The sequence below is a fragment of the Poecilia mexicana genome, unplaced genomic scaffold, assembly GCF_051168715.1.
Source record: "Poecilia mexicana isolate PSO_F unplaced genomic scaffold, ASM5116871v1 scaffold_23, whole genome shotgun sequence".
Taxonomy (NCBI): Eukaryota; Metazoa; Chordata; class Actinopteri; order Cyprinodontiformes; family Poeciliidae; genus Poecilia; species Poecilia mexicana.
In genome coordinates this window covers 8610524-8749270 of record NW_028263392.1, presented here as the reverse complement: position 1 = coordinate 8749270, position 138747 = coordinate 8610524, and the positions used below count along the sequence as shown (strand labels likewise).

Below are 138747 nucleotides of genomic sequence, written 5' to 3'. Positions count from 1 at the left end.
CTCTTTCCAGCTCGGTGTGTGTTTGGAAAAGCAAGATGAGCTGATTTGTACCTCTTCCTCCTTGACCTTCAGGTTGAGCTCAGCCTCCTGCTGCAGTCGCTCCTTCTCCAGGCCCGTCTCCATGCTCTAAACAACGCAGCAAACATCACTGCAAAGCCTTCACGGAAACAGTCATCTATTTCAGTACGGCTCTCTTGCTTTCTAGACGTGTTCCCCCGTGTTCCAACACTATCTAAAATATGTTTTATTGGGATTTTATGTTTCGAACCAGCCCACAGTAGCGAACCATAATTGCAGGGGTGAAACTGCATATACAGTTTTTAACACACACACACACACACACACATATATATATATATTATATATATAATGGTATGCATTTTGCATACCAAAGTAGTATTCAGTTCCAAAAAAACTGCAAAGATGCTGAAACACTGAGTTCCTTTAAATCAAGGACTAATCTGCAAATTGGATTTCTAACAGCTTTCATTCATCATTTGCTCATTTTTTTATAATACAAATACAAAAGTATGCCACATTTCCAGGATTTCATTCTTTAAAAAAAAAAAAAAACATTCATCATTTTTGTTCTACTCCACTGCTGTTCTCTACTTTGTGTGAGAACCCGATAGTGCGATGTGCTGCACCACCGGTTGGAGATGTGGAAGTACAGCGGCAGGACTCCTGCTGTTTCCAGGTGCAGTTAAAAACTCCAGAATCACGCAGCTCCTCTGCGTCGGAGCGCTCACCTGAATGCGCGCCAAGTACTCGGAAAGCTTGCTTTCGCAGTCGCGCACGCGGCCCCGCAGCTCGACGAGCTGCTGCCGCAGCTGCCGCTCGCTCTCCTGCTCGATGTGGAGCTCGTTTTGCCAGAACTCCTCCTCCTCCGCCTCGGCGTCGTTCCTCCTCACCTGCTGCTCCAGAAGCAGCAGCTCGTCCTCCACGTTTCCCTCCTGCTAAGTGGAAAATAATTGGAATAGTTGAACAATTTTTTTTCTCCTTCTTTTCTTCTCGGCTGGCCGCGGTCGGACTCACGTCGCTGGCCTCCTCCCAGTCTCGCAGCTCGGCCTCGCAGCCCAGCAGACGGCTCTCCAGGGCCTGCAGCTTGCCTCGCTGCAGCTGGACCAGCCGGCTGAGCTCCCTGGCCGGACTCCCAGGTACAGATGCCGTCCCACCGCCTCCGAGTCTGCTCAGGTTCAGGCTGACGCCCCGCTGCTGAGCCTGTTTGGCTGAGAGTATAAACAAAGTTCTAAAATAAAAATCACACACAAAGTTCATACCTGCTGTAAAAAGAAAATACCTTCGGTATCTTTACTTTTCCCAAATATTTCCCGCAGCCCTCTGGCTCCCCCGGTGAAGGTCAGAGACTTGCGCTTGGGTTCCCTACGTTTGAGCGAGCCATCCGTCCCCGCAGGCCGCAGCTTGGCCAGAGGCGGCAAGCTCTGGCGGTAGAGGCCCCGCTCCGGGACCCGAGCCAGCCCTTCGGCGGTGGGCCGCTCGCTGACGGAGGGGCCGGTCCGCTGGAGGATGAGCTGCACGTCGCTGGCATACTGACCCCACTTGTTGAGGGACACCACGGGGTTCTCGTGCGGAGCCAGGTGGCGCTCCGTGTCTCGCCATTTCTCGATCAAAGTGTACCTGCCGGTGCGTCCTGGAGGGAGGAAAGGCGAGTCAGGACATCTGTGCAGTTACTTAGGATGCGCTATAATATTTACAACTGGAAGGATGATTAAGAATCAACAAAAATCATTGAAATTTGTTCCGCCAATAAAAACGCGAACATTATAGTGTGCATCTATCCCCCTCCTCTTTAGCACATTAAAAAGTAGACAACAAATGTTGACTAAAGTGAAATAAAGTAATTCAGTGAAATAAAGTAAGATGACAACAACAATATGAACAAGAAACATATTTAAAAGTAAAATGCAAATATACTCCATAAATGAAACTCAAACCCTGCTTGAAATGCCAAAGAATAAATCTGGGTCTTGAGCAAAGATTTAAAAGTCTTGACACTCTCAGCGATCTGTTAGGAGTTGACTTGTGCATAATTTAACTTCAGTAAAAATACATGTGAACAAACATAATAAGGAACAGAGCATGTCAGAGATAAAGATGTGGGAAAGTTTGAAGGGGGAATCATTTTGACAGATTTTGATCTTGAAGAAAAAAAAAGAAAGAAAAGACAAAAAGTTCAGTACATACTGGCTGTAATTCCAGCAAAAGCTGGTTCTGCGTAGTGAGAGTTAAGAAGGCCGGATATAAATAAACACCACGCTTGTACATAAAAGTCCGACACAATTCTGTTCACTGAAGCTCGTGGCTGAAACGTGAAAAAAGGTTTAAGGAGGCTGAGCAGTTTTGTGAGGTAGTGCACATATGAGGCCAGGCCAGAGTTTAGCTAATAACCGCTGCTGCGGCGTCAACGAAATCCAAGTAAACTCGGAAAGCCGGGCGTGAAAGTCGAATTTGCACCGTGAAAAGAACAAAACTTATTCAATAAATTCTTCCACGGCTCTCCCACGCTCGCGCACCACCAGCGCATTCAAAGCGCTCCACCAGCGTGTTGACCGAAAGAGTTTTCACGGTGGGAAAATTCGACTCAACAAGCAGCGATTGTGAGGGGCTGGAGGCTCAATGGTGTTGCAGTTTTCCATCTGTGTGTGTGTGTGTGTGTGTGTGTGTGTGTGTGTGTACTCTGCATTCTAGTCTGTACACATGTAGATAAGAGCAGAGCACTGCCTGTTTCACCCTCAACCCCCATCCTGCACAGTAAGGATCCTTGTAAAAAAAAAAAAGGTGCATTCATCACTGCAGCCATTCACATCAAAGTGGCCCGGCCGCCTGAACAAAAGGCAAAGAGGACACAAAGGACAGCGAATGCCACACATCTCAGTGCTCTGCCACTTTGACAGGCATGTCTGAGCTCTAGTGTGTCTAAAGGGTCGGCGAAAACCAATCTGAAAAAAAAAAAAAAAACTGTTCACATATCATCTGTTAAAGGCAGCATGCTAACTTATTTCACTGCGGCTCCTTGTCAATAAACCCAGGACTGCTGAAGTATGACTCATCTTGTTCTATAAAGGCTTATTTATGGGGGAAATATTCATGCCCTCCAGTCACCTTTCATCTTTCTGCAATTTATCACCCATAGTCAGTCTGACAACTTGCCCACCCGATAATAAGCGCACCACAGAATACAATGCAGATTTATCTCACTTAAAACGTAATCTAAATCACACTTCATTTCCTGTCAAATTGAGAGTGTGCGACACAATGCCTCTTATTTGTTTTGTGCGAAGCGTTGAGCTTACCGATCGCTTGTGCCAAAGCGATGACCACTTCCTGGCAGGTGGTGAACTCTGTGACCCCGCACACGATGCGCTGTACGCCGTCCACCCAGACTTTCAGCTCCATGGCCTTCATCCAGAGGCCCTCATTCCTCCGTTCCACCAGGGGGCGCTCTTAGGGGCTTATTCTCGCACCCTGGAAGCCAGCAAATGAAAACGACACTTAGAGTTATGGCAAATGTGCGTAAAAGGAACAAATCAGTCAGTGGGAACAAAGTTCTGAAAGTTGAAATTTGCTTTGTATCATCTTGTTTCTATGATTTATTACAAGTCAGTTTGTAATAGTGTCAAAGTAATACTGCAGAGTGTTCATTGTACCACAAACTGAACTAAATACTCCACATATTTATAAATCCAAGTCACCTATTGATAATTTGTCATGAAAACAAAAAATAAAACACTTCTGGAACCTAGCTAAAATGCTACATCAACAAGCTACAGTACGATTGCCAATAACAAGTCATTCAGATCCAGACAAGCTAAAGCCGAGCTAACAACGGCTGCAGTTGAGATGCGAAATCAGTCTGCAAATAGTTCTTAATAATCATTAATCCCTGCTTGTGTAACTTACACAAGACTGTGTGTGAGCTGGAGACATTCCCTGTGAGTGATGAAACACTCCAGGAATGTAATGATGCACAACAGCAGCACTAAGTCTTTCGGCTTCAGCTCCAATAATGTGCACTGACATTTTTACATTTATATCAAATTAAACCTGCGACCTTCAAGCGCTGCGCCTCGGTACATAAACCTTCCCGATTTTCTTCCCCCACCCCCACCCCCGCCTCTGGAAAAAGAGGCAAAAAGAGATCCTTAAATAAAACCATTCTTTGTCCAACAGCTTTACCCAATTTGAAAAGAATAAAATTCAACCGTTTTCAGCGTGTTTAGTTTTCCAGTAGAAAAACAGCCCACATTAAGAAGTAATGAGACAATTTGTGGCTCATTGAACAGTCCCTATAGAAATCAGTGTAACTGAAAAATCACAGCGACTAGGAGTTTTTTTTTTTTTAATAAAACCAATTAATTTTTGTTTTCCTGTGGTCTGAATATGATACAGAATATGCTATTCAGCAGATTTGTGTTGCTCGTAAAACGTTAGGAAAGGGCCACAAGCACACAGCTACTGTCTTAACTTTTATTTCTAAGTCGGAGATCAAATAAAACACCAAGGATTGAGACTAACAAGGCTGGATAAGGAATTAACTTTAATTGCGACCACAAAGTGAGAAGAAGAAAAATGTAGTTAAATGCTTTTGCTTACCACTACAGTCAATACTTGGCATCTTCTGGAACAGGTTTTAAAGTGCAATATAATAAAAATGTCCTGATTGGACATGTGATTAATAAAAACAAAAAAAAGTGAAACAATCTATTCAGAGTAAAATTTGCGCTCTCCCTCTCGGTTTTCCGTGAAATGGCTCCAAAATGGCGGATGTGCGCCATCAATTTAGCAGTCGAGGAAACGCAGTTTCCGGACACAAACATGACTCAGAAGTTTATATATCCATATCTATTTGCTGTACAGATAGCCAAAATAACTCACACAACTCAGAAAGAAAACATTTTTAAAAATGTAATCAACCATGATGTTTTTTGTTAAGCTTAGCTCCAAAGATCAAAGCTCTTTAGCCTAAGGCATATTATAAAACAAAATCAACAAGCTCATTTCCTTCCAGTTATTTCCTAAACGACTTCCCAACCACTAGAGAGCCCAGAGGACGCGAGCAGCTATAAAAAAAAATAAAAATAAAAATAAAAAAAACTTGACGTCGACACTTGTTCTTTGGAAAGCGGTTTCATTTAATGCTCCCGATGAACGGTCGCAATAGCACCCCTGTGGTTCAGCAATTGTAGTCGCGTAATAGAACCGTTCCAATATATATTTTTTTCATTTGCAGGCGTTCGGTGCTGGGGGGGGGGGGAGAGGGGAGAAGAGAGCGTACGGACACAAAATGAGAGCCATTTTCAAAGTGCTGACACAAGCATCAGCAGCGGGGCGGTCATTACGGAGCTGGCAACGCCTCAACAGCTGCCAGAGCAGCAGAGCAGTTAAAGCGCAGCAGCCTAATGCTGTGTGGTGCAACCTTACTGAGCTGCAGAAACGAGCCATCAGTTCAGCCCTGATTGTTCAACGTTCATGTCGTTTGACGTAAAGGCAGCTTCCATCTTCATCACAGCTGGAATGGGACCACTGTCCCCCCCCCGCCCCCCCCGCTCTCCCCCCAACCCGGGTAATTTAACTAGATGTTCTCCCGGTGAGGCGGCATTGTGCTGCACACCCAGCCACACGGAAAAATTGTCTACGAGGTAAAAACAGATCAAATCTGATCTCAGATGCCAAAAGCATTAATGCAAATAATTTTGCAATTTTTTTTTTCATGTTAGTCATAAACTCCAGTGTTTTATTGGGATTGTAGTTTGTTCTTTACAAGACTTTAAATACTTTTTTTATTAAATAAAATCAGAAAAGTCTAGCTTGAATTTGCGCTTAGCCTCCTGAGTGAATCCTTTACAGAAACGCTATTGATACATTTTTATTTATTTATTTATTTTAAAAAATCATACCTCTCTACTAGAGCCCTATTCATACTACTTTTAACTTAGCTGAACACTCAGAAATTTAGTTTTCACTCAGATCTCTAAAGGGGCGACAGTGCATGAAGACTACTCAGAGTAAGAAAAAAGCAAAAAGAACTGAAAGGTGAGAATAAAGTTTTGTTTTTCAGCAGAATATAGATGGTGTTTTCGGCCTCGTTTGAAACAAAACTCCGGCTTGTGGGAACATTAGCGTTCGTAAAAATGTGCAGAGACCCCTAGCGGACAAGAACTGAGGATGACTAGAAGGCGTTGCACTGGAATGTAACGAAAGGGTTAAATGCGCACCACACTTAAGTTCAGGCTTTGATTTTATCGAGACAATTTTTTTTTAAAGCTCGGCTTGTGTTAATACTGTTCAACTTCGCTGATTACAGCGACCGACTCTTTGGTCTGTGGCTCTGGATTTAAACCGCGTGGCTTTTCCAAGGACACTCTGGCACGCGGAGGAGCCGAGAGATCGGGCTGCCCGCTCTTCAATTAGAGCGCAACCTGCTCGACCATCTGAGCCGCATCTGTCCAAGGTGAAAGCTTACACCAACAGCAGGACAAACAAAACGAAGCAGATGGCGGATGTTTCCAAATTAGGCCACGAAACAAGTTGCGACCGCGTCGGCTTAAGGCATTGGACGTCAAGAGTTTCACAAAGCCCGGCGTTCTGTGAATTCATACTTTGTAGCGTTCACACTTCCTGCTCGCATGCTGCACCAATGTGGCCATTCTCGTGGCAAATCTCCAAATCCCACTCAGCAAATGGCATCTGCCACCAACTTGGGAATGTAATCTGTTATGAAACTACACTTGGACGCACACGTCACTTTTGCGCTAGCATCGAGTCGAGACTTCAACCTGCTCTGTGATACAGTCTGCAATAATAATTTTTTTTTTTTTTTTTTTTTTTAAAGAGCCAAACAAAGCAGAAAACAAAACTCCTAATCAACGGCATCAACAGTAAAATAATTGGTGTTCCAGTGAGACTGAAATGTGAAAAATAGATGTTTTTTTTCTTTCTTTTGAAGTAAAAATTAGACCCACTTTCTCTTGTTATAGGTCGGTTGGAATTACTAAAATTATTTAAATTTGTTAAATGCCACAATAACACCTGGGACTCCCTGCTTTCTGGTGGGCAAGCAAGAATATTATGCGGAAATATTGAAGCAGCATCTAAAGACATCAGGCAGGAAGTGAAAGGTCGGGTGCAAATGGGTCGTCCACATGGACAACAACCATAAACATGCAGCCAAAGTAAGTGAATTTTTGGTTTCCACAGTATAAAATAATAGAACATTTGTTAGCAAAAAAGGTTTTCTTTTTTCCTATCTGTATTGGTAGTTTTGCTGCTGAAGGTTTGAATATTTCCTCATTTCAGAGAGGTTTACCTTCATCAACAGCACCGTTTACACAGGTGGATGGAAATAATAATAATAAAAAAATAGTCAGCCAATTTCTAAAGTTTCTAGCTTTAGCCATGCAGGACAGAAAACTGCTGCAGGAAGTTATAGATGAATATTGGTGTTTTTGAGTATGTTATATTGATATTTATAGCTGGCTAGATCCAACGATTACATTTCCTCACACAGATAGTCATGTGAGGAAATGCAAAGTAAACATGGGCCGGTTCCCAGTTATCAACAACTAGCAATGTTATAAAACCTTTTGACTAGCAAAAACTGATGTTTCTCTCCAGCTCACAGTAAAGGAACGCCGCCCCACCCCCACCTGTTGCTGTACTCTGCTATAAAAAACAAAAAAGCTACACTTTCAAATCGCAAAAGCAAACATTTCTGCAAGAAACCAAAGGAGCACCACCTGACCCGCCTCGGTTTTTCATTCCTGTATTGACAATTTTTCTGTCTAGTTTTTAGTGATTTCTCTGCCAGTGTTGCGTTCGACTGTTTCATTACGTCACGGCACCGCTATTACAGGAGGGAGAGAAAAACAAACAAAAGAAAACACAAAGCTGAAACTGAATCCTTTTTTTTTTTTTTTTAGGGACAACCTGGGTTTACCATACAAAGTAAAACAGTGTCGCAGGCATTGTGAAAAAATAGTAACATAAATGTGCCCACAGCTGCCCCCCCCCCCTCCTACGAAACAGTTGCCTTCTTGTCAGCGAGGCAGATGTTCAAATGTTCTGGTCCAAATAAGCAGAACTAAAAGCTCCATAAGTTTTGTTCCTGGATGTCTGCGTGTGACTGAGTTGTCTTAACAACTTAAGAGACTCACAATGGCTGATAGAAGAAACTAGTTAATAGCTCTGGGTTGAAACCCACAGGCTAATGAGGCTTTGACCTGGAAACCCTAAAGGTCAGGCTGTTAAAGCTGACTTCTGTCCTAAACTGATCCAGCCCCATCACCGATGAAGTCTGCTTCCTAGTGGAAATGAGCTTCGATTTTCTTTCCCCTGGCAAGAACGTGCAGCTCTGCAGTCACTATGGAGACTATTGCTACGCCTCAGCCACCTCCGCCACTCGCTCCCCCCCTGCAGCCGCCGGCAACGCGGCTCTGAATTTCCACGCTACCGTTCCCATTTTCTCCGTTTATGGCCTCGGCAGCACTTACTTTGATGCTCCCTCTGCCGACGTGTAAATAAATAAATCACACCGAGCGAGCGTACATAAATTAGCATGCTGCGACAGGGGGGCTTCTATTTTTGGAGCCGCTTCATTGTAAATGCGCGCTCTCCATGTTTCGGATCCGCTCAGCGGGCCGTGTCCAGACAGTTTTGTCAGAACATGTGGGAGAAGTGCTGTGACCGTTTTATAAAGTGACAGAGTCGGCTCTGCATATTTCAGCTCCACTGAACAGTTCATGCACGGGGAGTTGACCTCTCTAATTCAACCACAAATAAGAAAAAAATAGATTCGCTCAGTGGTTCGAGATTCTCACATTGAGTAAAAATGCAAGTATACCACACAGAAAAATAATAATAAAAAGAACTTCTAAGTGTTTTAATTTTCAACAGAAAAGAGATTATATATACCTCGGCGTATCGGGGTTTACATTTTTATGGCACCATTTACGATAAACTAAATTTGAGCAGAATACCAGATGAGGGTTATGTTTTGCTAGTCTCCAAATTTGTCTTTCCAAGCTTGCATTCTCTCAACACCAGAATTGAGCAGCAACAGGTGTGGGAGGGTCAGTGTTGCATTCCTGTATTCTCGATTGAGCCAAAAATAATAATAATAATAAAAAAACAACTCTCTGGGATCTACTTAAAGGCACTCTAAAGTAAGTCACAAGACCAAAATAAAACCTTCATGTGTGGAGAATCGAGCGAAAAGTTCAATTTTTTGTATTTATTTGCATACGTTGTCAGCATTTAGACTGGAAAAAGGAAGGAAGCAAGACAGGTTGCAAATGTCCACAGGTCAGGAGTCCCATTTTGGACACCTATGTCCAAACAGTGAATATGAGGTGACAGCTCTAATGCCATTCCCATGTGTCAAGTATTCACATCAATCAAGAGAGGACAGGAAAACAATGTAATGTGTCGAGGGTCATTATTTTCATGACATCAGGAAAACTGATACAAAACGGAAAGTCTGCTGCTATCAATTCAAACCCTTCAGTCAGGCGGTTTTTGCAGCAGCCGTTTGGTTCGCGACATGAGGAATATCCTGCTGTCTGGCCTGCAAACCACAGAGCTAATCTTAGTTGTGACTTCAGTTCTGCCTCCCCTGAAGTTTCATTCTCGGGATGCCACAGGAAGGCAGAGCCCAGGAGGAGACGCAGCACACCAAGGCCGGGTTACTCATTAGATTTTCCTCCAACTCGGCAAGCGACGCACAAGACAGTTAACGCAAAAACCATCCCAGGACAACTGATTGGAGTTAAAAATCTGGCTTTAATTGCAAACCTAACACTTCATTTCCTGTTGTCTCGAGCTCCCCGCTCTCTCTGTCTTTCCCTTAATTAAAGTTTAACAAACTCGGCGATTGGGGTTGAACTCCTGACCCTTAAATTTTACATTCCAACTAAGCAAGAAGAAAAGAGAAAAATAAATTGCAAATGGCACAGCAAAACATCAGAGAAGCGAGCAGCTCAGAATTATGATGCAATCAGAGGACAAGTTCTTTTAGATGGCTGCTGGAGCCCAGAGTGTTTTGGTGTGTATGTGTGTGTGTGTGTGTGTGTGTGTGTGTGTGTGTGTGTGTGTGTGTGTGTGTGTGTGTGTGAACTCAAACAAAAGAGCATGCTGCAATGTGTGCAATGAGCCCACATGGCCAGTGGCATGACTGGACGCAAACAATCCCTCACCATAGCAACCTGGCTCCGGCTTTGTCCAAGCTTTGTGCACAGACGACCGGACTGACCGGAGGGGACGGACTGGGGAAAGGAGGCCAAACAATCTGCGACAATTAAGAAGCGAGCGGCGCTTTCCCGTTGCTTCCTCTTTGTGTCCCCTTCGACGAGGGTACGGGAAAGAACGGAGGTGTGAGCAGCAGCGGGGTTTTTCAACGTTACGATTAGGGCGAGGTGGCTGGATTTTTTTTTTTTTTGTCTCCTGCTGCAACTCATGAAGCAACTATATAATCCCTCCAAATAAGATACTAATTACCTACTGTGGAGTAATTCGACTGGCGTATCAGTCCTGTATCACGTTTTCTACTTGTAAAGGGTTACGAAGGTCGACTTCGCTGCCTGGACTCCAACTCTGATCGATCACTCTGTCAAACTCGTGGAAATTGAATCCCATTCATCCATTCATCCTGTCTAATCCTTACGGGGTGAAGGGTGTATCCCCGGTGCTCAACATCCACTCATGTTGTTGACCTAATTAGCTTTCAGGATTAGCAGATGCTCCAAAACCCCGGCGACTGTAATCAGAACTGGCAAATTTTGAGATCAATCAGGTGGATCAGTGAAAATGTGATCTCACTTAAAAAACCCCGAAAAAAAACAAAATGAAATCGCAAAAGGTTAAACCTAAACCTGACGGCAATTGTGCAGCCAACTAACCCAACTTAAGCCTTCTTTAACCTTAACAGTACAGGGAAGAGCTGAAGTTCCTGTTCAGAGCCACGCTAGCGTCGCACGGGTAAAATGGCAGCCAGAAACGCAAATGTCAGTAGGTGTTTCCTATACGAGGAAATTCAATTAGATATGGACCCTTGTTCAGAGACATGATGTCACTTTCCTTGATGGAGTGTCCTGGACTCAGTGGTCCCTTCTCATACAGTAATACACTGATGACTTTGTGCTTTAGAGTTGGCAAGTTGCCTCCTCCTACTGTAGTATCCTGTTAAGTCTACTGCAATCTTTAAATTATCTCCGCTCAGCGAGGCGTTTTCCTCTCTCTGGTTTAGTTTGTAAAAAAAAAAAAAAAAAAAAATTGTCAACAGCTGGAGACCATGACACGAGCACAGGCTTGGACAAATATGCCTCAGAGGTGCTGAATGAAAGGTTTCAGGAGGTAATCGGCCTGGAAAGTGCTGCATTCAGCCGCCGTCAGTCAGCGGTGAAACACAACGTGTGTGATTTTAACTAGGACGGCACAGGAGGGCAGCGTTTCCTGTGTTACTGGAAAGACGTCACGATCGCCACGTTGGAGCGACGAAACCGCCGCCATGCAACCTCAAAAGTTAAAACTAATCAGGTTGATGAAGACAATAAGCCTGTAAAGTCTGGCGGCTTAGCCGACCACGTGATGAGGGGGGGTGGGGGAGTCTGCTGAAAGACAAAGATTTACTCCAGTAATTCTGTTAAGACTTTTTTCCACTGCAGTAGCTCAAATCGTACAGGCAAAGACAGGACGGATGATTTCTGGCTGAAAAACTGATTCGTAGCTCTGAATTACATCACCTAACAGCTGAAAGTAAATAAATAACTGGTTTAGGGTGCAAAGTGCAAGCAAACATTGCTGTGGCTAATAATGTTAGAGTTGTAGTTGATGCTATATATGGATACTGGACATTAGGCTGGCTGTTATTTCATATCATCAAAAGCTAAATGTGATATTTTAAATATGGGAAACATGATTATGCATGTACTCTAATCAAGGTTTCCTCCAGAAAACTAGATAAGCCCGGTGGTTGGTTGCTAGGGCAGTCATTCATCCGACGGCCCGTCGTGATTTTGAGTTAAATAAAATCTTTAAAGTCGAGAAGAAATTTGAAAATATCACTTGATAAGTCTGTATTACTGAAAGATTGATACATGAACACCAACTATAAAGGCTTAAAAATGCAGACATTTTAAAAAGACTTAAGTAAATGAGCAATGCTTAGCCTGGCGGGGGGACAAGTAAAGCCTGGTGGCCCGCCAGGCTTATAATACACTGCTCTAATCCTGCATTATGACCACAAGCTTAACACTGTGTGTCAAAGCAACCATTACCGTTTAAGGAACTAGCATTCATTACTACAACATTCTCCTTACGCTTAACGTAACTTCAAACTCGGGGTGCATTTTTAACCAAAGATTTAAAAAAAACAAAACAAAGGTTTTTGCTGCATGATCGCTTCAGATGCATCACATAGACAGCAGTACATTTGATTTAAATAACACTATGCTGGTTGCACTAGCTGCTCACTTTGCTTCTGCGTTAGGCCGGCTTCGCATCAACTACTACCAAACATAGAACCGCTGGCTGTGATAAAGTTGCCTTTACCTTCATCACACATGAGCTTCCAGCTCTGTTGTTGATCAGTAACTCAAATTAGAAAAGTTTTGATTCGAATCACACAGTTTGGATTCATCAGCAGACCCTCTCACCCACACACGAACCAATTACTTATACACTCACTGCACACTCACTTCCTGACGGCTCATTGGTCTGGTATGTTCTGTCCAGAACACATGGTGTCATTACTTCCTCTGACAATTTCTGTAATATTTCTCTGGACTTGTCGCTCCGACAGGAGAACCAGGAAAAACAGCAGAACAAAAAATATATATATTTATATATATATATATATGAAAGTTATGCAACAGCTGAACAGTTAAACTATACAACACAACCAGGAACCGGTGCTGAAAGCCAACACTGTGTCTGTTATGTTTTAACGCAGTGCGAATCTCAGCCGCATACCTCATTGAGCCGCAGCTCACCGCCTGTCGGAGGGTTTTAAAAAAAAATAAATAAATAAATAAAAAAAAGCCGTCCCGGTGCTCCGGAGGCTCGGTGTGCCTCTTCTGAGTAAAATTCACCGCTTCCTTTGGCGTGTAAAGCAGGTTGAGATCCCGGGTTCAATCCGTGCCTTTCCGCTCCTGCAGGAGTTAACGGTGCGCAGCCTCCTCCTCCTCTTCCTCGTCTGTGAAGTCGTGTGGATGTAAACACCAGTCCCGTCCGTCCCCTCTTCGGACATCCGACACGAAGGCTGTCCGATACAGCATCCGCTGCTCTGCCCATCAGAGACGTGGACGCGACTGGTGAATTAACTGGGACGCCGCACCGCAAGGCATGATGGAGCCATTTAAAGCTTCACTGTGCTGGTAGTAAACACACGGATGGACCCAGATCGACTCAGGTCCCGTGCAGACACCACGGAACAGAAAGACTTAAAGTATGGATTTCCTCTGCAACATTTTTTTTTTTTTAAATTGAAAAGTTTTTAAGAAGGCAATTTAGAATAAAAAAAAAGCCCATCAGTTTTGCTCTCTGTGTTTCTGGATCCATGACATCACAAGAGGCACAACTATTCAGCTGACGAAAGTTACACGCAAAGAGTGAGCTAAAACGTCAAAGACTCAGTGCTAGTTGATGGCATTGAGTTTGTTTTTTTTAATGGTGGTACAAACACTTGTTGAAATTTGGTGAGAAATGTTTAGATGCGACAACAATCTAACGTACAAGACACCTGTAAACATATATACAAACTTCTACATTTTCTCTGTTCTCATTAAAAAAAAAAAAAGATAGTATCGCTAACTTATGCTTATGGATGCATTTCAGAAAGTACATGTTTGATCTTACAACAGAACTTCAAATATATACGAATGTAACGAAAGAATTCGACCAGTTTCCTTTTATAATGTTAGTTGCGTCTGTGTAGAAGACTGTTATATTATTTAAATATTAAGAGCTTACAACCAACTGGCTGACTTTACAGAACAATCCAGCAGATTTAACACATTAATCATATTTGTTATTCTGAGTCTCATGTAACAAACAAAACACTTTTACAGTATTTACATATTCTCTCCATAAAATTGGTCAACTATTTTTTTTTCTGGTGACAAAGCTATGTCCATCAAAGACAATAATTTTGACAAAACCCAAGTGGGACTTAATTTCTAAATGAAATATTTTCCATTTACAACAAACCTATTCAGCCTACATTCACATCCAGAATTATGATGGATCTCTTGGTCTATCAGATTAAGTCTCTGCCTGTCAGTTTAGATGAACAGTCATGTTTTGTTGGGCTTTGTGGTTGCGTCGTACCAGCTCCATTTTTTTTTGAATAATGGACTGAACAGTCCTTCATGAGATGTTCAAACCCTTAGATAATATTTTACAATCTTCATATCTTTCTCTCTGACCTGTCCATATCTGAGTCTTCATGTTGCTGCTTGTCCACTAATAGAAACACAAAATGACGGGTCGCGGCAAAATTAACGACTTCATGCAATTGGCTGTTTTGTTTTATAGTTGGGATTAAATTGTCTACATTCACTACACATTTCTGTGAAAAATGGATCCATTTGTCTTGACATTTATGAATCAGCAGCACTATAAATATACCGAGTTGAACTGAATCCATTATTTCAAAGTGGCTTATAAACTGATGCAGCATAACTTAGTCAACCTGGTTGTCAATAGTGGTAATCCTTTGCAATTTCAAAGTTTTAATTTGGAGGTTTGACCTATTCAGTGTAAGCAAACGTTATGCCAGCCAATTTAACATCAATCACCCTGAGTTTTGCTTAAAGAAAGTGCAGTTTTTCTGTATTTTTATTTTTTTTTTTTCCACTTGAAAATCTCCCATTTGTGTTCGTTTAAAATTCCAGTCAGCTCTGGTGCCTTCATGTTTCGCAGCATTAATCACAACAGCTGCCTTGTTCTGCTGATCGGACAGAATCAGGCAACCTTCAGCTTTTAGTCCACCGTAATTTCACCTTTCTTGTTTTTTTCAACAAGTTTATTCGTTACCTGCTGTGTTTACGGCTGTTGATCTATTTAGTCTGCTGTCCAGAAGAACGAATTGATCCGTTTCCCATCAGACATCATTAGGTTTTCATAAATAAACAAAGAAAAATAAGTAATACTGTTATTTTTCTGAGTTGCTCCAATATAAAAATGTTCATTCATTATTTTAATACTTTTGTTTTCAGCATATGAGTCAACCTTTCCTTTTCAGGAGGTCATTTAAAAAAATGTCTCTGACTGAAGGAAAATCTGTGAGGTATCTGAAAACAGATAAAGTTACATGGAAATTTAGACAACTGTCACGCAGTTGTGACAGCATGTCTAAACAAAAGTATTCATGCGTCTAGAAGCAGAGAAATGAACTACATTTTCTGGAACATCCTTAGAAATGCCAGTTTTTCACTGACTATTAGAGATTATGTTTAAGTTCTGACTGATAAGAGGAGAAAACAGTGTAAGGAAACTGTTTATTTAAAACAGTTCCATGCTGTATCAGATCCCATCAATCTGTGATTACACTAAAATAAGTTTGTACATACAAATCTGTAGTTTAGTATTCCATGTTAGCTTGGCTGTCAGGCTTTTTCTTAACAAAAAAACAAAAAAACAAAAAAAAAATCAAATTATTTAAAAAATAACCAACAATAGTAATTTATCACCTGAAGGATTCATGAGCTATAAAGTATTTATGAGTTATTCAGAAAACAGGTTGGGCAGGTCTGCTGTTGGAGCCACTTCAAGTATTCATTGTGTTCATTGATAGCTTAGAAAGATGTTTTTCCTGTCAGAAGTGTGGGGCAAGTTGAAATGGCAAGTATTTTATTAATAATTGTATAGTGTTCAGATGGGCATCAACCAGTCTTTTACTCCTGGGAACTAAATTGTGTCCAATACAGCAAAAATTCAGCATTAAGTAGTAAAGTTTTGTCTCCCAGTTTACAGACTTTGTTGTTGTTGATTGAGGCTAAAAACAAATCGGTAAACCAGTCCACCACCCAGTGTTTCCATTCAGCAACAAATATACCAGTTGCACCTGTGCTGCAGATATTTGGTCTTTAAAAGGTTCAGTGTGCAGGTTGGCTGAAATGCCTCAATTGGGGAGCCGCCAATAGAAGATATCTTAATAAAACAATAGTTAGATTTGAGGGGGTTCAGGTCTTTTTTTAAATCTCTGAGGCAGAGAAGCTTTCTACCTTTTAAATACAGCTTGCAATTTAAATTTTTTGATCAAACTAATTGTACCACTCGGTTCTACACTGGTGCTTATGTAACTTCTGCCATTCTGTCTCTTTAAAGTCCTCATTTACATCGGAAAGCAATAATAATTTGTCAGATTTACGTCATATTAGCAGGATATAAGGAGTACTCCTCCTTAGGTCTCAAACTCCCATTATAATCCACAAAAATCACTTTTTTTCCCCATAACTTTGTAAGAATAAGGGCGGAACTTCATTCCAGACATTCTCAGAAAAGTACGACATTTTGATCTTTTTTTCCCCCCTCCTTCCTTTAAAAATGTGCACATTATTTTGAGCAGTTTCACCTGACTGCCGACATCCCCAACAACAAAGGCCTCACTGTAAAGTAAAAACCGTCTGCCTTTCTCCCAGTTTCCACTGAAGATCTGTGAATGAATCCTTTCTGTACGTCTGAAACATGCTTAGCCAGATTACGCGGCGGTCGGCACCAGCATGTTCCACTTTAGGACCCCAGTAGCAAACAAACCTATTCTCATGTTTCTCCACACCTGCTGCCACTGGCTATTCTGGTGTTTTGGACATATTTTATGTCTGTAGTGGTCTAAAAATATTCTCCTGGCTTCTTCGAGGAAAGTCAGACCGGTGAAGGGACGGAACAGGCGTGACATTTTTCTGACTAATCCCATAATGCCTTTTCTATTAAAAGTTACGACAAGATGAAGCTTTTCTTGTGAAACAAGAAATTGGTCCAATTCTCACAGAACAGGATGTGGAAAACAAGTAAGCTATTGATAAGGGGATTTGGCTTCTACTTAGTCTTATCCTTCGTCCGCCAAGACAGCAGTCTTTAATTCGTGGCTTTTATCGTCATAGTGGTTCTCAAAGTGAGTGAAATTGGAACTTGTAACCCAAAAAAGAAAAGAGTGCATTAGTTTATAAAACCCGGGGTTTTGTGTGGAGAAAGCATGAAAAACACCTTTTTAATGAATGTGCTTCTGATTCTGTTGACGAAGCACCACTGCCCTCTGGTGGACACAACAGAAAAAAACATTCCTCAATTGAAAATGTGTTGAACATTTCAGAAGGCAAATTTCATTTAAAGAAAGGCTATTTAATATGTCCATATTCCTATAATGTTCAGTTAAAACTATTCCTTCTTGCAAAACTCTACAGATTTAGATTCTTCTAATTTGCTCTTTTCAGCTCATCCCATTTCCTTATTTTATTGGAGTTAAACTGAGATTACCATGCAAGAAGTAATTAGGTTCTTACTATTTAGCAGATGTTCCCAAATGAAACATTTTTCTAATCTCTTCAATAAAATAAATGCTTTTTATAGTTCTTTACTGGGGCTTCCCATGGGCTTTAACTTAATTTTGGCTGGCTATAATCGATTGCCAACCTTACGAAGCTACGTCTCAAAAAATTTCGATTTGTTTTCATAAATGCTCTTTAGTAAGTTTACACAATTTCCAAAGGCATTCGAATGTATTCATAAATGTTTATTTTCACAAAAAAATTACAATTAAAAATACATTTTGGAACACTTTAAACTTCATGTATTATTCAGCAATGACATTTCTTCCCATCTACAGAATTTGTCGATTTCATTTCTTTTACTATTCTTCACAGCATTGTCACAGAAAGTGCAAAGTAATATTAGGTGTTGAGCATTTTTTTTTTTTTTAACAGCTGGCATTATCTTTGCCAGAAATAATTCAAGTTTGCTAAATTTCTTCAAACCATAAGGCAGTGGAACAGTGGCTAGGAATACTTACTTCATTGTGGTTGCCTAAAAAGTGCTTTGCCATCATCTCTATGACTCCGACTTAAAAAGGCATAAATAATTTGAACATTTCATCCCATATTTCTTTGTGCACTACAATAAAAAGTAATACAAAAATAACTCCTAATGGAAAAAATGGTGTTTTGTATATCTTATTGTGGACGGGATTTCCTCATGTTTAGCTCCAGTACGGCACTGCAGAGACTTTGGTAGCAAGTTAAGAATTTTGGCGTTTTTGGTTTTATCCTGTTGAGGAAAAAAAAAGAAAGAAAGAAAGAAAGAAAGGAGGACTTATTATGGCATCTGCATCTGGAAAAGTCTACAGGGCTTTTGGAAATGCAAATTAAATTCATTTTTGTACCTCATTCTGAACACAATACCCCTTAAAGTTGTTTTTTTTCCTGCAGAGCGATCTGCATTGGATACAGAGTGATGTGTGAATGGACTCACTTCTTCTAGACGTTGGTGAGAACTTCTGGGGGACAACGTGGCCCTCAGCTCCTCCACCGCCTCTTTAGCTTTACTGGATTCACGATGAAAAGTCACATGTAGTCATTAATAAGGCAAAACGTGATTCTTTGTTTACTTGAGCTAGACATTGGATGTTTCACTAACCCTTTATATTTCTTCTGTAACATATCATTCACGGCCGTTTCACGGCTAATACGCAGGGCCGTCTCCACGTCGTTCTTGCTCAGGTTTACGAGGATCCGACACAGAATCGGCATCAGCTCAGCAGATTCTTCTGCACTGATGTCCAAAAGGTGTAAAAGGGATTTTGTGGTTTCGGTCGCCACCAAATTATCAACTGCAAAAGTGAAAATATAAGATAAATAAAGAAATCCCAACAATGTGTCACTTTTATGAAACTACAGTAATAACTTTTCAAACCCCTTAGATTTCATTGAACATCTGTAATATGTTACAACAAACTTATTTTATTTGGGTTCTATGACAGATTAGCAGAAAGGATCACAGAACAAAGCGGGCTAAACACTTTTCAGATTTTGGTTTTTTACTCCCCCCTTCTTCACGATCATGCAGTTCTCTGTTGCATTAAAAATCCAACAAAGCACAAATTACTCTTGCTTTTTAATTCAAGGGGTTTGAAAATAACTAGAAGGTTCGGAAAAGTTTTTTTTTTTTTTTTTTTTTTCCAATGTTCTGGAAGAGAAAAGTTCAAAAGTGAGGAGTGAGGAGTTACAGATGGAGGGGTGAAGCTCTGGAAAGCGGGAGAGGTTCCTCATCAGAAGCAAGGCTGGTTTCTTCAGCGTAATGTCGTTTTCTAAAACGGCTGTAATTTTCTGAGGTCCTTTGTCCTCCAAGATAATTCGGGCGACGGAGTCGGAGATCTGTCAGGTGTCAAAAAAAGTATTTTAAAAATATCTCCATCTGCAGGTAAAAACGTAAAGCAGCAACAAGGTTTCCTAATTAGCCAAAAAGTTAAAAAGCACAGAAACAAAACAAACGCTTGCTTTTCCATTTAAATACTTGTTACAAGATTTATCATTTCAAGAAATGTAACTAAAATGTAAAAAGCACAATCTGTGCAGCAAAGTGTCATTTTTCCTGCCACAAATTGGAAGTCTCAGCAGTCAGCTCTGTGTCTTTTTACCTCTCCCTTCCTCACTGTGAGGTTCTGCAGCGCCCCCATGGTGGCCTGCAGCGTCATTTTGTTTGTGCTGCAGGCCAACAGCGACAGGTACGCCCGTACAAGTTGCCCGCTCCACAGCCACTTGACTCCAAGTGGGTCTTCATTATTCTGCAGGAGGCACATCATCTCTGCTTCCCCTTTGTCCTTTGCATCCTGGGAGGAAATGATTTAGAGGTGCAGAGGTCAGGCAGGTGATGGGTGTTCAGTGGGGTCACAAACAGCAGCTGAGCCAAGTTTAACATTATTTAGCCTCTTTCTTGTTACTTTGGTTTGATCCAAAACCAGGAGATGCAACCAAATATTTACCAGTGCGACTTTAAGTCATGTGTTTCAATGTGTTGCCGCCTTCACTGCATTTCACAATCTTTTATTATAAATGACTGTGACTTTATAAACATTTGCTTAAGAACCAAGTATCTTTCTTTTCCACTCACACACACAAAAAAGAAATTTATTCAAAAGATAAAGTATGAAGTTTATTCTCGTAATGACTTTATGCAAATAGAAATACCAGTTCTTTTGCGTTTTCTGAAGGCAGCTGGTTATGTTGAACACCATAGTACACGTGAAGAAATGCAAGCCACACTTTACTGATTTTATTAGTAAAAATCTTTAGAAATTATGCGGATTTAAAAAAAAATAAAATAAAATCGGTTTTTAATAGTGAAGTGATTACCTCTTCAAGGTTGGCACGGCGACGAGGAAAACAGCTGCAAGTCGTCTCTTTGGGAGTCGTATTTTTTTGAGTCTCTTCCGTATTTTTGGTGGTTTGGCGGATCCAGTCTTCCTCAGCTTCATAGGTCAAGTTTTGAAGGATGCAGACACAGTTTTCTGTGAGCTTCAAAAAGAGAGAGCGATAAATATAGATATCTAATAATAATAATAATAAACTTGAACAAAAACTCTGTCAAGCAGGAATCTGAATGAACCCAAAGCTCTAAAATTGTGGACCGGGCCAGACTGTGGGCATTGCAAAACTATTTTACAAACTATTTTGGTACAAACGTTTTGCTGCAGTTGTTGCTGCATGCCTCTTACAAAACTCAAACAGGTTTTCTTACAGGACTGATCTGGCTTCCCGACAATAACCGGCTTTTTCTCTCAAGAAAAACAAAAACATCCCATTGGCATCATGACTGGCATGGTGCGTTCATGGCAGCCATGATGCCAATGGGATGTTTTTGTCAAATTCCAAGAAAAAAAAAACAAAAAACAAAAAATTATAGCAAAATTATAGCAAAATCTTATTTCATGTGACTGAGGTCAAACTCAGTGTATAGCTTTCCGTGTCTCTGACATGACCTTTGAAAAACTCCCAGCCTAATATAATGTTTAGGTGAATCAGAGCAAGAGAATTTATTTCACAAAAGATTCAAAAGTCATCTTTTCCTCCCTTTTTCTTCACAATTAAGCTCTACTTTGCATTTTGTTCTGATCTCATGTTGTAGATCTACACACTGACATTTGTATTTTAGACAATAAAAAAAACATGTTTGTTTTTCCTTCTCACATTTTCATCAGGTGTCCGTTTGGTTGCAGCCTCTGTAGTACAGGAAGCCAGCGAGTCAATGAGATTTTCACAACTCCTCATGTTCCTCCTGTGGTTGTCGTCGGAGCTCAGATTCCTGCAGCAACACAAACAAATCATCGTCATGGCGACTATCCATGCAAGTGTGACAAACTATTTCACTTTGCTTTTTTAATCTGCAAAACAGAATCTTTGTGCAGTCATAAAACAGTGGATGGTTTGTTTTGGGTTTTTTTGCACTGTAAACAAAAAGGTCTGAGAGCATGGTAAGGAGACCTTGATGGTACGATTTCCAAGAGGACAGAACGATTTCAGTACAGCTGGGTGGAGCAGTGAGAATAATTCAGACAGCCCCGGCTTCGCAAGCACTCCTAAGCCGTAGGTCTAAACAAATAAAACGAGTATGAGTCACGATCTTTATGGGACATATTAAGTTTCGTCACTTCACAAGAACCGTGACATAGTACTCAACATTTCTTTGGAATTCAGATCTGCATTTCCTGCTCCATTCTCAGCAGGAAGGGTGCTACCAAGTAAACGCGTTTGGCATCTCCAGGTGAACAGCATTCTTACACTTTTCAAAATCAGGTTTTCTAGAGTTCGCTTACCTTTATGATCATTTTAAATCAATCAAATTTTATTTGTACAGCACATTTCAGCAGCAAGGCATTTCAAAGTGCTTTACATAATTAAAATAAAAACAGCAACTAAAGTTTCCTATGAATTTACGACGTGCGTTTCTGCAGCAGACGACTTTAAATATGGAGGCTGATTGGATAGAAGACGAGGGAGCTCAAGGAAGAAAAGAACAGAATAAGTGAAGAAATGAAGGAGGGGTTGGAAATTTCGAAGCAGGAACTTTTTCCGTGCTCATTTTCTTTCCACAGACCTGGAAAATACCGAAACACAACTTCCAGATTTTCTGTGACTGTGCAGGATTCCTCTCCAGTAGCCAGAAAAAAAAAAAAAAAAACTGGTTGAATTTCCTACCGTAGGCAGGCTGTAGCGCAGAGGAAAGCGTTGGGATCAGCGATCAAATCATGCTTGCATTCTGCCTCTCCATTTATGTGAGAGAAGGGCACCAAAATCACCTTGGTGAGGACATGAAGGAAATTTTCATTAAAAAGATCCTTGATCTCATCAACTGAAGACAGATTCCACAAGACACCTGCAGGCGAGGGACATAAAAATATCATTAATGGGGTTCATCTTGGAATTCAAACCTTTAATAATCAGGTCTGTTGTTATTGCCAGTCATTAGGTCACAGTGAAACGTCTTTCTTAAATAAAACATCTCTTAAAGATTTTTTTTTAATTATTGAAGAGGAAAAAAAAAAAGAGCATTTGATCTGCTAATCGGCAATAACAATCAATGAGGAAAATTAGTCAAGAGATTGGTGTATTACTATTCACAGTGTTGTCTTTATAATTTAAAACATTGATAATTTCTATATAATTGATAAAATCTAAATTTACGATGCATAATTGGGGAATTTTATAAGAGCTCTCGCATCTTAAAAAAACCTTACACTTCTATAGCTTCTGTTTTTACTGAAAATCCACAAACACATCAGCATTACATTTCACTAATATGTTCAAATTCAAAATAAAACTATACAAAAAGGTCAGTTGGTGTGATGATAAACTATTCCTGATGGGGAGAAATGTAAATATCCCAAAACCTGACCTGCAAGCTGGCATACGGTCTCCTTATCGTGGGTTTTGTCCAGTAAGTTCAGGATGATGGTGAGGCCATTTTCGTCCATCACCTCCTTCTTGTTGCCTTCGTCCTTGTAGACGACATTACGCAAGGCCGCTGCTGCGGCGCGCTGCACTTCTTCGCTGTCGTTTTTGAGCAGCTGCACGAGCTTTTTAGCCCCATGTGCCCAGCGAACCTGAAACCAAGAGAACCCGATGAGCAAATGTCGACATGGAGAGACTGCGCCTCCTTAAAGCTGCTAAAGCTTCGCCAGGCGGATGATGGAGAAAATGTTCCCAGATTATTTATTCTGAGTAAACCTACCTCAAATCTGGCTACGTCTTCTCTAAAACATTGGCTCTGAATGTATGCGGCGGCACTGATCAGCTCTTTCTCATTTTTCTTGTCCAGAAGCTTTACGGCCGTTTTAATTGTCATCTCTGGAAGTTTTTCAGCTGATTGCCTAGGCGAGAGGTCACATTGTTTTTCTTATTTTATGGGACGGCTCCACAAAAAGACAGGCATAAAATGCTTGGCGTGAAAGTAAATCTTACTGTGCTCGATTCTTCATTGTCTTTACATCCTGCCTGTTGGTGAACCTGTTGGTGCTGATGGACCTGCCTGATTCCCATCTCTGGGATATTTGAGCCTGTTGGGGTAAACCTCTGTCCATGTGGGTGGATCCAAGCCACATTTGTGTACCAGGTTTAACAAAACTGTGTTTCTGACTCTGTCCATTTCTAAGGCTGTCCCGTCCCGCCGCGGATCCAGACGGATTCTTTGTTCTTACTGACTGAGGAGTGAGCGAGTTGGTTCTGGACTTCCCAGGTGGATGCGCGGATGCTCGGGTGGGTGCGCTGGGGGACGATTCAGAGACAGCGGATTGGTGCAGTAGATGCACGTGGTCAGGCCAATCTACTAGCACACATACAATCTGGTCCATACCGGCTGTTGGGGACATGGACATTTTCTGAGGTTGGGTGCTTTTTGAGGAGAGGTTGCCCAAATTATGCCCGTTTCCCTTTAAAACAAAATTAATTACACAATTAGTAATGTTTAAGACAGCAAAAGTTTCCAAGCATTTACCTTTTTCCCCAATTGTTTTTTTTTTTTTAAATAACTTTTCCAGACTCAAATTTCAACAGTAGCGTTTTTTTTTTTTTTTTGTAATACATTTCCAAACGCACAACAGTCACATCAGTGCATTTTGAGGGAACAACACAGAACGGTGTGTAATCATGAAGTGGGGAGGGAGGAATCAAAAGGTTTAAACACGGTTTTTAAACTAAAAATGTAAAATGTTGCTGAGCATTTGCATCGACTTCCCCTTTATTCTGATACAAAAGCTAGAGAAAAGCAACTTCCCCTTAGAAGTCAGCCAATGAGTAAATACAATCTACTGGCATGAAACTAAATGTTGGTACAGATCCAGTTGTTTTGTGGAGGTGCCAGAAATTTAGGATCAGACAGAGTCATGAAAACCAAGATGGAAAGGTAGGAGTTAAATTTGTCTTATTACAGGCGTCTCTTGCATGTGTTTGGATATTTCTCACCTCATAAATTAATTTTGCTGCTTAAAAAAAAAAGACTTTACCGCTTAACATTTTTTTTGGTAACAATAACTGAAAACAAACAAACACATTGGTGTACAGTTTTTGCACTAAAATCCACTTTAAGTTCAAGCATTCGTTTCTGTATTTTCCTATAAACAGGAGTTGAGTTTTCAATACAATAACGGTGATGAAAACAAAAACTATATGCACTTGTTTAATCTCACTTGGACTGTCTGCCTGTGTTATTGTACTGTGTGCAGCTGAAGGTAAGAACACTGATTCGTCGGATTGGCTTTCAGGAAGTGAGTGTAAAAACAAAACAAAACCCCAGCAGCATCACAGATTTGTGTAAATTCAAATTCAGGAGTATAACATGTAAAGCGTAGCTACAAATTCAGATAGCTCATTCTTGTTATGAACAGGTCACAAAAGTGTTTTAGCCAGAGGTGTGACGGTGTGTTTTACCTTTGTGGAAGAAGGAGATCCATACAAGCTCCTGATTGAATGTTGTGAGTCGTCTCCCCCTGAAACAAGTCCAAAAGAATCCTTTATAGAGTATTCAGTTCAACATGGTATTTACCAAATCGATGGCAACACTTCCTCCAGTCAGGGTGATTTTTTTTTTCCCCAACCCGAGTTCATCAATCCTCGCTCAGAAAATCTTTTTAAGCTGCTAAACAAACATCATGTCAGTCGGCATAAAGATAAAAAGAAGCAGTAGTGACTAAATAAAAAAAAGAGCAGGTATTCAACATTGTGACTCTTTTTTCAGCATACACTTTATTTATAAAATTTTGAATATGTATTATATGATTTCTTCACATACGAGTGTGTATAAAAGCTTTTAAAAATGAATAAAACTGTTGTATTATCACTCTTGTGAAAACAAGTTCAAATGAGTCTTTCAAACCAATGGTAACGCAACATTAATGCTCATGATGGATGGGTGCTATAATCTCACTGTTATTGTTGGTCCTTTTCAGATACCCAGAAAACCGTAGAATCACCTTTTTTATTGTTTTTTTTATGCATGAGAAAAAAAAAATCTTTACTGTTCTTACACAAATCACGGTTCAAGACTACACCCACAACATAAACTAAAAATGTGTGTAAATGAAAACAGTGAAACTGACAGGAAAGTAAAGTTAATGATAGGATTTGCTGCAGAACAACAGGAATCTGCAAATTAACTTGGAATTTAAGTGGCATTTCGTTTCAGCGGGTGGAAGAGTGAATTGTGATTCACGTTTATGAAACTGAGCGGGTTTCCTTTCATGACTCTCTGGTGAGTCAATTGTCACAGTACAATAGGATGAGGTAAAACATTCCTGCAGACTTTTAGTTCCAGAGAAAATGCCCAAATGACCTAGGTTCTTTCAAATTGAGTTTGTTTCCACAACTGTTGACTCTGTGTGGACTTTAACTCGGTGAAAACGAAAAAAAAAAGAAAAAAGAAAAAGAAGCTTGGCTTGAAGAGTCAAGAAAGGAACTGGTAATTTCATTTATTGAGATAAAGAAGGTATTTAAACCTACCTGACTGTGTGTAAACAAAATGCGTAATAGCTGGCTTTGCTAGCTGTTAGCAGCAACAGCTAGCATCAAATGGCCATGATAACTGGCAATGGCTCTTTTGCATCGCTGCGATTTGAGTGATGGGAATTTGGATGCAGGCTTATAAACACTAAACTCGCTTCCTTTTCTCCCACTGGTGAGTCAGTTGTCACAATCTAAAAGTATGAGGTGTATTTCTCCAGATAAAGCTCCGTAGAATATGCCCAATTAGTGAAAAAATGATCACTTTAATTATGTGTAATGTAGGCTAAACTTCCTGTGGTTTTATCAGCCTTGAGGCGGATCAATGATGAAACTGCAGGAACCTGTTGGACAAAGGACCTACTGTTCAGCAGGTATTCCACTCAGGAGAAACATAAATTACCTGAGCCTTCACTAGGTTACAATAGGAATGTATTTAAACGCAATTAGGAGGTAAACAATGACTAATTAACAAGAATAATACATAAATATCCGTGCAGCTTGGATGTGAAACATTAAATGATTTGTTTGCGGGGGGAAAAAAAGGTTTTCGGAGTTTATTTTTTAGTTTAAAAAGAGAGGGTGAGAGGTAAATTTAGCTTTGTCTGCTTCGCAGGGGAGCGAGGGCAAACATTGTTAAATTCAAACAAAGAGGTCTGTTGTGTGTTTCGTTTGGGTTTTTTTTTATATTACTATGAAACGTTTAAACTGAAATTTAAAATGCCAATATTACCATTGGAGACACCATTATTTCGCAGTGAAGGCTGAGCCCGGTTCCGAGACGCCATGAAGTTCTTCTTCGACATTCCCGTCATGTTGGATTTCGGAGTCGGTTCGGTCGGAGAAGCCAGGCTGGTGTGCTGCTGGGAGAGAATCTCAGACGGCCTCAACTTTATCTTCTTTTCCATTACGGAGCTCTTTCAGTGTTCCCTGTAGTCCTCATGCAGGATAACGAGCACCTTCGCTGGATTAACGAGCTCTGCTTTGTTGTGCCACCTCACCTGAGTAGACCAGCCAGGTGGCGGTGCGGTGGGCGGGGCTTAACACGCACCTGACGTGTCCGGTGTCGCCACTCCATAAAACAAACAAAACGGCTATGAAAACAAAGCAAACAAAATATACATGTATAGAATTTAACTTTGTAACTCGCATTTATTTATGTATTTTTTTCCTCTCTCTTTATTTTAGTTTTTGTAATTTGTTTATTTTTGGGTTCTGTGTATTGTCTTGATTTTTTGGATGTGCAATTTTTTTCCAAGATCGCTCACCCACAATTAAGGAAGAGGATTGGGGGTCACTGAAAGAAAAATAATATTAACAATTCTGACTTTAGTCTCAGATTAAAGTCAGAATATTTTTTTTTCAGTGGCCCTAATCCTCTTCCGTATGCAACAGAGGTAAAGTTCTAAATAAAGTAAAAAAAAAAAAAAAGAGGTTTGACCTGTGACGAAATGATGACACCCCAGATTTAGATTTCAGAGATATGAACCCTAAAAACGATAACATGCCTGAATAATTTCACAGCTCCATTATTTAACTACATATGATTTTAAAAGTCTGGATTGGACGAGTCAAGGCTTTTAAACCAAACCAGACTATGCTTAAAAGCTAGGTCAATGGCTCTATCATGCTCAGGAACAGACAGTATATTCAGAATTTTAAAAAAAATATACATATTTAATTAAATGCTTAGTTTGAAAATTTCTTCTTTTTTAAAAAAAAAGTGATTTTAAGTGTTTAATATCACAACACAACCTCCAAAATGAATGAACACTCAACAGTTGGAGTCAAGTTGTTCTTCCTTTAATGCAATCTCTTCCTTTCAGCCCAGGTCCCTTTCACATTGAGCTTCACAAAACATCATGATAAACAGTAAGAACACTTTCATTTGCCTTGATTAAAAGCTTTTCGACAGGAGAATGAGACCAGATGGAAACTGGCTAAGACTTTAAACATTCAACGGCGTTTCCGCGCACGCAGCCGACTTCAGGCAGAATTAAACCACCAATCAGATGAAGAATACAGCCTTAAAAAGCTATAGATATATGTATATAAAAAAAATTGGTCTTTAAGAAATAAACCTTCATGAAACATTTTAAATACTTTGTAGAAACTCATCATGATTATCTAATTTTCAACATATTGATTTTTTTTTTTCCTAGTATAGCACAAATGTTGACATTTGGCACAATTAATTTCAAATTTACCCCATGTAATAAATATGTACACACACACACACACACACGCACACACACACACGGACAGACAGACAGCAGTAGGTGAAGCCAAAGCTTTATGACAGCTCAGACGACCTTGGTGATGTTTACAAAGATAAGATTATGTGATGAAAACAGAACAAAGTGATCATAAAAAGAAAGAAAATGTCTGGAAAACAAGTCCAAAGTTAACCGTATTAAACAGTTTGGTTTGCCAGTGTTGGAAACGCAAACACATTTCAGGTTGTAGACTTAAAGTGAAAAAAAAAAAGAAGAAATATAAATCAGATTTTTTTCAAAATTTCTCAAAAAAAAAAAGAAAATATTCTATGTTTTTTAATTTTAAAAACAATCATTTTAGCCTCAACATAAGATGGGACTTCCTATTGTTTACTGTTTGAGATAGTGAATAAAAAACTAAAATAAACTAAAATCAAAGAAGTCTTCAAATTAAAAAATAATTTGAAGACTTCTTCAAATTATTGAAGAAGTCAATAATTTGAATGACAAATGAGTGTTGTCATTCGTAAGAATGACAACACTCATTCGTAAGAGTGTTGTCTTACGAATGAGACAACACTCTCCTTTTCCAAAGCCTTCACATCATAAACACCCACGCACTGTACACGAGCTGTTTGTGCATCATTTTAAAAATATAGAAAATATTAAAGAGGTACAGGTTAAAAACACATTTTACAACACCTCTTGAAGTTATTTACACACACCGAGCGTTCATTCAGCTGTCGACGCAAAAGGTAGGGAGGCGATTTTCATACAGGTCATGTTTCCTCTTTCGATTTTCGATCGGTTTACAATTTACATGTTGCAGAAAATTCATAATAAATCTGGATTTGACATTGTGAAAGCGTTTTCACCAACTATAGGTGCGTTTCGACTGCAGGAACCTTTCCAGGACAATTGCGCCTCCTCTCCGTTTCCAATGCTTTTACCAGAATAACACATGATTACTGTATATGCCGACTCCCACAAACATCCTGGCTGAGGGGTAGTAAGTTTCCATTTACCCCAAACCGCTGGACGAAGATTCCTCCAACTTTGATTCTACTAATTGTGAAATAATCACACTTAGCGGGTCTAAAGCACCTGGACCAATTTGTTTTACATTGTAATCGCTGCCAAATAATCTTCAGTTATGGTATTATTGGGTAAAAAAAAAAAAAAAATCTTTTAAACAAGAATGACACCAGAAACGTACAAAAAAAAAAAAAAAGTCATGGTGACAATGTTATGGGAAATTAAGTTCAGGGTATCATGTGAGGGTTAGCAATTGGCAACTTTTTCTCAGACCAAATTAAAACGAGTATTTTCTTTCATTTTTATATGTTCTTTTTTTTCTTTTTGTGAGAAACCAATGACATTTTGGAAAAAAAAATCAGTAATCAAATACAGGGACATCCATTTTTTTTTACTCAGTCACTGCTTTGAAGTATGAGGAAAAACATTGAAAGAGCAAACAAACACGCTAAAGATACTTCATACAAGTCCTCCTGTTTCATATAGAGATGCACCGATCAGACATTTCCTGGCCTCTACAGATGCAGATTTTATTTTTTTTAAAGGAATAAAACAAACATGCCTCACGCTTCCTAACAGCAACAATAAACTACCCAGTGCCTAAGATGGCCTCCGATTCTCCTCTCGGGGAGGTAAAGGGAAATTTCACAGCTTTTCTGGCATCTGGGTGTAATTTAAGTCAGGCTCGTTTTACAATCTATACAACATCTCCATTTGTCAAATGCAAACTCAGTTATGCAACAGTAAATACAGATTCCTTAATGGACAATTTGTCATTTCTGATTAATTTTGTTTGTTAAAAAAATGCTTTGATTACTGTTTAAATCAAAATGCAAGCAAAAAAAAAAAAAAAGTTGTGAAATGACAGTTTTTGCACCTTGAGCAGATTCTCAGTATTTGATGCAAATACAAAAATGTTAAGTAGACAACTAATAATATATATTTATTTTTTAAGAAATTCAGATTCTTTAAAAAAAATGCAACAAGGAACAAACTTAGAACATTTCCCATACTTATCCAAACACAGAAAAATAACTAAATGAAATCCTAGTGGTGTGCTTACCTAACAAATAATTAGTTTTGATGCATTTGATTAAAAAAAGAAAAAAAGAAAAACTCAGATATTTTGGTATTTCACCACAGATCAGCACCACTGAAGAAATAAAAAACAGAGTCTGATTTTGATCTCTGGTCAACTGATCAGTGCATCTCCACTTTAGTATCATATAGAAATATCAATTCACTCTGGGATAAAACCCGAGCTGCAGTCTGCTCGATTTAACACTTGAGACAGAAGATGGTGTGCACACATTAGTTAGGTAACGCTGCAGGCTGAATTTTAATTAGTAGCATTGCGTCAGAAGAGGTTACCGAACAGGACGGTCGTATCCAGTTTAAGTTTGCTGAGGTAGAACGTATTGAAAACTTAAGCTTTTTTTCCCCCAAAAGTACATTTTAAATTTCATTCGTGTTTGAAAAGCAACGCAGGAAAGCAGATTTGATAGCTAATTTATCTTTATATTATGCATCTAAAAAAAAAAAAAGAAAGAAAAAGTGTACACAAAGTGGAACAAAGGGATTTGTGAACTTGAAGGTGTTTTCTTTTTAATAAATATTCATGTGTGACATATTTACCGTTACCATCGTGTGTTGATGACATTACCATGGAAACATTCTGCACACCGATGTGCTGCTGGAGCCAGCTACTCTTTTGTTTTGTTTTTTTCCCCACATCCCGCAAGTCGCCGCTAAAAAGGTAACCGCGACGGTTAGTGAATTAAAACATTCGTACAAAGTTTCAATAAGGCCTCCCATAATTAAAGTTCATTTGCACCAGCAGTGTCCAGCATCCTTGTTTTTCTTTTTTTCCCCTCCCCAACGCCGCAGTCTGAATCTTGCCAGCAGAAGAGACGTTTCAGTCGTTCATCACAGTCCTGCCAGCAGCTTTGGTCAGTCTCGAAGCGAGGGGGAAGAAATAATAAATACAGGCGAGCCGAGGCTCTGAGAAGTCTTTTAGATTTCATGCAAGCGACTGTACAGACTTTCTGTAAACTGTCCAAGCCGGGACAGGCGAGGCGGTGGCGGCGCGGTGAGGTCCTATCTGCAGGAGGAGCCCAGCACGGCGCCCGTCGAGGGGGCGCCGGTGGCGGTGCCGTAGTGGGGGTAGTTGTCGTTCGGAGGCGGGCTCGGGAGGATGGAGTTCCCGTTGGTGGGGGAGCAGCTGAGCTGGAGTCTCCGCAGGTACTCGGCGTGAACCGGTTTGTGGCTCTGCAGCACTTTGATGGCCTCGTCCACGGTGAACCACTCCCGCTTCCGGCCTGCAGATGGAGACAGAGGACAAAAATACGTTGGGAGGCTAAACGGAGAAAAAAAAAAACAAAAAAAAACAGAAACTGAGCTGCAAGAAGTAAAAAACGTGATAGATGTTTCAGTTTTGATGCGTAAATTTGAACTAGACTTCTATTCCTACAGAGAACACCGTTTACGGAGACAGAAGGTGTTCTCTGGACACACTAATGCTGCCGTCTGCATCTCTGACGGTAGCGGTTTGCTGCATCCATGGCCTAGATTCCTGATAACACCTGTTATCACTGCTTTCCCCATTCGGTCTCCAAGCAGCATACAGGCCTCCACATAAATAAAAGCCACGCTGTGTATGTTGCATAAGAAGGAAAGCTGTACCTATGTTAACCGAGTCCTCCCAGGCCTCCAGCGTCTCCGTCACAGTCAAAACATAAACGTACGTCCGGTGTTTCCGGTCCTGGTTTTGCTTTATGTAACAGGAAAAAAAAAAGAAAAAGAAGAAAAAAAGACATCATAAGGATACGTTTTAGGGATTACCGCAGAGTTTATTGCGTAGATAAAAGCAGATTTTAGAATCCTTTTGTTGTCTAAAAAGTGTTGCGTTATTTTGTCGTTCGTTTTACAAATATAGAGAAGCAGCTTACCTCGAACACACCGAGCAGGCGTCCCAGTTTGCCCTTCACTCCGGCCTGGGGAACAAACAAAAGGTTTTACTTTCAGCTGAAGAGACAGATTCCCTCTGCGTGTGGCGTGAGCTGCCTCTCCGCAAAAAATCAGTCATGCAAAAAAAACAGAGCATGACAAGAAGAAAAAAAAAAAAAAAAAAAAAAAGGCAGCACTCCAGTATTATTTTGTTTTTTCTTTGTCAAAACAATAGGGATTCTGTATAAGATTAACACATCAAACTGACTCTGAATCTTATTTTTAACACTTTTGTCGTTTTTCATTAGTGTGAAAGCCTGAAAACCGTGGATCGTTGTCCTTTAAACGTCATCATTTACAACCGTGTGTTAGTCCATCACATAAATCAGAAAATGTATTTTAAAAACGGATGGATACTTTTGCAAGGCCCTGTGCAAACACACAGGCTGTGTTTGCTGTTGCTCCAATCGCTCGTCCCTCTTCAGGGGCCATAATGTCTAAAGGACCGTACGCAATGTTAAATGAGGGTTCCACATAGAGCACATTACATAATAAAAGCCACATTTATCATTTCTAGTGTCTTATCGCCTTGGTAGAACCCCTGCCGTCTTCTTATTGCAGTAAGGCCATTATATCTTCCATAACGGTCATTTAATAGCTAGGATGTACTTAACACAAATCAAATAGCTATCAGGATACGGGACATGTGTCCTGCCCGCTTTTCAGCATGCTTGACAAATGTCCCCTGATGGGTCCAGCGACGGAAGCCACACGGGGGTCTTCACAGCCAAGTTTAGGCGGCTGATGCGGCAAAGGACAAGTGGTTCCTCAGAAACGCCGGGCGACCCCCGAGTGACCGAGCTGCTGTCACTGTGGCCGCTTGGAAATCGTTTCGTCAGGGTGTGTCATGCTCCCAAACATATCGGCTCCCCTTACCGGGAAGCACGCAAAAGGTAATCGAGAGACTAAAGCTTCGGGTCACGTTCGTTTAATTTGCAATAAACTGCGGACAAAAGCTGGCCTCCGACTCAAAATGTGCGATTTAAAAGAAAAAAAGAAAAATTCTCCAGTCTTAGCACAGATCCCTGCATATTTAATAAATATAAATTAAAAAAAAAACTCTTAAGAAACTTATTTTTTATTGCAAAAGCATAACCTAGCACTAAAATTGCAACCCCAACCATTCCTATTAGTTTATATTTTACTTTTATAAAGTTCATTAGAGAAGCAAGGGACTTTTAACTACATTTATGACCTTCGGTTTCTCTGAGATGTAAATATGACGTATAAAGGCCAGTGTCTTTTAGACACTCTTCAAACTGTTTTTTGTTTTTCAAACATAGAGCTGTGTACAACCATGTAGCAGGAACTCTGAGCCCTGCTTTGTACCGTCTCATACCGCGGATCCCTGCGATATTAAAAAACGAGGCCACGGGGTTTACTGACCTCCTCGAAGACTTCTCGCACCGCGGCGCCCCACGGCTCCTCCTCGGGCTCCATCCCTCCTCCAGGAACGATCCACTGATCCGGGTGCCGACTGCTGCTGACCAGCAGAACCTGGCGAAACCAAAAACGTGTTGATTAACCACAATACGTTTACTTTTTCACGTTTTTATACCTCTATTTAAGTACAAAACTGACGCGACACAACGTAAATTTTCATCAGTCTTTGCAATAAAACAGAAATAATACACAACCAAGATGCGCTCCTCGCAGATCAAAGTCAGCTAAACCGAAGATATTCTCAGCGTTCCCCCCCGTGAGGCCTCGTTAAAGGCTTGAATTACACTACTGTTGCAGTGTTCACCGATCCGAATGGATCGGATCCGCCTGTGCAGGTTTCGTGGCAGCATCCGTCTTAGGAATCAAAACTGTACATGAGAGAATCTGCCGTCAACAACGTCACATTTTGCTCCGCCGTTAACGCGGCCGATGTTCCCACAGGGGGCTTGGGTGGCAAAACGTCAACACCTGGCATCGCTAGAAGCGATATTAACTAAGTAAAAAACAAAAAGGGGGCAGGGTGGGTGGAGGAAAAGAAACGTGGAAGTTTCAAGAACATGAAGCGCTTCAACTTTTAGTAAGATATAATTCACATCAGTTGACCGTAGATGTGTGTCAATGACGGAAACGTGCATCAGACAGCTTGAGCAGCAGATGGTGAAATCCACCTCCACCGAGCAGCTGATCGGCAGTAATCTGCCGCAGGAGTCAGGCTGTCACTTAATCCAAACGGGGCTTTCGCATAGCTTTCCTTACATTCTCTAATGGGATTGTGGCCGCAGTCACAGGAGGCCCTCGGATGAGGCTCCTCTCAGGGGTTGAGTCGGGGGGCCGAGAGGCCAAAACCCAACCGTAAGCCGCCTCCCGCACGTGCAGCAAAAGCCCAACTCAGACACCGGCTTTCGGTGTCACAAGAAGCAGGTTGGAGGTTAGGGTGAAGAAGCAGAGGAATGGGTTTTGAAAAAAAAAAAAAAAAAATTAAAATTAAATAAAAGCTGTGGTGTAGGTGCAACTCTTCCCTAATTTAAGTTAGAGGACTTGCTAAAGGAAGAAGCGGTTTTTCGCCGACAGCAGGACACGACGTCTTCTCAGGGAGGTGAGAAGTGCGAGGTGCAACTTCACGTCCAAATTCGACCCAGTCCGGGGTCAGCAAGTTTTCAGTAGGTCTCGGGTTGGTTTTCAGAGCTTAAACTCAAATGCTCTCAATTCGTTGATGCAGACATTTCCATCAAGGCTAATCTTTGAAAATAAAACCTGCACAAAAACACTTAAAGAAGGACAAGTGTATAAACGACAGGCAAACAGATGGACAATATGTATGGTACAGAGCCTTACAAAGTTAACATTTTGCCACATTACAGCCACAAATCTAGAAGTAATTCAAACTTTCATCAAAGCCGTCCTGTATGTTTAAGGACAGTCTCTAGTTGCTTTTTTTTTTTTTTGCACCATTCTGCGACACATTTCCTTCCAGGGTCACCGTTTGTTTTGGTTTTTTTTTGTTTAAACATCCTCACAGCATGATGCTGCCACCTCCATGTTACACACTGGTTTCTACAGTTTTCTACTACAAATGCCTGTTTGCAAGTTGGACAAAAAACCACAATTTTGGACGAGGATGATACGATTCTGGATCTCGTCCGAAGCTTCCTGTAAGCTACAAACGGGTTCGCCTTCAACAAACGGCGTTGTTCTCTCTGACTTGTACGACTAATGCTTGTCCTATTGTCAGTTTCCTCCACCTGATTTCTTCAGCTCCTCCAGATGGAAGTCTTGATCAGAAATGCACTCCAATGCTTTCCCAGTTTTTATTTGTTAAAAAACAAAGACACTAATGTTCTCTCTGCTCCACAACCATCCCCCGTTTTGTTTCCCCAGACATAAAACTCCAAAAAGTAAGAAGTTGTAAAGTGACCAAACGTGGAAGGGTTCAAAATGTCTGAGTTCTTTTGTAAAGTGCTCGTCTTAAGTTTACATGACAGGAGACAGTTTTCATTATTTACCAGGACATGGAAAGTCAGTCATTTTCTATTCTTTCCCAGACTGCCTAAACATCCCCCCAGGAGCCTACAGCTTCTTCTTTATTACTGAATCTTCAGGTTTTTTATTGGCTTAGCTGTGTCAAGATAAAATTGTTGTTTTTTTTCATTCCCATCTGTCCAACAGTGTTAGTCTGCTGACCTGCAGCCAGCGGGGCTTAAAGGGGACGTGCTCCAAGCTGACAGCGGGGATGTATACAAAACAAAAGCCGGACGGCTTCCGGTGGCAGCGGGGACAAAAGAGATTTCTGCTCCATTTTTATCTTTTTGTTGTCACCAGAGAGGGAGTCAGATCGGTCAGCAGCACAGGATTTATTCAGACTTTGTTTTTGTTTTTTTTATGTGAATGCAGCAAAACAATTTTTACCAGAGAATGAATTTGTCTTTCTCTGAGCTTTCCCAAGCAGCAGTGGCTCACACTACGCAGGCGGCGGTTTAAAGTGGGCCCAAGTGCAAAAACAAAATAACTCGCATCATGATGAGAGCAGGGTCAACAGTCAGCTGACAGCTGAAACCTCCACACGCGTTCATAAAGAGGATGAAGATGAAGGAGAAACCTCAGAGGAAGCGCTACCGCGGTGTTGAATGACGATGTTTCATCAAAAACCCACTGGCGAGCCAGATTGTCCTGAACATGATTTAAATCCCGCGCGGGGGGGCTTTAGAGTAAGAGAAGAACTGGATATATGAATAAACCCAGGCGATGACGGCGCCAAAAACGGACAACCGGCACGAATACTCCGGCGGACATAAACACGTCCTGCTTCTCCCTAAAGAGGCACGCCTGGTAGCTGTCAACTAAAGGATGCTCTGAATGCCAGAGCGGGCACGGCACCAAGAGGAGGGACTGATGGGAAGTGCAAAATCGGAGCTGCTAAAATGGGAGTAAAGCCACTAATGCACATAATAAATGTTTCGGGTTACATTAAATGTGTGAGGAAACGCTGATTATGTCCCTTTAATTGTCCCAGGATGACTTTATTGACAACCTGCTGCAGCTTTCACCCTCTAGGCTGTAATTTGGTCGACATAATAAGGGCTAGACATCCATCTGTTGGATGATTACCTTCAGTTTACCAAGATAAAACTCTATTATTTCAATGAAAAGTTGTAATTATATGATTTTAAATGCAGGAATGTAGGAGTTGCATTCAACCTTAAATCGGGACAGATCCCATCTACTGTTCAACTGATGGGATTAAACTTTTAAAATGCTTCAAAGACGAACAAAAAGAAATAAAGAAAAGCTGCCGGCGACTGCAATCGGATGAGTTTCAAAACAGCAGAGACCAGTGATCAAGCGGTTTGAAACTGAAAAATCTTTTTTTTTTCCTCTGGTCAGTGAACAGCTCTCCACTCGGAGGATCTCCATTCTATTTCACTGCTTTTTTGATAAGAGCCAGATTAGATCAATTTAACTTTAATATCTTAAAGATTTATCAAAACAAGAATTTCTGTAACTTCCCAGTGCCAAAAAGTTTTCATAAGCAAGATATCCATGGTGTGATGATTAGGCAAAATAAATCCCAGCATTATGAAAAGTTTTGGGAGGTTTTAAACATTATTAATTGGAATTTATGGTAACAACAATAAATTGAAATTCTTTCTCGTTGGGTTTTTTTTTGTTGTTTTTTTTTGTTCGACGCTGCTATTGACAAGTCCTATAAAGACACACAGAGCATGTTCTGATGTGGACTACTTATTGTGGGTTTAACTGAGAACATTTCAGCTGCAGACTGACACAGAGCTTGAATCATCTATTTGGAAAACCCAAGAAAACATTCATTTAGTTTTCTAGAAATGGACAGTATAAAACAAATAGCAAGGTTTCCCCCAGAAAACTTGCTAAACCCGGTGGTTGGATGCTAGAGCATTCATTCAAAAACACGGCCCGTCGTGTTTTCCGAGTTAAGAAATGTTTAAAGTTGACAGGAAATTTGAAAATATCACTTGATAATTATGTGTTTTTGAAAGATTGGAGGATTAGCACCTGAATACCAACTATAAAACCTTAAAAAATGCAAACATTTTAAAAAGACTTGCATAAATAAGCAATGCTTAGCCTGGTGGGGGCATAAGTAATGCCAGGAGGCCCGCCAGGCTTATAATACACTGGGGGAAACCCTGAAATAGTAAAAAAGCTTTCTTTCACCCAACACTGGGTGTTTACAATATAAAATAATAACAGAGGCTCCATGCAATTAAACTGTCACTGCTGTCCTTCTGCATTGTCCAACTTCTTATAGGTTTGCTCACTTGCTGTCACAGGGTTTCGTGACTTAAGGGCTCCACTTTCTCCTTTTCCTCTCCATAACAAAACTACCTGACGGCGTGCGCAGCTCCGACTAAACAACAGGCAGGTGTCATGTGTCTGAGAAGAATTGATTGCGTCGTGAGTTTAAGGGAACCGGATATCAGACGCAAAGCTCGGTTACAATCAGAGCATCCAGCCGGTTCTCTTACTGGATCGCCAAATGATTTGCGCAACTACACACGCCTGTCACAACCTGACATTTCTGAGAAATGCTCGTGTTGTGATAAGTTTTCTCTGAAGTTTCTTTCAGCTAAACGTTGTTCCGAAAATTTGGAGAAGACAATAAAAAAAACAAGACGCTTTGTATGTTCTAAGAAAAGCTAGGTGAGACTGCAGACAGAAAGAGTTGCAGCAAGTCTAAAGCTGTTCCGTGAATAAACAAACACATACTACATCCAGATGTCTTGACTGATTTCTCCAACAAATTTCAACCTTATATTCGCACTTGCAGATCCAAGCAGAGGTGCAGGGTGTGAGCATGTGTGGTTACACAGAAGCTGGCAGTGTTGTAAAGCCAAACCACTGGAACGTCCAGGCAGTGGCCGCCCCTCTGCAGACATTAATAACTGCACATGGTGTAAAACTTTGTTGTGCCATGGTCAGAGAGGGCTAAAATTACACCAACGGGAATATGCAGGATATTGGGTTTGACATACGGACGTGAATATGACTGAAAAATTTAAAGAACATGTCATGAATGTGAATCTCAGGGTTACTAAAAACAAAACACGCAGGAGACAAACAGTGAAGGAAGCAAAGGAAATGTTAGATCACCTGTATTTTAGTTGTGTACAGTTAGTCATGCATGTCAAAAACTTGCCTTGACTTTTGTTGTTTTTCTGTGTAATCTCTTAGAAACACGTAGAACCCCATTGAAAGTAATCCTTTATCACGTTGAGGTGGGTGTATTTTATCTTTTTAATATTTCCTACTATGTCAGAAAAACTTTCATCACTATTCTGGAATTTTTAATAACACTCCGCACACCACATAATAAAATATTTAGCTTGCTTGTTTTAATTATCTGTATATTCCACATATCGTGAAAAAAACATTATTGAAGTTGACTTCCAACATGGTAGTCTGCTTTTTTGATTAGAGCCAGATTAGATCAATTTAACTTTAATATCTTAAAGATTTATCAAAACAAGAATTTCTGTAACTTCCCAGTGCCAAAAAGCTTTCATAAGCAAGATATCCATGGTGTGATGATTAGCCAAAATAAACATTTTTTACATTTTTATTAGTTTTTTAGAGAGAATATTACTGTAATGTCTGTTTTTATATACGTTACTGTCCCTTTAAGAACTTGTGAACATGCCTGTTACGCAGCTGGTTTCTGAAGGCCGGCGGGATGCAGCGGCTTTCATGAATGACTACCTCTCCATCATAGATGCTGACGCCACTTCAGAGTTATTGTATGAAGCTGTATGTGATTTCTACATTTAGAAAAAAGATTCATGGTTCATATCCTTGTCCCCTAACTAAATGCGGGACGATAAACTGTTTTAAAACACCGAAAGCCTCGCCCTCGCGGTTCGCTACTTCACTCAAGCTAGCAGACAGCTAGCAGGATGTGTCAAATGTTAACCTTCAAAATAAAAGCTTTTTGGTTGTAATGGCGTACTTTCAAAAGTGCACTTCAACTTGGGGATTTTATTTTGCAAGAATCGGTCATTTGTTCAGTTGTTTAAATACATGACTTGACGTAGGCGCCTTTTCTCTACGTCGTACTCCTCAAACTAGCCCAAACTGGCTGGCCCCGGGCGCATCAGCAGCGGTGGCTACAGAGCAGGCTCAAGTCGAGGCGTTACGGAACACAAACAGACACAAATACCGCAAAAGTGAAACCAGAAATCAAAGCCAATTTGTAGAATAAACGAATTTGGCTAGTTTTGTCTGTGACCGCCCCACACCCGCGCACCCTGAATGACGAGCAGCAGCCAGGCCAGAGATTCACAACACACCCGCTGAAAATGTAATAGATTAGCACACTGCGGGGTCTCATACCTCCTCCTCCCGTTCATTCTTGAAGCACAGACACGCCGCTCTTTTCTTAAAACCCTCTCCGTCGTACGTCCTGGTCTGGTTCGGTTTCAGCTTCATTATCGTGGATTTCAGATTTCCTCTGCCCTTCTTGAAGATAGCAACCAGCAAAAAACAAGCTTTCAGCTCAGTTTGTGTCCAAAGAGTTAACAGCGGTGCCAACGCATCGCCGCTTGCCTTTGCATCCAAGGTCCAAGATTATCTGTCATCAGCTGGGTGACGAGGTACATGTAAGAGATGTCCCAGTCGTACAACCCTGTGATTCAGCTTACCTCCAAAGAGAAAAAGAAAAAATACTCCCGTCAAAAAATGATAAAGCACAATGAGCTCCAGCCAGCGGTAAATGTGTAAGTTCCCACAGGGACAGATCTTATGAAGACTACACCTCCTCAGCCCTCCTCTGGATCCATACACGCAGGGGTTCTGAGGAGGCGAGGAGCTCATTGGCTGAGTGCCTGTCAGTGGGCGGAGCTACGCTGCTGCTCAAAACAATGCTGACATGTTCTAGCAGTGCAGCAGGAGCAGGTCACATGATGACCTGTGGCTGACAGTGTGTGCAGCATTTAGGAGTTTTTCCTTTTTGTATTTCTAATTAAAAGCTGATGTCGCTCATTTACATTCTACTTTCGGTGTGTAAATGATCTATTGTTCCAGCATGGATGTATAAACAATGTTTACTACAGAAAGTAAAGGGGATGAATAAAAAAACACTGTTAGGAATGTTTTACTGGTAAAAGCTTTTGCTTCACAGTTCACTTCACTTTGTATTGGTCCAACACATAAAATCCAAACAAATAACACTGAAGTGATTGGTTGTAACATAAAAAATGTGGGGAAAAAAATTAAGGGTTATTGTTACTTTTGTAACAATTCTGGTTTAAAATACTTGTTTGTTTTTTGTTTGTCTAAGAGTTACACCATATGCTGTAATTATGCAGCATATGGAACATAATCAGCCCCGGCAAAAGTGTTATATAAAACAGAGTGCTCCTGTTGATGTCAGTGACAAGCATACCTCATAAAACAAAAATAGATCAGTATTTATGAAGCCGACGGCTTTACGATGAACCAAACCGTAGCTAGGATACTTCGAAAACATCTTAAAAAAACTTATTTAGATGTCATGAGATTAAGTCATTAAAAACAAATCAAAGAGGGGGAGAAAACTTTTTTTTTCTTTTTTACCAATTATTTTTTCCTAAACAAGTGATTTATAAAGTAAAGTCTACAAAAGCTATCTCTTCTGTGTTTGGATAATTTAGATGACTGTGCAGAAATAAATATTCCCCAACAGCTTTAGTTTTGACGTCAGGGATAACAACTGCACTTTGGCTTCTGTGAAAACAAATCCTTATATTGGTAGAAGTCTGGCTGCAGCTTGATTGAATCAGACATAATGCTCAGTCCTGGATTTTCCAGCCCTGGATTTGAAAAATTTGCAAAGCATCTGCAAAAAAGAAAAAATGGCAGATCAAGCGACGTGTCAGTCACTACCAAACCTCCACTTAAAGTCCAGCCTCATTTATTTATTACAAATCACTATGTCTGTTTTACTGCAGTTTTATCATTTCACTTCTGCAAGTTCCACTTTTCAGGTTCTACTTTTTCGTAATCGTGCACACCAATCTGGGGTTTTGTGTTTGCTTAACATGATTTATATTACATTTTCATACTTGGTCACTTGCGTGTAAAGCCAAGTCTGATGTATTGGGAAACAAATCAGTGACTCCCTCCTTCCATTGTTTTCCATGTCATTAACTTTGGTCACTTTTGGACCTTTTAATGACGTGTTGTTCTTTTTAACTAAAGCAGATCCAAAAAGGGGAAGAAGTGTTTGCTCAATCATTTAAGCTGATGGTCCAAAGTTCTACGACGTTTGTAAAAAAAAAAAAAAAGAAAAAAAAGAAAAGAAAACTGTGGGTCTCTGTTGCAAAACTGTGTTTTGCGCCACTCCCACTGTATTTAAAGTCAAACTCATAAAATGTTACACTATAAACAGGTGGAGTTAAAACTGCTAATGCACAATGAGAAGCCATAACTTCTCAGCTGACGCTGTTAGCCAGATCTCATTTGTAACCGGAGCAGATAATCAAATTGCAGAGCGTATGTGACGGCACCATAAAAATCGAAGACAAATCTTTCACACAGTTCTGCTGCCGGCTCCTTCACTTGTAAATTATATATGAGTGATGAAACCATGGTAATTAATAAGGTCAAATCAATGCAGGCTCCCTTTACATAACCAAGGGACACGATTATTAAAAGCAATCAAGTGAAATTTGAGCTTTCTTGAAGCTAAATGTAGCTGAGAATTATTCAAAGAATCACATTAAAATGAGGTCAGTATAAATGGAAATCTCGCTGATTCTCCCAGAAAAATAAAAATAATTCATCATTTGGATTTCCACCACGATAGGGATCAAAGCATATTGTCCAATGAATACGAGAGTTATTACTGTTTTTTTTTTCTAAATAAATGTACTCAAATTAAAGGTTGGATTTCTCGAAACGAATGAAGCATGTGTTTTAAGGTTTTGAGCAATAAAGCGTCCAGGCCTTGTCCAGGAACCTCTTACACTAAAACCTGACACATAGGGTTAGGGTTAGAAAATCAGCGGAAGTGGTTTTGGGATTGCAGAACCGACTGATGAGCTCATCGCAAGGTGTCATATAGGACCAACTCTAAATGACTAAAATAAAATCCCCCCTTTTTTTCACTTGTACGCACAAAACATGGATGCAAAATAAAAAATCCAGTTTTGCTGAGAGATACATATTGCTTCCACGCTGGTGTAATCGCTAAAAGTATACTGGGAGCTCGTTTTGTACTGTGACGTGAGGGAGACTTGATGGAAAAAACTTTACCATCGAGAGGGGGAAATTTAGAATAATGCCGTATAAACATCGCAATGCGATTTATAATACGCGCGCCGTCAGAGACTAAAATTAGAATCTAACCTGCTGAAGTCAATCCTATCCGCAAATATAACAACAGATGGCATAATCTGATAAACATCCGCCTGCGGGGGAAATAAAGCTGTCATCATATACTTAGATCATCTTATCACCATCTTCCCGCATGGCAAAGGAGAGCAGCAAGGAGTTCCTCTTTTAAACCGAGGTATTAGACGGAAGGGGGAGAGTGGAGGGTCCGGTTTCCTCAAGCTGTTTCGACAGATGGAGGGGAGGAGGAGGGCGGGGAGTGAACGTCAGACGACGTCTGCTGTCTGACAAACGTCAAACATCACAGGCCCCTCCGCACAAGGAGCACGAAACGCACAACACAGATGTTCGAGCTCCCACACTTAAGAGTCTAATCCCCTTGTTCGTTCGCCCGTGATCAACTCTGAGTAGTAAAATCCTGAGCTGATTAGCTGAGCCATAAGTCTCTTCTTTGACCTCGTCACCGAGCAGGAGCCATGTGAGGGCATCGCCCGCCGACGTAAATTACTCCAAAAAAAATAATTTAACACCTCCTAACTCTTAAGTTCTTGGACGCTGGGCAAGCTTTAGATATTAATCCGATCTCTGCTCTCACATCGACACTAAGGTTTGCAAACTCGTCCTTCTCCACAAATTTTCAGCCACAACCAAAGTTGGACCATCTAGCATTGGGAAACTGGACGAATTGTTCTCGGGAGGAGGGTGAAACTCAGCCGGCGATGAAGTGGCCTGTCATGGCTGCCGAAATAGACCTGACTCGTCAGATGTCGGACACAGATGGTGCGTCTTCTTTTAAATGGTTTATGACTCGAGTAAAGGTGGTTCCCCCCCCCCCCCCCCGCTAAACCAGCAGCCGAGAACCGAGAGCATCCCGTCATTTCTGACAACTGATAAATCACCAAACATTCCTTCCTGTTCTTTGCTACTTTTTTTTTTTTGGTCTCCACCACCTTCTGAAGATCCTCTGGGGGTTTATTAAGTGGCGTGAGAGTAAAAGAGGGCTGCTTTAAAAAGCACGCATCCTCTTTTGGTTTGATTTATTACATAAAATCCTTGCACAACACTCTGAAAATGTGACAACATGGCAGAAAGCTTATATCATGGCACTGTATGTGAAGCTGCTGGTGGTGGATCACTGGTAATAATGTGTTTGTGAGGTTTGATGGGCACATTGGCCTCTTGTTGCGACATACTGAGATATATCGTAATGATAGCTGTGGATAATCCTGGCTCAGTGGGAAGAAACATTACTGTAGATGAATTTCTCAGACTGAACAGAGCATGTGTTTTGTTTCTGGACAGCAGATTAGCTTCATTAGGCGTTTTATATATATATAAGGAATATATGACATCTTGTAGATAAAGCTTTTTGGGGGGGAAGGAGAACTGTGTAATGCCATTGTTAGCTGCTGATAAAAATGATGCCTTTGTCTGTTTGAGAACAAAAACACTGGCACTGTGTAATCATGGGAAGGTTGAGATTTAAGGAGCATTAACAAAGCCAGACAGTGTGATCGGGTGTGGGAAAGTTGTCTGAAACAAACCCACACAGCAGCGATGATGATGATGATGATGATGATGATGATGATAATGACATTCAGGTCTTTTAGTTGAGATTCTCCATGCTTTCCTTTAAGACCATCTAGCTCGAGGTTTTTAAACAATAAACTAATGACAATTAAAGAAACATCTTTGGTCTCCAGTGTCTCTAAAATATTTATCTCATTGTGTCACGTTTTTGTAAAATGATATTTTCCGCTTCTCTGCTCTTAGAAAACAAGTAATGTCACAATCTCAATTGAAAACCCACTAAACCTGCTCTACCATGTGGGCAAAAAAATTTGTCCCACGTTAGGATCTGCAACCTTTCATGCAGCTTAAGTTAAAAATTTAACTTAACGTCCAAATAAATAAAAACATTTTAAGAAATGCAGTATTTTTAATGTTTTCTAACCTGCTTTACTTTTCCGATCTCACCTTACTTTTTGCCATATTGTTTTTTTTTTTTTCTTTTTTGCATTCAGTCAAGCAAAACTACATTTCCACAACGAGCTCATACTCTCAGTGTAAAGTGTCAAAGGTCAGTAGAGTTTAAAAAGCAAGTTTAAAAAGTTGAGGGCTTTCCAACCAAATAGGCGAGGATACCTTGAGCACATTTTGTCACTAAATAGTTGGAGAAAAAAAAAAAAAAACAAGTAACATGTGTTGAGTGCAAATAAAGGTCTTCTGGTGACACACACACACACACACGCACGCACGCACGCACGCACACGCACACACACACACACACACACACACACACACAAAAACCTAGAATCAAGCTTTGGATGTGTGTCATGATGTGCCAACAAACTCTTAGCTAAAATTAGTGGCAGTAATGAGTGACCTGACGGGCCTTGTTTTGCCCTCGCAGGTGCAAAGGCGGGAAAACAGAGCCAGCAGCTGGCAGTTCACGTGAAATCCCTCCGGCAACTTGCTTTTCGCTCGATCAAACATTAACGTCTGCCATATCTCCTGCACATCCCCTAATGAGTGCAAAACAGGCCGAGCTGTTCGTAACAGGCTTTGCCGAGTGCTATCGAAAGGCAGGACAGCGACTCGGGCCGGTCACTTTGTCTGGTGTCCGGCAGAGTCGCCCTACAACGGCACCAGTCTGTGAACATGGCTGACAACTAAAGGTTGAATATGAAAAATGCAGCAGAGGAAGAAAGAAAACAACACATTTACTAGCGTGCATGCATGCATATCCATTGGAAAGTATATCAACACCATATCATACATAAATGACGACTGTAAACACGTTAACCTTTGAGACATACAGCATCATTTATCATCATTTATTCCCATTAATGCTGCTGGTTTTCATAGATGAAAAAAAACTTGATTTAGGCTCTTCCACGTTTCCTTTTGCTGTCGGACCAAATTGTGGTGCGACACAATCACAATCATTCTACCAGAATCGATCAGATTATTCGGTTTAAAGATTAGAACAGGCTTGTAGAGGAAAATAGTTTAGTTTTTAGCTCTCTTAGGGTAGAAAGGTCAATGACTCGACGCAATTGCCTCGGATTCAACAGCAAACGTTTTAATGAGCAACATTTTATCATGAGCTGAACTCGTATCGTAATATACGCAGGACCGAATTAGCAAGTTTGTCTCTTTCGCTATGTTTCACGTGGTCCGTTATTGGAATAAATTTTGACGTGTAAGCCAGAAAGTGCTCAGTAACGGTGTAGCAACGGTATTGATGAAACCTTTTCTCAACCCAAAACAGATACTCTTAGAATAGGAATTTTATTTCATTTTTTTTTTTTTTTGTAAATGAAGTGCCACACCTCTTCTAAGCCGTCTAGGTTTTCGTTTCTTGACGGCCGCAGCACATGAGCTGCCTCCTGAAACGGCATGACGACCATTTATGCTGCAGCAAAAATTCTCCTTGGGTAGACATTTCCTAAACGTCTGCAGTCTCTTTTCCACGTCCCTTTCCCCGAGGTGTGGTGCTGTTTTATGAATGAGTCGTTATGCAAGAAACAGTGACCTGAATACAGACAGACCAAAAGATGAAGGGAGGGAGGATGACGGAGGAGGACCGGAGGAGGCTCCGCTCCTGCAACTCAAGTAACATCATCTTCCTGTGAAAAGGAATCCTGACTCATTTTCTTTGTGCTTGTTGACACCTACATCGCAACTGTTTTTCTGCTCAGTACTTCTTCTTCTTTTTTTTTTTGTTATAAGAACTGTTGTGTTTGAAAGCACAAGTAAAGTTGGAGATTTATGAGCGTTTGCTAAGGCGGGGTCAAGGTCAAACTCCTCCTAGCAACAACCGGAAGACGTTTTGTAGATCTTTTTTACGTCTTGCGTCGCCAAGGCAGATGCGGTGCTGTGAAAAACGAATATCTTTCTTCTGGTTTTCAGATCGTCACACAAATGTCAACTCGACACAATCATGAGTGGCATGCGATATTATTCACTAAGGGTTAAAAGCTATCCAAACTCTCCTGTATCTATGTGAAAAATACAGTTGGATCCACTAAACAGAACCTGTCTGGCAGCACAAAGTAGGCTAGAAAAAAAAAAAAAACTCCACTTCTGACCAAAAGAACACAAAGACTTGTCTCACATTTACCACAAACAATCTTGATGATAACCCCCAAAAAAATGTGAACTGAAGAACCAGAACTGGAATATTTTTAAACAGAGTTTCATGCCTACAGTCAGACATCTTTACTTTAAGCTCAGGCACATTTGAGCATAAACAATCCACTACAAAAAAAACATAAATAAATTTTGGAACGGTCTAGTAAAAGTCTGGACTTAAATCTGATGTTGGTGCTGCTTGGAAACCCTCCAACGCATCTTGGAGGGAGAGCAAGCTAAGATATGATGCAACTCAGACATTTCTACATCCTCCCATTGGACCTTCCACATCTCTGACACAGATTCAGAAACAATTTTGCTGCAGCCAGCAAAAGCCTTTTGATTGAATCACTTAATTACAGAACAACAGCATCATAGATTACACTTGGCACGATTGCAGAATGATTAAATTGCCATTCTTAATGACCATTTCCACATTAATAAATCCTGCATCCCCCACCCCCATCCACTTATTGCTTCATGTGAAGCATCAAAGGTCATGTGTCGACCTGTCTGGGACACATCAGCATGACTAACACTTGCAGGTCAGAGTAGAGTTTGTTTTAATAATCCAATCAGAGATTAGAGAGAGCTACCAATCAGAAAAAGATGGAATTTGCTCTGGAAATCGACAGCTTCAGCTTTGTGCCTCCGTAGTTGTTATCCGGTTCCAACCTCAAACTTTCCGTGGAAACTAATCGACACAGAACGGCGACTCGCTGCTGGACAGGCTGTCGATCAGCGTCAGCGCGGCTCCCTCGGAAGCAGCGGCACAGAGTCGTGGTGGGTTTGTTTACGCGTCGTGTGGTGGCTGCCGGTCAGAGACGCTGAATGGAGGCTGTTAATTATTTACATTAAACACGGCAGCACGAGACGACTGCCGGACCGCTGCCTGTGTGTGTTTGCAGTATTTTGTGTGTGCGTGTGTGACAAGACTCATGCTCCAACTGGATTACTCCACAATATGTGGTGTAAACTGACGTCAAGCCCTTTTAAAGACATTAAAAAAAAAAAGTACAGCATGAATCCACCATTATTTGTGACAAACAACATGGAAACAAAATGAAAAATCAAGGCAGTGATTTACTCTGAACCACAGGCTTTTTTACATTATATGTAATAGACCAACAGATTCTCAACTGAATTTAGGACTTTAACTAGGCCTTTCTGACACATGTATACGCTTTTATCTAAATAATAGATGTAATTCTGGCTTTTTAATTGTTATTAACCTGTTAAGAAGTAAAATTTTGCCCCAGTTGTAAAAGTCTTCCTCAGCCTCCATCATGGCACAATTCTGCCACCACCGTGCTTCATAATGGGTTAGGAGAATTGTACATTTCCTGCCATGCACAGTGGTTTGTTTACAGGCAAAACAAAGTCATTTTTTTTCAAAATGACTTCCCATGGTTTTCTTCCAGCTTCAGATACTGGTTGTGTTCAACGTCTGTGAATTTGTTTGAACAGCTTTAACAGCTAATAACTTTAAACATTTCCTCATCGGTCTGCATGATGCTATCAGTTCTTTAATGTTCTCTAAAAACAGGTGACGTCAGAACGCAGTAGGTTGCACCGCATAAAGACGGCTGAATGCAAAAATAGGACGCACCTTTTATTTGTTAAAACATTCGAAATCCATCTTTTTGTTCTTCTGCTTTGTGCGTTTATGCTTTATGTGGTTTATAGCGTTAGGTCCTGGCAAAATGTATTCAAATCACTCGTCTTCAACATCAAAGCGATTTGTTTGTTTACGTTTGAGCAGGGGAAAATTCATACAAGGTCAAACCGTCATTTAATCATAGTAGCAAAGTACTGACAACTTGTGTAAATTATCTGCTAAAGTCCAACAGCATCCAGGGGATTTGGCAAGAATTTAAAGGCACACACACAAACGCACACACAAATTTGCTCTTGTGTCCTTGTCTGCAGTGTTGTTATATATAGAGAGTGAAGTAGAAGGATGGCTCAGGACAGCCTGTTCTTACGACTCATGAAAAACTCAGGCGCAGAGGAGGAATCCCTCCTATTACGTTCCACACACAAACACAAAGTTGAATGCATACAGCTTTTTTTTTTTTTTTCCTATGTGGATCTTGTTTGGTTTTGCTCTTACTAAATATACTCTTGCTAAATATATCAGGAAGTAATAGTGATTTTTTTGTTTTTGTTTTTCACTTGTAAGGACTAGGATTTTATTTATTTTTTGTGCATGACGCCTGCTTTAACATGCATAGAACCTCTGTTGTGCATTTTACCAGGATGCCTCATTCACTAAGGTGTGCTGCAGCTGTTTTTATATATATATATATATATATATATATATATATATATATATATATATATATATATATATATATATATATATATATATATATATATATCATAGAGCAGCAGCATCGAGAGGTTAAAGACTTGGGGACTTCGAAGGAACAGGTCAGCAGAGTGAAAGGATGGATCAAAACTAAGTGGGGGAAAAAAATCACTGCCTGCAGTAATATCTCACTGCAGCTGTCTTGTGCAACCCTAAATCTCTTCAAATATTGAGAGCCTGGGGTACCTGCTGCAGCCTCCACAAGGGATTCCCTTTTGGCTTGCTGAATTTTGGTTTTACGCATGGGAGGATAATTAGGGTGGTTATGTAACGAGGGGAGGGGGTGAGGTGAGGTGAGAGGGTTTTGGACTGCAGTGCCCCTCTGGTTTATCTGCAGTGGGACAGGGAAGACGACGAGAAAAGGGGATGAAAAGTTGAGAAAAGAGTGTTGATGAAAAACACAAGGAAGATGAAGGAGATAAAAAAAAAAGTGGGTAAATCAGAGAAAATAGAAGGGAGGAAGGGAAGGAGGGGCAGACTGAAGGTTATATAAAACCATTAGGTTTCATAACAGATAGATATCCTCTCTGGTCAGAGAAGCTCCCTCATATTCCCCAGCAACCAGCGGGTTTAAATCAGGTACGCCCAGTAAATCCGGCGTCACCCGACAGTTTATCAGCGGCAGAATGTGACGGGAATGTTTTTACCTGCAGTCAGCAGAGAGACGATCCGCTGTGTCAGAGGAGAAGGTCTATGTTTAGGATCCTCACTCTGGAGACAGATCTTCATAAAAACATCAGAAAAAAACATGCAAACTTAATAATGTCAGAATGAAAATTTAGTAACAAAGTACATTTTGATGGAAACCCTCTAAACTGGAAATCCTAAATCATATTTTTTTTTTTTTGCCCCACCTAAACCATCCTCCATCTTTAATAGATCTAGTAAAAAAAAAATAAATAAAAATTGTTTTATAAATTGTTCAAAGTCGTCCATAATTCTGTGTAATCTCCAAAGTTTTCAACGGGATTTTAAGTTTCTAAATTTTCAGGTTTTCAGAACCTTTTCAGGTGGAACAAGCCCACAGCATCACAGATATTCCACCATACTTAACGGTATCTGTGAGGTTCCTTTTCATGCTTTGTATTTGGCCAAAGATGTTTGTAGTTTGTTGTGATTTTTTTTTTTTTTAAATTAGGATATTTTCCCTGTTAATATTTTGAATCTCCCTGACCTGACCCACAAGGAAATCTGTTTTATGTATTAAATTATTTTAAAATTTGATCTATTTTATAGGTATAGTAAGATTTAATGGAAAATTCTCTTTTCTAAATCGATCTGCTTGATTATATAACCTTTGCTCAGAATTAAAATAATGCAACTAAATAAATCAATCAAAACACAGTTGACAGAATCTGTATTGACCCGCAAACCTGTAATACAAAAACATGTTCTTGTGGCCGGTAATTACATGTTTTCCGTTTATAGTTTTCCAGATATATCTAAGGTCGTTGTGCGTCAGGGACTGACTAACTGTAGGAAATATCACTTTGCTTAGCTGCGGCTGACCGCCGCAACAACAAAGCCCTTTGCAGAGGCAGTGGCCTCACAGGCTGGTTAATGTTTTCTCAGATTGTTGCAGATAGTGACTGGAGAATCGTTTCCTGCACTTCCAACCAAAGATCGAGCCTCAATGACTCACTGTTGCCATAAAAACCAAAGTATGACCATAAAACACTGAGCTTCTTTGAAACAGACGGCTGGTCACCAGAAAAGTCACCTTTCTTTCAGAGGAATAGATTTAAACTCCGAAAATAGAAAGACTATTTTAATCAGATCACATGTAAAAGTCTAAACTGGAGGAATAAATGACCATTTAAATAACTCAACTTGTTTGTATACATTTTGAAGAGCAGTGATTGATTCGAGGATTATTTTCTGCCTGCAGTGCCCCCTGGTGGCCTCAGGAAGAAATAACCCGTAAGGTTTACAACAAATATCCATTTTCCTGCTCGTAAACCAACCTTGAGAGCAAAACGTTAGCTTGAAGCTTGATACATTTCAAATCAATGTTATTTGCTTCATATTGTAGTGGTCATAATATTATTGGAAACTGAGATGATGAGCAGTAAACTTATGTAAAAAGCAAAGGAAAAAATGTGGTCTTACCTGACCAGAATACATTCTTCCACGTTTGTTGCATTCCCATCATGATTTGTGGCGAACTACACGCTGGACTTCCTATGGCTTTCTTCCTGGCTCTCTCTCGTGGAGTTTAGGTTTTTGAAGTTCACGTCCAACACTTGTGCTGTTCACAGATTCTTCCACCAGAGCTGTTTTGTTGCAGCGCTGTCACACTGTTCCCATTTTAAAAGACGAGCTGCTCTGTTAAATGTTCACAGCTTGAACCATTGTTTGAAAATGTAACGTCGCTCTGAACTTCTCCACAACTTCATTCCTGACCTCTTTTGCTGCGTTTTCAATCTTCCACATTGGGTCGCCACAGAACAAACGGGTTTTAATGAGATTAAATTACACTCTCATGTCTACTAGTTACGTGACCTCTGAGGTAACTGATGGCACTGGTCTTTATTTAAGGGAATCACAATAAATAAAACCAAACTCAAATGGGCAGAATTTTCAGATATTAGTAAAACACTTGAAAGCATTTTTCTTTTCTGCTTCACAGTTAAGCCTTACTCAGTCTTTGTTAAACTTATATTTCGATAAAACACACTCATGTCTGTGGATGACAAAATATGTCCAACGTACAGCAACATATGTTATTCTTGAAATTAGTTTTACCTTCATTTTCTGGGGCAGAATTACTCTGAAGAGTAACTTAACATTGATTAAGTTTGTTTTTGAATACATCAAGTCATTTCGATGAATTCGCAACCTGTATCTATTTGTATGTGGAATAATTTTTTGTTATTTTGGTGTTTCAGTTATCAAGAAAACAATATTTGGTTTAGTTTAACGACTTTCCTTTGAAACCAATCGTAAATGTGTGAACAGCTCCCCCTTGTGGAGATAAGTGGTCAGCAACTTCACCACATGAACTCCGAACTCCAGCGGAAATGAGGTCAAATGTACACACCATTAACAAATTAAACCAGAACGATTTAGCAGTTTCTCTAGATTCAACAAAACACTAAACTTGTAACACCCACTGCAGCAGGGGCGGATCTACTGGGGTGGCAGTTGCCACCCCAAACGAGAGCCTTGCCACCCCTGTTGCCACCCCAGCTAGCGACAATTAATTCAATAAATAGCTATGGCAAATCGGACATTAAGCGCATGAAACTCTTTTTTTTCCGACAACATTGAATGCAACACAATGTAACCTGACACCCACTGCTAAGTAGCGGGAAGTGCGAGAGAAGGAGAGAGCGCGAGCAGCATTGATCGATATATACAGGTGCTGGTCATAAAATTAGAATATTGTGATAAAGTTCATTATTTTCCATAATGTCATGATAAAAATTAAATTGTCATATATTTTAGATTCATTGCACACCAACTGAAATATTTCAGGTCTTTTATTGTTTTAATTTTGATGATTTTGGCAAACAGCTCATGAAAACCCAAAATCCCTGTCTCAAAAAATTAGAATATTATGAAAAGGTTCTCTGAACGAGCAATAAAAATAATCATCTGAATCAACAAAGTAACTCTAAACACCTGAAAAAGATTCCTGAGGCCTTTAAAAACTCCCAGCCTGGTTCATTACTCAAAACCGCAATCATGGGTCAGACTGCTGACCTGACTGCTGTCCAGAAGGCCATCACTGACATCCTCAAGCAAGAGGGTGAGAAACAGAAAGAAATTTCTGAACGAATCGGCTGTTTGCAGAGTGTTATATCAAGGCACCTCAGTGGGAAGTCAGTAGGAAGGAAAAAGTGTGGCAGAAAACGCTGCACAACGAGAAGAGGTGACCGGACCCTGAGGAAGATTGTGGAGAAGGGCCGATTCCAGACCTTGGGGGAAGCAGTGGACTGAGTCTGGAGTAGAAACATCCAGAGCCACTGTGCACAGGCGTGTGCAGGAAATGGGCTACAGGTGCCGCATTCCCCAGGTCAAAGGTCAAGCCACTTTTGAACCAGAAACAGCGGCAGAAGCGCCTGACCTGGGCTACAGAGAAGCAGTACTTTGGACCACTGTTGTTCAGTGGTCCAAAGTACTTTTTTCGGATGAAAGCAAACTTTGCATGTCATTCGGAATTCGGAAAGTGCCAGACTCTGGAGGAAGACTGGGGAGAAGGAAATGCCAAAATGCCAGAAGTCCAGTGTCAAGTACCCACAGTCAGTGATTGTCTGGGTGCCATGTCAGCTGCTGGTGTTGGTCCACTGGGTTTTATCAAGGGCAGGATCAATGCAGCAGCTATCAGAAGATTTTGGAGCACTTCATGCTTCCATCTGCTGAAAAGTTTTATGGAGATGAAAATTTAATTTGGTCTGGAATCGGCCCTTCTCCACAATCTTCCTCAGGGTCCGGTCACCTCTTCTCGTTGTGCAGCGTTTTCTGCCACACTTTTTCCTTCCTACTGACTTCCCACTGAGGTGCCTTGATATAACACTCTGCAAACAGCCGATTCGTTCAGAAATTTCTTTCTGTTTCTCACCCTCTTGCTTGAGGATGTCAGTGATGGCCTTCTGGACAGCAGTCAGGTCAGCAGTCTGACCCATGATTGCGGTTTTGAGTAATGAACCAGGCTGGGAGTTTTTAAAGGCCTCAGGAATCTTTTTCAGGTGTTTAGAGTTACTTTGTTGATTCAGATGATTATTTTTATTGCTCGTTCAGAGAACCTTTTCATAATATTCTAATTTTTTGAGACAGGGATTTTGGGTTTTCATGAGCTGTTTGCCAAAATCATCAAAATTAAAACAATAAAAGACCTGAAATATTTCAGTTGGTGTGCAATGAATCTAAAATATATGACAATTTAATTTTTATCATGACATTATGGAAAATAATGAACTTTATCACAATATTCTAATTTTATGACCAGCACCTGTATGTTACTGGACTGGACATTACGTGATTTATCATAAGTCACACATGCGCCATTTCTGTCCATTGAGTCAGGAATATCGGTGGTCAGGAAAATACTACAATCACGCAAAGAATCAGAACAGCGGACGCAATGTTTAGCAGTTAATTCAACCATAGATAATGGTAATAAGGGCTTCAGATTTCACAGGTGAGGAAAACGTTTTAATTTAAAGAAAACATTGAACAAGTGAGCAATGGGTCAGTTATACTAGCCTAACTGTTAACCTGTTATTGACTTTGATAACCTTAATATGTGCTGCGCAGTTCGGTGTGTTTTGGTTCGTTAGCACTAAACAACCCGCCCACCAAGTCATCAGTAAAACAGCTGTTTAAATCAGCGAATCAACCACCGCGGTGTTCAGGCGAAAACTTATTAATAATCAGAATATAGACATTAAGCCTGACAATATAATGTAACAGACTGAATGTTCTGTTTTGGTGTTTTTGCTACTTTTTTGTGTGGGAAATGTTTGCTTTTGAGTGTTGATTCCCCTGATCGGTCATCTACGCTCTATCTGCTCTTTGAGCTGTTGTCTGTCGGTTGCCATGGCAACGGGTCTGCGTAAAGCCGACACACAGAGCGAGAAAAGGCAGAATAGAAGTTGTTGGAGCTATTTTTTCTTTATCCATTTGAATTTTGTTACTTTATTCTTAAATTTCTATTTTTTGTATTATTTACAGAGTTTATTTGTAGGTTGATAATTGTTGATTTTATTTATTTTTTTGTTTTCTTATTTTTCTTATTTATTTTTCTAAATTTAGACAGGAAGTAATGTGGGTCAGTCCACTTTCTATAAGCGCAGGGGCCTGGTGAAGGACCAGCAGGCGTTTGGGTTTGGGGCCAATGGTTTTTAACAGAGCAAGAGAGGTAGCATGAGAACAAATGAAATTTGATCTCTGTAATTGTTTGGTGAAAGAGTAAAATTAATCATCAAGATCAATCAATAAGTTTGGACATTAAACCTTCTTTTGCCTGTCTAGAAACTTGACCCCAGTGGCTCAGTAGTGGCTTGGTGGAACTTTTATTGGATGTTTGGCTTGGCAAACAATCAGAAATGGTTCTGTCTAGTTTGGTACTTCACCTGTTTGTCAGCTTTATTGTACCTTTATTGTGACTCACTGCAGCTGCTGCAATTCCTAAAAACAAGCGACAAAAACTGAGCTAATCCCCTGTGTTCGCAAAACGTGGTGATATTTATAACAGTCGTCAAACTACGGCTCCTACAGCATTTAAAATAAAACGATTGACCAATAGAAATAGAAATTCGCCCTTTCTTGCATCTTGACAGAACTAACAGAAACTAAACTGTTTATAGATTTGTATCATGGAGAATTTATCAAACATCAGTTTTCTAATCTTTATTTTAAGTCGTATTTAATAGATATATCTGATAACAAATGATGGTGCTACTAATATTTTCGTGACAGATTTCTCCTTGTCCTGTATTGGGATAAAATGGTTTTCTGGACACAATGAATCACATAGCGACCAATAGGCGCTATGCGCTATGTCCAGTAATGCATATAAATTAGCAGGAGTATGAAAGATGTAAAAATAATTAACTATACTATATTAAATTGTATTTAAGCCTCGGTGCTACATGAAGCTCATTTTGAAGCAAGTTAAAAACATTTTGTGTGTGTGTGTGTATATATATATATATATATATATATATATATATATATATATATATATATACTGCTCAAAAAAATTAAAGGGAACATTTCACTTTAATTTTGTGTGTGGCTCCAAATCCAGGCCTCCATTGGTTAATAAATTTGATTTCCATTGATGATTTTTGTGTGATTTTGTTGTCAGCACATTCAACTTTGTACAGAACATAGTATTCAATGAGAATATTTCATTCATTCAGATCTAGGATGTGTTATTTGAGTGTTCCCTTTATTTTTTTGAGCAGTGTATACACACTGCCACCCCTGAAAAAGTCCCTGCCACCCATAAATATTTTTTTAGATCCGCCCCTGCACTGCAGTCTGAAAACTACTCAGCATGTTTACAAGCATTTGTTCTGACCTGCTGCAGATGTGATTCATAACCAGACTACGCCTCTTTTATCACTCCGGTGGAATGTTTTGCCCAAAGGCCTCCAGTTCATTAAGGTTTGAAAGATAAGCAATTTTTTCTTTTTTTTTTTTTACAGAAAACGACCTGAGTTTTGCAAAAATTTGCAATGAGGGTGAATAATTTCAGGTGCAACTCTATGTGGGCTTTTTCAAAGAGACGCTAAACTTTAATGATTCACGCTGCACACCTTGAAAATAATAATTTAAAAAAAAAACAGAGGAGACTCCTCTTATTTACTCAACTCAGTTTATTTACAGCATGTTTGAAGAGCCATGTAAGCAAATGTACTCAAATCATCGACAGAATTGCTTCTTTCTTTTTTTTCCAGTACACATGGGGAGCTGGTTTCATCAGTTTGATCTCAAATTATTTCCATCTAGCTGCTCCAAAACCACTTCCTGCCATAAACTCCTGTTGGAAAACAATAAATTAAAGATTTATGGCCATCCTTTAGGGTTTAAGCTAGAGAAAACATAGCAGTTAGTAACTGGATGACAAATCTAAGTGACAACTAGAGGACAATAACCCTCCTCCCGACCCCCAACAAAAATGTATTTTACATGTTAAGTCCTAACCCAGATACTGAGGCAATAGTCTGTTGAGACACGAATCTGGCCACAGAAATCATCCCTCAGCCTCCCACGCTAGTAGATGTTGACAGCTTTCTTCCATCCAACACAAAATCCTGTAGGAATTGAGGAAATGTTTTATTTTGTAACATCACCTTTTCTTTCTGCCACCAAACTGACCTTATTCCCCCCTCTGGAGTCAAGTAAATGCACTTGCATAATCGTTACAGACAGTTGGAACATAAGCGTGCTGACTCAAAAAAAAAAAAAGAAAAAGAAAATGGACACCCATATGAACCAGTTTGTGTTGCTCTGATCAGCTTTGGTCTGATGAATGCCTTTATTTATTGTTCTTAAAATCAAAAGATGGACAGGCAGCTAAAGCAAAAGTCATTTTCAGCACTTCTAAACCTTCTTTATTTGCCGACTGAGATCATTCTAGACGTGTTGGGAAATGACTTTAAGCGTGTAAATGTTACTCTGCTCACCCTCCCCAAAGGGTCCAAAAATATTCCTGACACGAAAAGAAAAGAAAAAAAAACAACAAAGAAAAGAAAACAACGTTGCCTCTGGTTCTGTAATAACTTCCTTTCATTATCCAGCTTTTGCAGATGTTCAAATACCTGATTTGATCACAGAAACTCGAAAAAATGCATGGAGATAAAAAATGATAAATGCGCACGCAGATGATGTTTTATGTTCCAGAATAAAACTAATTTAATCGTAACGTGAACTGTTCTGAATTGAAGGACGATTTGTCTCACTTAGCTGAAAGAATGCGAGAGAACACAATTTTTTTTTTGTTAATTTGTTTAGATTTACCAACTTTTACTAAAATCTTTTATTAACCTCAAAATCCTCTTGCTTTTTAGGACATAAAATTCATATTCCCTCATTTCACTACTCCTAGAGGGAAAACAAACACTTTCCATCTGCTGCTTGAACAAAAAAAAAAAAAAAAAAAAAAAAAAAAAAAAAGACAAAGATCTGTTGACAAATGATGGGTTTGTTAAAAGAAAAAAACTTTAATGAATGAATATTTCTGCAAACGTACCAGTCTGTGACTAGCTCAGGACAGCATGTCGCATGTACTTTAAGACATGGGGAGGGTGTTGATGGTTGTCCATGCATTTAAATAGCAACACAGAAAAAAAAATTTAAAAAGAAAAACAAAAGGCTAACACACACTTAACGCGTCTTAAGAGAGGAAAATAAGTCACCCAGGGGTCTGCAGCAGTAATTCTCATCATTTCTTTCAAATATATTTGGACTTATTTCTTGTTTTGTTTTTTTTTTTGTTTTGTTTTTTTCTTTTGTATGTGTCCATTAAATTCAAAGGTTGACAGTATAGGAGTACATTTTGTGGATCACATTCAGACGCCTCTTCTCGGTTCCTCTATACTTCAGTGTTGCTCGCGTAGAGCCTGGTCCATGTTCGGGCTGCAGGAGGGGAGAGGAGGGGAGGGGAGAGAAACAGGAAGCTTGTGATGTCGAGCAAAGGCGGTGAAACGATTGTTGGACCGATCTGCATCATCTGTAAGTGCTCCAGAATAATGAGGATTATTTATAGAAAGCCTCGAGACTGTAGAGTTGCTAGGGACTGGACTGCTACACTCCGACTTCAAATTAAATATAAAGTGAAGCTCTTCTGAGAGAGAATTAAAAACCCATTTAATCTTGGAACGGGCAGCGGTTTTACTCCGCGTGGAAACGGAGCTAAGTCGTTCTGCGCTCGTGCTGCTCGGCTCAGCCGGCCTTCGGTAGCTCCTCTGTTGGAGCTCGTAAAAACGGCCTCCGAGATAAGGCCGTAAGATTTAACGGCGCAGATGTGGTTCACTGACATTTCTAAGGAAGCGAAACTGATGACGGAGCAGACCTTTGGTAATAAACCATAATAAATGACAAAACACCATAAAAATAAAAGAAAAAGTTAGGAGCGAGCAAACTGAGTATTTTCCGGATATATTTGCGCACAAGATGCTGTGTTAAGGGTTTTATTATAAAATAAAAGTACAGATGCACTGATCAGGACTTTCTGGTTTTTGATTTGCTGATGACATCATCAACGACCAATCCGGTAATATTTCATGAGATTATATTTTTGACAACTATGACAAATGACAGCAAATGTGACCAAATATATCATAAACATAAAGAGCATAAATGCCTAGCGCTTATACAGTCAGGTTTGACTTTTTTGCAGTCCACTGCAACAAGAATATTGTGAAATTGTGATAGATTCGCAATGTACACTGATGTTTTTAAAGTTTTTTCCCAGGCAGAAGTTGTCTAATCACTTTCTAGGATTCTGCCAACAGGAGTTTCTTAAAATAAAATCCTCAGTCTAAAATGAGGTTAGACAAGTTGTCTCTCTGGCATGTTTCCAGCTTTTTAACTTTCAGACTGACGTCTGACTGATTAGCACGTCTTATGTGGTCATGTGCACCCAGGTCAATCATCTAAATGAAACCAAAACTTTTTGACGATTGTCAAAAACTTGTTCTGAAAATACAGGAATGTACGACGTAGAAAAACTCCTATAAAATAGGGCGAATAAATAATGTGAATAAATACAAGGGGTTGGACTCATGACTGCACTGAGAGCTATTTATATCCATTTCTTCGCTTAATCTCATAATATTTCAATTTTATTTTATATTCATATCTTTAGAGAGCTGTGTTTTCCCAGCTTTATTTTGTACTTTGCAGTAAAAAAAAAAAAAAAAAAAGAGGCAAACTTGCTTTTTCTGAGACTGACACCAGAAGACTCCCATGTTTTGATCAATGAGCACATTATGCAAACTAATGCGCTTTAAGGTTTAATTTAAAAAGAAAAAAACAAAAACAACTAATAAACTGTGGTGTGAGTGAGAATAATTTCTTCATTTTATGTTGCATTCAAAATGGCTGCCTCTGTAAAACAACATGCAGCGCATTTTGATTCTTAAAAACGAAAAGTCTGATGGATTCATCTGTACATATAGTCAAGAGGCTGCAGGCTATTTGCATTTTCTGCCTCCAAACAACTCACAACATCCATCCATCATCTACACTCGCTCATCCTAACAAGGTTAGCCTAGCTCCAGCGCTAGTGGGAGAAAGGCAGGTACGCCCCGGAGGATTCAGGAATTCCTTTCACCTCCCCGTCTATTGTCTGCATTTGTCGTCTGATTATGTTAATGCTGTCCCTCCTACGAAGCCGCAGGCAGAGTTAGCGCCGGTTAGTGGTTCTACTGCAGCCTGTAAAACTATCGCAGAGCTTCGGGTGTGGGTGGAATTTCAAAGATCTGGAATTCAGCTAACATTTCCAGCCATCTGTCAAAGCATTTCTCCAACTGCGAGCCGGCGACAACCTGAAGGAGCTGCAGTGCGGTTTGGCTGCTCTCATCCCCTTGTTTTCGCATCAAATCGAATCAACACAGATAAATCTCAACACCGACCTGTCTCGATGGCATGGCTTTCGTTTTTCTTCCACTGCTCGGCGACGTCGTTTGCCAGGGGGTCGTCTGGGTTGGGAGCGCTTAATAATGCCTGGATAGATAGCAACACTGTGCGGATCTGCAGGGCTGGAGACCACTTGTCTGTTGGAAAAGGTGCAGAAGAGAGAACTATTGATAACGATGCAAAACATGCAAACCAAAGAAAACGGCCGACAGAAAGACGACACGGATCCGCTGGAGAGCAGAAGCCGGGCGAAGTTATTCCAATAGCAGGGAGAAGCAACGAATCGAGACGATGCATTTCAATACAAAACGGATACAACAGCAAAACACAATGTATTTTATTTGCAAGAACACATAGTGCATACTTATCAAATTAAAAAAAATTGTCTGATTTTCTAAATTAGTTACTTTTAAAACCTAATAAATGCACCGAGACCCACAAATCCAGTTTCTGTTAACATTTCGGGAACGTCCATCAGGTAGACGGCGTCATCTCTTCTGAAGAAAGTGTCCTCTAAACAATTAAAACTATTAGAACTACTTCAGTACGCCAGTTATATAATGTTGTGCAATTCACCCAATAAAAAGCAAATCCATTAAATTAAGTAATATTTTCAAACATTAATATTTATTGATGCTCTCATGAGACAGGCTGAATAAAATAGATCAAACACATTTATTATTATCCCAATAAAACTAAGCTGCATTTAGATTAAACACAGGTAGACTAATAATTAGTCTAGACTAATAATGTATTCAGATTAAATCAATGCTATAAATAAATGCTACACTCCATGCCGTTTTAAATAACAGAATTAAAATGGATGTTTCTCTTTAAGCTTTTAAATTCTACTTTGCTTTAGCGCATTGAAACGTAATATAAAAGAAAGTTTCACTTCCCAATTTAACTGGATTATTTGTTGCTTGAATTAAAGGCTCGGTTTTATGTGTAAATGCTGACGTTGATCTTAAAAGTTCAAACACACAGAGTGTCAAGTATTCCTTCAGACAACCGAACACAAAATATTATTAAAAGTTTTTTTCTTAATTTTTAATCAAAACTAATGACTTTAGACTGTCAGGTAGAAATTAGTTTTCTTTAGGTAAAAGCTACATGAAAAACATTCTAATGTTTAAGATGTAAACTCAGATTGCAGCAAATTTTTTTTTATTTTTATTAAAATACCTTGAGCTAATGTGAAGGAAAAGCAAATGAGAGACTCTCACCTTTCAAAATGTCTAAACATATTCTTCCCAGCTTGTCGACGTTGGGGTGATAGATTTTGGTCATGAATCGCACTTTGGGAGCTGCCATGGGATACTCTTCTGGAAGAAATAGTTCAAGTTTAAACGTGCCTCCCTCGAACGGAGAGTCCTGAGGCCCTGCGATGACCACATGGAAGTAGCGTGCGTTCCCCTCGTCGGGCGTAGCTGTGATCCCCGGGACGGGCTCTGCCATCAACCGCTGTGTCTCCTGCGTGTGATCGGGAAGACAGGCACGCACGCTTGTTGACTTTTATTAAAATAAACATGCAAAGTGTTTCTTTCAAGTAGGTGACAGATGACAAGAGTCTGCCTTCGACCGCGCACTTTGCGAGACTACATTCCAGGAGTTCGGCGTGGACACAACATGACTAATCACTAACTGATAGCTAATTTTACTAAAAGGCGTGCTTCTCTTTATCTTAAGAGTTTAGATTCTTGCATTCATCCATCTCCATTTTCTGTTACTCAGCTCTCTTGTCTCGTTTAATCTGTATTGGCTGCAAATCAAAAAGCGCCCACAGCAGTGTTTGGCTTTGCGACTAGAAGTGTGACGTAAAGGGCAGACAGAGACTCATTAAATCACACTGAAATTAATATTAGGAGCCGCTGCTGTTAAACCACAGCGATAGTGGGTGGTTTTACTTAGCAATAAAAAAAAAATGCAAATTACTTTTAGATCTTATATTTGGCTACCAAAGTTTTGATAAATAAGCAGCCTTTTTCATAAACTAATCTCATCTAGATCCCCAAAAAATCCAGTTTAATTATTTCAGAAACTAAAAAAAAAAAAAAAGGAAATATTTTTATGACTGACCAAGCAGGTGCAGGCTTAAGTACCATCAGATGAGTGGAAACTGATTATATCTGACTCAAACAAACGCCTCTGTTGTAAAGGTGAAAGAAAAAAAAAAGAAAAGCGGAACAACAAAAAAAACAGAAACCTGGAAGTGGTTTCACTTTGTCAACTTGACGGAGCAGGCAGAGAAAACCTGCCAAACCTGAGGCTCGGCGTGGCGGAAAAGGCTGATCGCGCTCACTGCCGGTGTTGTACCGAAAAAAAGCACCCTTGCTGACTGAAACACATTCTTAAAGGAAGTGGATATAAATGAGGCTGTCTGTTAATACATTTGATAAGCTTACTAAAGAAAGACGCGAGAATAGCCAACTTTCGTTCAATTTTTTAATGCGTATAATGAGCACTGAAATGCGCTTCCTGTGAGGGAGGGGGGTCTTAAAAGACAGGGGTGTTTTTTTTCGGCAAAACACTGGGCCAGGCCCAAAAAGAGGCTGCGGTGCGGCGAAGGGAGGAAACCGCAGAGCAACTGGACTCGCAATACACCATTTTCTTTTGATTCGTTCAATGACACAGAAGCAATGCCAGTACATTTTCTCAAATTAAGGCAATTTCAACGCTTCAGGACCGCACAAGGGCATAGTTTCACAGAAAGCGCCAGGCATGTGTAGGAACCAGAGGGGCTACCGCAGCTAGCCTAACTTGAACAGCGAATTCATTCATATGGCCACTGGGAGAAATTACAATAACTGGCACGTTAGTGAGATTAATTAGAAAAGAAATAAAGAACAAATAAAATTCTTCCGAGTTTCAGCACAAGCAGACGAGAATGGAGTAAACGGAAGTGGCAAACAAAACAGTTGCAGTGAAGCGAGTTAGCTCGACAGCTAGCAAGGCAGAGGCTAACTAAGCTAACGAGAGGCTACAAGCGACATGGTGTTAATTTATTTCCCAAATAATAACCGAGCGATTCCTAGAAAACTCTCACATCGTCTTATAAGCGTGCACACACACTAATCGTTGTCAGGTGTACCTTTATAATCCTACGAGGCAAACCGGCCATCTTGTGTTAGCAGTTATATTTGTAGCCGCTGACTCGCCCTGTCTTCAGGTTGGATTGAGCGAAGTGCCGGGGCGGGGACTGATAACTCACTCCTCCGGTACATTCAGATGATGACCTAACGACGTGTGGATCCAGCAGCATAGCTACACATTTAAAAAGTTCACATGGATTAATTAGATTAGAGTACTATTTAAAAGTTAATTTATGTCAGTAACTCTTTCACTAAGTGAAGTATATTATATAAACTGATTACACACACACTGATGTTTTCCAGCCTTTTTTATTCTGTAATTAGGATTTTCCACTTAGAGCTATGAAAACACATTTGAGATTAGAATATATCAGATCAATAAATTAATCAGTTTAGCACACGAATTAGGGGTTAATGAAAGTACCTGGTTAAAGGTTATTTTTCAAAAGGTTCTTTTGATCCGATAAACTCATATTCTAATCTACTGATTATAGCTTTGACTGGGCCATTCCAACATATATGCACTGGCTCCCAAATTTATTCAGGTCTTTTCTATCCTTTTCTTTCTCTTTTGTCTTCTGTGCCCCCAAGGCTTTGGAACTGAGATCATTTTGTTTCCTTCTTTCGAAGCAGGAAACTATTCCTTTCGTTTGAATTTGTTTTGAAGCACTTTGTTTTATCTTGAAAGGTATTATATGAATAAAGTTTGAATTACTTCTTTCTTAACTGCCAAGTTTTTTGTCAGGACAAAGACTGGATAAGGTATCATCCGTCTTTCCATTTTTTCTGACAGCTTCCCAGAACCTACAGAAAAAAAACAACATTCCAATAGCAGTATTGTGGCTTCTCCGTCGTGTTTCACAGTGAGGATTTGCATTTAGGTTCAAAAGTAACATTTTTGGTTTCATCTGACCACAGCAACTTCTTCATGAATGTGTTGCAAACTGTAAACAGTTCTTTCTTGACATTCCATAATGGCTATATTTTCTTTTAATTATAGTACATTATATATAGATAAGCATAATAAGGAAACTGCACAATCTGCACAAAATGCTAAATATAAATTGGGGTAAATGTTTGTTTTAAACATGTTTAGATTTTCAATCTTAATATACAAAACTGAAAAAAAAAAGTTTAGTCTCATCATCAAATTTTAAACAATTGTTTTGAAATTAGCACAAATCCAATGGGGAAAACAATCCCACATTACGATATTGATTTTGTTTAACTTTTTTTTTTTTTTTTACAGTTTTAAGTGTCTACAAACTTCAGTTTGTAATATAAATATGGAATAACATTTCTTACTGTGGGAAAACAAAAGAGCATGCCATTTAGATAAACAGCAACTAAGAACTCAAGTTCTTATGTTTAGACAAAGCAATACTTAAAATGTGAACCGTTATAAAACATGGCGCACAAAGATCCACGTTTATCTAACCAGCAGTGAGGAATATGCAGACAAAGGTTTCATAAAAAATATTTAGGAAAAAAAAACAAATCTTAGATCTATAAACTAATATGCACAAGCCAATTACATATGAATCCTTGAGTGTCTAAAGAAGGAAGTGTAAAACATTAGAACAATTTAAAAAAAGGTTTAAAAGTTCTATATGAGGTCAGTTTGATTTCTTTCACCAAACAAAATGATCAGGTTTTCCTGATCATTCTATATTTGTCTTGTTAGAATAAAATGTCTGGACTGCAGCTACTTTCTTTCAACAAATTTTTAATTCTTTTTCAAACCAGCATTATACATCAGTTGATGATGATGGGGGGGCAGGTAAAGGAAAACAGACTGAACATTCACCAGTTTATTATACAATGTTTTTACAAGTCAAACGTCAGTGTATGCATGTTGATCATCTGTCCTTAGGGGGTTTTTTATTGATGCGTCTCGAGACGTACCTGTGGACAGTGAAAAGGATTGCTTAGTATTTGCAAATAACAATCTCAATCTCAGATAGTAGAGAAATAAAAATGAGCTAGGCCTGGTCTATACAGTACACATATAAATAGGAACAGAACAGTGTTGTTAATGTGAGAAAAGTAGAAAAAAATTGGATGATCATCTGGTATAAAACACCGTTTTAGTTTTATCTTACACAAACTACAAAGAGCAAAAAGCATTTTTACTCTCGTCTTCAATGGGATTTTAAGCAATATTTCAACCAAAGTAACAAAACTGGGAAGAGGAGAAAAGATATATAGGTTTTCAGAAATGTGGTGTGTGTGTATTAAGCCCTCTTGAGTTTCTTGAGCTAACTTTAGCTGCAAATATTTCGCAGTGGGGCAGAACCTTTATCTTTTTCCCCCCCCACTCAAAATCTTAGCTCAGGACAGCTTTCCTGTCTCTCCTGTCGAAACGTAAACCCCAAAGCACAATGCCACCACCAACGTGTTTCACGGTGGAAATAACATCAGATTTCTTCCGTAAAGCATTTAAATAAAAACATCCATCATATTTGCTGCAACTCACATTGAGGCACCCCTCCGTGTTTGCTTGTCTCATAAAATCCCAATAAACCACAGTGAAGTTTGGTTGAAATGTAAAAACTCCAAGGTGTACAATACTTTTGTAAGACACTGCTTGTTTAAACGTTGTTGTATCTGTGTACTTACTGTCCTTTTGGATAAAAGCGGTGTTTGGTGGTGAAGAACATCTTGCTCAGCTCCTCTATAGTCGGCCCCTCTTTGCCGACCAGCACCTCTTTGCTGAGGTGGGCTTTCAAAACTTGATCGTGGGTTTCTGCTTGGTTGGTCAGAGGGTCTGGTCGCTCTATGGGCTGCAGAGGTACGCACACATGACAGGGTTTTTTTTATGCACACACTTATATAGCTTATCCTGTCGCACATATAGTGTGACATTGTGGTGTATGAACAACTTAATGAGTTTAAATAGTCAAAAAATAATGTTACACTTCTCTCTATGTGAAACTGTTTGGCCTGAGCACAGAGTAGGTGAGCTTACCTGAGTGAGCTCATATGGAACGTCAACAGCAGGATGGTAGCATACTATGGTTTTCCCATCAGACGTAACACCTATTTCCACCTCACTAAGTGATAGAAATTAAGAAGTTAATGTCCAAGATGTAGCTCAACAATTTAAGTATTTTGTTTTACTTCATGCAACTAAATTAAAATTTTGATTACGTTTTTTTTTTCTACAAAAATTATGCATATCTGACAGGATCAAATCTGTCAATTTTTAACTGAGAAATGGCTCCAGGATTGATCAAAACAAAATTTCTGCCAGTCTCAAAGCTTTAGGACACCACTGCCTAAAGTGTAATTAGACGTAGAGACACATTCAAAGTAACACACCAGTTATGGCCTTGAATTAATGAGGGATTAACACTGGACTTCTGTCGAAGTGGCACCAAACACGCTGCAAAGGGAAAAAAGCAGGGATGTAACTCGTCATCAGTACAATATCACGGTCCAGTGAAGATGTCAAAAACTACTTTAAACTGACTATAGGAGCACGTTATACATTTCCGAAAAAATAAGATAGTTATTATATTGAAAAGATAACGCATTAAAATATTTAATACAGTATTTAAATTAAAATATTTTCTATATTTCAGACAGAGAAACCTGTTAACATCGACGGTGTACTAAATACAAATGTTTTAGAGCTGAACAGACGTCAAGGTTAGCCTCACTGCTAGCCTTAGCAGCTATCGTCAGTGTTAAAGGCGCTTTAAATGGGAAACTCAGCAACTATAACACTGTTATGGGTTCGCTCTGAGTAAAAACCACACTTACTATGCACATTTCGAAGCGTAGCACCGTATAAAAGTCGAGATGCAGCGCTGTGCAGCTTGCACAAGTGACCCGACGCCATGCTCGGTTATTATGGAGTGTGCGTCAAAATAATAGTTCCGACTAAGCAATCCTATCAAAGGTTCCTCTATACTACCAACTAACTACCTGAAGAAATATCGACTTTATTTTTAAGTTAAAAATCTTAAAAGTTAAAAACGTTGCTTTCCCCAATAGCTTAAAGATGCTAGTCTGGACCTTAAGTACAGGTACTTTGGTAATAAACAACTTAGATACTATGAAGTATGCTTCTATGTTTTCATGGAATCTTACTAAAATGTTGATAGACCAACCCAAAGTCATAATCGTAAAATACCAGTGTCTTTGGTACTTCAGTGGAAATGATTGTATTCTTCCACTATATTGCAACAAAATGTATCCAAAACCCACTTCTATTCATTATAGCCCACAGTGACAGTTTTTAATTGCTTTAAACAGATTTAAATGGCGCTAATGTTATTTATGAACAGGAACCAAAACCTCAGCAAAAAAAGATGCTAAATATATAGTGCATGCAACCAGAAGCCATAGAGCCATATCTCTAAGCAATTTATAGTATATTTGATCTACTTTAAACAAAATGTTCGTTTTACAACTGAACGCCAAAAAAAGACCAATAAGAACAAAAAAAAATACCAATTATATTAGGACCCACATTAAAAAAAATCAGAATCAACAGCAACAAATCTGGTAACTTTACATTTGTAATTACTATAAAACACTTTAACCGATTTATTTTGTGTGAACAGGTAAATCAGTCCTACTACTCTTAATATTGAGTTGTACTTGTAATGCACAGAGAGAGGCATTCGGACAAAGATCTGAGAAAATGAGTACGTTGTGTACTGGCACAGTTATAAAACAAAAGCATTTCTGCCTCCATCAGATAATCTCATCTAATTATTGTGATTTTCATTTTATTAACAAGTTTGTGTTCCAGTCTTTTTAGACACATGTTGGTCAGTCTTTATTAAATACTGAGTTGAAATTAATCTAGTTCTGCCCTTCTCGCAGCAAGGCACAACAGGGAAGCCTGCTGGGTTTCCATGGCAATCCAACTAATTTATGATTACAGACAATCCAGAAGATCACTAGGAGACTTCCATGTCTGCTGTGGCTGCAGACGATGAAGCCTGGCTTCCCGGGTTCACCGTCATGCGCTCTCGGCTGCCGAACACCTCGCTCACTAAAAGCAAACGGCAAAAGAGGAAGTTGTATGACAAGAGTTAAGAAAGTTATAGGAAAAGAAAAACTCAGAGGGATTAGACGTACCAGCTGCAACGTCACTGATGTCCCAAATCCGCAAGCCGTCCTTCTGTCCTCCGAAGGCGTAGACGAAGGGCAGATCAGGGCAGCACGAAGCACAGAACAGCACCCCCTGTTCACACCACCAAATAAATCTTATTTTACCACCCAAAAACCTAAAAGATATTCAACAGCTACGGCTCTATCTAAAACTATTCAACCCTCGACTGCAAAATAGCATGTGCAACTTCTCACCATTTTCATGTCTCGAGAGTGCACCAGGCTGGGCTTGTTGCTTAAAATGTCCCAAATCTTTACGTGTTTGTCAGCAGACGACGTGACGAGACATCCTTTGATCTGGCTGCTGAGGTCTAAACCTGCAAAGGTTCAAGAAAAACGTCATCTCGTTCCGCCGTAAGCGTCACAGGCAGACAAGACGAAAAAGTTTTCCGTCAGCATCTGACAAACCTGACACTTCTTCGTCGTGTGCCTTTAGCGTGAACAATGGTTTATCAGTGCGGGCATCTAGACAGTAGACGAAACCGTCCTCCGTGCTGGCCTGAAATACACACACACAGAGAGAGAGAGATAAATACTAACAGACAAATACTGCAGCAAGTTACTGTAAATGAGTATGCTTGAAGTTCTGAGTATTCACCAGGAAGTTGAAGGGTGAAAAGTGGTTCCAGACCAGCCGCTCCACTTGCCCACTAAACCTCCAGGTTCTGAAGCTGCTGTCTGGATTCCGGCAGTCGTAAAGGACGGCTGTCCTAAAGACGAAACCACGACGTTAATGCCAAACCATTACAAAGATCTGTCGGCAAAGACGCGGTGAACATCACGCTTACTTGTCGTACGATCCAGATATCAAGGTCTGTGCCTCGAAGGGATGAAATCTTAACGTCTGGACCTGGAACATAAGAAGTCGGTTGTTTAACAGCGGATAACGGCTGCCCACTCTGAGAAAGCAAATCCTGAACATTTCAGCTTGGCAGGTTACCTTGTCTGTATGCTTCCGCAGAGTTGTGGCCGGCTTGCCTTGAGCCAGGTCCCACAGGACGACCGTGTCGTCTGCAGATCCACTGGCCAGCACGTTCCTTAAAAGGAGCAAATGTTGGAAATAAAACATGTAAATCATATCGGGTTGATTATTGCAGACAGACAGGTGAGGGACGGACAGGTGATTTAAACAGCAGTCTGGAAATACCATTGTTTTTCTTTGCTTTGATGTCATCTCTCATGCTCACCCAGACCTAGTAAATGTTTTAAGACTTTTCCAAAACTAAGATTGGAGTACAAATCACTGACCTGACCAGCTTGTTCCAGGATAAATCCAACACTGCATCTGTGTGTCCCTCCACAGGCTCCGCTGCTGCACCCTGCCGCACAGCACGCAGTGATACGTTCAAAAACTTTTGCCACCAAAACAAGCTTTTAATAAGTTATTACGCCACAATGACGGCAACAAAATATGAAATGAATCCTCCTCGGCATGAGCGGCTAGTTGTGTGACGTCAATAGGGATTTTTGCACCTTTTTGCTTTTCTTTTTCTTCTTGGTGGCCTTTTTGCTCCCGAGGGAGAAGACTGGCTCCAAACAGTCCACCACATCCAGATCCCACACGTCTATCTGTGGAGTCATGTTGCCCACGGCGACGTAGTTAGCTGCAGAGTGGACGCACAAGGAACATTGTTTTGATTTCTTTTTATGATAGCTTGAAACATGACTTATCAAATAACTGGAGAGTTGTTGTTTTTTTAATTATTATTATTCTTGACTGAAAGCTTCGTTACCTCGTCCTTCCTGTGGGTTGGGGTCGAAGTCCAGCCATTCCACACACAACGGATAGGCTGGCAGCAGGATGTCATGATGGACATACATGGATTCCTCCTCCGAGTTATAAACTGGGAAGTTACACAACATGTTTATAAATGCTCTTTCGTCAAAAAAAAAACGAAAAAAAGAATGCACTTAACTTCAATTATGAAATATTAAAACAGGGTTCCTACACACTTCCAGAGTCGCGATTCTGATTCATTTGATCAGATAAGTGATCGTGCAATAACAGATTGTTCCAGTTTTCCAATCATCAAACACACTTATCATAATAAAAAAGGCTATATTTACTATAGATCTCTAAGTTGCAGCAGTCCTTCTCCGTTTTGCCAGCCAGGATGAGGTTGTCAGTGGGTTTGATTTGGAAGTCTTCTCGCTCATACTGGTCCTAGACGGTGGGGTGAGCAAACAGAACTACACAGGTGGGACATTATTTGGGACAAATAAGAGCCGACAGGCCCAATCTGAGCAGATACTCACTGTGTCTTTGATGGTGATGTAGGGATCCTCGTCATTAGAGCTGAACACTGTGAGCCCGGCTAGACTGTCGCCAAGGTTAGCGGTGGCTGAATTGGATTCAGTGAAATGTTTTAAATATCCTTGAATTTTTCTACATTTTGTAAAGTTATAAACAAAAAAGCAACTGCATTTTGTTGGTATTGTATGTGATAGGCCAATACAAAATAGCATAGGTGTGAAGGGGAAGGGAAATAACATAAATACAGAATCAACTGTATTAGTAATTGCCTGTCTGTATGTTGGTAAAGTATTTGCTTGATGGTGAATGTACTAACAATTATTTAGCTCTAATTTTACATTTAATGAGTTTTTTAATAATATCATTTTGTAGAATCTGCATGCATTTATTTTTAGCTGTATACTTTTTTAGATTATATATGTGATAAATTTATTTAATTTTTTTATTATTACCAATTTTCTACTCTATTATTCCGCTTCCTTCCCCACCATGATGCTATCTCCGCAATATTTCAATGAATACTACTTTCTGCTTAGGCGATGTGCTATATAATTTTGTACTTCAAACTGGGTTTTAGTAAGGGGTATCAGAATAAATGGGGGGAATGCGGATGCAGGTCAGACTTTTTTTGGAAACCTTTGGAAAACATTTTTCTAACGTCCTTCCACTTCACAATTGAAGGCTACTTTGTTCTTGTCTCTAAAATATGATGCATTAGAAACACAACTAGAAGCATAAAAAAAAACTTTTAAGATTGTGTAAATATTTTTGCAAAATATTTTATTTGGTGCTTAGAAGAGGAGTAACAAATGAAAACACAAACCCTCTGCCGTTTACCTGCATCCTCCTCATCATACTTGTCCAGCCCATATTCCGCCAGTTCATCGTCTTCCTCCTCTTCATCATTCCCAGTCTTTAGAACCAAGTCATCATCATCTTCTACTGTTTCTCCAGATGGATCGTCATCACGTGGAATACCTTCATCTTCCTCATCATCTTCATCTGCTACGTCCCTGGGTTCAATGACAAGAAGGGCATTTATCGCTGGCCATCAAAATCTAATCAGTGTTTGTCTTCGCATTTGCAGCGATTACCCCAGATCTTCTCTAGCTTCGGTAATGATGCGTTGAAGCTCCTCTTGACTCAGCTCGACCTGAGAGAACATAAAACAGAAACCTTTTTGTACACGTGATAAATAAAGGTGAGATACAAATGTATATTTAATTTCAAGTGATTCTGATATGTGATATTTGTTGAAGTCCTGCTGGAGGACAAAGTATGCCGTCTGTTAGTCTATGCATTTCTTTTAGACAGACTGAAGTTTTAAAATGTCAGTAAAAGCACCTAAAGTATGATCACGAAGGCTTTAAAGTGCCGTGTTGACAGATTTCTTCAGTATGTTTACGTTCCCTACCTTGTCAGGGGTTTCCTTGGCAACGCCACGTTTCACCCACCCGACACACGTAATCTGGGAGCTCATAATGTAAAAATACTTGTAGACCAACAGCAGTAAATATAATAAAATGTGCGTTGTTTTTTCTTTTACCCCCTCTCAAACTGTTTCACCTCAGGCATGCACACAGTGGTACATGTGAGCAATTAGGACCGCTCCTACTTAGGGCGTTCAAAAAGCTGCCTGACTAAAATTCCGTCAAAGACTCAGAAAAGGACCGAATTACTTACGAAATGCCTTACAAAAAGCTGAAGTAAAATTTTCAAGCCTGTCAAAAATCAGAAAGTAAAACTGGATTTCATAATTTAGCGAATCTCGGGCGTCAACACATACTGGAACTCCATCGGCGGCTATGTGAGAAAAGGGTGTTGTATTTAATCTTGTCATCAAGCTGAATACACCGAAGATGGATCTGTGAATACACCGAAGATGGATATGTAAACGGGAAAACTAAAGGGAGCACAACACTGTGCTTGGGTTTAGGGCGTAGTATTTATATCTATGGTTTAGAAACCGTCAAGTTGCCATTTCCCACTAAAACGTTAAAAACTTTAATAACTTGGACTTAAAAATCTATAACCTCCTCTTACGGCAGTGTAACTATTAACTTAGAAGCGCGTATGCTAAAAAAAAAAATCTTGGAGAAGTTGTTGAACTTTTCCTTTTTTTTACTTTTTTTGTAGATGGTAGCTAACAAGCTATCTGCTTTTGATATTCTTAAAATAAAGACAACATAAGACATCTTAGTATCTAAATATGGTTTAACCCCCCCATTCCCCCAACAACTATATGTATGGTAAGGACAATGTAATGGGATGGTGTGAAAATTATGGAACAAAATAAAACAGAAATATGTTGATACATTTAAGAAAAAAAACACATTTGCTTACAGTAGACGAAGATGGAGCAATTTATCTAGGCTACATAAAGAAAAACAAAATTAATGTTGCTACATATCATAATAAAATGTAATAAAATTGTTTAAAATAAGTTTTAAAAGACAAAAACATATAAAACATTAGTCATCATATGTTATGGTGATGACTGAAGCTGATAATGGTATTTAGAAAAGTAATATAAAATTATTTTGAGACGAGTTCAAAATGCAATTTTTTGTGTCCAAAAGATGCAAGTGAAGCACAGAGTAAAATTATCCCACAGGGTTAAAACAAATCTTTACTTCTTGTTAAATTAAAAACAAAACAAAAAAAACAGTTTAATAACAGCACATGAGTGACAATACAAAAATATATAAAATCTTACTGAAACGGTAATGTTTACATAATATGGATGCAGTACCGCTGATCAACACAGATAATAATACAGCTTTGGCTTATACACAATTGCACAACTAAAGATTAAGTGCATTATTTCTTATTCGAGAATGTGACACGCAATTAATGATTAGCAAAGTAAAGTAATTTTAAGCAGTAAAAAAGTGAAATATTCAAAAATACAGCAACAGAAAGAGAGATTATTCTCACAACAAAGGTTTACATAAAATGTACCCCATTTGACGGGATGCATAGACCGTTGGTGTACATTTACAAATTTACAGTTGTCAGCAATCAAAGTGGAAGCTTGTGTTTTTTTTTGTTTTTTTTTAACATTTGGCCATATCAAACCAGCTTAAGAAATGTAATTTTGTAAATATAAACACTTGGGTAGCTTTATGTTTGTGACATACAATAATGTTTCACAGATCACCTTGGCCTTTAAATCGAGAATAAAAATGACAAGAAAACAAACAAACAAAAATTATGGTGAGCTCAAATGCTGTTGCATGCTATTTTCAATGCAATACTGATAATTATATGACACCATTTGAGCAAAGTATGGGTAACCCTTCTATGTTAACATGTGCTTTGATAAAGCTCTTAAAATGTAGCACAAAACTACTGGGACTCAACTTAATCAAAAATCTACCAGTCAAATAGTTAAAGGCACAAGATGCTAAGAATTCATCTGAGGAAAACTGGTTTGAAACTAACCACTCTTTGTTATCAGTTATTTTATAACATTCCCCTTACATACTGGCTCAAAAATAACCATCGTGGCCAACATAAACCAAATATAGCGGTTAGAGGTGGAGGAAGACAGGATTCCCTCTGTTTTTTTTTTTTTTTCATGACGCTTTTCAGACAAATGCGTTTTCCTTCAGAGAAAATAAGCACAAAATAATCCAGGGATAGCTTTCGATTATTAACTTTTCACAGGACGCCAAGGATTGTCGGAACAAAAAGCCAGTAAACCAAAGTGAACCAAAGTGTCCTCTGCACTGTGTTTCCGTCAGTATTCTGAGAGTTCGAGTTCATCGTCGTCGTTGTCGTTCCTTGCCATGTGACTTGACAGGTCATCTTTAACCGGTTTCAAGCGTTTGGACACCAGGTTCAGTCTAACCTCGTGAATGATTGCTTGGGTCAGGTACCTCTCTCGTTTGAGGTGTTCTCTGGTGGTGTGCGAGACGTCTGGGATTACGGAGGCGAGGATGAACTTGGTGAGGTACGCAACGTGCTGTGAAGACCAGGTAAAGAGTAAGTACTTTTGTCCAGAGCTTTCATAATAAGGAACATGTATTTGTTTTTGTGTGTATGTCTCACCTCTACAACAATTATAAAAGCCATTTTGGCAGCAATCACATGCCAGTAGTGCATGTTGTACTGATATTGTCTGGGGTGTCCAGGAGGAAACCGAAAGTCTCGATACCTTAAGAGGAAAAATATATTTTAGTTTGCTCTTCAGAGTGAAACAATTAGTTTTGGATATTTCTTGTGTATCAGCATCTCTCACATTTAGTATATTGGTTCCCCTGGCGAAGAATTTACAAAAGAGCATTAATGCGGCTTTTACTCAAGTATCTCACACTGAAAAATTTACTTATTTGTACAATCCCTTCTGGGCAAAAAAATATATAATCTAATAAATAAAGAAATACTATAAGTAAGTGCCAATAAGTAAGCAAAAACTGTTATTTCTAAGTTTTGGATAATTTTCACTGCGGAATAAAAGTGTTGAAACATAGATTGGATTTTGCAAAATTTTTCAGTATGAGATTAAGCTAGTGTTAGAAAAGATTACTTTATAAAAGTTTTTTTTTTTTTTTTACAGGTCATTTACCAGAGGAGCCAATGAGAGTGTAAGAAACAGACCCCGCACCTGCAAATGGTGATGTTTGGTGGTCGCTCCACTGCGTCGGTGACTGTAGCCTCACTGAAATCATGGGTGTTGAAATAAGACAGGGAGCTGTTGATGAAGCCGCTCATGCTGTGGTTACCGTAACCTTCCTCCACAGAAAATGACCAGTAGTAAACCAGCCGTGGGATTATGTCGGATGTAAACGCAATGATCATGGCCTGTAGAGACACCAAAGCAGCATGCAAGTTAAATGAAAGAAGGTGGTCATTTGTCTCTGCATTCAGTTATTGTAAATGTTTTGTTTTTTTTCTTCACAATATTTCACATCATAATCAAAAAGTTCTAAAATCCAACCTACATTTGTCGCGACTGCCAATATGGCGATCCATTGAAGAATGGGCTGCCAAGCTCCAATGTCCCGGGCTTTCTCGGGCAGTATGCGTCGAAACTGAGTCGTCATTTTCCAAGCGTCGACTCGGATCTCGATAATGTTGTTGACGAGAGCCAGAAACGGAGCCAGAGGGAAAGAGGCCACGAACAGCGTCACGAAGCCAAACTGGATCACTGGGGAGAACGAAAGACACGACGAGATCGAGATCCTGTAGCGACTAAACTGGCTGCATGTCCACAAGCCCACAAGGTACAGATCCACGGTAGATAATACTGAGGCATTTTTTTACCCATCTCGAGATATTCATAGAAGAGCCCGAGTTTTGTGAAGGGCTGAAGCTCAAAGTCTTGCTCCCAGCGAGGCGGCTCCACCTTCTTAGGGGTCACCCGGGTGCAGTAGCGGAAGATCAGATTCTTAACCCACCTGTGGAGGACCGACAATGTCTGAACGTAAAAAATGTTGCAGCATGTTGCTGCCAGATAAAGAGGCAGATTGTTTTCGACACAGACATAATAAAAGAGTATTGTTTGCTCAGGCGTAGGGAATACGACGGAAATTCCAAGATGGTAGCCATAGGGCTACGTCAGCGACGTTACATCAGCATCTATGGTTTCCGATAGCTGTAAGAAAGGAGTTGGTTTAATGCGATTACTTACGGCAGCAAGACCTCTTGGATGTTGTTCCAGATTGCTTTCCCTCCCATGATGATGGCGAGCTGAGTGGTCAGCTCAATCAGACAGCCACCGGGATCACACTGCAGGAGTCAGACACCCAGGACAAGCCACAGCAAAAGTGAGGAAAACATTTTTAACTTCACATGAACAGAGCTGTTTTGCATCTAGTCTCATTGAAACAACAACAACAACAACAAAAAATGAACATTTTTCCAAGAAACTGAACATCACCTCCTCGTTCCGATATTTTCCCAGGATATAAACAGGTTGCCCGGGGTGGCCGACTATCTTTCCTTTCACAAAAGCAATGTAGAAGCACGAGGAGTAGTAGTTGACGAACTGGAAGAGGAACATCTTCAGCGTCAAGCTGTTCTCGTAGTCCGTTCTGGTCCGAGGAAGCTCTGTCGACGCGTGGAAGACTGAATTAAAAACGAGTTCGAATCGGGGGCGGGGGGAACAAAAGCACAAGTACAGGACAGACTCACCGAAATCCGTGATCCAGATTGCAACCCGCTCGTAAAGAGTATTGAGGATCATGATCACAACGAAGTTGATGAGGCCGGCTGTGACGGAGGTGGCCATCTGCGGCGTTACGTACTCTTTTAGTGGCTCTAGAGTCGTAAAATTGCCTGGGTTCTTTAGCTTGATTGACAGGGAGAAGAAAACAGCTAGTCGGTAGATAATGATGGCCACGATGGACGCCAGGATCAGCACGATCTGGAGGACGACAAGCAAATAGATTATTGTACATCATCAGGTGTAGAAGTTTCAACTACAAGCATAAAACACATATATAAACGTCTGTTTCCAGTAAAATCAGTGTGAATCATTTATTATATTTTAAACACTACAGGCACTGTTAAAAATGAAGTAGCAATACGTTTAATTAGATTACCCAGAACAGCACTGTCCCAATTCCTATTGAGATTCGAAAACATCGTCCACAGAATGTAAACGGCACCTTCTCTTGGACCTACATCACATAGACACACTTTAGTACGATAGGGTCAGTATCGCCAATTATTAGCTGCCATTCCAAATGTTATTTTTTTTGTTTTGTTTTTTACCCCTGTGACAGGATTGATCGTGTCATAAACACACGCGGCATCATATTCGGGGCGAGACGGTTCTTGCTGCTCCAGAAACTCCACCGTGTCCCATTCGAACTCCAACTGCGACTGGTAGCGCTTCCAGAACTCCAGGAACACCGTAACTGCAGCGCAGAACCGCCAGAATAGCAGAAGAAGAGCAATTAGGGGAAAGAAAGTCGGCGGTAAAGGCTGACAAATAGGAATGTTAACACAACACGTTGACACAAACTCACCCCACACTGCCATGAAAACAGCAAACACCAGCGTTCCAAAATGATCAAATATAGTCAGGGTCTGAAAAGAGAACAGCAGCAAATGAATTACAAAAGTGAACTACAAAAAGGTTTACTACACAAAATTAAGATAAGGTGGATGTTCTGGAGTGGCCCAGTCAAAGCACAGACCTCAATCTGATTGAGAAACCGCGGCCGGACTTGGAGGTGAATGTTAATGAAATCATTTATTTTATGTCACATATTTTATTTACTTGTCATTGTTTTGTAGAAACCAGTTTTAGCTTCAATATTAAAGTTTTTTTCTCGTTTTTTGTGGAAAAGAAAGAAAAAAATTATGATTGATTTGAAAAAGCAATAAAGAGAATAAAGCGCTCAAGGAGACAAATACTTTATAGAAGAACTGTAAATAGAGTGAAATACAGTTTTTGTCAAAATGCTCACCTTTGAAGTGTCACAGGTGCTGTTTAAGATCCAATAGTTGCAGAGGTCACACTGAGGACACATTACAATCTTTCCTCCGATGTCGGGGTCACACACCTCTTTGCTGCGTTATTTTAAACAGAACAGACAGAAAAGAAATCAGCAGAAAGAAAAGCATGTCTACCAAACAAGTTCACATCCGACAGGAAAACGAACAAACTCAACCTACATCTCATAGGTCACTTATCTGAAATACCTCCATGTGCTGTTTTCTTGAATGTGGTATCCATAAAAGAAACAGGCCAGTCCCACCACAGAAGCAAAAGCCAGCATCTTGGTGTAGAAACCCAGCCAGGCGAAGTAAATGCCGATCTTCTCCCCGTAGTACTTTCTGTAGGAAGGAAATCAAACTCTTTGTGCAAGTGTAACAAAAGAAAAAAAATACTTTAAATTACTAGTTGGATGTTTTTTGTTTTTTTTTCAAATTAAATAAAATATTAAAATACTAGAAAAAAAAAGATATGGAAATTCTATCCTGATTCTAACAATGACACAAAATAGAGATGTACATAACTGTGTACATCTCTGTTAATGGCACCATATGCTTACTCGGGAAGTTGTCCATTAATTTGTTGTTTTACTTGTTTTTGTCTTTCAACTACGGGTGCACCGGGGTTTTTTTTTTTTTCTTAACCATAGAGTAACGTTTCACACCTTAGATTTGATTTACAGACTAAGTCTATCTCTCATTTGTGTTTTTTACATTTTAAAGTAAAAGATAGTACGTTATGCATTGGATCAATTGACTCATGTCTCCTCTTCTGCTATATATTTTCTAAAAATGTTTCTCTCGAACTGAGAAAACAATTTAAATGCACTTTATTTACTTAGTCATTTATTTTAGCACACTTGAAAGTGTAACTCCAGTAAAACCTGGAATATAAAACCGAATCATAAAATCAGTTTGCAAACCTTATGAGGTCCAGTGGTTGCGTCTTGTAGAAGTTCTTGGGATGAGCCCACTCCTTGTAGAGCAGATATCTCTCGTTGGGACAGCTTTCGACTGTGGATTTGACGTTGAATCTGCACTAAAAAATAAAATAAAATAAAAAATCAGAAGCATTTTACACACTGGAGAAGCATTTCACATATTTACACTGATGTATGCAGCAAAAATACAAACAAACAAACAAACAAAAACACTTACGTCATGTGGAGGGTAGGCAGCTTTGTAAACTCCACTATTCAGCAGTTTGGTGATACCAAACTTTTTAACATTTCCTCTGATTTCATAAGGAGCTCTGCACATGATGAAGTTTGCCTGTGATAAAAAGAAGAGCTTAAAAGTTATCTCCTGCGTAAATCATGCCATCAACATTAAGATCAGGTTAGGACAGATAGAATGCTCTTAAAGGGGCAGTACTGTTTTGTTTTTTTTTTTCCAGGCACAAAATGCCAGTTTATAGCACAATCAAGCAATTATATAACTTCAGTTGTTAGAAAAATGCTATATATAACAAATATGACTTTAAAAAATCCCCCTGTCACTTTAAAAGCTCTTTAAGAGATTAAGATTAGTATATTTGGAGTAAAAAAAGAAAGCTTGGCTTGTCAAGTGCTGAAATTTGCTCCGATACAGCACAAAGTACAGCCAGAGTTAGGGGTGAGTCAATTTATCAGTGCTGATTTCCTTAATTTTGGGAGATTGGTGATCAGTTGATTTTTACATGTGAAGCCGATCTTATCCACCGATGTTATCAACCTCGGCAAAGGTCTAAAAATCAACCACCGTCCTTTTCTTTTACCCCGTAAGAGACGCTTGGCTGACAAACCGGCCGACCAGATCATGTCTGCACATTTACAGTTAGCAATAGTCACCCCATTGTTGCCAATTCAGCAACTTTCTTGATATACTGAGCAAAATTTCAGACAAAAAAATCGTATCGGCCTCAATCAAAATCGGTAAGTTAGGCTTTTTAAAAGATCGGTAATCGGTGATCGGCCAGAAAACTGCAATCGGTGCAGCCCTGGCCAGAGCGTTATTATTTATCTTGTTCCTGACAACAGCAATGTAACGAAATGAAAATACCGATCGGCGTGACGTGGCATAAAAACGAAGGTGACTCGGCACAGGTGGTTTCAAAAATGCATAGAGATCGAAAGCTGTAAAACACGCAAACAACTCGCCATTCTGCTCCTCATGGATGGAGTGAAGAATCTTTCCTTGTCCATCTTCAGGAAGCAATCATGATGGTGCTTCTGATAGGGCGCGGTGTAGTGGTCTACTTCCTTCTTTATCAGTTTCTCGTTGGGTTTAAAGTGCTTGGTGATCCAGTCGAAAAGGTCCCAGATGGGGGAACGGTCGACGTGATCGTTGACCTCTATGGGAATCTTGATGTGCAGGACTTCGGCGTATGTGCGCTGCACCTCCCACGGCACGTGAACTTTCACATACATGAGGTTGTCGCCGTGGACCTGCAGAAGGCAATGAGAGTTAGTTTCAAGCAGGAGTGGGGGGGACATGACTGAAAACGGCGGCTTCCACCTACAGATGGCGTCGCTTCCAGCTCCAGGCCCATCTTCATCAGGCAGCCCTCAAAGTACTCTCGCCGTTCCTACGGTGAAAAAAAATGTTTTGAAACTCCTAACTAGGAACTTTTAAATAGTAACCCACAACTTCCTGGTGTCATTATGGCGTCACAGTGAGGCTTGTTTCACCTGTCTGCTAACCATCTCTGTCCTGATGAAGTCTGCAGAAAATCTGTGGGGTTAGCCGAAGGGAACATCTAAAAAGCGCACCAAGCGTATTGTTTTTGTTGTTTTTATTTTCTATTTTAAAGCCTTGCGACAGACGAAACATAGCAAAAATAAAACTTCCACCCAAGTTATTCTGCTAAATCAGGATGAGTATCTTATGAAATAAGTGAGTCATTCCAGGTGGATTTAAATTGGAATGTCTCTGTGCCAATATTTCTGTTGTCACCTGCAGCACCATTGTTACCGCTTCCTTCTCTTTTTTTTTTTCATAACAAGCTGTACTTCATTTCCAAGAAAAACAGGAAAGGAAATAAACTGAATTCATCGCTCTTCCTGTTTTTCTCAAAAAGAACTACATGAAAACTAAATAATCTATCATGTGATCGAATAAAAACCTGGTTTTGTATGTTTTATACGTAACAGTGATCAGTTAAAACCGTCTTTATTGGCATTCGGCTCTCCAGCAGCCAGAGTTACAGCAGAAACAGAATGGGCAAACCGAGTATGTGTGTTTGGGAACATTATGACAGATAAATTGCTTCAGTGTATCTACTGTGCAATAAGTGCTAGCGCCTCTTTTTAGTAGCTCTACGAGCTTTCTAAGAAACTGTCTAGAACAGGCTGATCAGCTTTGAGACTTGAGTTTCAGGGCATGTTTGCAGTCGCCACTCATTGCCCATAGTAGCCCAGAAAAAGCAAAAAAAAAAAAAAACAAAACAAAACCTAAAAAAAACCATCCCTATATCAGAACCCTGAAGGGAATCTTTAATAGAATTAAGGCCATAATGTCACTTCTTTAATTACCTAATCTAAAAAAATCTAAGGGCGTGCGCTGCACACTGTGCGGTGTTTTCAAAACAAACAATATGTTAAGCCTCTTATGAAAGACATTAAGGTGATAAACATACATGGGTGTGCCCTGTTCAAGCTATTTTAATGTTCATTTTATTCCCAAACCAACTGGATGCACTAATTTAAAATAACAATGCTGGACAAACTTTAAGATTAAATTCAGTATGACTTGAATCCAGCCGGGACTTCAAAGTTTTTAAGTGCACGAATTGTGTTTTTTTTTTAGTGGCCCGACCTGTAATTATAGCTTCCCCAGCCACGTCAAAGGTAAAGCGGTAAGTGATATTGTGTACACACAGTCAGCAGAGGCGTTCATCCTGGTGCAAATAATGGACTGACAGCAATACAATTCCTCAGAGGAATTAAGTATGTCTCCTACTGTAAGCCTTTGATGCATTTTTTAAAGAAACGTATTAATTTGTTAGTCAATAACGTCTTCATAATAAGTGTTTTTCTGCGATTCTTGAGTTTTTATTGTGTGTACGGAACTTAATTTATCAGAAAAATAGCTCAGTTTTCTCGTAAAAGAAAGAATAGTACAATCTAAGCGAAGGTTTCGGTTGTTATTATCACCACATATGTTTCTAATACAGTGCTTTAAGCATTGCTGGTGTCATTTATCTCATTAATTAAGGATACTTTGCATAACTACGTCAGACAAACGGGTACGTGTAAGAAATGAGGACCTCACCTTGTGTCTTTTGAATGCGGACTTCTTGTCAAACGGCTTCATATCCTCATCTTCGTACACCAGGATGAAGTCCACACTCCTCACACCGTCGTTGAAGAACAATGAGTCCGGCTGGTTGTTGTACTCAACCTGATTGGGGAAACAATGCCCATCAGGTAAGTCGGGTAAGTCGACGTCCCGAAACTCGTACGAGTCTTCCTCCATAACTTCATACATGTTGGAGAGAATGACGGGTCAAAAAGGACCTTTTGTGCAGCAGGTAGTTGCTTCCCCTGGTGAGCTAATTTCATTTGTGATGCCATGACGGGGAAAACGGGAAGAGTCAACAAACCCAAGAATACCCGCCCTCTGTCTCCCTCTCTCCTTCCCACTGTCCACACAATGAGACTTCTGTCACGGTAGAGCTATTTAAATGTCTATCTTGTGTAAACTCTGTGTAATTTGCCTTAGAAATGTATGAAACAAAAAGTTTAATGCCGGTCAATTTGCATAACAATAACAGCCACTGTTATTTTTTTTTTTTCATTAAAAATTAACGTTAAATCGTGATTTAAAAAGGAGGTGATACATTTTTCACATTTATTTGAATATAATAGCTCATTTCAGCAGCAAGGCGGTTCAAAGCGCTTTACATAATAAAAACAGGAAATGACAAAGTTATAAAGAAAACACCAAACAGGCAACAATTGGAAAAGACATTATGTTTTCATGAGTGCACCAAATTCATACACGGCTAATAATAATAGTAATACAATAAATTAAACAAACATTTACGGTGGCTAAAAGGAAAAAAAAAAGAAGAGACATTTTTAAAGGTACAAATATATTTACAGTACTGAACACAGTGATTGTATTTGACTCACATCCAAGGACAGGGACTCACCAGATTTGCTGTTTTTGCTGACACTTCTGCTTTAATACCGTAATACGTGGGTAAAAACTCCTCAGGGTACACTGTAAGAGGGAAATGATGATACAGACTTAAATAAGCAAAATAGCAAAATAAAGAATGTATAGCAAAATAAAGAATGTATTAGTTCCATCCAAATCTTTTGCAGAACTAAAAAATGTTCATCTTAGTTTTAATTTAAAAAAAAGTGGAGATGCATTAAGTATATAAAAACCAAAGTCATGTAATGAATGCACATCCTGTACATTATATAGAATTTATTTTTTTTCTTTTAGATTTGGGGATTTTCAACAGACTTAGGCCATAATAACCTGATAAACATTTAATATGATACAAATAAAACGCAATGTCTCTAAAGTACAAAATTTTTCTTTTGCTTAAATTAAAGGTTATGCTACTGCAATAAGAACTAAAATGGAACTGAAGGCTTTTTAGACAGGTTCACAAGAGGTGCTAATAAGGGTGGAAAAACAGAAATGAAAAAAGTTATTTGTAAACGACAACAAGACTCTTTATTTAATCAGCATTTGTCACCGGGGAGCTGCTGCTGATTTGACAGTTTGCATCCCTTAGTTTGAATCTGCTGTGGGAAAAGTGAACAGGACAGTGTTTCTGTTCTGCATATGTCGTTCCTTTTTCTTTAGCATTTAACTGTCATTGAAACGTTTTAGCGTTGTAGACTAAAATTTCTAACTGCAGCAGTGAAAGTTGGTTCAGCATTTAGTTGTTTCTCCAAATTCTGGACCTACTCCTCCACAACTTATTGAGAACAGTAAGCAATGAAAGACTGTATGCTCAGTCATAATTATAGACAGATTTTTTTTTTTTGCGAATATATATATATGTATATATATGGGTGGTACCACACACCTTTCAGGTTCCAGGATATAGTGTATAAACATGATGTCTGCCGCACTTTAAATTCATTTTCTATTGCTTATTTGCATACCCAGTCAATAGACAGTGTTCTTCTGTGTCGCATCAAACGCAAGCGCTGACAGAAAATATCCCCTAGCTAACGATGCTTCAAACTAGCAACTAAACCAAGGGGCTTTTCAAAGTTTTTGAGGAATCTTAACTTTATCATCTGCTATTTGAGATACTGCTAGAACACAGAAAAAGCAAAAACAAGTGAACTTTGTGGGGCGCAAATACTTTAACGCAGCGCCGTCACTCACATCTGAGGGCTAAGAATGTACACTACAGCTAATTGTTGACGGCAAGAAGATGACACAGCTTTTAATATGGAAAGTCTTGCCTTCTTGAAGCGGAGCAATAACTAAACACAGATGTTGTTTTTACTGGCCATAGCAACTGGCTGGGAAAATAACAGCGGAATCACTATTTATATTGATGAAACGAACACTGCTTCAACGTGAGTTTCACATAAATCCCTCAAGATAAACCAGTTTCATCTTTATTGCTGCGCTGCCGCATGTTTCCTCTGACATGAAAGCTAAGATGTCGCAATTAGTCTTTCCACTGTACTGAAAATAGTTTACATTAAGTTGGACTCTAGTAAAAATATTTGCCACTGACAGATGCAGTCGGCTGAAAAAAAAAATCTGCTTTTATGCCGCAACCCACAGAGCACATGCTAACTTCCTCTCAAGTGAACATCCTCCTATCAGCACGCAAAGCAAAAATGGCGCAACTAAACAGGAAAACAACATCGTACCTTTACTTGCGGCACCTTTTTACAGTGCATCATTACTATTTAAACCAGTGAATCAGATAAGTTAGGCTCTTCTGCCTGTTTTACTGACAGGAAATAGCCTTCTGCATTTGGACAGTCGTAACATCTGTAATTCACCACAGAGCCATCTCCATGACAATAATCAGCTCAAAGATCTTACTTAAGCGTGAGCAGTGCTTCATATGACAAACACTTTCTGTCACCTTAGAAATGTTTATTTTCTAAAGAAAACAATAATGGAGCACTTTTGCTTTGCAAAACATTTTATATCCAAGTGCCAAATTAGATTAAGTATCAGATCAATGGCAAACAGAGCAATTACAACTAGCTGTAAGCCTATGTATTCAGCTGAACATAATCAACGAATACATTAACAATTAATGACAATAGAACACACAGTCTATTGAGAACCACTTTATGGTCCAGTCTAGATGTTTTGTGTGGTTGGATTTTCCCAACCACACACAACCACTGCTGATTACTAATAACAAAAATACACAAAATACACACAACATGGTGTTCATGATAGGTAATGAAGCTAAATAAGACATAAATAAGCTCATACAAAATCTTGGAAATGTATTCATACCTCTTGGACTTTGTAACATTAGCTACAATAATGGCAGGTTAAACATAAAACACCTACCACACTTTTTAGATTTTCATTTGCAAAGATGTTTTAAAGAACCTAATATGACTTTCCTTCAATAAAATTTCGGCATGATTTCCATAGGCCATTTGTCACCTTAAACGCTCTTTGTTATACTTAATCATGAATTATGTCATCACTTTGTAATAAGAATCTGGAAAGTTAAATCAAATGAGTATCAACAAACGAAATTCCTTCAAGCTTCTTGTTAGTTTCTCAGAGAAATCAGAACTACACAGAAAAAATATATGAGGATCTAAAAGTAAACCAACCGAGTACAATGTACACAAGAACATGTACATATATGATAGGTACTTTTGAGAACCTATACACCAGAATGATAGCAAATGTGGCTGAATTGAAACATTACAGCCAACTGTCATGATAGGCTCCGTCACTACGAGATCCAAACATACCAAAAATATATATCACATATGTTAATGAGTGTTGCACAAGTATAAAACGACTTAACTGCTGAATGAATATGTAAGTTAAAAACCAGTCAAAGTCACATTCATTTCTCAGTTCAACTTGTCTGTAGTTCTGTAGTATTGTCATTCAGGTATATGGGATTCAAAACATATCAAAAATATACATACACCTTCACATCTGCCACCTGCGCATAGCCAGAATTCGCAAATACTTGAGGCCCCTCTAAAATCATTTATAACCACTTAATAGTTAAAACACAATACACATCTTCTGCCAAAGCTAACATCTACAGTCTTCCTTATTTTCGCTCTTGTAGGTACAGCCAATCAGTGTCAAGGAAAGTAAATGATGCTCCTGAACTGGATACTTTCCAAATCCTAGACAATATCTGCCAGTGGTATAAATAATTGTGGGTTGAACGGGAGACTTGAATATAAATATATAGTCAAATGTATTGGCATGTTCAGCTTTACACAGACAAGGCAGCAGGCAAAGGTAATTACACTTACGAACAAGTGCAGACATTTCAGACTTTTGGGACTTTTGGATTCCTGTACACCAAACTAACAACAACAAAAAAACTCTAAAGAAGTAACTTTTTTTTTCTTTTTTTTTTTTTGAGATGTTAAACCCAAATGTCTTGCGAGCTTTATATCAGAGGATGAGGTAGTCAAAAAATAATAATAATAATTGTAGATATTACCATGAATTAATGTCATTACATCTTGGCACATTTTGAACTCCAAACATTTGTCTATTTTTATGTAGTCCAGATGGAATGGTGCAATGGGGCTTTTCCGAGATGTGGGAACGTCACGCCCACTGCTGAACAGTTGTTTCCACTGAACCCAGTTTGCATATTTTGAACATTAACACTAAGTTTTTACATTATTATCAACTAGCTAGTGACAAGACAGTGGGTTTCAAATAAGCATGTAAAAACTTGAGTAAAAATAAAATAAGTTATAACTTGAATGTCATCAAGTTAAAGTTATAATAGATTAAAAATCATAAGGAGAAATGTTGGTATCTCTTGGCGGTTTTAGAGTTACACCAAAAAAGAAAAAAGAAGCATGCTGTTTGAAGTGTAGCAGAATTACCGGGCAGTTATGGAGAATTAAAGATACCACATGTCGGCCGCGATAAACCCATAAGTAACCCGGGCAGACACAATAAGCACACCAGGACTTAAAAGGTCTCTTGCGAAAGAAAAAGTGGCGCTCTCACCAACTTCCTCGTGTATCATGCCCAGTCTCGATTCATCGAAGTCGTCATTGTCCGAGTCCATCTCGAGTATATTGTCGTCCATGGTCCTTAACAGCGAGTCGGGAGGGACCTCCTTTAACAACAGCTGAAACAAACACGAATCCACAAATGTACTCTTTTAACAGCAAGAGATGGGCTGGTGCGGGTTTAAAGCGCGACTCAGCCTCCTGCACATTCCTGCATAGTTTCAACACACTATCAGTTGAACAAAAAAAAAAAAAAAAACTTGGTCAAGTTGAAGCTTGACAAAATGAAAATGATACAATAGGGTGGGGTAGAGAAGGAGGCGGCGGCGATGGAGGAGGATGTTAAGAGTGTCGAAGCGAGATTTGATCACGTCAGACGGGAATCTATAGGTACGTTAAAGTTTTACCCAACGTTTCCGAACCCGTGGATCGTCAGTGTTACTTGTTTTTACTCGACATAGAGCACAACTTGAATTTGAAAAGGTCCAAATTCAAGTTATACTCCGCCATATGTGTTGAGTAAGAAAAAGGTTTCGAAGGTAATGGTTACTGTAACTTAGCTCAGGATATTACTATATAACTCATACAAGTTCGCCAAAATATTCTAAGAAAACGTGATTAGAATCAAACTGTAAAACTTACATATTAAGTTGACTGAAAGACACAGGGTGATTTAGTAGATGCATTTAATTCATGAGAATTTTTGTCAAAAATTTGTCACAGCTAAAACAAAATCCAAATAGTTGTTTCTTAGAAGACTAGAACTGGCTACTATATGACTATTATGATATATTTTTAATGCACAAAGGCTATGCTAGACTGTCAGTTTTCCAGCAAGCAAGACTCCCTATAAAGAGTGGAAGTCACAAACACATAGAGTGAAAGACAAACTGCTGCTTAAAACCCCCCAAACCTCAAGAGTCTTCCATGACTGCTTGAATTTGAACACAAACCGCAGATCTAAACTTTTTATATTTGTTTATTAAGAATAAGCACACTGTTATATAGGAAAGTTGAGTGGAAGGAAAAAATGTGGTGGACATAGATCCACCAGCATTGACTCGAGAGGAATATGAAGTAAGGCCCATTTGAGAATTTTGGGGAGATTTACAAAGAAAAAATTAACTGGAGATTATTAAGCAAAATTGATTTTGCTTTAGCTATAATGTGCAAAGTCAAATTTCTGACATATACAGCATTTTCATAGCAGCTGAAGGTAAATTAATAGCTACTTGATTGTGGTATAAAATCTCACTATGTGCTTGTAAAATACATGAAATACATGATGTCCCCTGCTTTTTTCCATGTGCTAGACAGTATAACCACTCAGTACTTTGGGAAGACTAGTTTGTGACACTCCAAAGTTTAAAGGAAGCTCTGGTTTCTTTAATAGCAGCCATTGGTTCATCTGTGTTGTTGGTTCTGCATCCTTCATTTTACATTATCAATGAGATTAAGATTTTCTGGCACATCAAGAACACTGGTGTAATGCACATTAGTACTGGTATTAATTGTTTTTGCAGATGCCAAGCCCTGCTGGAAAATGAAACAAGAGATGTATCCGTGCGGGCTTAAAGCGTGACTCAGCTTCCTGCACATTCCTGCATAATTTGAAAAAAAAAAAAAAAAACTTCAAAGGTCACCAGCACACCAGCAGATGACGTGGCTTCTCAAATCAACTGGGGAAATGAATCGTTGGAACTCAAAAAGCTTAGAGTATGTGTCTCCCCACTCTTCCACAAGATTCTCGGACCTTTATTTCCAAATAAATGCAAATCTGTCTTTCTTCTGAAAGTCAGGCTTGGGAACAGTCCAATTATTATTTTTTTCTTCTTAACTCAAGTAAGAAGACCCATATGATATTATCACATATTTGGTAATGGTTTAAGACCAGGAATGGAACGGCTCTGGCATGTCCCAGACACACCTGGTTGGTCTTTAAGCACCGAATGCAAGTGCAGAATTAACAAAGATAACCCCAACCTTTACAATGGCTGTGGCCATGTCTGCTTGCATGTTTTCCTGTAGCACTTTTTGCCTTTCACACAATAAAAAGTGAAGTCATGGTCATCCAAGTTAACAGAAATAAATAAACACTTTAAAAAATATTCTGCTGTGTAATTAATCTACGTAATTTTTTAAAAAGTTGTACTGAAGTAAATTAACTTCATTGAGAAATAGTCCTCGAACCTTTGTCTTTACATTTATCATAAACGAACTGAAAATCCAGTTGCGTTAGAAAAAGCATATAATTTATTTTTCTCTACATCTATAAGGTTGAATCCGATAATGTCATAAACGTGAACAAATTAAGTGGCGAAAATGAAATGGGGTTCCTTTCACTCAGATAATTCACTTTGGACATCGCATCGATCGGAAATAGGAACATGTTCATCTCATCAACGAGGGGACTCAAAAGAGCGACGGAACACCAGTGAAACTACTTCCGCTAATAACAAAACTGCTAGCCCGAATGGACCTGAAGTGTATTGTCTGTTCTTGGCTTTAGCAAACATCTAAAAACGGACCATATGTTAATGGATTGCTCTGAAGACCCACATATAAGTATTTTACAACTGACCCAATGTGTAGTTGCCTGAACTGCTGAACGCTACAAAACAATCCGCCTGCTGTTAGCTTACATGCTAACGCAGCGGTTGCTTTAGCACGTCGGTTGACATTAGTTCGTCGTTATCCGTTATAAACATGTCCTGAGACTGAGTGTCACCCAGATCGAAAGTTATAACCATTTATAGACGCATCTGATTTCCAGACCAGACAGTTTCCTGACCAGGTGAGATAATTGGGCAACAGGTCATGTTTTGTTTAACCTATCAGTCTCAACTAAATACAGATGCTATGGTACTGAATGCGATAACTGACTCCCGTCTTTTATGTAAAGCAAGAGGAGAAAAATGATTGATATGGGTCTGAAAAGAAATCTCTAATGTCATGCTGACACATTCAATTTGTTAAGGTTTCTATAAACTAGAGTAAAATTGAATCTGCTTTATTTACGCTTTTATCTCACTAAATTGTCTTGTGTTTTTCAGATTTTACACACTCTACAGATTTGCAAAATGAAGATGTTTTCAGTAGCACACAAGACGGTTTTCGTGGTGGACCACTGTCCCTACATGGCCGAGTCCAGTCGTCAGCAGGTGGAGTGTGACGTGCTAACAAAGAGCCGAGCCCAAGGGGTCATTCCTCTGGCCCCCGTGTCCAAGTCCCTGTGGACCTGCGCCGTGGAGTGCTCCATGGAGTACTGCAGGATCCTCTTCGATGTTTACCCGAAGGACAAGCTGGTTGGACCCTTTCTTATTTGTTCATTTTGTATAATAGCTGAGTCCATTCTTTAATGCAGTAGCAATTCTTTCTCCCGATGGAAAAACTTTATGAAATTTGGTGAGACAAACTATGTTTAAAGAACTCGTGTTGCTATCTTTTCCAGGTTAATTACATTGTTAGCGATTCAGAGTTCCACATATTAAACACGTGGAGGCGAGAAGATCAGAGCACCCACGAAGTAGGCATCTCTACGTGAATGGGCTATTTTGATCATTGTCACATCTTCAAAAAAAACAAACAAAAAAAAACTTAAAAGTGAATCTCTTCTTTTGATTTCCAGCTAATGTCGGCTCTGGCAGCCGTCGGGCCACCAAATCCGCGCGAGGACCCGGAGTGCTGCAGCATCTTGCACGGCCTGGTCGCTGCCGTGGAGGCGTTGTGCAAGATCACGGAGCTGCAGCATGAGAAGCGCACGGCTTTAATGGACACAGCGGAGAGAGTGGCCAACAGAGGGCGAATTATCTGCTTAACTAATGCTAAAAGGTAAAATAGCAGTAGACACTGCCAAGGTTCTATAGAGCTACTTCCTTGTACAAGTGCACATTTAAATTTGGGCAGACTCAAATAATTACCTGAATAACTAAGGTTTGTGCTCGATAACAAATGATCAACATGCGTTTTTAAAAAAGAAAAAATATGATCAGGAAAAAAAAAAAAAAAAGCAAAAATCTTCACTGTTGCAACAACGCCAAATACAAAGAAACAAAACATGATGATGGGAAGTCAAAAATGAGACATGGAAGACCAGAATCGCTACAAAGTAGTTTTCTGGTCATTTGTCACCTCTGTTTCTTGCTCTGTCAGTGATACTCATGTGCGGATGTTGGAGGACTGCATCCAGGAAACCATTTCAGAACAAAACAAGCTGGCAGCCGGCTCCGACAGGTCTGTAAGCCAGCAAGCTTAATTTGGCTAAATTAGCTTTACATTTGCGGTTAAGTCAGTTTTACCCAAATGGGATCCTGGTCTGTTTTATCCGTGTGGGTTTCAGGTTGATGGCCATCCAGCAGTGTGATCTGGTGCTAGTTCACATCTACCCACAGGGCGAGGAAACATTGGTGTCAGACCGACCCAAGAAAGAGGTGGGTGAGACCCCGGGTGGCTAAGTGTGCATATCACACACGCACACACACTGCTCATCTGCTAGTATTATAACACCACACTGTACCGTGTCTCCTTCAGATCTCCCCGCTTCTCACAAGTGAAGTTCACAGCGTGCGTGCTGGGAGACATCTGGCTTCTAAACTCAACATTTTGGTCCAGCAGCACTTTGACTTGGCCTCCACCACCATAACAAACATCCCCATGAAGGTAAGGGACCTGCTTCTGATTCCTTTTTGTGTGTACTTTTTGTTCACCAACATAAAACTTTGACGTGTTTTGTTCTTGCTTCTAGAAAAAAAAAAAGAAAAAAAAGAGTTCAGATCACTGTGCTTGGTTATTTTTCCTCATTATATTGCTTGCATTTCTGTTACTTCCTCCTTTCTAAAGCACATTGTTTTTCTTTTGCTTGCTGAATCGTCGTAACAAATCTCTCCAGCCTCGTCTTTTTTTACTTATTTTTTATTTTTTTGTTCAGCCCATCTGCATGCTGATATGACTGTGAACGTGCTGCTGGTTTCATGCTGTATTTTCTGTTTTGCTAGCCCACATTAAATGTTTGCGAACAGGTTAGTACTCTGATCACACACACATCAAAGTACGCAATAGGGAAGAGTTCACAGCATGTAGCTCCGCTGTTGAAACTTGTCATTTGTTTTGGTGCCGAGGCTCAAGTAGAGAACAGGCAACGTTGGTCTGAAAGTGTTTACTGCTCAAGAGAGAGGATTGACCTTATTTGTGACATTTCCTACCAGATTAAAATGTAACAGCAACCTTGATTATGTAGCTGTTGTGCGGAAATGTGACCAGCATTGCCTCCTCTAAGTTACTTACTGCCATCAGTGTGTATTCCTGGAAAGTTTTCCAGTCCTGCTCTGCTCTGTTTTCCCTCCCTTTCAGTTATTGTCCTCCAATGGAAAACTATTGTTTTTTTTTTCCATTCAGTGTGTCCATGTGCTCCCTTGTAAAGTCCGATTGAGTCCTAGCCAAATGTACAGTACACTGCAAAAATATTCAACCTCTTTCAGACCCCTTACTGTGATACCCCTAAATGAAATCCAATGCAATCTAAAGCTTCAAATATTTCACATAAGACTAGTCTGCCCCTCATCTGAAAATGCAACAAGTACGGTGCAACTGCTAATATCCATAAGACATGGCCTGTGTGAGAATGAGAGCGTTAATCAAAGAAGCAGCCAAGAGGCAGAACAACTATTAGTCAAACTTTTATTGAAGATGGGAAAGAAGAAAGCTTTTTGACCTACAAGCGACTTGAACACATCATCGGAGTACATCTGTAGCCGGGATGAGTTCATGGGAAGATGAACGGGAGCCAAGGCTGTAATAGAAAGTTTCAAATCAAAGCATTCTCATGAGTTAGAATGGCCTAGTCAAAGTTCAAACCGAATTTCAATTCACTGGATAAAATCCGATTCTGTTGCTTTTCCAAAGTTGGTGGAAGCATGCCCCAAAACCACCCAGGTTTGCATTTTATGCAAAAAGTAGACAGTCAAGTTTTCAAACCAGTTTATCGTTTTCTTTTTAGTTTATTCTTTAGCAATTTAGCAATACTTTTGTTTTCATACAACACTTTAAATGTTGCAGTTGTAACAAGTTCGGATTTTTGAATACTTTTGCAAAGTTCTGTACATGGTTGAGAAATCTGAAGCAGTTTTTTTTTTTTTTTTTGCCTTTTGTGTGTCAAATCAAATCAGACTTGATCCCAAACATACGACGCAGTTTTTCCACAAACGGTTCCCTGAGCAACCATCACTTTTCTTTTACTTCGCCCATCCTCGTTCCTCCTTTCGGATACATGAAATCAGCGAGCAGAGTTAATGTTTGCCTCTGCATATCTGTTTACGCTTGAGCCCCAGTTTTCCAGTCTCACCCGTGTTTGTCACTTTGTGTGCGGGCGGACAGGAGGAGCAGCACGCCAACACGTCGGCGAATTACGACGTCGAGCTCCTGCATCACAGAGACGCACACATTGAGTTCTTTAAAAGCGGTGGGTCTTTATGCATCACAGGACCGTGGGCTGAAGTAGTTGAACCAAATGCTTTCAAAGTGTGATCCAATATTTGACATTTGGGGCGTGTATTCTGCAGGGGACTTGCACATGGCAGGAACAAGCACTAGAGAAAACGGAGTCAAGGAGACGATGACGCTGAAATGGTGCACACCCCGGACGAACAGCATCGGTGGGACCGATCGACACGAGTTTTATTTATTTATTTTTTTTATCCTTAACTGAAATACTTTTACTCATCTCCAAGGGGAAACTGCGTATTTGATAAATTTGAAACCTTCATTTCACTTTCATTTTGCACAAAAGTGTATAACAAGCCATCACATAAACTACGTAATTATGCAATTGATTAACGTTGTTTATCTGAAGGGAAATAAATTTGCAACTAAGCCAAACGGATATCTAGAACTTGTACAACAGATCAATCTTTTGCTTGAAACGAAGAAATACCCCTGACCTCAGTTATACCGTATGTTCATTTTAATCATCTACATGTCGTTAAATTATCTTGAAGCAGCTGTAATTTAAGAAGACGATAATGCATAGTGCTTTACGTCGTAGAATACAGAATTTCCCGCATTAAAGTAACGTTAACGAGTGTAATAATTAGAAATACCTTAACAACTCTTTGATTTTTTTTTTTTATTTACCTCTGCAGAACTGCATTATTGCACAGGAGCCTACCGCATCTCCCCTACAGACGTAAACAGTCGTCCATCGTCATGCCTGACAAACTTTCTTCTTAACGGTGAGCTGTTGATCTCTTTCAATGGCGCTGTTCTCAAAAATTTACATTTATGATTGCTCCTATTTTTTATTGTTTTTTTTTTTGTTTTTTTTGCTCACAGGGAGATCAGTGTTACTAGAGCAACCTAGAAAGTCGGGGTCTAAGGTCATCAGCCACATGCTCAGCAGCCACGGAGGCGAGATCTTCCTGCACGTCCTCAACAGCAACCGCTCCACCCTGGAGGACCCGCCCTCCATCAGCGAGGGCTGTGGCGGCCGAGTGACGGACTACAGAATCACCGTGCGTTCATCTCGCTGCGCCCGCGCCGAGATGCGACGCACGATTTAACCGCAGCGTTGCCGTTTTCCCTCAGGATTTTGGTGAGTTTATGAGGGACAACCGGCTCACTCCTGTCGCAGAGTCTTCTCACGATCCTTCAGGGAAGCTGCCGGTAGAAAGGGCCAAAGGTCAGCTGGAACGTTACACCAGATACTGGCCAATGATCATCTCCCAGACTACCATCTTCAACATGCAGGCGGTGAGCATCACTCAGAAATCTCTGGGTTTTTTATTTTTATATTCGCCTCGTTCACGTATAATCAGCATTTAGAGATTTGTGTATGCGTTTTTGTTCATCTCCACCAGGTGGTCCCGTTGGCTAACCTGATAGTGAAAGAGCTTCTCACTGAGGAGGATTTGCTAACCTGCCAGAAAACCATCTACAACCTGGTCGACATGGAGAGGAAGAGCGACCCGCTCCCCATTTCTACAGTCGGATCCAGAGGCAAAGGCCCCAAGAGGCGAGCTTTCTAAAACTAATTCAGCATCCTTCGTCCAGAGCAGGGGCGTCAAAGTCTTCATGAAAGTTCCTAAAGGGCCAGCTGTGCCAGAATGCATTTATAAAGCCATTAGCAAATTGAAATATTAACAAAAAGCAGTCTCTGCGTTCGATTAGCACTTCTTAAAATTAAGTGTGATTTAATTGAACATCTCTTTACATTGATCAGCCCCTCCAGGATTTCACAGTTGTTTATTTTTTGCAATTAAAATCAGACATTTTTATAAATATTTGCGGCTATGTATGACGTTGTCAATCACAGACTACAGCTTGACATCAAGTCAGGCTGAGGAAGCGGTGAAGTAAAAGTAAGAAATACTGCCACCTGCAGGAGGGAGTTAGCAGCAACTTAAACACAATGTTGTTTTTTTTACAATTTTTGCAAAAAAATGTGCAATAAATGCACAGTTATGCATTAGTGCGAAAATAAGCGGGGATCTGTTGATTCTGGATTCCAAAAAGCTGGAGGGACGAGTTGATGTAGTTTGGTGTTTGATGTCTAAAGAGCAACATAAAAAGCTAAAGGTGGGCTGGATTTATGCCACAGACGGTGCAACTTATCAAACGTTTAATCAAAATTTGCTGGAGAAGCGTCCGACAAGTTCTCAGTTGGATTTACAAGAAGGTTTGGACTTTGACTAGGCACTTTACTCCGTCTCACCAGAAACGAGGATGAATCACGTCAATGATGGGTTTGAATTGATGTCATTGGGCAGGGATGAGCAGTACCGCATCATGTGGAACGAGCTGGAAACGCTGGTGAAGACACACGCCGGCGCCACCGACAGGCACCAAAGAGTTCTGGACTGCATCATCGCCTGCCGCAGCAAACCTCCAGAGGAAGAGGAGAGGAAGAAGAGGGGGAGGAAGAGGGAAGATAGGGAGGACAGGACAGAGAAAAATGGCAGCAAAGAGGCAGAAGACAAAAGCTGGCAGGAATCTGAAAGGTGAGTGTGATGTTTCCTGTCTGCACGTGCAGCTCTTCCTCATCTCCTCCGCTGATGTCTGTTGATTCTCCTCTCCGCTGCAGGCTAAAGGGTTTGCTGGAGAAGGAGGATCAGGAATCCGAAGTGATCAAAGATTCCCCGGACTCACCGGAGCCGCTCATCAAGAAGCCTCGCCTGATCTCGGAGGACGTTCAGCCTCCAGAGAGAGCAAAAGGTTCCAACCCCAGCTTTCACATTAAAACCAAAACAACCCACCAACGAACAACAAATCCTGATTGTTTTTTTTTCTCCCCTCCCTCTTCTCAGGTCCTGCCACACTCCTCAGCATGTGGACCAATCGGATCACTGTGGCCAATTCTCGGAAGCACCAAGAGTTTTTTGGAAGAGCGAGCTCGGTGAACAGCAAGTTCGAGCTCTACCAGCACCTGAAGGAGGAGAACGGGTAAGCTTTAAAACCAGCCCGGCCTCCGCTTTCATCCGTCCTGTTCTTGTGGGTTGTACATTTTATTGTGCTTTTTACAGGATAGATACCCATGAAAATGGAAAAGCTGCCAGATGATCGTCCAACTGATCGGTTTCTCCGACGAAGACTCCGACGTTCTCCGATGCAGATAATAACTGAATCGGATGGTGAATTGTAACAATAAATTTCTAATTTTTTTACACGTCATTTTGTAGATATGATCTTTACGTACTGTATTATTCAATAAAAGCTGGCTGTAGAAAACAAAGTTTGCTTTTTTATCAGAAATAATAGTGTTGCCACACAAAAATTAGCATAAGTATACAAGTCACAAAGTTTTTTGAATGTTACTAAATATTTTTGAGCAGCAGAGGGAGCAGTGGACTCAACAAAGATACTAAAAAACATTTAATCTCACCTAGAGGTTTCATCATATATGAATTTAAAGGAAAGAGGGGTATTTGTAGCTCTTCTTTTAATTTTTGATAAATATATGTGAAAATATTCTCAGCTTGTGCTTAAGACTTTGCTTATTGAATAACAGATATCAGCAGTGAAACATTCACAGGCTTAAATAAAATTTGGATATATACCTACTGATAGATATTTAACGAACGTGAAATGGCAGTTCCAACTAAGAGTAATGATGTCAGATGAGACTAAAATGTAACTTTTTTTCTCTCGTTCTTTTTCATTTTCTTTACTGGTGCTGATGCTTTTTTTCTGTCATAAACCTTTATAGCTATGAAGTACTTTACATGATTAATGCACATAATCATTCAACACATCTCGCAGCTCTGTTTCAGCTCAATGCAACCTATTTGGCCTCGTCTATATAAGCCCATATGTCCTCCCTGTTATTCATGCATCCAGTTCTTATAATTAACTCATTCCAGCATATGATCTGTGTGACTAACGTCCAGAACAACCACATACATTCATATAGGAGTGAACGGCAGCAGACATATCTCATGTACTCACTGTGGACTGACTGTCTGACTAACTGTGGTTGGCTCTGTTGGATCCAGTGCAGATGGGGGATTTCCCGGTGAGGTCACAGGGTCAGACGACTGGTGAGCGATTCTGCGGAAGGCTTCGTGGAAGTCGCACGGTGAGCGGCCAGGATCAGTGGGAGGGAATCACTGCAGTACTCTGAACAAAATCTCTTGACTGTCGGGGGCGAAAAGGATGATTTAAACCTGAACTGTTAAAGTCTTCTTAGTTACATGTTCAAAAAGAAAAGGAAATGTTATAGCGCTACATATTTAATTTAGCTAGTTTGCCAAGTATTTAGCTCTGCTAACTTGTTCGGTTAGCATGCTACATATTTTATTTCAGTTAAAATTTGACTAAGCGATACATTTAGCTAAAATAAAGTAATTTATTAACCAAAACTAAATATTTAGCAAAAAACTCTATCCAGCAAATGCTAAGTGCTAAATTCTTTGCCACTTAAACATTCGTATGTTTAAGTGTCACTGCATATTCAGCGAATTTTTAGCCACATTTGTAATTTAGCTAACAAGCTAAATATTTAATCCAACTAAATAATTAAGTAAAGTTAAAATTAAATAGGTAAATATTAGCAAAACGTGTATCGTCATTTTTATTTAATGCTAAATATTTTATTCGAAAAGTATTAAGCATAACTATGCTAAAATAAAAATTATTTATTTTAGCTAAATAATTAGCTAAAAACAAAATTTAGCTAACATGCTAAGTATTCTGTGATGGATTGGTGAAAAGTCCAAGTTGTACCCCGACTCCCCAAATGACTGCTAATGTAAAAAAGAAAAAGTCAGAGTAAAAAATACTTTTCAGTATCAAGTAACAGCTCATTTATTATAAGCCTGCTAAGGAACCATTTTACGCACGTTTACATTAAACTCCCCTGAAGGCCTTTTTTTGGGGGGGTGGGGGGGGGAGTTGACATTGTGCATAATTTTTAAAAAAAGTTCTGTGAAAATATCTGAGTGAAAAACATCTAAATCAAGATTATAATTTTCGGAGTAATCATAAAACATCAGAACATAAACAGTCATTTATGTTGAGTTTTTTTTTTTTTGGGAATGCTAGCTTTACAGTTTTTCTAAAATAATTGCATTGCAAACTTGAGTTGTTTTTTTTTTCCCTTTAGAGTCACAATATGATAAAAGCGCTAATCCTTCCAGAGGCAGTGATTTGTTTTTAAAACCTTGAACATTTGGCAAAGGTGTAACTTGAACTTTTTAAAAACCAGAATCTTGTTAAAACAGGTTTATATTAGTTCATGTGTTTTAACGTGAAGTTTAAAAGTGTCCTCCAGCCTGAAGATCCGACCACATTCCAGACACTGTAAGGACTTTTTGCTGGAGTGGATCTTAAGGTGCTTTTTCTGCGCTCTCAGCGTGGGAAAGGATTTCGGACACATTGGACACCGGTAGGGACTCTCTCCGGTGTGCCGGCGAGTGTGAACAGTCAGCAGGCATTTGGCGATGAAGCCCTTCCCGCAGTGTTTGCAGGTGTATGGCCTCTCCCCCGTGTGGTACCGCATGTGAAGCTTCAGCTCCCCGTTGGAGAGGAACGCCTTGCCGCACTCGGTGCACAGGTAGTTCTTCTCCCCTCTGTGCATGCGCATGTGCCTCGTCAGGTGCTGGTTGGAGGTCTTTCCGCAGATGTGACACTTGTAGCGCCGCTCTCCGGTGTGGACGCGCGTGTGCAGGTCGAGGTAGGCCGACGACCTGAACCCTTGGCCGCAGTGCGAGCACAGGTACGGAGTCTCGCCCGTGTGGATCCGGTAGTGGACGATCAGGGACGATTTGGAGAGGTACCTTTTGTCGCACTTGTCGCATTGATATGGAGGACCTTGGCTGTTTGATGTTGCTACATTTGATAAGAGTTCGCTGGAAAGCTCACAATCGAGCCCCACGCTGGTGTTTTGAAAGAAGCGGTCTTCGAAAGCGTCGTCTATCGGACTCAGGTGCTCCTGTCGGATGTGGTTGAGGAGTGCAGACACTTTGGTGTCGGTGAAGGAACACATGGAGCAGCGATGCAGTTTTAAAGGTGCAGACATGACACCTGAAAGAGACGAATAAAACAGCTCCGAATAGCTTCACTTTCCTAAATAAAATCATTTTTAAAACTGCCTGATAATACTAAACAAAAAGCTAATACAGAAGAAAACTGTAAGAGGGCAAATACTTCTGTAAAACCTGTCGTGATACACGTCTTCATGCATACTTGAGCAGTTGGCTGCCATCACTCCGTCGCTCTGTTTATCTTCCAGGTTCTCCAGGATCGAATTGTCATGCGTTTGGCTTTCATCGTCATCAGGAGACGACCCTTTGCGCTGAACTGGTAGTTGCTGCCTCGAGTTTGCTTTCAGATGAAGAGACAGCGAGGGCAAAAACATATTCTGAGCTTGAGGCAAGCCTGTAAGAGAAAAAAAAACCCATTAAAACCCCCTCAGACCTCGTTTTTTTCTAGTGAGCCAAATTTTGTTACTCAGCTAATTTTTACTCCTCTCAAGCGTAGAAATAAAGGGCAAAAAAGACATTTTACATTTGTTACAGTAGACATGAGTTTTTCTGCTGCATTATAGCTGGAAAAACTCACGATGACGTTTTCCCCAGATTTTTGTGTGGCACAGACTGATAATTTCATCTAGCAGGACAGTATCACCCACTGATTCACTAAATAGCTTGAACTCCTCTGGATGAAACACTTTGGAAAAACTGGGAGTGCTTTACTTCCCAATCTACCGTCTAAATCCTGTTCTCACGTGGCTTAACATAGAAGATAACATAGAAGCACTAACTGGCTATGAAATGCTCAGACATGCTTCTTTCTTTGCACGGTAACACTGAATGATTTGGCGTTGCACAACATACACAAACTCCTGATGTCCATTGGGATGGACATTCAACTTTTTAAAAATCCTACGACATAATGACAGGAAAAAGATTTAAAATACCTTCAAATACTATCCACTGATATTCCACTGGAATGGATTACCATGTTAAACTAACCAAAAGAATAATAATTTAAAAAAAACAAACAAAAAAAACCAGCATGCTGGTTTTATTTATTTTCTTCAAAATTGTAGTCAATTACATTTGTTTGGATTTCCTGTTTGTTGCTCTTGGAAGTTTAGCAGCGTCCTCAGCTGTTCTGGATCCAAAACCAGCTTCCCACATTCCTCCATGACTGAGGGGGCGCTACTGAGCCACTCTGCAGTCTGCATCAGGCATTAAAATAACAACAAATAAAAACATTAACACACAGAAACCAAATCCACTCCTAACAATTAAGCCAAAGTATTTGACAACAAGTTGGAGCTTCTTCTTTAATATCCAGCACCTTTTTTCAATAACTCATTCTGACAGTTTACCTGTTTTATATCGGGAATGGGCAAGAGATTATCCAATCTGGAGATGAATTTCCAAACTAATCTTTGTAGCGTGGCTTCATACTGCTCTCCATAGTGTATTGGGAAGACTTCCTGGGAAGACAACAACCAGCATGTCCAGTCTGTATTGAAACTGTACTGGAATCACAGTGACTGTTTTAAGAGAATCCCACCTTGAAAAACCTCCTTCTTTCCTCTGCGTCCTCCAGCAAGGCATAAACAACTTCTACAAAATTTGACTTTGAACTCTCCAGCTCATTCAGCTCCTGAGTCGAAACCAAAACAATGAAGTGCGTTAGCCGTCTTCTGTGACGATAAGCAATGCAGACAGACATCAAGATCAAAATGCTGAAAATTAATGTATAGTCACATTATTATGTGTAAAAAGTCTCAAACTAAACTAAAAGTTTTGGTCATTAGCCATCTCTTTACAGCCACCTTAGTCAAATTACGTGTTCTCTCGTCTTTCCATGTTAAACTTTTTATACTTTCAGATCAACTAAAAATGGAAAAATGTACAAGATAAAAACCTCCTACGAACCTCCTGACCGCAGACAGCATCCATCTTGAGATCCTGGATAATCCTCAGGTGAGGCTGGATGTTCAGCAGGTTCGCCGTGCTCCGACTCTGACACAACTCCAGCACAAACTGAGACAGACACAGAGATATAAAAGTGCTCACTGTAATGTTTTACTCCTACGAAACGTTGAGTAAAAATGCAGTGAGATGTGGCTGCAGTTACCCTCGCCCTCAGCCTGAGCAGGAGCTGAACTCTTTCTCTGGCTGTAAGCAGCTCCGGAGACAACTCCGTCACCAGCACCACCAGCTCCTCCACCTTTCGGTAGTGTGGAACGTTGCCGCTCTGGATCACCTTCCAGGCAAAGGCACACATCAGGCGTAGGGTGGGAACCAGGAGGCACAGAGACGGGATGGACAAGCCGCACGCTGCGAACAAGACGACATCCTGATATGAGCAGATGAGCGTCGATGCGTGTCAATATGAGAGAAACTTTAACCTTGTTCTTTTCTTGAGAATCACCAAGACAGAAACATTCAAACTTTACCTTTTTATTAGTGTTATTGTCTTATTTATTACTACAGTTGTCTTTAGCAAAGTTTATTTTCCTTTACAGATGCATCTGAATCATTTAGACTGACATTTAATTCAGTAAGTCGGTTCAGAAAGTGATTTTTTTTTATAAATTACACATTATTATTTAGATGAAGCAGAAGTTTTAATATACGAAAGTTATGTTATGGCCATGTTACTGTCTACACAATCATTAGAAAGACAGCTGATTTGACTGATTTCTAGAAGAAGTCCTCATCGATTCTGATGGGTTCACAGGAAGGGCGAGTACAGAAAAGAAAGCTGGGACACAATCATTCACCGGTTCGTTACAGGAACAAAGGGTGAACTCGGCAAACAGACCAAACTACTGTCCCCCTCTAAAAAAAGGATACAGAAGCAAAAAAGAATGACATATGTAAGCATATCATTAGAAAGTTGAGTGGAAGGAAAAACTGTGGCAAGGGAAAAAAGAGCACAAGTATAATAACTGGGAAAAAAGCTGCACAAGGATATTAACTGGAAAGTTCAGTGGAAGGAAGAAAAAGGACCAAAAACGGTGTACAGCCATACAAATGGAAAGTTGAGTGGAAGAAAAAACTAACATGAAGATGTACACAAGCACATTAAGCGAAGGTTTACTGAGGAACAACTGCTTAGAAAAAGGTGTGAGGACCTCTGACAGTAAGCTGATTGAAAGGGAAACGTGTGGAAGAAGAAGATGCATAAACAAAGTTAACCACAGACTTTAGAGGACCGTGAAGAAAGGTTCATAAAATCATTAGAAGGAAGACTGATAAGGTATAGACAATGGATGGAGACACTTTGAATCAACTTTCTTGAACAAATAAACCTTCTGATAATATTCCAATTCACTAAGATGCACCTGTGAATAACCTGTAAATTACTTTTTGTGTGTTTTTCTGTCCGTATTAAAACAATACCTTCTAGTCGTTCAGGTTGTTCCTGCTGCAAAGTCTCCACAGACGACGGACCGGACTCCGTTTCTGGCTTGTGGCAACGGAAAACATTCTCCATGATGACGAACCACCTAGTCTTTTGTGCTTTGGAGTCCTTCTGCTCCTTGATCCTCTCATACTCTTGTTTGAGCAGTCGGAGTTTGGTCCTGCACTGACTGGTGGTCTTGTCGAACCCCTGGGTGGCGAGCTCGGAGCTCAGCTGGGCGTACACCCTCTGGTCGTCCTCGGTGGACTTCAGCCGGTCCTGGACGTGCTCCTCTGCCCATTTTGTCAGCAGAGCGTCAACTTCCTCCGTCGTCCAAAGAGTGTGCGAAAAATCTATTGGAAACCACAAAACCATACATGAACTCTAAACTTCTCCCCAAAGCGTTCAGCCGTCAAACATCGTCGCTCACCTTCGGGGGGATTGGAGGCCGTCAGCACGGCGGATAAATTACGCTCTTTGGAAGCGTCTCCTTCGGGGAAGAGAACGCTATCCATGATGGCAAACCAGTCGCTCTTATCGTTCACGTTTGCGCCCTCCTGCTTCAGTTTGGCGTACTCCTTCTTCAGCCTGTCCACTTTCAGACTGCACTGCTGGGGCGTCTTGGCGAAGCCGACCTGAGCCAGCTCGTCGCTGAGGTACGTGAAGACCTCGTCGTTCTCCTCCGAGGCGAGCAGCTGCTTCTGGATGTTTGGCTGCGCCCAGAGAGTGATGAGCACCTGCACTTCATCAGCGGACCACCTACATCCATCTGCGAGATTTGAAAGAAAAAGAAGAGAAAGTGCTGGATATAAATTTATGGCTAATATTTCTAAGGTGCTCAAGATTTAAACATAAAACTGCGACAGTGTAAGGAATGAAATTCATGCTTTCATTGTAATTTCTCCACTAACCCTCAGCCTCCAAGTCCCCGTCATTCGGCTCTCCTGATGAAGGTTTCAGAGTTTTGGAACATTTCGACGGCGCGCCCTGAGAACCAAGGACTTCATCCAGAATCCCAAACCACGCAGTCCTTGCCCAGCCAACATGTTGGCTGTTCTTCACCCTCCTGTAGTCCTGCTTCAGTTTTTTTATTTTCTCCTTGCATTTCTGTGCCGACTTGTTAAATCCCAGCGACGCCAGTTTGGCGCTGAGGCTGTTGTAGACGGCGTTGTTCCTCACGTTGCGGCGGAGCTCCTCCTGGACGACCGGGTTGGCCCAGTAAGCCAGCAAAGCCTGGACCTCCTTTTTAGACCAGCTGCATGTGTGGACGTCTGTTTAATTAAAAGCAAGTTGCACAAACTCAGTATTCATAAGTTTTGAGCTCTAAATAACACATAACACAGGTTTTAACAGGCAGAAATGTTGATGGTTGAAGTGCAACATGCTAAAGGAAATTGTGTGATAATTTTTCTTTCAAGATCAAGGACCCGATAAAAGGCTTTTGATAAGTTCTCATTTGTTGTGTTTTTGGAAACAGAAGATTAAAACAGCTACTAGTTGAATCTTCTGTTTCAGGGCTTTTATACCGACATTTTCGTTTTTCCACATGTCTGGTCGCAAACATGTCAGGTGCCTGCTGAGAGACGGAGGAACCCGCCGTGCTTGTCGATGCCGCGTTGTCTTCAATTCTGACTACGAAGAAATCCGTTTCTTTCATCACGTCGGAGGGCGTGGGCGCCGGGTCGGGCTCGGAGAAGGTGTCAAAGTCGTTTGTCGGAGGGGAAAAACCTGCAACAAAAGCGCATTAAAATCTAATAAGCTTCGCCTACTGGAACCTGCAGGTGGACGGATGTTTTCTTCTGATTACCTTCACAGTTCTCTTCAAACAAAACTGGGAGAGCGGGCTCTGCTGAGGACAGCTTTGGGGTTTCTGGATGTTTTTGTGCTGCAGCAACCGAAGCGCCAAGAACCTGATCAATGATGTCAAACCATATATTCTTCCCACCGTCCAGGTGATTGCTGTTCTTGATTCTCCTGTAATCCTGCTTCAGCTTCTTCAGTTTCTCCTTGCACTTCTGCGCCGTTTTGTTGTACCCGAGCGACGCCAGTTTGGCGCTGAGGCTGCTGTAGACGGCGTTGTTCCTCACGTTGCGACTGAGCTCCTGCTGCACGGCCGGATTGGCCCAATGCGTCAGCAACGTTAGGACCTCTTTCTTTGACCAGCTGCATGTGGGCTTATCTGAGAAAAACAAAGAGGATACAGCCAAAGGTGAAGAGTCGATTGGTTCTAGTGTACCACTACACCAGACTGTCTTTATTTACACCACTATGATGGCGTATTCTCACTTTTAGAGACAAATCAGTCCTTGATCTTACCTCTTCTCCTTCCCACAGTGGTGGGTGGCCACATGGCTGAAGTCTGCAATAAAGCCTCAACCGCCCCGTTGCTTGTGCACGGAGTATTAGAGTCCTCCACTTTAATGGGGAAGAAAACAGCATCCTTTGTGATTTCTGTTTTTTTAAGTCCTTGGAAACTTGTGGTGAAAGAATTGGGAATATTTGTCACAACAGATGGATCTGCAAGGGGGAGAAAAAGGATAAAATGTGTATTAGTTTTGGCTGTCTTGATGCACACAATATAAAATGTGCCCAGGATGTGCATTTGGGAATTAATTTGAATTTTACATTCTCCAACTTTTTCATATACATATTAAACTAAAAGGTTAAATTTGTGTCCCTGCAAAAATTCTGTAATTTAGTTCCATTTAAAATTACTTTGATTTTGCATTACAATACAATTTGATTCCTACTTTTATTCTTCTTTCCCTATTGAAATATTTTCAGAATTTCATGGTATATTGTTTTCAACACAGCAGAGATGCCTGTCTCCCCTTAATAACTTTGCACAATCACATAAAGTCTGATCAGAATCAATGTTGTTAAAAGAACAAACATGACTCATGGCTAAACTTTTAGAAATATTTCTTGTATGGTGATGAATAAAGTTAATAACATTAAAAAACTTAAATTAAATTGAATGTTGATTCATAACATTTCAGTGCCTGTCTTTAAAATAACACTTTTGTGCCAAGGAGATCCAAGTAGAGCAATATATTTAAAACTGACAACGTACAAAAATAATAATAAAAAAGTCAATGATGTGTTTTATTTTACTATATAGTATTCTTTAAAAAATCTCACTCAACCTTTTGGTACTTTTTAAAATGAATAAACAAAGAGACTTTGATAATTTGAGAGATTAAAAATTCATAAATATTTGTTAAAACTGCCTGTGCTAAAATTGATAATTGCATTCATTGTAAACAATGTTAATTTCAAAGGCTCTTTAAGAGATAATTTTTGTATTTTAGGGAACAAGCAAGGGAACCTTAAGAATTAAATGAATGATCAATTTCATAAAGAACGGATGAGATAATCAGTTTCTAACGGTGAATATTGGGCTTTTAGTGAATGTTGTTCTAACAATATATTCACAGGAGTCCTGCAGCATCACCATCCTTTATGACAGAGCCTAAGCGTCAGAGCAATTAAAAGGGTGTTTCAGACAGGCTTGTCTCTAAGGTTTGTCACCACTGACTGACTCCCAGTGCGGTCAGTCTGCCTGACATTTCCCTATAAACCTTCTCATTGCTTATCGATATTGCCAACTCACGTTGAATTTTCTCCTCCGACCACAGGGAGAGGAGCGCCTCGGTCTGTTCGGGAGACCAGCTCACCGTTGGCTCCATGTCCGCTTCTTCTACCGTGAACACAAAGCTTACAAAATACTGATAATAGTACAAAAGATTAATGTGGAATGTTTTCACTTTTTTATTATTATTATTTTTTTCAAAATGGCGCCCAGTTTTCTGGTCGCTGTAGTGACGTATTAGGACACGAGCCAATCAGAACGAAAACGTAGCCGTCGCCGTTACTTCAGCTGTTCATTGCAGCGATACGCCAATGTAGCCGCCATCTTGGTAGAGGATACCCTCCTCTCCACGGAATAGTAGTCTGTTTTATTGCAGGAATCATTTGTAATATAAGATAGCAATGTTTAATTTATAATAATAAAATAATAAAATGATTAAAAACTACGATATTTCAAGATGGCACTGATTCATTTAAAATATAAATATACACAAAAAGATCTACAACCCTGAGGAATGCTGCTATGCAAATATTGAATTTGACAAGTAAAATACGGTACAATTACAACTGAACAGCTGCTGGTAGCTATGCATTTTCTCTGGATGCTTTGATGCTACTGCAGTAGAATCTCACCCAAAGCATCCAAGTTTAACTGTTAGTTTTTTGTGTTTTTTCTGAAAACACAATTGAAGCAGCTCTTGCTCCAATTAACTCAGTAATCTTTGTTTTTTTAACACAAAAACTCCTGGACCGGTGCTTGTGACCCCTTTCTGTAATTTCAACCCCTGCCAGTCTGACAGCAGATGGCTGCTCGTCCTGAGCATGGTTTTGGTTCTGCTGGCGGTTTCCTTCTGTTGAAGGGAAATGATTCTTTGACTGTTATGTGGTCATGCAGCAATCTGCAGAGCATTTTCCCCACTACTACTGACATTACAACTAACCTTTGTCTTGTGGGAGTCCATTTCAGAAAGAATTATAAGACATTAGAAAAACAGTTATTTTACTATTTATTTTTCTTTTTACAGCATGAAAAACCAAAATACACTGAGAACAGGCATATTATAACTGGGGTATATACATAACTGCTTGCACATAATTTTAATGACACATTTTCTGTGATAAACTTTAAATCTAATCAATTTCTACTGTTTAAGTAATAAAATAGAAAAAAAAAACAAGTGATACATAAATCAAAACAAAAAGGTTCTTGGCATTCAGCAAAAACAGAAAAGTTGAAATGTTTACATCAATGATTGAATAGAGAATATTGATAAAGAACGATTTCCACCAGAATAGTGAAATAAAATGTCTTTTTCTGCCACGGCCTTTTTAATACACAGAAAACAAAAAATGTCAACAGTCACATGTTTTGGAAAAAAAAAAAAGTATTGTTGGATTTTCTCATTACAAGCTGACTGTAAAAATGCAGCCTTCTGCTAAAGATGATGGATTTTTATAAAGATGCATCGATCAGCAAAGAATTATAGACCTGCTGATTTTCCCTTTATTGACTGATTTGAATGTATCAACAAACACATAATTAAAAATCAGATGAAGACTCTGAATCTGTGGTTTGATTCATAAAGGGAATAATCTTCCAAGTTCTTCATTTCCTGTTGGATTCACAAAATAAGTAGATCAAAAAAACTGCTGTACATCTTTTTTCTCTAAAGTGTTGTAGAAAGTCTTTATCAGAAAGGAAAAGCATGATCAGTGCATCAATTCTTTTAAACAATTTCCAAAATCTGATTTTTTTAAATTATTATTATTCAAATAATGGATTCTGATTCATCAGCCAGTCAGCTAATTTTTTCCAGATCCAGATGGTTCTATTCAGTAAATACACCCAAATTACTTTTCATCACTTCCTGTCCATAAATGAATCAATCACCATTCATTTGAGTTCATTAAAATCATAATCTATAAATGTTAAGAACATAGTCTTTAATGCCTTATTGGGGATAAAATTGTAATTCTGTAAATTTTGCAGGATCCAAATTGTACAAAGATGATGCACTGTCCTTTTTTTTGAGCTACAGTTCTTACAGGAACAAAAAAGGCCTGATATGTGCATATTTATTTTTGTTTTGAACTAAACTTCTGACAGCTACCCTTTTGTTTGTATTACTAAAACAAACTCTGACCATTATTCATGCATGAGCAAACAAGAGCCACTCTAAACTCTAACTATAATCTTAAGATTCAGTTGTCTTTTAATCAGCCACGTGTTTTCAGTCATAGATCCACGTACTCAGCGGCATCTTTAAGTTGGCTCTGAATAGTAGCTGTTTCCATCGACCTATCAGAGCAGCGATCAGCAATGAGCTCCAAACTCAGATCAGGGGATTCTCCTTCAATAGTTGTCATCGCTGCCCTCTTCTTCCTCGTCGTATTTCCTGTTCAGCGACTGCTTCTTGTGCTTTCCCCTCACCCTCCGCTTGCCGGCAAAATCAGGGTTTGCCTCCTTCACGTGGATCTGCTCGTGCTTCCTGAGCAGGGCGGGAACCGTGAACCCTTTCCCGCACGTCTCGCATGTCCAGGGTTTCTTACACGAGTGAGTCCTTTTGTGGACGTTGAGGTGGGACGCCAGCTTGTAGGTCTTCCCGCACACATCGCAGTTGAAGGGACGCTCGTTGGTGTGCAGCCGGATGTGGACCTTCAGGTTCCCGACCTGCGTGAAGCTCTTGTCGCACAGTGGGCACCGGTAGGGTCTCTCTCGGGTGTGGATCCTCAGATGAACTCGCAGGCAGTACTTGCTGGAGAACTTCTTCTGGCAGACGGGGCACGGGATCTTCGTTTTGGGCAGGTGGTCGTGTTGGTGCCTCTTCAGGTCGGACAGGTACACGAACGTCTTCCCGCATTGGGAGCAGAGGTACTGGCGTTCGCCGATGTGGTAGCCCATGTGTCTCTTCAACAAACTGGGGACCAGGAACCGCTTCCCGCAGCGCTCGCACATGTGCGGGCGGTCCCGGGTGTGCCAGCGCTCGTGGTTAGAGAGCTTGAATGCCGTCGGGAAGGTTTTGCTGCAGTGCTTGCAGGGGAACGTCATCTGGCTCGTGTGACACTCCATGTGCCGCTTGAAGTAGGTGGACTGCGTGAAGCCCTTATTACAGATGTTGCAGTAGAAAGGCTTCTGTCCGCTGTGGGCGAGGATGTGCTTCGTCAGGGTCTGCAGTTTGGCGAAACACTTGCCGCACTGGCCGCAGGCGAAGGGCCGCATTGTGCTGTGCGTCTTCAGGTGGTTGTTGAGGAACGCCTGCGTGCGGAAGCTCTTGTTGCACGCTGAGCATTGAAAGGGCTTCTCTCCCGTGTGAATGCGCTCGTGGTCCATCAGCTTGGACTGGTAGGGGAAGCTCTTATCGCACACGGTGCAGCTGAACCGATCAATCAGGTGTCTCAACTGCTTCTTCCGTCTGATGCTTGGCCTCGGGTCGTCGTCGTCGTCGCTCAGTCTGCCGGGAGGAAGGGGCGGCAACGCTGGGAGAGACATGGAGTTTGTGGCAATCTGTGACACCCACTGATGTAAAGTGACTCGATGGGTTTGAGGCTTTTGGTTGTCTTTCGCTAACGTGGAAGAAGTTTTGGCGGGCACTTGAACAACCCTGAAAGGGATTGATTTCAGAGGCAGCTGCTGTAACTCTGGTTTCTCTGACGCTGCTGGTGTTCCATCCTTCTTTTCTCCTTGAGGAGTCGTTGCCACCTGCTGCTGCTGTTCAGAACTTTTTTCCGGCTGGCTTTGCACTGTTGCTGTGACATCCTTTTCCTTTGCTCCGTTTTCATCGGCTGTTTTGTCGCCTACTGGCTCTTCCTGCTGAGGTGCATCGACGGAGGGTGCCAGGCTTGAAGCATCATCTGAAAGACCTCCAACGTCTTCGCTGTCACTGAGAGAGGCAGGGCTGCTTTCCGTGACTGCGACCTCTGGTTGCTTTTGTGGCTGTTGCTGTGGCTGTGGTGGCGGCGCAGAGGGTGTTTCTACTGGCTTGGGCATGAAAGCCAAAGAGGAGAGCACACAGTCGCCCACTGAAGTCGAAACAGTTGCTGCAGAAAACAAAAACAACGAAAAGAAGTACAGTTAGTCATTATTTCTCCTAACAGGTTTCTTCTTTGTCACCAAAATCGCCAATAAAATTAACTAAAAGTGCTTTTCAAAAATATTTAATACCCTCCAAAAAATAAAAAAATCACATTTACATTACAGGCCTAAACTCTAATGTTTGAAAACTATGTAACCCTCCCTTCCAAAAATAGCATATACTACATTATATTGGTTTACATCATAAAATCCCAACTCTGTGGTTGTGTTTGGAAAAAAATATACCTTTCACACCAAGGAGTCCTTTGCTCTGATGGTGCTGCAGAAGAGTCTTTAGATCGCCACGGTCGGGGATGAACCCCCCACATGCATCAAGAACAGTTGCATCCGTCGAGATCATGGCACCAAGCTAAAGCAGGAGTACCAAGAAGTGGAAGTTATCAGTACATTTTCAGCATAAACTGTATTGCAGTAGTGATTTTTCTGTACGTCCTTGCAGATTTGATCTATTCTAATTCTGATTCATTAAAAAAAAGTTAACTGCAGAGGGCAAATTGCTGAGATGATAGGCATGCATACTTGAGACAGATTGGGAACGGGAAGAAGTTGCTCCAGTTTGCACACCAGGCCAGCAATCAAGGCTTGCAGTGCTGTGTCAAACTTGACGCCGTACTGAACAGGGAACATTTCCTGCAAAAGTTGTTTCAAGTGTCAAGCAAGCATGCAATAGAACTGGATCTACAGACAATATAAGAGACGATAATAATAATAATAAAAAAACAAGTTCCAACACACATCAAGTCATACCTGAAAGAACCGTTTCCTCTCAGTGGGATTTTTAAGCAGATTCTGAATCAGAACCATAAAGTTTGTCTGGGATTTCTCCACCTCTACATCCTTCTAAGGTATAAAAACATTCAGTCAGATTTTATTCATACCACATTATCCTGGTATATTGTGTTTAGTTGGAATACACAGCTTATATTACAGACGTATCAACAAGTTGCATGCATACCGCTGAGGATGTTATCTTTAACCTATTTATAAGAGTCTGAATAGTCTTGGAATCTGGTGGGCCGTCATTCTGAAGCAGGTCCAAGATTATCTAAGTGATTGAACAGAAATACAAATATAAGAGTGGTGAGAAAACAAATAATCTGAGAGTTCTGTTGTAGGCATAAAAAAAAGAAAACTCACCCTTGCTCTTAACCCCAAGATAAGTTGCGCTGTCTGCTTGAAACTCAGAAGCTCAGGGACAATCTGTGTCACCATGGTCACAAACTCCTCCACTTTGCCGTAATGCTTCACATTCCTCTGCCGTATGACCTGCCATATGTACGAATAGGTCAGCTGCAGTGGGGAGGCCAGCAGGCGGAGGGAGGCCAGAGGAAGGGCGCCTCCTGTTCAAAGACATTACGGCTGCAGTGTTACAAGTGATGGGAGTTACATGTGCAATGAGAACAGGCCACACAGATGTATGATGAAAAGCTCAACAATCAAGAAATCTAGGTCCTGGCAAATAATCAATTTCAAATATACATACTTTTCCAGACACAAACGTTAAGACTTTTAAAACAATTTATAAAGTTAAAAAAAATAGATATAATGATACCCACCTAGCTGGGTTTCATTATGAAGTCACTAAATCAAGTTGACAATTTGTGGCAGGACTTGAAAACTGATGTTTATATTTCTCCTACAATCTGATTGAGCTTTTGCTACTTTACAAAGAAGAATGAAAAAAAAACTCTTAGTCTCTAAGATCTGCAAAGCACCCCAGAACGCAAGCAGCTGAAAGGTGGCTCTACAAAATGATTCAGAATTTATTTAGTGAAATGCACGCCACACTTTTCAGATTTCCATTTACAAAAACTGCTTTAAAACCATGGATTTTTCTTCCAATTCAGAATTATGTACCGTTTTGTTTTGGTCTGTTTCAAGGTAAAGCGACGTGCTGCCACAGGGGGCGCTGCAGCAGTGACCAGGGTGTAGAGTAGTTTTTGGAAAAAGTGCACGCCTGCGTGTGCGTGTGCAGTGATGGAGAGATTGAGCGCCAAGCTAATGTCATACTTCAAACTTTGCAAGCAGATATCAGTCCGCCACACTGACGTGATAAGCCGTTTCTGGAGATGCTTTACAGCTGAGCGGAGCGCGCATTTGGATGGCTTCATTTAAGCGACAAAAATCACAAAGCAGCCAAAGCTTGATAGTTAGCTGACTTCCTTATTATTCATCTCCAGCAAAACACGGAGCAGACGTGTGTTTGTTTATGCCGCTGAAAATGAGAAAACAGTCTTCTTGGAGCAGATGGAGCTTCCTTCATTTTCATATTTTACACCATTCTCGGCGGCAGCTACAGTTAGCTTAGCAACTTACCTGTTGTATTGGAGCGTCTATCCATACTGGCCTCAAAATGCGCGGCTGGGTCAACCAACTGACTGACGGCTCAAAACAAACTAATAAAACAACAGTCTATCCTTAAATATAATAGTTACAATTATTTAACCGTCTTATCTCGGGCGTCAAGCCACGAAGAATAATGGCGGCCACTGGATTCCAGCCTTCCAAAACAAAAGCCTGACTACTTCCGCCGGATGTTCCTGTACAATATAAAAGCACCGTCCTTGAGTATGTGATGGGAGTCCCGGCTTTATTTTCCAAGATCCTGATCATTTGGCTCAAAAGGCAGCTTCCAAATTATTCCTCATAGTGCACCGTTTCTGACGTAATCAAAATTAAGTGTTTATTCGGAAAATAAGCATACACATATAAATGCATCATCAAAAAAGTATTTGATTAAAGCATTTTCATTGCCTTTTTTCCAGCATTCATTTCCTGTCCCATTCTCTAAATATTGCATCACAGTCAGTCTTTTGATTTCGCATTTTCTGTTTATTACCTTTTCATAGTTTTAACGTTAACTTAAATATTTACACTCATAACACTCGAACCGTTCTGACATACTGACCTATTTAAATGTTTTTCACAAAAATCGTGTTTTTTTTTAAATGAAAATATGTAGATGTCAAAGCAAAAACCACATTTAGAAGGCGTCTTTACACTCTTTATGTCTGTTGTTCCTCTTATTTTAAGCAATCCTGGTTTGTCATCATGGTTATTTGATTTGAATAGTCAGAGACTTTAGCTGTTGATAATTATTGCTGTTGCAATTTTGGGTCAGGTGCACAAAATACAAATTATACAAAGAGGAAAATAACCCTCTTATATAAATATAGACAATAGCACACAGGATAGTTTATGTTGCTACATAATTCCTGTGTGATACTCAATTTCAGTTTTGTTCGGACTTCTTCAAAAGTCAGCATTTCAAACCTTTCCCAATACAAGCAAGCAACCAATATAAAAATGGTTCTCATGCTTTTTTTTAAAAATATTTTTACATGAGTCTGTTTGTTGTTTCAACAGTTGGAAAAAGTTTATTAGCGTTTCAAAGACTTTCAGAGCATAACAAAATAACTTAACACACATTTTTGACAATTAAAAAAAAACAAACAAAATCAAATTCAACAATATGGTACACTGAGAAGATAGTGAAAGTTTTCCTGGTTTTGAACCTCATCCAAAATATTTCGCTATAGAACAAGCCATGTCATTGACCTGTTTTGGAAGTAAATCATTTGAACTGTTATTGAAATGATGACCAGTCCCTGCAAATCCAACTCCATAGCCTGCGGTCTGCGGAGATTCTTAGCCTGTTGATTCATAGAGATCTGTCGACATTGGTCATGTTTGTAACTGGCACTTCCTCCAGCCTACGGCCTGCTCTTTTGTGACGAGAACAATCCCTCCTTATGCTCTTCACTGAGCTCATCCGTTCATCTATCTGTCTGTCTCCATCTCCCTCACTTTCCCTCGCTGGTCCTGTCCTGTCTCTTGCTCCCGGTCTCTGACACATACAGTACAAGAGCACTCACACTCTTGAGAGTCATGCTCTCATGACTGAAACTGATTGACTCTGAAACTGAGGCATTAAAAACCTCCCAGCACACTCGCAGTGGCTGAGGAGCAGCAATAGTTCACTGTGCAACGGCTTCGAAGCACAATGACCGGATTCAAAGGCCCTCTGGCCATGGCTATCTGCCATCTGGTCAGATCTTTGATTCATAAAGTCGGACATTTGTCGAACTGCTCAGAGTGTTGTTTGTGACTAGTGGGTCCAACATTGGTGACAGATAACAGATCACAACAATGTCAACAACAAGAACAAGAGAGGTATCGGTTCTTTTAGGATTCTTTTTCTTTTAGGAATGGACTTGTTTTTTCATAAACTCCTTAAAAGACTTCAAAAGACGTCAGTACAAGAGCAGTTTGGAGTTCATGTTTGATTGTATAGAAATGAAAGGACAATCACTTCGAGAACTCGCTTCATGAGTGTTGCTCCAATTCAAAACAACAAGGTTCTCTGAACTGTGGAGAATTGTACTGATGTGATAAGTTCCCAAATGTGACTCAGCGCCACCTTGAATGGCTTTAAAGTGGCTTTTAACTTCACAGAACAGAACAGCTATAGAGCTGTGATTCACCAGCCAAAACAAGATCATGTTTTTACTTTGGCAGCCAGTTTCGGAGAGGATGTCGGACTCAAGAGCTGGGGGAACTTTGCCAGCACATCTTTCCCTTTACACCAGCTCAGCTCTCTCTCCTCCAGTTCCTCTGGCGCTCGAGCAGGAAAAGTGACAGACCACACTAATTTTTCTATGCTTTATCACGCTTCATCCACTCTCATGTTCAGAGATTGCCTCCCCCGTTGGCTGGCTGTCATCGGCGTGGGTGAGCGTTTGAAGTGGGATGGAGACAGACACAGTTGGGATCATGTCAGGAGATGCGGTTTGGCCGTTTGAAGTGTTGCACGCTATTAAGTTTCTCCCAGACTTAACCTACAGGAAAAATAAATAAATAAAGTAGAAATTATTACTAAAAAAAAACAAAACAAACACAAGTAAACACCAGCACAGCTTGCAGATAATCATAAAAGTGGCCATGACATTACAAAAGGCTCCAAATACTATCTAAATATTTGATGAGTTGCAGTCAAATTTACAAGCCTCGTCTTCTTGGAAATGCTCTCTGAAATGTGGGCAGATAATCTCATAGGATTTGTTAGACTGACCAACGAAGTGATACAAACACATAAAAATCAATGTGGGAGGAAATTCAACATCCAGAATTTCCTCTTAAAGAAAGCTTTTTGTCTTCAAGAACCAAAAAAGGCAATTAACCACTTTTGTGGTCCAGGGTTAAACAGTCTGTTACTTGGACTCCATTTACCCAGAGAGTTGGGAGTCAAATCTGAGAATCATCGCACACTTAACATAACCGCGTTCCAGGTCAAAGGTGCTTGCCGACATTTTGTTCTTTAAAACTGTAGCCACATGTAGACAAAAGAAGGTTGTGTAAAGATGAGGATATTCCTAGTAATTATTGCAGTTCCCACAACCTTTTACTCATCGCTAGTATAAAAATTTAACACACCATCCATCTGTAAAAAACAAAATCTCACTACTGTCCTTCCATGTATTTAACTAACTGTCCACACTGTCTTGTCTTTTCTCATACAGCTGGTGCGTACTGCACTGACAATTGAATGAAATTACAGTGGACTCCTGCCTATTTGTGGATCAGTGTTCACAAATTCATCATTTTGCTGATTTTTCTAAGAGTGTTTCTGAAGGATTCTCAAGTATACATGGATTTATGGTGGTGGTTTTCTACTCGAAACTTCAGAATTTTTATATATATATATATATATATATATATATATTCATTAAATAATCAGTATTAATTGTATCTAGAAGGTAAGGATAATGGTCTAAACTTAGATCTGGAAATGACACCTGATAATTGCTCAAGTTGGAAAAAAGGGAACGGTTTTGCTAATTGTTGAGAGACTAGTAAAATAGGACAACAATAGTAATTTTATGTATTAAAACAGTAAAGGAACATGTTAACAGATAAATATTCTTCAACATTATGCTTGTCTAGGATTTATATGCAAAACAATTTTAATTAGTAAAAACTGGGGCTCCAATTTTCCCGTCCGAATTTCCACTTAAGGGCATTTTCTTGTTATATTTCCAACAATGTCTATCACATCAACACTTTCCAGTACCAATATTGGCAGGATATTTTGTTAATGAGCTAACACATTTTTTAAATATTGAAAAGTTTTACCAAAAAATTTTAATATATATCATGATAGTGCTTAATTGTATTTGCTAGCATACATTTGCTAGTATGCTAGCAACTGTTAGCATTTAGCTCAGTCATTTCCCTCCAAAAAGTGGCCAAATTGTTTGAAAAGCATTTTGAAACAGACAGAAGTGATGAGAGTTATCATCTTAGTGCAGTTTAAGTGAAAAATAGTGGCAGCAATATAATGAGTTAAATCTGAAAATTAAGATGCTAGTAGCATCTTAAGCATCTTAGTATAGGGGAACATTTCCAACAGTATTCCCTGACTTTGTGAGAGAACGTAAGCCAACAATTATTCATAAGCTTAATAACATTTAAGATCTTTCTTGATAAAAACTTTCCAAAGCTCACTAGGACTATTTGTTGTGGTGGTTTCAACTCCTAAGCGACCAAAAGGTTTGTTTTCCTCGGTTTTTTTCAGTTCTCATTTTAATATAACACGAGTTACACTTATTGTCCCCTTCATACGTTTATAATCACAAAGGTTTGCAAGGTGAAACTGCAAGATCTTCTTACCTGCCAGACTATCAGCACAATACAGGCTGTGAAGGGGATTAGCACCAAAAGCAGAGAGCTGCTCTTTAACCATCTGTATTTACGACTCTCCTCCTGACCTTCTGCAAGAAGAGAATAATTGCAGCTGTAATTGAATATGCTTACACATATGAAATAAGATAGTGGACAGGCATGACATCACACTTTTTGCATGACATTAGATCAATAAGTGTTATCTAATTCTTCTCTGTGGTTTCAAGGCATCCGTTTGAATAAAACTGCCAGGCGCAAAAAAATGGTGTACCTGCTGTTTGCTGATGATTAAGGCATGGCTGTGGCTTGCAAGAGAAACTCGATGTTCCTTGAGTGGCTGCACGCAAGAGGTCTTGGATGTAGTCAAAGTAAAGTCCGGAAAGCAAGCTCCTTTCTCGATAGTGACACTGGAAGACCTGCATCGCTGTTTCCTGGGGGATCAGTCAACAAACCATCATGAAATAATTCACTTATGCAATTAAACGTGCAAAACAGTCACATAATCTTCCTGCAGTGCCGCCCTCAGAGCTGAAGTCGTTTTGCAATGTTCTGTTTTTTTCCCCCATCTGTAACCTAATAAGTAAAATATTATGTGCGCACTCAAGAGAAGAGCACATATCGAGTGGAGCTGCCTGTTACCCACCAGCTCTTCGTGGTCAAAGGTGAGGCGTAAACTCTTAAGCATCGTGATGAAGACGTTGATGTCGTCTCTGTTTGACGACATGGCACCAAACATGCCGGCCAGCTTTTCAAGACTTCGCTCCAAAGGATAGATATTTAAAACCACCCAGCACGTGCCGGCCTGCGATCCAGGTAGACAAACAAATGGCTTTCTTAGTCGATATGAAATCCACCATTCCTTATCCAACCGTCTCTCTGTATCTCATCGATGTGTTGTACGTACCACCTCTTCGGGAACGTAACTGACAGGAATCTCATAATCGGAGGGGATATTCTGCTTCTGCGGTGGAAATGAAAGGCAGAACAGAGCAGCGTCCGGGTCAGAAACAAAACACAAAATACCACAACCGGATAAATGATGCTGTCAATACGAGGATTGTGATCTCACCAATTCAGACAGCTTGCTCACATCATCAGTTATTGGCGTCCCAAATTTCCCAGAGCAGAGATGCAAACTTGAAAATAGACCCAAGAGGACACAAGTTGTGCTGATGATCTAAAGCCGAGACATAAGATATCAAACAATATTTTGGATCTACTTGTTCACCATTAGCATGCTTTTAGATACTTACACACACAAAAAAACGTGAGTATGACCTGGCTAAGGGGAATGGTGGTATTTAATATGGCTGATATGGCTCTTTACTAAGGGCGGCATTTCATCAAGGAGTATGAACACATTTTTCATATTCTCTGACAGTTTTGTGGCAGTTTTTTTTATTTAAATTTCCACTCAGTAGTAAGGGAGCACTAACGTAAAGAGCTATTGAGGAGGGTTTTTTTTTTTTTTAAAGAAATTTCATCTACATTTGAACTCCGTCGTTCTAAATCTAAAATTTTCTGTAGTTTACTTATAAAACTTTGTACTTAAGATCTACCAATGGATAGCATCTTTAAAATACAGTTTGAAATGCAGGAAACCTTTACTCTATTTAAGAAACCACAAAGAGTGTTAGTTTGGGATTTTTAGCGCCAGAAAGTGTGAAGATGGCAATATTTAAATGCCTCAAACCTGGACTGAATCATCCTATTTTTTTTTATTCCACACTCATTCTTTATTTTTTAAAAAGTTTTTTTATTTAATTTTTCTTTACAAAAAAAGTTCACGGACTGGTCAAATATGTAAGCAAAAATAAAGCATTATTGTGAAAATATTACATGGATATCACACTTTGTAAATCTTCTAAAAATGTTAAATTCATCTTTAAACAAAAAGGTTTAAAATGTCAATATTTCAGACTAATTGACATTTTCCTCCATTTTGTTGTTAGTGGACTAAACAGCTTTAGGCAATCAATGCAAAAGATGAATTAAGGCCTTATAATAATATAATCTTAAATTCTATTTTTTAAATTGATTTCCCAGAAACAACAAAAAACAAAGTGAATCGCAGCTCTAAGTCAAAGCTTCTGGTTTTGGATTAGTGCTTAAAAACTTATTTTTTTTTATTTTCTCAAAACTTTTATTAGATTTCTTAAACCTTTCCCTTTGCAGCCCCTTTTCTTGCAGCCCCTTTTCAGCACAATGTGGAGCCACAACCATGAAGCCCTCAGAACAGTAAATCATCTTCTAAAGGAACATTCTTTATCATTTGCCGTTTTTCACGAATGCATCTTTAAGCTTTCAGTTACAGTAGGAACAATATTTATTGCATTGATTCATCTGTTCTATTCTTTTAAGAAGGTGTAAGTTTCTGCAAAACTAAAAATGCTCCATTTCTGTTTTTGTCATTTTGAGCCTCAAAAATGAGCAGTAGCTGAAACAGCTGTGAAAGGGAATGAGAAAAATATATTTTTTTTTATTTTTCAAACCAAGCACCAGCAGAATGTTAGACAATGTGTTCAATATTATGCAAAAGTTGAAAGAATCGACTTACTTTCTTCCTCATATGGAGCAAGGGTCCAAGGTTTCTCAGATCCGCCTCATAAAATTCAGTCTCTTGCGTCTGCAGAAAGAACTCAGAGCTCTGTGCATGTTTGCATGCGTGTCGATGATGTCCAAATGTGTAGTGAAACCCGAGGATGGGCCAGCAGTCTGCTCTCGCATCAGACAAACTGGTGGGGTCTTTTTTTTTTTTTTTTTTTTTTTGACGTGGCGGAGAGGCCGCCTACAAGCTGAGTCATTATGTCACGCTCTGACGCCGTCTGAGACTTTTCCATAAACTCCCACGTATCAATTTGGTCATCGGGAGAAGTGGGTGCTTGTTCTCCTTGCGAGAATATTTCACTTGGAATATGTCAGGGTTATTCCCCAAGCTGTTGTTTGTAAAAAAAAAGAAAAAAAAAAAAGAAGTGAGAACAGGACGACGGGGAGTAATTAAGATGTTATCTCTTGCTTTATTTAATCGCGTAGACTTATTATGTTTTTGTTTGTTTATTGCATTTCTGGGCTCCTGCGTCTCGGGCGTGCACGTGCCAACGTTTTGCAACGCAAACCCCAGCTCATGGTTTCTCCTGATAAGTGGACCCATGTAAAAGCCATTATCCGTAATTGATTTCCATTACCAAATCAATAGCCGTCACAAGGGAGAGATTCAGGAAATGAGGAAAAGCAAACGATTTAGAAAACCAAACTCTTCATTTCCTGAGGACGGCACAATTTGCTTGTCCTCTAGTCGAGGCTTTCTCAGGAGGGCAGTAGTTTCCTCTACACTCCAAAGACTCTAATGCCAGGTGAATTATTCATTCATCTCCGCGGTAGACTGGCAGTGTCTCTGCTAATGGATTCAGTCATGGATTATGCTCATTGATATCAGTCAGCAGGAGTGCATAAAGGATTTTTAAGCGTAGCCAGCTGAAACGCTAACTTTTGCTGGAAGTTGGCGCAGTTAGGTGTTGCAGGAAGTCAGAAAAGCAGCCCTTAGAAAGATGAGAAATGATTTCTATCATTTTCCTAAAACGCCTTCTGTAAATATCGAGGAACTTCTCCAGCAATCTCAATCACTAATCAATTCAAGAATGACTTGTAAGTTGACTGAGGTTGTTTAACGTTCATCCATTGCGAAGATGTAATCTTTCCCCTGAATAAAAAACGGCTAGCTTCTAATGTTTGACAAATTAATAATCCGTACTGAAATTTAAGTTTATGTATGGTTTATCCACCAGCTTTCCTTAGAAAAAATGTCACAAACTATACTAGCGAACCCAAAAGAAGACAAAGATTGCTAAGCAGTTCAAGTGTTTCATGACAAATTTTGGGGTTTTTTGGGTGAAGTTGAGGGTCTTTGAATGGATATGTGTGGCTGAGTGAGGTACAGGGAAAGCTGCAGCAGCAGATTCCAGGAGTTTTCCCATGGTGAGGATCTGTAGATGGAAGAGGACATGTTAGATAAATTCACTTAGAGAGATAACTTCTAATTGCTCAGAAAGGAGTCAGCTCTAACTGTGGAGCTGCCCTAGAGCTGCAGGGGGAAAAGAAAAAAGACTGCGTTGTTGTTAAACTAATCAGCTATATTAGTCTTACTTGCACGACTTTATTGTCATATTCCGAGCTAAAAAAAAAAAAAAAAGTGAAAGAAAACGTGCAGATATTTTTTTCCCCCTTCCCGCCAACAACAGATCCGTTGTGTGTGGCATCGCTGCGCAAACTTGTCATGTGGGTTTCATCCGCATGTCAGCGAAATGATTCGATTTGAATGTCGGCAGTTTCAGCTGCTGGAGAAGTGAAAGGAATGACAGACAGCACACTCTGAGCTTAGTCATGACGGTTAAAGTAGGCCACTTCTAATAATAACGCAGACCGCCGAGGACCCTGCAAAACAAAAACATGGAGGCAACTCGCTGGAGACATCAAGGACACTCACTCACACGGACAGGTGAGGGACGGATATCGCTAAATAGCATGCGGCAAGACTTCGTTTTTACGTACGACTGCGTGACACTAACATGTTTGCATTCGACCCTCATTCCTGCGTGAGCTGCAGTGATACAGTTACCCTTTAACAAGCTGCATTCCCAAAGGCAGACGAACGCAAACCACAGGCATACAAAATATTTTTGATTTTTACAAAATCTCTTATCACATTTCCCCGCTTTACAGAAATGGAGGACCTTGAGCAGGAAGGCATTAATGAAGAGCTGATTGAGCTTGCAATTCTGGAGAGCATTCAAGATGCCTACAAGCTGCAGTGTTCAGTGCCAGAATACTGGTATGCAAAAAAAAAAAAGAAAAGAAAAGATAAAATCAAATCATGCACGAAAAGTCAGATCTTGGGACCACGCTCCGCCATGTGTATTTTGGAAAAAGTAAACTGTGTTTGTTTCACCAGGAAACAGCCAAACAGTGAAAACTTTATGAAGATCATGACGGCGATAGACAAAGGTAAAGTGATACACGCCATGTAGATACGAGTAATAATGTGCAACAAATGGCCCTAGATTTCAGGTTTTGCGAATTTCTCACTCTCAACTTTATTCGTCTCTGAACTTTGACTGGGCCAATTCTTACACTTGTGAATTTAGCCTCTCGTTAACGTGAAAAGCTACCCTGTGCCCACTAAAAGGACGGGAAGGCCTTCCCTCAGCCCCTCCTCTATTCCATGATATATTAATCTGATATTTAACCCTCTTTAATACTGTATCTCTGCAGGCCATGTAGCTGCACTGCAGCAACTGTCGTGCTGCGCGTCTGCCTTCAGAGAGAGCGACAGCAGGGGCTGGCTTCCTCTGCACGCAGTAGCTGCTCGACCAAAGACAGAAATGCTGCATGTGGTGCTGCAGGGTAAACGAGAGCATCGGGTGGGGGGGGAGGGGATTCAGCTCAGCGTTAGATCCTCATCATCTAAGCTGTATTTATTTGTCACCCCTTGCAGCGATGGCGTCCATGGACGCGACGCTAGAAGAGCGGACGAAGGACGGGGACACGGCGCTGACGCTGGCAGCAGAAGCCAACCAGGTGGAAAACATCAAGCTGCTGCTGCGGCACGGAGCCTCGCCGCACAACACAAACAGCAGGAATGAATCTCCTCTGCTCCTCGGTAGCACAATCACACCGCTGGCCAGAAAAGGCACACACTCTCGCCTCACAGGTGGCCTGACATGTTGAGCCAGTGTGGCTCAACATGTCAGGATCAATAAGTCAAACTATATCGCCACAGCATAACCACAACCTTCAACTGTTCCTTTCAGATGTCAAACATGCCAACAGTATTTATTTAAGATAGTGTGTCATTTACAGTCACCAAAGTTAATCGCCATCATTAATTCACTGCGTTTTGAGCAGTTTTGTGAAAAAGAAACCCCTTGCTAAGACGCCTCTTTACTCACATTTACTTTCCACGTGTTGCAGCGGTGAGACAGAGTTCGTATGACAGCGTTCACTCCCTCATCATGGGCGGGGCCTTTGTGGAGCAGGTGTGTCTCACAAAGTGGACGGCGACTCATGAGGCTGCGAAGGTGGGAGGGTGTTTTAAAGCTGCCATCCAAACGTTCCTGCAAAGTAAATCAAACTCACTTTGGGTATAGTTTATCACGTATAAGACATCAAATCAAGATCGTTTTTTTTCCCCATTAGCTATTAAGTTGTATGGCTAATGGGGAAAAATTAGCTATTAAGTTATAGAACTTAATAGCTAAAGGTAGATTTCAAAGGTAGATTTCATCTTTATTCAAGATGAAATCTACCTTTGTAAAAAAAAAGTGTCTGTGCCTATGTTAACATCACATAAGGTAACTGATTAATTTTTTTGAGTTTGTCTACTTTTTTCTCAGTGGGATTTAAGAAAATATTGTGTAAAAAATTTAAAATTCATACTTCATTGCTTAAAAGGACTCTTTTTTTTGTCAGTGCACATAGTAAACAATATTTTCTGTATAATTCCCCCCCCCCCCCTAAAACAGTTTACTTCCCCATCTCGTTTTTTCAGGTGGGTTGTCCAGCTATTCTGATGCTGCTGCTTCGCCACGGAGCCCAGGTTACCGTCAGAGACGGTCACGGCGTGACCGCTATGGGAATTGCAGCGGAGCACGGTCGGACTGAAGCCCTAGAAATACTTATACAGCACGGTAAAACTTTAAAACACAACTATTTAGCTATTTACTCGTCTCTTTTTTTGGCCGCCTGTAATCTGGCCCTGCCTAATTTTCCCAATTTATCCCTCTGTTTTTGTACTTCCTCGGCCCTCCACTAGGGGGAGATGTGAACGCCCGGGCCAGCAATGGGGACACGGTCCTGTATGACGCGTCTGGGTCAGGAAACCTGGACTGTGTCATGCTCCTTCTGCAGCACGGTGCCAACCCAAACGTGGCCAGCTACGCCTGTCAGCTGCCCATCCACAGGGCCGCGTATGAAGGACACACGCTGTGAGTCGCAGCCCGGTCGATTGAGAAAACATGAAGTGTCATTTTGATGCCTTATTCTCGGCTCGTAACAGTTCAGCAGCAGATTCTCGGAATAAAGAAATTGCTCTGCATTAAATATAATTACTTACCCCATTTGTTTGCATCACAACAAGCAAACAATGGAGTGAAAGTTCTGCACAACAGAGTTCGCCACAAAGAGTCCTTTGTTTATCACTGTTTCTCAGCTCAGTTCCTAAAAAACACTGCAACTCAAACCACAGATTAATGACCGCTCCCTCTGTCCTGTTTGGTGTTTTCCACTCTGTTGATTCCTCTTTTTTTCTGTCTTCTTCCCCTCCTTCCTTCTACAGAGTCCTAAGAACTCTGATCCCTGTCACCACAAAGAGAGCGATCCGTCTCTCAGGCCAGAGCCCGGTCCACTCTGCTGCTGATGGGGGACAGACTGAATGTCTCCAGCTCCTCATCCAGAATGGTTTCGACATCAACACACAGCTAGATACACACATCTCCGGTAGGAGCGACCTTTTACCAAAACGTTGTTGCTTGAGAATTCATACATCTGGCCTCTTTCCATCCATCCATAAAAAAAAATAAAATCTTGAAAGTGCGTTTCATTTTTTACAACTTTCACAATTACTCAACTGCCTTGTGTTGGCCTATGTCACATAAAGCCCCCAAAAATAAAATCCATTAAAGTTTGAGCTGCTTATGTGAAATAGAAAAAGTTGCTTTCACTTACATGCAAGTTAATCATGTGCACCTCAAACATGTGAAATCTGTTTCTGAAAGTAATATTCCAATAATCTGCTCATATGATTATGATTAAACATGATCGTGTTTTTCATATATGTCTATGAATAAGTTTGCATAGTAAACAAATGCAACAACCTGTTTTTCAAAATCAGTTTTGCTTACAAACTACAAGATTTTAGATTCTGCTAATTAAGTCATTAAACGTAATTGAGTTATTACGTTTAATGACTTAATAACTTACACAATCAGTGAAGGGCTCACTCACACAACATTTTCTGGTAACACAGCTATTTGCAGAAACGGGAGCGCCTCAGGATAAGAATGAATGCTGGTCCGAAACACTTTGATTTTAATTTTTTTATCACAAGTGCTCATTCTCCGCTGGGCTCGCCACAAGTAACGCTTTTAAATCTTTGGGTTGTGTGCCGGTTTTTGAGTCTTCATGCTACTGCTCTAAAACGGTTTCTTCCTCCCACCTTACATAGCGAATCGCCACCTGAAGAACTAAAATTTTAACTTTACAGCCTTTTTAACCTATAGTGTTTAATGTATGGAATCGCATGCTCTGCTATTTGTAGCAAAAAAATTAAAAAAATCCAACTTACGCTCACAATTTAGATTTTGATCTACTTCCTGGAACTAACTCGCTGACCTTTTTCAATCTCACAGAGAACTATGGCGACCTAAGGAAGACTCCTCTGTACTTTGCCGTCTCCAACGGCGACGTGACCTGTGCTGAGATCCTGCTGGAAGCTGGAGCGAGAACAGACCTGGACCCTCTACGATGCATCTTGGTTGCCATTCGGGCAGAAAGGTTTGCAGGAGGCAGTCGGTATGTTTTGTCTGACGTACAATAACCCAGATTGCCCTGAAAACCCCATCTGCCGTGTCTAGATATGAGTTGGTGAAGCTGCTGCTGTCCTATGGAGCCGAGGTCAACTGTTATTTCAGAGTGATCAACAACACTGTGTTCCCCACTGCCCTCTACTACTGCCTCAGAGACCACGACATGCTGCGATTGCTGCTCAACAGCGGCTATCAGGCTCACAAGCACGTCGTACAACCCGCTGATCATCAAAAGTCAATTTAAACCTAATTTTGAATGACGATATTTACATTTTTAAATATTTTCCCTTCCTGCAGATGCTTTGAGTGCTTCCATAATAAAAGCAAAGACTTGGACAGCACCTGGACTGACCTCCACAATCAGGCCTACAAGATTTACTGTCAGCCTAATGTCATTCCAGTGAGAACTGACACGCATGCGTCCTTTCCTCCTCTTGCTGTAACGAAGAGAGTACGAGGTAACGCTAAAGGAAACCCCCGATCTCTGTTCTTTTAGTTCTGCGAGTTCGTGTCCGTGTCGTGGCTCGCCCATCTGGCAGGCAGCGTCGTAAGGATCCTTCTCGACTACGTCAGCCACATCAGCATCTGCTCCAACCTGAAGCGCATCCTGGAGAGGACTCCTGAGTGGGAGGAGATTTCCGCCGTGCTGGGTAAGACCGTAAACACGACGTGACGTTGATTCGATTTCCTGGTTAACTGAAGACTAATTGACTCCGTCTCCGCTCCAGGAGAACCTCGCCCCCTGCAGCACTTGTGCCGACTCGTGATCAGGGGCAGAATGAACGTCAGGACGCTGAACGACCCGGAGGCCATGGATGCTGTGCCTTTTCCTCCCAGACTGATCGGCTACCTGACCTACAGGGCGGACGACCCGTACGGGGGACTCTAGTGACAACAAGATCCGATCTGCAGCGACTAGCTATGAATTTTGCAAATGTGTGCATTTTGTGCAGTTTTTTTTTTCTCAAAACTCTACAGTTTTTACCTAAATCTACACTTTCCTGTATTTATACTGTTTATAACATTGTTGTAAAAGTTGCTAAAGTAGAAGAACAGATGAAAAATGTATGCATGAGAAATAAAATGAGTGATGTCTGGTAAATCTGATAATCACGTGTCAGTAATCAGATGCCTGCAAAGCTATTAGCCAGAGAATACAGTGAAGTAGATGAAATAAACTGCAGAAAAGTGCAGCAGAATTTGAGACAAATCTGCAGAATCTATGCGAATGCATTTTAACGCTAGTGAAGCTGTTATGGAGCACATTTCTTTTATTCTCACTACATACTCGAATGTATAAGAAAGTAAAAGTATTGTTTTACACAACCAATATTTTCCTTTCTTTTGCTCACACAGTAAATAAAAAATATATGTACTTTAATAAAAGTTTGACAATCAGCCCTCCTATTTCAAATGTTCATCAAACCATCCAGTTCAGGAAAAGCTCTTTGAATATGATCCTCTGGGGCCAAAAAAGAAAAAAAAAACATCAAGTTTTCGACCCAATTTGCCAAAGAAATGTCTACAAATGGGAGCTGTGGGAAAGAGGGAACTGGAAAGCTGAGGGAAGGTGAGCAATCACTGGGGCTGATGGAAGCTGCAAATAAAGGAATAACACTAATAAAGAAGAATAACATCCATTAGGACAGTCAGAACTTTTTTGGTTGCATGTATCTCCAAATAATAACTTAGATAATTATGTTTTAATCTAGGAGTACTCAAACAATAACAGAAACAATCTTGGCTTGGATAACCCTGATGCATTATCCAGAAATACTACTAGATTCTCCGGACGCTTCGGCCGTCTGAACCCTTCAGTTCTCAGGTTTCCTGCACAGAGAGCAAACCTGAAGAGGAATCCAGAACCAGCTGGTTCCAGTGGTTCACAAGAACCTCAGAAATTGTTTTTGTAATCATTTTAACAAATGTCAGAAACTTTGCTCCTCGTCTCCTTGTTGAATTTTTCTAGACCAGGTGATTAATGCGTTGCTTTCTGAGATCTTTTAACCCGCTTCATGTTGTCAAACAGAGTATATTTAGATTATTATTATTTATTTATTTTTTCTGGTTTGACTAGTGAGACTGAACCAGAATATGTGACTGATCACAGTTGACTCATGACTGAACAAGCAGAGTACTTAGTTTTTCCAAATAGGATCTGGTTGGTTTGGTTAGTTTGAAACCTCCATTTAATATTTCTTTTTTTTAAATCTTTGAAATAAAAAAATGTGGTCAATTATCCAAAACATGACAAAAAAAAGCTAAACCAAAATAAATCTGTAAGGGGGCAAACACTTTTTCACATCGACATAATACTACAGGACGAAGAGTATTTTCCTTTTGAACATGTTATTGTTGGATGCTCACAGTTGCTAATAATGCTCGGTGTTTAACATGGATACTTCTGAACTCCCAAATCAAGCAAAAATTAAACATTTAATCTTTTTAAGGAGTCATTCACCGAAACGCGCCGGATTAATTATACATTTCTCCTTTTCGTTCTGCTTCTTCGATGAAGCTCAATCTTTTTTTGGCCGTGAACAAAGCCATTCAGGTCCGGGTGACTGACTGCTACAATGACAGGCCACGGAGCCTCTGAGCTCACAGGCTTTTTGTAGCTCTGCCTATCTGGGTAGCGACTCCCAAAAAAAGACGCTGCATCATGGGGCCTACTCGCTGGTACGTTCCCTCTTAAAGCCTAAACAGCAGCTGGCGAGATTAGAAAAGGAGAGGACACACACACACACACACACACATGTGTGCACCCTTACATAAAGTCGGTCGGCCAGGAGGAATCCAGTTCAGACTGGACCAGGAGGGAAACGTCTTGACTGGTCATATTGTAACTGCATGAATCGACTGAGTTTTTAATCTAGCTTTGCGGAGATCTTTATAGATCTCAAGCTTATTGGTGGACCTTATGTTTTAATTGACTTTCTTTATCAAAACTCCTTCAGTTTGGGATCTCAGTTAACACTCTGACAGTTTAATAACTTACCGGTCAGTGCTTCTCAGGCTTTGGCCATGAGTTTCTTCGGGTATCGCCGAGAGCTGAGTAAGTACGAGGACGTCGACGAGGATGAGCTCTTGGCGTCGCTCAGCCCGGAGGAGTTGGCCGAGTTGGAGAAGGAGCTGGTCGACATCGACCCTGACGCCAACGTGCCCATCGGACTCAGACAGAGAGACCAGACAGACAAAACCCCAACGGGTACTTTCAGCAGAGAGGCCCTCATGAAGTACTGGGAGAACGAGACCCGTAAACTTTTGGAAAACGAGATAGCAGGAGGGAGCCCCAAACTGGTAAGAGGAAGAAATGTACAGAAAAGTGATCAACCACCTTAGAGATTTGCTTGATTTGGACTATTTGGTCATCATTCCTGGGTTGACGTCTGCTGAAATGCCATTCAGGAATGAAGAAGCGAACGCTAGCCTCAGAAATGAAATTACAGTTTGCAGAGTCAACATTTTGTGAAATTATAAAAGGGACATTTCAGGATATCAGCCAGAAAGTTAAGGCTTTTTATTCATTTATTTTTTTGCAAATCAATCTTCCAAATCAGGAGTTGGCATTACTTATTTATCTATTACATGTTTTACTACACAAATATCAACATCCCATAAAATTAAATTAAACCACCCTATTGTAACCGGTTCTGTCAGCACAGTCCCCATACAGTCACATCAGTCAAGCTTGTGAAAAAATACCAAAACACTGAATACAGTGCAAAAATTGAAAGTTGCAACCAATTTTTTTCTTTTTCTGTACTATAAGAGTTGTTCTTGTTGAACCTAAAGATCGTCCATATTCATGATGTTCTCAAAACACAGGATGACGAACAAGAAGACGAGTGTCTGACAGAAGAAAGCAGCGAAGAGGAGGAAGAAAAAAATGACGAGAGCGAAAAGGAAAGCAAAAGGTCAGAAAATTCAAAGGGGGAGGGTCACAAAGAGGAAGACAGTGAAGAAGAAGAAGAAGAAGAAGAAGAAGAAGAGGAAGAAAGTGGCAAAGAGGAGCCTGTAACAGAAGAAGATGACGCTGAAACGGATGAAGACAAACAAGACAATGTAGCAAAACCTGAACCCTTGAGAGACTCAGTGGATGCGGTCAGACCGACACTACTGAGGCCTCAGAGGGCGGAGCCTATGAGGCTGACTCCGCCCCCTCCACCAGTGGACCTAAACAGTGGAAACCCTACAGTTGTTGATGACGCGTTGCAGCGAGTTCTCAGTGACGACTCCGAACTCACTGAGGTGAATCTGAACAACATTGATGACATCACACAGGTAACAACGTGTTTTATTTGTCTAGTTTGTCCTCAGTTGAGCGCATCATCCTTTCTGCAATCGTTTTGAAACATCCCTAATTCCCTAATTTTCTTTGTTTCCAAGGAGATAGAAACTTTATCATATAAAACAAAACTTTTTTTTAATTCATTCAAAGTGTTGTTTTGAGTTCCAACTAATAAAACAGACGATCAAAGGGTATCTTGTAGCTGAAAGATGACCAATTTCTTTTAGTTCTTTAGAAATACAATTCTTGAAAAATACTAGTTTCATATCTTAAAACTCAGTTATCCCTGGCAATGTGAAATAACAGACAAGCAAGTATTAATCATGAATGAAAAACAATTTTTTCTCTCTCTTCATTGCATGATTTATTGTCATAAGTTTCAATCTAATAAGCCCAGATTGAAGTCGGATCAAAACATCTATTCATAAACCATCTCAGTTTGGAAGGGAGAGTTTTTCGGCCCCTCTCAATCATCAGACACTAAACTTTCACTCTTTGAATTGCTGAGCAACCTTAAAGGTAACAGTGGGTTTAGGATTTTCTGTTTCTTCCTAATCCCTTTTGCAGGAAACTCTAATTCGATTTGCTGAAGCACTAAGAGCCAACACCCACGTGCGAATCTTCAGTCTTGCGAACACGCGGGCCGACGACCACGTCGCTCTGGCCATCGCTAAGATGTTGAAGGAGAACGCATCCATCACCAGCCTGAACATCGAGTCCAACTACGTGAGCGGGAAGGGAGTGATGGCGCTGGTCCAAGCACTTCCAGGCAACAACACCCTGACCGAGCTCCGCTTTCACAACCAGAGGCACATGTGTGGAGGACAGGTTGGTATCGGTCCAAGCCAGCGGAATCCCCCCGGTTACCGTTACAGTCGATGTGAATTGCTGCAATGACCTGCTGCAGGTGGAGATGGAGATGGTGAAGATCCTGAGGGAAAACCACACTTTGATCAAGCTCGGCTACCAGTTCAACCTCCCTGGTCCCAGGATGAGCATGACTGGGATACTGACCAGGAACCAGGACCGTCAGAGGCAGAGACGGCTGCAGGAGCAACGGCAGCAGCAACAAGACGGAGCTGTGAACCCAAGAACCTCTGCGCTGGTAATCACTTCGCTTCAAACTGTCCGAATAACTTGAATAGTTTGATTCATTAAACATTTCGACTCCATTTCAGCCAATTACTTACAACACAATCAGCTCTAAATGGTTCATTCGGTTCAATTCAAATTACATAATGCACACTAACAACAACATTAATATTGGCACAAAATGTCTGGAGTAGTTTTCTAGATTAGTAGATTATCGCATCAGATTAAAGTCGAGTTTGACCAAATGTCCATCAGTGTCTCTCTCTGAAACTTTTCTGCTCGACTTAAACCTGTGAGAAAAGTTTGGAAAAGAGAAATATAACTAAAGTCCTCTCTGGACTGTTTCTTTGGAAGTGAAGTTTCCACCGCTTCATTTCTTAGCTCACAAACAGCTGTTCAAACCGGCCCGAGGGTTCAGTGGAAGGGATTTTATCTGGCCCAGATTGTTGGAAATTTTCCCCCTCTTGGATAACCCCAAAGCCATATTGGACTCGATTCACTTAAGCTAAATTGAGTCATTAATGTTTTGACCAAAGCCTTTTCTAAAGTCTCAATTAGAGGAATGAAATTTGTCCAAAACATCGGATACCTGAGGGTGTGTGTCGCTGCCTTTAATAAGATGTACCTCACATAAACTGGTTTCCATCTTCAATTCTGTTTTCACTATGTGTGCATTTTCTTTTCTCAAGAGAGGAACATCCAGTTCGTCGCCCTACACTTCGCCCAGAGCCTCACCTTGGTCCTCACCCAAACTAACGGCTAAAAAACAGACTCCGCCGCCTCCTCCTCCTCCTCCACCTCCGCCTCCTCCGCCGCCTCCTCCTCCGCTTCTCCCGCTGCAACAGGAGAAGAAGAGGCCCACGCGGATGATCGCGGAGGTCATCAAGGCCCACGAGGCGGGCAGCAAGAAGGTCACCAAAGCCAAAGGGAAGAAGGGCAAGAAGAGCAAGGCGAAGGAGACGAAGGGGGAGACGGGCTGCATCCTGAAGGAGCTCAAGAACGCCCTGAGGCCTGTGTCGGCCGAGAGGAGGGCAGAGGAGGGCGGCAGCAGGCCATCCACGCCGATGAGGTCCGCCCACGATCAGCTAATGGAGTCCATCCGCAGCAGCAGCCTCAGGAACCTCAGACGGGTGAGAGGCAGGAGGGGAATCATGAGAAAAGACACTACTTCCCCATTTGGGGGTAGGGGGGGGATTCAGTTGTGAAAAACAGAAGCGGACAAACTCTCCAAAAGGCAAACTGCACAAACTGCACAAGAAGGGAGTTTAATTTAGACAAGGATGACACAGAGTCAGTGGTGTGTGAGTCATCCTGGTGGCTGATGTGGTATGATCTGTCTCTGGACAGCAGTAGGTAGGCAAAAGAGGCTGTTTGCCACCAGCGTGCTCTGGTATGAGCACATCGCTTTCACATTTACAGACAGTGTAGGACAGAGAACACTGACAAAGATAAAGTCAGTCAGCCTGCTTTTTTTTTTTTACCCTGAAGTGGATGATAATCTGACGTCCATAATAGAGGCATGGAAAACATAGATGGCAGGACAAATAATGAAACTAAAAGCCCGTATTATTCAGAGTTTCCCCTATTTTCATCTACCTAGTAAGTGGAGATTTGAGTGTTGGCTTTTCCTGCAGCTGGAGCACAGCTTGTTACATTGTTGTGGAAAATCATCTGTGGCCTCAGATAATGGGGTCTCTGGCTGTAGCTGGCAGATTCCATCCACTCAGCGCCGGTATTTATAGAAACTGTTCTGTGGCGCTTCGATAACAACGGGCTCGACGCTTCGTCGCATTAGCACGCCTGAAAACAGTCCAGACTGCTGCTGTTTGACCCTTTTTGCTGCTCTTCGTCTCATTTTTGTCCTCTTAACACAATCTGTGATTTTCCAGGTGGAAGTTCCACATCATCTACGATAAGGAACGAAGAGATCGGCCCTGCGGGATAATGGCGGCGACGATGACGACGGCGATGGAGACAAATTGGATTTCTTACTCGGAAAAAACGGGAAGGTGTACTGGAAATTTGTACTCAAAATTCTGAACTAGTTTTTGATATTTAAAGATACAGTCCCCCCCATACCCTTTTGCAAAAATTAATTCCTAATTGTGTCAGATCATCTAACAAATTTTAAGATCAAACACAAGTATCCTGAGTAAATACAGAATGCAATTTCCAAGTAATAAATAAAAAGCTATTCAAAGCAGGCGAAAATCATTTATTCCAAATTGTCTTCAGATTTTGACACCTATTAGCAAACTTCAGATTGTTAGAAGAATTACCTAACTAGGAGTCTAAGAGTCTATGTCCTCCACGCCACCAGGGGGCCCCAAAGAGCAATAAACTAGTATGATAGAAAAAAAAATATTTTAAAATAACATTGAATAATGCAAACTTGTAGATAATAATGATTAATCTCTTCCTGTTGATGGCTGCTGCCACTTTTGGGGAAATATAAGATATTAAATGTAGTATTTATCAGTTGATGTTACTTTAAAATTGTTAAAATAAAATATCACATTTGAATGCCACTCTGCATTTTAAACCCAAATGTTTTGTTTTTTTTAACTTGTTACTCCTGTAAGTTTGAAATCAATAGTCATAATAGTACTGGCATAATGTACACTAATAACAAATGATGCTAATGATAGTAGGTATTTTACACACATAGAGTAGCTTAGGAATTATAAATCATCTGGTGTTGACATGCTGGTGTGGGCCCCCCCAGAAAAAGCTGCTTAGGACCCCAAAAAGGCTTGGACCGGCCCTGGTGATGAGTAAATTTTAACTTTTTTGAAGTTTTTTTTATTTTATTTTATTTTTTTTACCCTCAATCAATTTTATTCCAGTTTTGAAAGCAGCATTGTGTATCTACTCTGGCTATTTTAGTCTGATGATCTTAATAATTAAAGTGTGACAAAAAAGGGGGGAAAAAAGCAAAATGTCTTGCTTTTTTTCACAGTAGAAAGTGACATGAGTTTTCTTATTCTTGTTTACTGACATTTTCTAAATGTCTATTTTCATGTAAGACTGTAAATATGATGTGTGTTTTTTTTTTGGTTGAAATATGTGTTCGTTTCTAAATATATCCATTTTAAATACTTGCAGCAGTCATGTTGTTCGTGTCTTCTTTGGTTACTGAGTGAGTTTTATTCAAGGTGGGGGGGGGAAGAGGGACAAGCTGTTACAAAGACGTATAGGAAGAAGCGCGCACAGGCGGATTATTTTTTTATTTTTATTATTTTTTCAGTCTGAGTGAGTCAGCCTGCTGGTGAGGAGCCGCTGATGCACACAGCCTCTCAGAGACGTCGACAACACACCCACTCGTGTTTTTGCGCACTTTCTCTGAACAAGTTGCAAAACAGAGCAAGTGAAGTGAAATAAGAAAGCAACAAACTCACTCTGACGTCAGCGATGACGGCAGTATTCCCAGCAGCAACTTGTGAGCAGCAACCTAAAGACGATGGGTGGGAAACAGTGAAACAGGTGCGTACAGGTAAATGTGTTCATTTTTAACTTTCACACGGCTTTAGCAATAAGGACCAGGCCTAAAAATATAATATTTAGACTTTACCTGTAATATTGAGTAAAGTTTTAGAGTTCCTTCTTACAGAAAATTAGAGAAAGATGTGAATGTATTGCGTGACACTTAGCAGGGAAAACACTGACGGATGATTTAAAATAACTGCGAAGGAAGAAAAAATTTCTGTAAAATGTGTGTATATGTTATTTTTTTAGACTGGTGGAGATTAAATGTATTCTTCATTAAAATGACTAAAATCCTATATTCACGTCATTAGTACATGCTTACTCGGCGTTTTCATTCATTTATAATGAGCATAGAAATGAGCTAGCTTAAGCTTACTTTAAAAGAAAGTCAAAAGTAAACCGAAAAGGATAAGAGTGGTTTGTAATATTTTGCAAGGCGGCTGGGGGGGAAGTCCTTCCATATTCTTCCATAAAACTCAGACTTTCACCAACTGCATTGCTGCCATAAAGAATCGTTTCGAGAAATGTACAGAAGTTTTATTGTTCCCGTAAGAATTTCAGCGTCGTTCTTTAAACCACATCCTTAAAAATGTTAAAATGTCACCAAACCGCACAATATCACAGAGCCTGTCAAGACTGTCAGCCATAAACTCATGGCCCCCCTGACTTTTCTGTCTATTCAATGCAGGAGACCATTGTGCCGTTCTTGTGTCAAATGGTCATTTCATTAATAGCTGACCTAATACTCAACTCTCTTTGGGTATTCCACATAGCATTTGCTGCCTGGAGGTCAAAAAACACTGAGTAACATAACAATTCAACCATGCAACTTTTTCTGCACAGACTGATTTTTACAAGCTATGTCATAAAGTTGAGAAGTAGATTGAAATGTCAATAAAATGCCACTTATTGCCCCAGACTTCTGTCTACACTTGGTTGAAAGTCGCACAAAGACACAAAATTAAGTTTCGTTGGGATTTTATGTGACGAGGCTCGACTCTTGATAGTTGAATCTGATTATTGAAGGAGCTATATTGGGATGAGAGCAAGGAGGCATTTGAAAGCACTGGAGCTGTTTACCAAAGATGAATCATAATTATCAGAGGGAACATGAAAACAGCTGGTCGGGTTTGATTAATGTCACGCAAGATTTTTTCCGTCGATTATTGAGACGAGTATAAAGAATTTCAAACATGTGACTCGGATCAAATGCAGCTAGAAACAAATGCATTTTTTGTTGCTTTTATTATCCCATAAATTGATAGCCCTTTTACATTGTGTAATGTGCATACATCCATCTGCTTTAGACAAAAATGTTTCACAATATCAGGTCTGAATCCCATTACCATGCAAAAAAAAAAAAAGAAAAGCCATTACCCAAAGTAGGAAAGTAGGGTGTTATGTAATAAAATTATTCAAATTACCCAGCTGCATGCTTACATCAAGTCAAAACCCTGATGTTGTGCCTATAAAAGCTTTTGCGTGTCTGTCTCTGTGGAACCTCAGTGGTGTAACATCAGTGGAAAGTGCCATACCTACTCTAATCCCTTTTATAAGCTCTGTAGCGAAGGGGACTGATGAAAGTTCAGCTGATATGGACATCAACTAAAAATATAGCCTGCTCTCTCGAGTGTCTTTTTCGCTATAGATAATTTAATCTGGACATATTAGAAACAGGCCGCTTAGTTTTCTTTTCTTGAGTTTGTTTCGTAATCGTTTTTCCATTTATAGGTGAAGAAGATCCATGGCTTTATGATTTGCAAGTGAAGTTTCTACCCGTCTTATGAGACAAAACCGTAGCAGTAAAATACGTAACGGCTAACAACTAAAATTTTAAGAAAACGTTAAGCATGGACAAAAGGATTAAAAACGCATTTTTTTGAAGAAATCTTTATTGGAGTTTACAATACTGGCGCTCATTTGTTGTCAAGTTTTTTTGTTTTTTTTTTTGGATCGGAGTTGGTGTCATCCTTTTAACAGTTTCCTGAAGAAGCTGACAAAAAATTAGCATATTTTAACACCTAACAACAACAGAGATCTGACCTCAATCAAACAAGTGGCACTTTGTCTTTCACCGTCAGAAAATTTAAGACTGACAGTCCAGTTTTTGCCAACAGAAAAACAAACCAGAAGGAAAGGATGCCAAGTTATTATCTCTGCCCAGATAAGACTAAAGTTTCAAATAAGCATTTCAGAAGCTTGTTTTGTTTTTTGTAGGACTGTGAACTGGCGTGCTACAAGCTAAGCTACCAGATTACGCTGCTGTTTCTTGACAGCATTACAGCGATGGTCGTTTTCAATTCAAAACTCTTGAGCCACTGATGCCACGATTCATGATTGTCATTTAAAACTAACAAGGAGGAATATCTTCAGTTTCATGAGCTGCTAATTGAACTTGGAGCGTGTTATGGTGCTAAGTAGCTCCCAACAGAAGGACCAATTGTTAGTGGGAATAGAAAAATTTTTTAGTCAATTTTTTTTCTTATGAATAAAATTGTTACACTGTGTTTCAGTATTTATTCCTATCGATATGCGGTGTCATTTGTAGCTTTTAACTAATTTAATTTCCATGCGTTTAGCCATTTCGCTTTACTTTTTTTTGTCAAATATTTTGGTGGCTTAAATATGTTGTAGAAAACTCAAATCCCAGGATTCATTTAACTGTACATTATTTTCTGAGATTTTAATTACACGCAGCCTCATTTAGGCCAATTGGCTTTAAGTATTTAATTGCCTCAATAAAGTAATGGTAGACATTACTTCTTAATCATTCAACAACACTTCTTTACAATACCAAAACCTAAGCCAGATTTTGAAGCATTGCTTTAATTAATTTACGGTTAAAGTAGGTAGGAGGTATTATGGAATGTATGCTGCTGGGAGACTTTTTGTAAACAAAATGTTTTGGTTCTTCATATTCAGTGGGCAAAACAAATGCAAAATTCTCCTCACATTAACCTTTGATGGAGTATTTTCCAACAGAAACAAGGCAAATGCTAGCAAATTTTAAGCTAATGTATGACAAACACCAACTATCCTGTTCTATAGTTTAGGTGTTGCCCAAATAATTTAAATTCTTGTATTTTAGCCCAAAACATGAGTACATATTTTACTCAAATAAGTTGCCCTGAAAAAGCCAGAAAGCATTGAAATAAGCTCAAATTTTAAATGTTTATAAGCTAGCCAAATAACTACATAGCTAGCTAAATAGTTATGCAGCTAGCTTTTTAGTTAGTTAAATGGCTATACAGCCAGGCTCTCTGTAACCTAGGTAGATGGATTGGTTATAAACACTAGAAAACAATCACTTCTTCCCAATACATCCCAGATTTCCTACATTAACACA

The 138747-nt window shown here is 40.1% G+C and overlaps 13 protein-coding genes across 24 annotated transcripts in view; 3 read left to right on the top strand and 10 right to left on the bottom strand.

The window, feature by feature from the left end:
• Positions 1-14041, bottom strand: part of rassf8b (Ras association domain family member 8b) — a 19963-nt gene extending 5922 nt beyond the window's left edge. For both annotated transcript variants that reach the window (XM_014989686.2, XM_088003266.1), the window contains exons 1-6: positions 12985-14041; positions 3315-3486; positions 1301-1651; positions 1036-1229; positions 750-953; positions 52-126 (exon numbers count right to left, since the gene is read on the bottom strand). In XM_014989686.2, the coding sequence (XP_014845172.1) occupies positions 52-126; positions 750-953; positions 1036-1229; positions 1301-1651; positions 3315-3426 (936 nt within the window). In that variant the 5' untranslated portion in view covers positions 3427-3486; positions 12985-14041. The remainder of the gene's footprint in view (positions 1-51; positions 127-749; positions 954-1035; positions 1230-1300; positions 1652-3314; positions 3487-12984) is intronic.
• A 3690-nt stretch (positions 14042-17731) lies between these two features.
• LOC106919380 (plakophilin-2-like) lies at positions 17732-27048 on the bottom strand. Of its 2 annotated transcripts, none has more exons than XM_088003003.1 (13): positions 26731-27048; positions 24930-24988; positions 23466-23932; positions 23236-23374; positions 22900-23107; positions 22203-22380; positions 21195-21309; positions 20361-20522; positions 19646-19837; positions 19235-19382; positions 18646-18838; positions 18392-18553; positions 17732-18276 (listed from the first exon to the last, which is right to left on the bottom strand). In XM_088003003.1, the coding sequence occupies exons 1-13, from the start codon at positions 26903-26905 to the stop codon at positions 18183-18185; spliced, it is 2292 nt and encodes a 763-aa protein (XP_087859129.1). In that variant the 5' UTR covers positions 26906-27048; the 3' UTR covers positions 17732-18182. The 2 variants fall into 2 exon arrangements, with proteins under 2 accessions (XP_087859129.1, XP_014845169.2); XM_014989683.2 differs by having other exon boundaries at positions 18481-18553; positions 26731-27046.
• Positions 27049-27784: 736 nt separating this feature from the next.
• nudt4b (nudix (nucleoside diphosphate linked moiety X)-type motif 4b) lies at positions 27785-40495 on the bottom strand. Its single transcript, XM_088003004.1, has 6 exons — positions 40369-40495; positions 40061-40186; positions 33641-33751; positions 32197-32241; positions 31931-32018; positions 27785-31566 (listed from the first exon to the last, which is right to left on the bottom strand). Exons 2-6 carry the CDS (start codon positions 40154-40156, stop codon positions 31346-31348), a joined length of 561 nt encoding a protein of 186 aa, XP_087859130.1. The 5' UTR covers positions 40157-40186; positions 40369-40495; the 3' UTR covers positions 27785-31345.
• A 16362-nt stretch (positions 40496-56857) lies between these two features.
• Positions 56858-63855, bottom strand: ube2nb (ubiquitin-conjugating enzyme E2Nb). Its single transcript, XM_014989681.2, has 4 exons — positions 63733-63855; positions 61868-62114; positions 60638-60778; positions 56858-58637 (listed from the first exon to the last, which is right to left on the bottom strand). Exons 1-4 carry the CDS (start codon positions 63760-63762, stop codon positions 58594-58596), a joined length of 462 nt encoding a protein of 153 aa, XP_014845167.1. The 5' UTR covers positions 63763-63855; the 3' UTR covers positions 56858-58593.
• Positions 63856-65442: 1587 nt separating this feature from the next.
• mrpl42 (mitochondrial ribosomal protein L42) lies at positions 65443-67636 on the bottom strand. The gene is made up of 5 exons (XM_014989682.2): positions 67499-67636; positions 67055-67118; positions 66702-66786; positions 66353-66516; positions 65443-65638 (listed from the first exon to the last, which is right to left on the bottom strand). The coding sequence occupies exons 1-5, from the start codon at positions 67575-67577 to the stop codon at positions 65593-65595; spliced, it is 438 nt and encodes a 145-aa protein (XP_014845168.1). The 5' UTR covers positions 67578-67636; the 3' UTR covers positions 65443-65592.
• A 309-nt stretch (positions 67637-67945) lies between these two features.
• On the bottom strand, positions 67946-72724 carry pwp1 (PWP1 homolog, endonuclein). The gene is made up of 15 exons (XM_014989680.2): positions 72529-72724; positions 72209-72267; positions 71952-72127; positions 71117-71202; positions 70928-71024; positions 70594-70704; positions 70334-70464; positions 70109-70179; positions 69801-69897; positions 69649-69710; positions 69459-69570; positions 69269-69359; positions 69056-69177; positions 68828-68933; positions 67946-68741 (listed from the first exon to the last, which is right to left on the bottom strand). Exons 1-15 carry the CDS (start codon positions 72592-72594, stop codon positions 68647-68649), a joined length of 1482 nt encoding a protein of 493 aa, XP_014845166.2. The 5' UTR covers positions 72595-72724; the 3' UTR covers positions 67946-68646.
• A 1001-nt stretch (positions 72725-73725) lies between these two features.
• On the bottom strand, positions 73726-87953 carry ano6 (anoctamin 6). The gene is made up of 20 exons (XM_014989676.2): positions 87729-87953; positions 83698-83768; positions 82815-82943; positions 81064-81129; positions 80702-80989; positions 79722-79835; positions 79487-79602; positions 78771-78905; positions 78536-78638; positions 78092-78152; positions 77835-77980; positions 77663-77740; positions 77253-77484; positions 76999-77168; positions 76750-76847; positions 76383-76516; positions 76061-76266; positions 75724-75920; positions 75168-75273; positions 73726-75081 (listed from the first exon to the last, which is right to left on the bottom strand). The coding sequence occupies exons 1-20, from the start codon at positions 87808-87810 to the stop codon at positions 74857-74859; spliced, it is 2757 nt and encodes a 918-aa protein (XP_014845162.2). The 5' UTR covers positions 87811-87953; the 3' UTR covers positions 73726-74856.
• ints13 (integrator complex subunit 13) lies at positions 82884-97454 on the top strand. 5 transcript variants are annotated; one of them, XM_088003089.1, is made up of 18 exons: positions 88033-88123; positions 89257-89449; positions 90787-91038; positions 91185-91259; positions 91362-91564; positions 91886-91966; positions 92073-92163; positions 92264-92392; positions 94106-94190; positions 94291-94383; positions 94870-94959; positions 95060-95238; positions 95312-95476; positions 95584-95738; positions 96493-96723; positions 96807-96937; positions 97030-97165; positions 97246-97454. In XM_088003089.1, exons 3-18 carry the CDS (start codon positions 90814-90816, stop codon positions 97280-97282), a joined length of 2106 nt encoding a protein of 701 aa, XP_087859215.1. In that variant the 5' UTR covers positions 88033-88123; positions 89257-89449; positions 90787-90813; the 3' UTR covers positions 97283-97454. The 5 variants fall into 5 exon arrangements, with proteins under 5 accessions (XP_087859214.1, XP_087859217.1, XP_087859215.1 ...); XM_088003088.1 differs by lacking the exons at positions 88033-88123; positions 89257-89449 and adding an exon at positions 82884-82978; XM_088003091.1 differs by lacking the exon at positions 89257-89449 and having other exon boundaries at positions 88022-88123.
• A 1546-nt stretch (positions 97455-99000) lies between these two features.
• LOC106919373 (uncharacterized) lies at positions 99001-107393 on the bottom strand. 3 transcript variants are annotated; one of them, XM_014989674.2, is made up of 14 exons: positions 107202-107393; positions 105905-106105; positions 105396-105767; positions 105119-105316; positions 104500-104859; positions 104019-104357; positions 103588-103941; positions 102317-102519; positions 102115-102222; positions 101747-101839; positions 101556-101666; positions 101279-101402; positions 100367-100597; positions 99001-100243 (listed from the first exon to the last, which is right to left on the bottom strand). In XM_014989674.2, exons 1-14 carry the CDS (start codon positions 107275-107277, stop codon positions 99444-99446), a joined length of 3570 nt encoding a protein of 1189 aa, XP_014845160.1. In that variant the 5' UTR covers positions 107278-107393; the 3' UTR covers positions 99001-99443. The 3 variants fall into 3 exon arrangements, with proteins under 3 accessions (XP_014845160.1, XP_014845161.1, XP_087859213.1); XM_014989675.2 differs by having other exon boundaries at positions 100406-100597; XM_088003087.1 differs by having other exon boundaries at positions 99945-100243; positions 100378-100597.
• Positions 107394-108173: 780 nt separating this feature from the next.
• Positions 108174-113815, bottom strand: LOC106919372 (uncharacterized). Of its 2 annotated transcripts, none has more exons than XM_014989671.2 (7): positions 113589-113815; positions 112410-112612; positions 112228-112317; positions 112020-112112; positions 111792-111902; positions 111498-111621; positions 108174-111217 (listed from the first exon to the last, which is right to left on the bottom strand). In XM_014989671.2, the coding sequence occupies exons 1-7, from the start codon at positions 113611-113613 to the stop codon at positions 109533-109535; spliced, it is 2331 nt and encodes a 776-aa protein (XP_014845157.1). In that variant the 5' UTR covers positions 113614-113815; the 3' UTR covers positions 108174-109532. The 2 variants fall into 2 exon arrangements, with proteins under 2 accessions (XP_014845157.1, XP_014845158.1); XM_014989672.2 differs by having other exon boundaries at positions 112020-112109.
• An 807-nt stretch (positions 113816-114622) lies between these two features.
• On the bottom strand, positions 114623-121761 carry LOC106919371 (uncharacterized). Its single transcript, XM_014989669.2, has 7 exons — positions 120511-121761; positions 119023-119130; positions 118858-118914; positions 118597-118755; positions 118225-118384; positions 117942-118042; positions 114623-116110 (listed from the first exon to the last, which is right to left on the bottom strand). Exons 1-7 carry the CDS (start codon positions 120520-120522, stop codon positions 115946-115948), a joined length of 762 nt encoding a protein of 253 aa, XP_014845155.1. The 5' UTR covers positions 120523-121761; the 3' UTR covers positions 114623-115945.
• A 173-nt stretch (positions 121762-121934) lies between these two features.
• Positions 121935-127930, top strand: asb15b (ankyrin repeat and SOCS box containing 15b). 3 transcript variants are annotated; one of them, XM_014989668.2, is made up of 14 exons: positions 121935-122448; positions 122673-122781; positions 122902-122954; positions 123222-123353; positions 123445-123609; positions 123921-124027; positions 124498-124636; positions 124762-124933; positions 125284-125444; positions 126356-126500; positions 126581-126736; positions 126830-126932; positions 127029-127182; positions 127261-127930. In XM_014989668.2, the coding sequence occupies exons 1-14, from the start codon at positions 122400-122402 to the stop codon at positions 127419-127421; spliced, it is 1806 nt and encodes a 601-aa protein (XP_014845154.2). In that variant the 5' UTR covers positions 121935-122399; the 3' UTR covers positions 127422-127930. The 3 variants fall into 3 exon arrangements, with proteins under 3 accessions (XP_014845154.2, XP_087859394.1, XP_087859393.1); XM_088003268.1 differs by having other exon boundaries at positions 122673-122954; positions 125284-125405; XM_088003267.1 differs by having other exon boundaries at positions 122673-122954.
• A 1240-nt stretch (positions 127931-129170) lies between these two features.
• lmod2b (leiomodin 2 (cardiac) b) lies at positions 129171-136770 on the top strand. Its single transcript, XM_014989661.2, has 6 exons — positions 129171-129832; positions 130361-130816; positions 131391-131651; positions 131731-131928; positions 132605-133045; positions 133805-136770. The coding sequence occupies exons 1-6, from the start codon at positions 129557-129559 to the stop codon at positions 133829-133831; spliced, it is 1659 nt and encodes a 552-aa protein (XP_014845147.2). The 5' UTR covers positions 129171-129556; the 3' UTR covers positions 133832-136770.
• The last annotated feature ends 1977 nt before the right edge of the window (positions 136771-138747 follow it).

Bases quoted from the DNA above. Each gene is read 5' to 3' on its own strand.
- LOC106919380 (XM_088003003.1), bottom strand. From the start codon at position 26,905: ATGGAAAAGAAGATAAAGTTGAGGCCGTCTGAGATTCTCTCCCAGCAG. The intron at 24,989-26,730 runs GTAATATTGGCA...GACTTGTTTCAG, and splicing joins AAATAATGGTGTCTCCAATG to GGGGAGACGACTCACAACAT. The intron at 20,523-21,194 runs GTGAGAAGGAAA...CTCTTTTTGAAG, and splicing joins AACGGACACCTGATGAAAAT to CTCACAGAAAACTGTGTCTG.
- nudt4b (XM_088003004.1), bottom strand. From the start codon at position 40,156: ATGAAGCTGAAACCGAACCAGACCAGGACGTACGACGGAGAGGGTTTT. The intron at 32,242-33,640 runs GTCAGTAAACCC...TTTGTTCCCCAG, and splicing joins TGCGAGAAGTCTTCGAGGAG to GCCGGAGTGAAGGGCAAACT. The intron at 32,019-32,196 runs GTAAGCTGCTTC...TGTTACATAAAG, and splicing joins GCCTGCTCGGTGTGTTCGAG to CAAAACCAGGACCGGAAACA.
- ube2nb (XM_014989681.2), bottom strand. From the start codon at position 63,762: ATGGCCGGTTTGCCTCGTAGGATTATAAAG. The intron at 60,779-61,867 runs GTGAGAGTCTCT...CTTTTCCAACAG, and splicing joins ATGTTTAGACATTTTGAAAG to ACAAGTGGTCTCCAGCCCTG. The intron at 58,638-60,637 runs GTCGGTGTTGAG...CCCCTCCTGCAG, and splicing joins AAGCCATGCCATCGAGACAG to CCCGAACATGGACCAGGCTC.
- mrpl42 (XM_014989682.2), bottom strand. From the start codon at position 67,577: ATGGCGTCGGGTCACTTGTGCAAGCTGCACAGCGCTGCATCTCGACTT. The intron at 67,119-67,498 runs GTAAGTGTGGTT...TTCCCTTTGCAG, and splicing joins TACGCTTCGAAATGTGCATA to CGTGTTTGGTGCCACTTCGA. The intron at 66,517-66,701 runs GTAAGCTCACCT...GTACCTCTGCAG, and splicing joins TTCCATATGAGCTCACTCAG to CCCATAGAGCGACCAGACCC.
- pwp1 (XM_014989680.2), bottom strand. From the start codon at position 72,594: ATGAGCTCCCAGATTACGTGTGTCGGGTGGGTGAAACGTGGCGTTGCC. The intron at 69,898-70,108 runs GTCAGTGATTTG...GCTCCTTTTAAG, and splicing joins TCCTGGAACAAGCTGGTCAG to GAACGTGCTGGCCAGTGGAT. The intron at 69,571-69,648 runs GTAAGCGTGATG...TTTCGTCTTTAG, and splicing joins ATATCTGGATCGTACGACAA to GACAGCCGTCCTTTACGACT.
- ints13 (XM_088003088.1), top strand. From the start codon at position 82,916: ATGAGTCCGGCTGGTTGTTGTACTCAACCTGATTGGGGAAACAATGCC. The intron at 91,039-91,184 runs GTTGGACCCTTT...TATCTTTTCCAG, and splicing joins TTTACCCGAAGGACAAGCTG to GTTAATTACATTGTTAGCGA. The intron at 95,739-96,492 runs GCGAGCTTTCTA...GTCATTGGGCAG, and splicing joins AGAGGCAAAGGCCCCAAGAG to GGATGAGCAGTACCGCATCA.
- ano6 (XM_014989676.2), bottom strand. From the start codon at position 87,810: ATGGACGACAATATACTCGAGATGGACTCGGACAATGACGACTTCGAT. The intron at 80,990-81,063 runs GTAGGTGGAAGC...TGCCTTCTGCAG, and splicing joins AGCTGGAAGCGACGCCATCT to GTCCACGGCGACAACCTCAT. The intron at 76,267-76,382 runs GTAAAAAAATGC...CGTTCTCCCCAG, and splicing joins CTATGAATATCTCGAGATGG to TGATCCAGTTTGGCTTCGTG.
- LOC106919373 (XM_014989674.2), bottom strand. From the start codon at position 107,277: ATGGAGCCAACGGTGAGCTGGTCTCCCGAACAGACCGAGGCGCTCCTC. The intron at 105,317-105,395 runs GTAATCAGAAGA...CTTTTGTTGCAG, and splicing joins GTTTGAAGAGAACTGTGAAG to GTTTTTCCCCTCCGACAAAC. The intron at 101,840-102,114 runs GTTCGTAGGAGG...GTTTCGACTCAG, and splicing joins ATGCTGTCTGCGGTCAGGAG to GAGCTGAATGAGCTGGAGAG.
- LOC106919372 (XM_014989671.2), bottom strand. From the start codon at position 113,613: ATGGATAGACGCTCCAATACAACAG. The intron at 111,903-112,019 runs GTATGACTTGAT...CAACTTTTGCAG, and splicing joins AGAGGAAACGGTTCTTTCAG to GAAATGTTCCCTGTTCAGTA. The intron at 111,622-111,791 runs GTATGCATGCCT...CTCCTGCTTTAG, and splicing joins CCGTTCCCAATCTGTCTCAA to CTTGGTGCCATGATCTCGAC.
- LOC106919371 (XM_014989669.2), bottom strand. The intron at 118,915-119,022 runs GTGAGATCACAA...TTTCCACCGCAG, and splicing joins TGAGCAAGCTGTCTGAATTG to AAGCAGAATATCCCCTCCGA. The intron at 118,043-118,224 runs GTACACCATTTT...CTCTTCTTGCAG, and splicing joins TAATCATCAGCAAACAGCAG to AAGGTCAGGAGGAGAGTCGT.
- asb15b (XM_088003267.1), top strand. From the start codon at position 122,400: ATGGAGGCAACTCGCTGGAGACATCAAGGACACTCACTCACACGGACA. The intron at 122,955-123,221 runs GTAAAGTGATAC...GTATCTCTGCAG, and splicing joins CATGACGGCGATAGACAAAG to GCCATGTAGCTGCACTGCAG. The intron at 123,610-123,920 runs GTAGCACAATCA...CACGTGTTGCAG, and splicing joins TGAATCTCCTCTGCTCCTCG to CGGTGAGACAGAGTTCGTAT.
- lmod2b (XM_014989661.2), top strand. From the start codon at position 129,557: ATGAGTTTCTTCGGGTATCGCCGAGAGCTGAGTAAGTACGAGGACGTC. The intron at 131,652-131,730 runs GTTGGTATCGGT...GACCTGCTGCAG, and splicing joins GGCACATGTGTGGAGGACAG to GTGGAGATGGAGATGGTGAA. The intron at 131,929-132,604 runs GTAATCACTTCG...TCTTTTCTCAAG, and splicing joins ACCCAAGAACCTCTGCGCTG to AGAGGAACATCCAGTTCGTC.